The 125,474-nt window shown below is 38.9% G+C and overlaps 1 protein-coding gene across 1 annotated transcript; it reads right to left on the bottom strand.

Annotated features, from left to right (window-relative positions):
• Positions 1 to 6,376: 6,376 nt before the first annotated feature.
• On the bottom strand, positions 6,377 to 122,415 carry LOC126484443 (activating signal cointegrator 1). Its single transcript, XM_050107962.1, has 12 exons — positions 122,223 to 122,415; positions 96,764 to 96,882; positions 79,522 to 79,673; positions 78,496 to 78,577; positions 65,404 to 65,522; positions 57,087 to 57,232; positions 48,632 to 48,795; positions 42,472 to 42,620; positions 29,989 to 30,167; positions 28,432 to 28,553; positions 6,705 to 6,896; positions 6,377 to 6,618 (listed from the first exon to the last, which is right to left on the bottom strand). Exons 1-12 carry the CDS (start codon positions 122,324 to 122,326, stop codon positions 6,530 to 6,532), a joined length of 1,617 nt encoding a protein of 538 aa, XP_049963919.1. The 5' UTR covers positions 122,327 to 122,415; the 3' UTR covers positions 6,377 to 6,529.
• Between the last annotated feature and the right edge of the window lie 3,059 nt (positions 122,416 to 125,474).

Here is a 125,474-nt window from a genome sequence, read left to right as displayed (position 1 = left end):
TCAAGAAATCGCAGTGTCACAGTTTGCCTGTCTTCTGCACATATAGCCGTTAACAAGAGTGTTTTGTTTTGTAATATGACAAGCCACTTTACTGAGCAAATACTGAAATACACTGTCATCCATTCATAAGTAACTCATATATTAAGATTTGACTTCCTCCAATAGCAGTTGAATACTTTTATCATCTCGACCTAACACCTAGGGCTTCATCCAAATGTGTTTCTGTTTTTTTTTTTTTTTCCGCCACATTTATTCCAATTACACACACAATGTAATTGTGGCACTAGCAACTGCAACGCCTAATAGCATGTTGTCGTCCGCCATCATGAAATTTGGCAAAAAATATGACGACAGTGTGATACCCCTTTGTAGAGCCACTTCATGTAACATAATCAACACCCTACTGTCATAAAAACAACGCCAGTAAGCAGTAATAATAATTTGTAGACAGATGATGTCTACCTACCACAACCCAAAAAGATCCACTACAGTAGCTGTAGGCAAAAGATAAGCTATCCTTGTCACCTGAACAAATTATTTTTCCAGTGGAAGACAAGCATAAAGTGCAGCATAAGGTACTACGAAAACCTGAAGCATTTAAAAGTGGAAATGCATACCATACACCACATTTGCAAACCACTTCATATTAACAGTATCACTACCCTACTGGCATAAACTAAGAGTAATAGTAGTTTGTAGACAACTAATGACAAACTACCACAAAAAAGATCCAGTACAGTAGATGTAAGCATATAAGATACATCACCTCTTCACTTGAATAAATTAATTTTTAAGATTATACTATATGCCAAAAATTTCCAATAAAGATATTGCCTGTTAATGTTTCGAATAAACATGTGATTTCAGTCCATCTATTCCGATCTATATCCCGATTGATATTTTCATCCTCAGAATGCCACAAACATATTCTTTCTTGGATTAAACTTATCAGTTTCTCACACTCCATATTTCATGTGCGAGAACATCAGTCTGTTTGACTGAAGAAAAGAAACTGATTTGAATTTCACCAACTGCCGTCTGAAGTCTGTACGTTCGGGAGACAGTATCAGTTATTGTGTGAACGCACATGTAGTGGCATACCGACTTGAAAAGATCGCCCGTCTCTGGCATATGTCGGTCGTCGGCCGAATCCACTGATATCGGAGCCATTGTGACCGCAGCGTAACTGTCGGTCCTCCCGCGATCTAGTGGCATCTGTCGGTATCATCTGCACGGCTGGTTTTGCAACTGCAATTGATTCTCGCGATAACAATTACCATCAGTTTAATATTTATTTCATATTTTAAACGTTTAGTTCTGGATTAATTTTCTTTCTTGCTTCATCCGCATGTTGCCATCATATTCGAAAGCTTATAAAAGATTTTAGTATTTTGACCCGGTATTCTAATGCGTGAACTGCGACTTAATTTCTCATTTGCAACCCACTTGGTAGATCATTACAATCTCTCATAAACAAATAAAATAACGACTTGCGTTCTGAATCAAGCAATGTGTTTTGAGGGCATTTTCGGCTTTCAGTACTACAGTTACTTACAAAGCACCATAAATGTTTGTATATATTATCCACATGTGTACGATAACTTTTGTTGCAAACCAATGGAAGTTTATAAGACGTAGATATTAATGCTGTGCATTCTTTCAGTTTCACAAAATTGCCATATTTTAAGCAGAGCTGTAGATTGTTGTGGATGCTATACTGTGTTCATCATAAGAATAAACCTGACGTAAACATTACACCTTGCATTCCCAGCATTTCCTTGAAACTCATTGGTTTTCGTTTCACATGGAACGGAAGCTGAGCTGTGTCCAGTACAGTCAACTACCATCATAAGAATACGTTTTATGCTGTGTTACACGGACAATAGGTTGGGTGATAATGCGGGACAACAGCTTGGACAGCATTGGCCAGTCAGCTGGTCCAGCTAAACTGCATTGATATGAGCAGTTGCAGTTCAGACGTACAAATAGACCAACACAGAAACAATATAGCTTAGAATGTCATTCAGTTTTTCAAAAGAGTACGATATAGTGTTAGGCAAAACTCCAGCACTACAGCACTCTTCTTAGGTGAGAAGACAGAAAGCATAAAATGCTCTTGTTCTCATCTAACACAGTATTCTAATAACAAACAAGAACGATGAAAATTCCAAGCTTAACACAGGGTAATTTTTCTGAGTGAGCTGCGTGTGATACAAAAGCATACTATTGTTTAATACTGAAGCCAAAGAAGGTGTTAATTAGTTCTGGTAATCTCTCAGCTCCTTCCTTATCCGAATCCAAGAAATACAGTTCAGTTCTGGTACTGTCATCTGCTATGTTGATAACGAGTTGATCAACAACAGAAGCCACACAGGCGCCACATTTTCTCCTCTTCTTTTATGACATGCTGTTCTATATAGCGCCAGCATTCGGCAGTAACACGTGAAAAAGCTGTGTGCGTTAGTTCCAGTCGGTCTGGCAGCTTAACAGTCAATATTATTTCTCGCAACAAATCACTTCACTTGGCTACAGATCAGTTCTGTTGGGTTCATAATCAATTCTGTTGGGTTCATATTGTAATGGTACAGTGGCAAATTTAAAATTGCAGCATTTGTATGGGCTGCTTGATGCCATGAAAATGATTGTTTTTCATGCTTCTACTACACTTACCACTCTGATTTGTGTCCTCTGTTAACGATCTTTCATAAAATATCGATTATTAAGAATTTATATTTGAAATGAAAACAGGAATTTCACAGGTAATATGTAATTAGAAACAATGAGACGTGCACTATTCACAAAAATGACGACAAATTTTAAAATTACGAGATGTGGGCATTTCAAACTGAAGGAAGAAAAAGGATAACTAAGGCGATACTTGAACCAGCGATCCATGAACTACACCAGACTATCTGTCTACTACACTACCGATTCCGCTATACAACCAGTGTGTATTTACGCCTTGACACCATATAGTCCCTCGGAAAACTTGAATGCCGATTTTTTTCTGTACATTTATGTAAAACATTAACAACCACCCGCCCACAGCGTGACACTCAAGAGCACAACAGTACAAGGACTGTGACTACACACAATTTAATACATTACAATATCTTAAAGTTTCATGTAACGTAACTTAGTAATAAGGTATCTAATACATAAGTAGGACCTTCATCCAAGAACTTAACAACACCAGTATGCGTACACTATGGCTACTGAGAAATCATAGTGTTTGTGTTTGTTTAAATGTAGACCAGTGCTTTGAAGAAATGACTCTTGCACTAAGTGATGTGTGTCCACATCGCACAACTATATTCAGGTGGTCCAGAGAATTCAAAAGAGGATGCTGAGAGGACAGGAAGGCCTAAATCATCAGTTATGGAGGAAAACAATGATGCTGTGAGGAAAAAACCAGACGAAGAGATGCGAGTGACCTACAGGCAGATAGGGCTAAATGCACCAGCAATTCATTCGATTCTACATAATTTGCATGAACTTAGCTGTCTCTAGGTGCCACATGGACTGATAAAGAGCAGATGACACAATGTGTGACTTGGTGCTGGGAGATATTAAAGAAGTTTTCTAAGGGACAATCTCAGAATGTGAATAACATCGTGATAGGTGATGAGACTTGGCCTTTCTTTTATGACGTGCCGTCTAAGACTCAAAACAGAGTTTGGGTCTTTGAAGATGACATACCCATAGCCGTCAGAAAATCCCGATCAGTAAAGACAAAAAGATAGTTATTTTTTTCAAATCGAGTGAAATTGTGAAGCCTGTTGTTTTGGACACACAGAAGATAGTCACAGCTAAGTGGTACACTGGGCAGTGCCTGCCCAAAGTCATCCAATCTTTGAAGGACCTGCGACTGAAGTAGAAAATGGATGCTTGGTTCCTCCATCATGATAACACTCCAAGCTGCTGCACCAAAGTATGCACCGAATATTTACAGGGTTCAGGACTGAAACTTCTTGAGCACCCTCCTTACAGTCCAAACCTTGCCCCTTATGTCTTTGTACTGTTCCTGCATGTGAAAATGAAACTGAAAGGAATGCAGTTTTCAAGTGATGAGGATCTCCTGAGGGCTTGGGCAATTTATCTGTGTTTCCTCTGGGTTTCTAGCCACCCCCCTTCCATGTTCAAATTGTGCCTAGTTGGCAATCTAGTTCAGTGGTATTAAAGCAACAGATCAATGTATGATGTTAAGTTTTACTAATGAACAGCGAAAATGTAGCAGGCAGTACACTTTTTTTCTTTTCACCATTTTGAGTTTTGTAAAGGTTTGAAATTATGTGTAACAACGTTTGGAAGTCTCAAATATTGGATGATGAAGTATGGGTAATTTGCACGCCACGTGTTATGCTTCCTTAAGACAAATAAAATTATACCTCTTAAAGTGTAGATTATAACAGTATTATATATTTTAAAATTCTGTCATTAATTAAATGAAGCAATGAAAGTCAAATTTTTATTGTCCCTGGAAGCCATTACATGGGAGACCTGTAACTGAGATTTGGTTCCATATTAGCCATTTAGTAACACAGATACTATGTGACTAAATGAGAAGAGTACAGACATCTTATTTTTACATGCTGATGCTAGATGCTTATCTCGGAGGAAGATACTAACCCGTATTTTTGAAGTGAGTTACAATGTACTTGCTTTCTTTATAGAAAACAGTTCCTGATTGAAAGGTTGATTATTTGGTAGAAAGTATCTTCTTCAAATTACCTATTTCACTGAAATTTTTAAAGGGCAAATCGATTTAATTTAACTTTTCAAGGCAAACAAGTAAATTAATTTACTAATCATGAAAAAATTCATGCTTTCAAGAAAAAGATAGAATTTTGGACAATTTGAATGTGTTCCACTGAGTTTTGAAATGGGAGAGACGCTTATTGACAATGTTATTCTGTATTGGTACCCAATGAGGCATTTAACTAGCATTTTCCAAATTAACAGCAGATTAAATATCAAAATGAACTACATACTAAAAACCTATTTATTGTCAATACTTGCCTTTCAACTACGTCAACAGTATGAAACTTGTATTGAACTGACATCAAATTTATCGTCGCAAAAAAAAATTCATATCATTAACAAAATTATGCTGCAGTTTCGAAGATGAATATCCTCAATTGTCACAAAAGCCCACATTGGTACTTACGCCATTTGCAACTACATATATGTTTCAATCCCCAATAAAGAACAAATCTGGTTGTAGCACAATAAATATGTAATTATACAGCTGAGGTGGCTTCTATTATCATTAAAATTAGTTAGCTGACGTGCTCAACATGATAAAGATTATTTTCTTAATCATTGTTGACATGATATATATCTATAAATTTTAATTTACATTTATACAGGGTGAACATCAATAAAACCAATAACCAATAAACTGCAGGAATGGACTCCTGACTGGAAATTGAGGAAAAAAGGTCATGAACGTAAGTCCCGAAATGGAGGGTGTGCCTGCAACGACAACAAATCGCCCATGGCACATTACAGAGCTGCATTGCATCTATGGCATGTCACAACAGATGTTCAAAGTGGCCTCCATGGGATTGCAGGTGATAGGGACAGCAGCGGTTGTAATGCAGCACACACATAATCTTACTCTGGCTTGCACACCATGCTCGTGGGTCACTCACCTGGAGCAAGTTCTAGGACTTGTCTCAATATCCTGTAGAAACCAGTCCTCCAAATCTGACGTACACACAGTCCGCTGCCTCCTTGCACATTTGTATGTCTAAAAGGAGCCATGATCATACAAACACCAAAAACGGACTTGAAATGTTGTATGATGTGGTTGGTGTCTGTGAGGGTACTTGTTTCAGTACAGCCCTGCTGCCTCTCATCCGTTTCCATCTGCATGGCCATACAAAAACACCATCTTTGCTTGTTCCCGACATGAATACCGGACAATTTCGCTGTTTACAGTATGCTGCATCACTTACACAGGCTGCAACACACAAGGAACACATGGTACATGATCAGAGGAACTGTCATTCGCCAGCCATCTACTGGCAATGATGCATTTGCAAATACATGTTCCTAGAACCTTTTTTCCCTTAATTTCCAGTAAATAATGTGTTCATGCAGTTTGTCAGTTTTATTAACTTTCACTCTTGTATGACAGTAGCACACACTAGCAACATAAGAGTAGAGACTGATCTCATTATTGTGGCAGCACATTTCTTGAAGTAGCAATTTCTTAAAATGGGATCTGATGTTCATGTTTATTTGCCACTGATTTCATAATAATTAATATTATCAAATACATTATGCAACTAAAAAGTTATCTTCTCCTTGACATTTATATGCCTTTATTTATATGGTTTTTTAGGTACAAATTCAAATGCTTATACAAATCTGTCATCTGAACAAGCTTTATTCGCAATATGTACACCGTAGTAAAACAGAAATCTTCCACAAATTTCACTTCTTGTTCCTTCAGAAACAACATATACTTATATCACAAATAAATAATCACTAATTGTGCATTCAGAATGTTTCTCCTCAACATCTAGTCACATGAAGCACGTTCGGATTGGATCTTTTTCAGCCTCTGCAATGATTTCTGTGCCGCTTGGTGAATTTTTGGGTCCAACTTATCTGCAAAGCAACAAATAACCAAATGGGTTTATATCTTCATTGTTGAATTTGACTGATATTATTCAAAAGAAAATCTGAGTTCTTACATATTTTATGTTTTCCCTGAATAGGAAATCTAATTGGCAATTCTTGTGGGTCCTCACAGATGAAAACAAATGGTGACTCACTCTCTCCATCAGGGTATCTTTCTCTGTATTCCTCTTGTGGAAGGCAATCCACAACATTCACACATCCAAGCAAACAGCTTGTTGGATAGCTACTTGGGAACTTTATCCTGTCTGAAAAGATAATGAATAAATTTGAAATATATGTACCAATTAAGAGATACAGATTTTCAAAAACAATCCTATGAACTGTACACATGTATGTACTGAACAAAAGATAAGTATAATTTATGCAGTCTTAGGACCCTCACAAGTTCAGTACACATCGACAGTACAGACACAATGCTGTCTCAGAAAAATCACACTTATAGTCGAGATCCCCTAGCTCACAGCATTGCTGCCAGCTTTCAACTGCAAAGTACTAACAACTGCACGTGAAAACAGTAGCCACCTACAGAGTTGTGGCAACACTGAGGCACTGCCGCAGAGATATTTACAAAATCACATTATGTTACTGATTGAGGTAGGCCTACAAAGCTGTCACACCAAGTGAACTGCAACAACCAGGGATCAACTTATGCCAACCGTAATACAGATAATATAATGTGGATACAATTACTATAATACAATATTGATACAATTAATATACTATAAAGTGCAAAAGTAAAGAGACAGCACAGAAAAACAAACAACCTTCACACATTTGGTTTTAGGCACCTCCAACAATCTTTACTCATCACTGTGAAATAAAAAGTTAGCTAAAACTCTACTGACATATAAATGTTTCCATGTTATTGAACTGCAAGATTTCAATGAAGATCTTTAGGCAACAATATTCACTGTTATTGGAACACCCAAGTAGCTCATAGCAAAATAAAAAGGACGTGCGTTAAAAATACAAAGTAAATCCACAAAATAGAGATGGGAAAAGGCAAATAAATACTATACTTCTGTTATCACTAATATTTTGACCATAAACTATTCAGCCATCTTCCCAGCTAGCCCTAAAAACTGACAGCAAAGCACTCCACCCCCTCATAAGCCTGCAGAGTGAGCCAGTTCCACATGCAAACAGGGATAATTGAGCTGGAAGAAATACCACAGGGCTGTAGCAATATATGCTACAGTTACAATGTTTGCACAGGATAGTGTGTCAGAATTCTAGCCACTGCTGAATTCCAGATTTTGTGAAGGATAAAACCATCATCTCACTTGTCATACATCACAGCAAGGCTCGGTGGTTCTGAGATGGATGACTTAATTCTAAGGAAGGCAGTCATCTATAATACTCTTGGTCAGTGTTGTTTCCCATATATCAGATGTACTTTATGTACAGTTTAAGAATGTAGCATGGAACATCACATTATTCAGGGGGTTCATTTTAGCTGAAGACACTTAAATACCTCAAAAACTATGCATCAGATCAAAAAAAGTAATAATTCCAATTTATTTGTTTCAGAAGGAGACATCCAATGATACCCCATCCTATGCATTGGTGGCAGGTGGGGATGCAGCTTTGAAATTTCCGATGGGAATCCCCATTTCATATTGCAGATTATGATTCTACAGCAAAATCTACAAACATTTTGTTGGTAGCTTTTTCTTCATTTCACCACAGATGGCACATTAATCGGAGAAATAGAAATGGGTGCACAATCGTAATTTATGGCATACTACTCAGTGGGCCTTGAATATCCAATGGGATGTGGGACCCCACCTCCATCTTGCAAGGGTAGGACAGGCTAATACTTTATGACTCTAATTGGAAACCCCATTTGCAACATTGTATTTCTCCGATATATCGAACAGGGGACTACTCAATGCACCACCATGGCCTGCATAGATCTACGACGTATCATTATGGACAGTACCCTGTAACCGGAGCTCACATATTGTGCAGAGTAGAACAGATTTCGGCTCTAAATATTGAAATACTTGTACAGTGTTTATTGTCTGCACACCTACCTATCATTTGGAGAAGAGGTTGTGCATGTAGACAATGAATGTTGCAACAACAGAACAAAAAATTGAAATGATCCTGATTTACAGAGAATGTAGGAGAAATGTTAAGACTGTATGCTGAGTATTTTCCAGAGAAAGCTCGCTCTCGTTCAGCCTTTTACAAGGTTGTGAAAACCTTTATATCTGATGGCAGCATACAGTCCAGCAAATAAAATGAAGCAAATGTGTTACAGGAGAAGGTAATGAAATAGCTGTACTAGGGGCAGTGCACCCCACCCCAGAAATAAGGATGCAGCAATTACACCGCGATTCCAGTGTGTCCTTAGGTAGTATTCACACAATACTGCATCATCGGAAGTATCATCCACATCATTTGTCACTGCATCAAGAACTTCATGGAGCTGATTTCCGTAACCAGGTAGAGTTTAGTGAACGGGCACGTCAACAAATGCAAACAACCCCATGTTCTTTGCCGAGGTACTATTTTCCAATGAGTCTACATTCAATAACCATACCAGTGTTAACTGGCACAACATGCATTACTGGGGTGTAGAAATCTCCAACAGTTAGGGCAAATTGGCCACCAACATCCTTGGTCGGCTGATGTAGGTGTGGGTATCATGGGGAACACACTCATTGGTCCGTATTATATCGACAGCACGCTGAATGGACACAAATAATAAAAGTTTTTGGAACAGGAACTGCCAGTACTACTGCAGGATGTTACTCTGGACGTTCGCCAATGTATTTGGTTTCATCATGACAGTGGCCCAGCACATTATGCAACTGAATCATGGGAAGTATTAGACCATGTTTACACTGATGTGGATTGGCAGAGGTTGCCATGCCAGATTTGATGTCACTGGATTTGTTTCTGGGAATATATTTATAAGATAATATAATAGAGGGAAAAATTCCACGTGGGAAAAATATTTGAATATGTCTGCTTGTGTCTGTATATGTGTGGATGGATATGTGTGTGTGTGCAAGTGTATACACGTCCTTTTTTCCCCCTAAGGTGAGTCTTTCCGCTCCCGGGATTGGAATGACTCCTTACCCTCTCCCTTAAAACCCACATCCTTTCGTCTTTCCCTCTCCTTCCCTCTTTCCTGATGAAGCAACCGTTGGTTGTGAAAGCTTTAATTTTGTGTGTCTATCGACCTGCCAGCGCTTTCTTTTGGTAAGATATATTTATAAGATAAGGTATACCAGCAAGTGCGAACAGGCCGTGAAGACATGGTCGACTGCATCAGAAACGCCTGTTCTGACATTCCCGCAGATATACTTCTGTCCTGTTTATGGACATTTGAAAAGCGGATCACTAAACATTTGAACACTTACTCTAGTTTAGTTGGGAAGGTGGAGTAGCATTTGTCTCGAGCCATGGCCACAGTGGCACATCAAGTAGTCCCCTGTTTGATATGTTGGAGGAATACAGTGTTGTGAATGGGGTTTACAATTAGAAGTTATGAAATCCTGGACTGTTCTACCACTGAAAAATGGAGGTGGGGTCCCATGTGCCACTGAATATTCAAGGGTCATTGAGTAGCACATCATAAATTACAATTGTGTACCCATTTCTATCACTCTGATTACAGTGCTACCTTTGGTGAAACGAAGAAAATGCCTCACAAAAAACGTATGTAGATTTTGCCGCAGAATCATAATCTGCAATAAAAAATTGGGGTTTCCCTTAAAGATTTCGAAGTCCCCCTCCCTCCCCATTCCCCCTCAGATATAAGCAAATTGGAATTACAACTTTTTTTTAATCCAATTTTTTGAGATATTTAAATGACCTCAGTTAAAATGAACAGCCCACTACCTGATAAATGTGCTGTGGTCGAGTATTGTATTTAGGATGGAGAATGTCCAGGTTTTAACATCTATATCCTGACTTTCAGTTCTCAGAGACACCACTGAAATGTGTGTGAAGAGTGAAGTTATTACCCATGATGATGATTTTAATCTTGACAAAATGTGGAATCTACCACTGGAAATAGTTAGCAGACAGTCAGACAATAGTACTATTCCCTCGTCAATCACAATTTGTCACAAAACATCCTTCACAGAGGTGTTCATGGTAGCATATATGTTTGCCACCTGTGCATTATGTCTTCCAATATGATTATTAATGTACACATGTGTAATTGGCTTAATCTACCAGTATATAAAATGGATAGTAGTACTGTACCATCAATCATTAGGACACACTCTAAAGATAGCTGAATGGATTACAGCCACAATATTAGCAGATAAAAGTTTAGTTTCCACTTAATTCCCAAACTTTTATGGACCAAATGATACATTGTGAGAACATACAGCTACAGAATAAATACAGCTGTAAAGAGATCTCTGGAAAGCAATTTTATGAACTGATAATGCAAAAGCCATTTATACTGCGGGCTGTAGAATGGTTCTGTAGGGTGGATATATTTCTTTTTCATGTCCATGTCCATTACCAATGGAAAGAAGCTGTCTTGGAGTAGGCAGCAGTATATTCCTAGAGTAATCACCAACTTTGATAATAGACTTTCTTGGGATAGTTTACGTCTATCTTCAAGAGTCTGATAGTTCAGTTTCTTCAGTATCTCTGTAACACCCTCCCACGGATTAACCAAACGTGTGACCCTTATCTGTATATGTCCAGTATCCCATCCCCTGTTAGTTGTATCTGGTTCAGGTTCCACAGACTTGAGCAATATTCTAGAACCAGTCCCTAGAGTGATTATAAATCGTAGTCTACCACACATTTTACCCGTGACTGAACTGTGGTCATTGCATTTCATATCCCTATAAAATGTTAAAGTTTGTATGAGTTGGCTGATTCCATCAGTAATTCACTGATATTATAGTCATAGAATACTATGTTTTTTTCGTTTTGTGAAGAGCACAATTTTATATTTTTGAACATTTCAAGCAAGTTGCTAATCTTTGCACCAATTGGTAATCTTATCAAGATCTGTCTGAATATTTATGCTGCTTCTTTCAGACAGTACTTCCTTATAGATAACTGGGGGGTAATTAATATTTAACATGAACAGCAAGAGTCCCAATACACTTCCCTGTGTCACACCTGAAGTTAATTATACATCTGACGGTGACTCTCCATCCAAGATAAGTTACTGCATCGTCCCTATCAAAAAGTCCTCAATCCAGTCACAAATTTCACTCAATATCCTATATGATCATACTTTTGCCAATAAGCATAGGTAATGTACTGAGACATATGCTTTTCAGAAATCAAAAAATACTGCATCTTCATGGTGGCCTTGATTCAAAGATTTCAGTACATCATATGACAAAAGTGTAGGACAGGTTTCACATGACCGATATTTTTGGAATCTCTGCTGGTCAGCTTGGAGGAGGTCATTCTGTCCAAGATACCTCATTATGTTTAAGCTCAGAATACGTTCTAAGATTCTACAACAAATCAATGTCAAGGATAGTGGACAGTAGTTTTGTGGATCACTTGTACTACCTTTCCCTTAGATGGGTGTGACCTGTGCTTAATTCCAAGAACTGGGCACAGTTTGTTGTTCAAGGGATCTACAATAGATAATAGTTAGAAGAGGGGCTAACTCAGCCACAAATTCAGTATAGAATCATATGTCCTGGGGCTTTGTTCAGTTTCAATGATTTCAGTTGTTTCTCAACACCACTGACACTAATACTTATGAGGGTTGGAACTTTAATAGTGATAACTATTTATTTACAGCTCATGCAAAATAGATACACATTTCAAAATTTTACTGACCTTCAAAGTAGTCACCAGCACTATGTATAACCTGTTGCCAGCGATGTGGAAATTATAGTATACTCTTAGCAGTGCCAGTTTGAACGACGCTGTCTATTGCCCGACGAATTTTTAGCAGTTCTGAAGCGAATGTCATGAAGTGTATCCTTCAGTTTAGAAATCCAGTTGAACAGTTTAGAAATCGAGTTGCACTTACGAGGGCTTAAGTCAGGGGAGTGCGGTAGGTGGTATAGCAGTTAGCAGCCCCATCAGTCAAACAAATCAGTAACAGTTTCCACTGTACGTGCTTGAGTGTTGTCCTGCAAAATGACGGTCAGGTCATGCAGAAAGTGTCATCACTTCTGTCTCTAAGCTGATCGTAGGTTGTGTTCCAAAAATGACCAGCACAGAGACAGAAGTGATGACACTTTCTGCATGACCTGACCGTCATTTTGCAGGACAATGTTCAAGCACGTACAGTGCAAACTGTTACCGATTTGTTTGACTGATGGGGCTGCTAAGTGCTATACCACCTACTGCACTCCCCTGACTTAAGCCCTCGTAAGTTCAACTCGATTTCTAAACTGAAGGGAACACTTCACGGCATTCGCTTCAGAACTGCTACAAATTCGTCAGGCAACAGACCGCGCAGGTCAAACTGTCAACACAGCTGGCACTGCTAAGAATATCCTACAACTTCCACATTGCTGGCAACGGGTTATACACAATGCTGGTGACTACTCTGAAGGTCAATAAGACTTTGAAACACGTATCTATTTTGCACGAGTTGTAAATAAATAGTTGCCACTATTAAAGTTCCAACCCTCGTATTTTATTCCGCTTTTCAGTGGTATGAAGCTTAAATTGGGGCAATTATCCTGTGTTTTCCTTTGTAAAGGAACATTTGAAAATGGAATTAAGCATTTCAGCTTTTGCTTTTCTATTCTCAATTTCAGTTCCCGTCTCATTCGCTAGTGACTGGATACAAACTTTGGTGCCACTAACAGTTTTTACATAGCCCACAATTTCTTTGGATTTTGTGTAATGTCATTTGATGATAATCTGCAATGGTAGTCGCTGAAGGTATCATGTGTTGCTCTCTTCGCAGTCAAGCACATTTTTCTATCTATAGCACTAAACTTTGTTTTACACCTATTATGCAACAATCTGTTTCTTTAGAAGTTTCTTTACAGTGAGTGTCTACCATGGAGTGTCTCTCTCATTATGAATGGTTCTCCTGGATAATATCTACCCAGTGCATCGTCAACTATACTTTTAAATCTGAGCCATAAATCCACTACACATCCCAGACCTGTGCTTAAAGTTTCTCACAGAGATACAACACTACTGATTTTTAACTAATTTGCTGAACATATATATCTTTCTGCTTGTTTTAGTTGTCCTTTGTACTTCGGTAATCATAGCTGCCACAACCACATCACGGTCAGTAATACCAGTTTCGACGTGGATCTTCTCAAAGAGGTCAGATCTATTTGTCGCCATTAGATCCAATATATTTCCATTATGAGTGGGGTTCCAAACTATCTGTTCTAGGTAGTTTTCGGGGAAGGTATTTAATAATGTTTCACAGAATGTCTAATCATGCCCACCACTAACAAAACTAATTCTCCTAGTTAATTGTTGGATGACAAAGTCTCCAATGATGATTACAAATGGTTGAGGAACTTATGTACAAGTGATCTAAGGTTTTCTCTTAAGTTTTCGGTTACAGCAAGAGAAGAGCCTGATGCATGACAGATGGATCCAGTTATCATTTTATGCCCACCCACCATACCGAGTCTTGCCCAAAAAATCTCACATGCAGCTTCAGTTCCTATCTTGGTGGATTTGAGTTTCTTGTCTACTGTCGCCAATACACCATCTCCATTTCCCATTTACCTATTCATTTGATATACACTTGTGCTGAAGATCTTACGAGGGGATACCCAAAAAAACTGGAATTATTTTTAAAAGCTATATATTTTCAAATTTTTCAAAACGACCTTATCCATGTCAAAATACTCTCGATTACAGCTAAACCATTGTCCCGTAGGTGCTTCCACTGTTCGAAACACTTTTTGTAGTCATCTTTAGAAATGGCTGACAGCTCTTTCAGCATTTTTTTCTTGACTTCTTCACTGTTGTCAAGCCGGTGTCCTTTCATGCATGGAAACAAGAAAAAGTCACATGGAGCCAGGTCAGAGGAGTAAGGTATTTAGGCCAGTGGAACCATGCCATTTTTTGCCAAAAACTGTCTAACAGAGATGGCTGTGTGTGCACAGGTGCGTTGTCGGAGTGGAAGATGCTTCCGTTAAAATTACAGTTGATCAGTTGTCTATCAACAGTCTGTGAGCGCAAGCTCTAAATTTTTTTCAATATTTTCGTCGATTCGGGCAGTTGTGGATGTCCAGAACGAGGTCTGTCATCAATCGACAGGTTGCCGTTTTTAAATCAAGCAAACCACTCATATAGTTGAGTTTTTCTCTTATCATCATCTTGGTAAGCTAGTTTCAACTTTAAAACATTTTCAGCAGAATTTTTACCAAGTAGAAAACAAAATTTCACAGCTACACATTGTTCACTTAAACTTGCCGTAGTAAAAAACGAAACAATAACAAAACAGTGCTAGTAAAAACAATCACTGCAGATGAACAGAAAAAGTCTGGTCGCCCCCCCCCCCCCCTTTTCTTTTCTTTTTTTTTTTTAAAAAAAAACCTCCTTCATACTAAATCCTTTGCAGACAGGGATTACTTTCCAAACCTTGGCTGCAAAATGGGACCTCCCACATCACATCTGCACCAGCACCATGAACCAGCTGCAAAGGAGCACTCCACCCATTACCGAATATCACCTAACACTCAAACAACTATTTATCAGCACACAGGAAAATGAGGAACATCATGCCCAAATTCCTTCCCAAATCTCCTAAAGTAGGATATTTAGCAGACTGGATGGGGAGCAAAATACTAATCCGTTTCTACACTGCACCTATTACCAACATCTAGTCCACATGGGTCATAACCTTGTGGAACACCCAGGTGCAAGACCTACCAGCAAATTCTATTCCAGTGCCATTGCAGTCTTATACAGGGGATGGACAAAGATATGGAAACTCCAGAAACACAGCAGATAGGAAAGAGTGGTTCACCTGCAAAGGATGCTGGTGTGACCTATTCCTGAGTACTCCTCAAGTGTTTGGGACCCATACCAGGATGGATTGAAGGAAGACATTGAAGAAATTCAGAGGCGGGCTGCTAAATTTGTTACTAGTAGCTTTAAGTGTTACAGAGATGTTTTGGGAACTCAAATGGGAATTCACTGAGGGAAGGCAATGTTCTTTTCGAGAAACACTATTGAGAAAATTTAGAGAACCGGGATTTGAAGCTGACTGCCAAATGAATCTGCTGCCACTAACATGCATTTCGCATAAGGATCACAAAGATACAAGACAATATGGCTCATATGGAGCCATACATACATTCGTTTATCCCTTGCTATATTTGCAAGTGGAACAGGAAAGGAAATGACTAGTGGTACAGGGTACCCTCTGCCATGCACCATGTGGTGGCTTGTGGAGTATCTATGTAGATGTAGATTACCATGTCTAATATGGTATAGGCAAACCATTGGCATTCAAAACTTTCAGTCATCTTGGAATGGATAAATAGAGGTCCTGCGTGGTTTTCAAGGGAATCTTATACCATTATTCCTGCAAAATAGTGGTAAGTTCAAGTAACAAAGGACAGCAACATGCACCCTTCCCTCCAAAGTACACCACAAAGGCTCAATAATATTGAGATCCAGTGACTGTGTTGACCAGGGGAGATGTGAAAAGTCAACCCTGTGCTCATAAAACCAGTCCTGGAAGATGGCAGCTGTGCAAATGGGGGCCTTGTTATCTTGGAACACAGCACCTCTATTTGGTAACAAACATTGCGCCGCAGGACGGATCCAATCAGTCAAAATGGTCACACAATATTTGGCAATATGCAACCTTGGGAGTAGCCATTGAACCCAAATCATCACTGAAATGCCACTATGCTTCGCTCTTGGAAAGCAAACTTGGCCAGGTGTTGTAAAAAGTGTGGAACAAGACTCACCTGACCAAATGACTTTCTTCTGTTGCACCACTGTCCAAGTTTCATGGCTTTGGCACCAGATTTTCCTACTGAGTTGTTCTGGAATTCCAGCATGCCCTGCAGTTCCCTGCTTATGGAGCTCCCTTCCGTTGTTTTGGTGTTGACAAGGTTAGTGAGTGCGACAATCACTTTTGCGGTCACCACTGTCGTCCTCTTATTTTTCATCACAATCCTCTTCAACGACCGTCTGTCACAATCAATCAACACACCCTTTCATTGCTTGGTGACTTAGTGTATGATGTTCTCTCTCATTCCCTGTATATGGCACAAATTTCAACATGGTGCCTCTGAAACACCAAACACTTCGGCTACCTTGGTTACAGAAGCTCCCACCATATGAGCACCTACAATCTACTCATGTTCGAATTCACTGAGCACTGACATAACATACAACTACACAGAATACTATTTCTGACGTGGGTGACACTTGCAGTATTGAGGACAATGCACAGTTTCCCTTTGTGGTCAAATATAACAGTGCAACTTGCAGTCCAGGTTTGGCTAACATTTGCATGTGTGTTCAGTTTCCATATTTTTGTACACCCCTGTACTAACTTGTCAAAGGCAGGAGCACCTGGTAAAGCAGTCATTTGGAAGCTTAGCAATTGTTTTACTGTTATCTGTGTGCCCATTTAACATGTAACTATAGAGTTAATTTTGAACTATGTCTTTCATGCCAAATTTTACGTTAAACATTAATTATCAAATTACGCACTTTACCCCCTACCTATCCTACCCCTAATGACACATCCAGACAGTGTCTTGCCGACCTCTTCCATCTGCCTTATCCCTGAAAATTCACTCTCAACATCCCACTAAACCCATAACCTAAACTATTCCAAAACACTGTTGCCAACATATCAAACACTGCAATCCCACACTAGTTTCAGTACTATCCAAATGTCTTACTTTCAGTCCAACAAATGGATTAAATCGTGATGGACTGGTCGAAGTCCTATTATCCTCTTTCCAATTCTTACAGTGGCAACACTTTGTTGCCACCAACCCTTCCACCCAAAAGCTAACACTGTACCATGCCTCTGCCAGTTTACACCTCATTCTACTGATGATCCTGAGCTGACTCACTTCCACCCAACCATCTTCTTGTTACCTTCCATGAAGTCCATACCTCCAACATGGCCTCCTCCTTTCCACAGTCCTTCATAAACAAATAAACATCTAAGTAGATGAAAGAAAAGCCATCCACAACCTTAGGACTGATTTTCATAACAATCCCAGTAGACAATGGATCCATCATTGTTATGATGATCACAGTGACTACTTGACAGAAGGTATCTGCTAACAGTCTAATTCTCCTACATGCAAGTCCTGCTGCAGTGATCCCACCCCAGAAGTTCAGAATAACTTCAAATCCTTAGACCTATCCTACAATAACCTACCAAATCCATATCCCTCCTCACCCCCGTTACCCTTGCCACATCCACCTTCTACATTCATTCAAAAATCCATAAATCTATCCACTCTCACAGCACAACTATAGTTGATACTGTGCTCTCACTAAAAAATTTCAAGTCTTGTGGAGCATCAACTCCAACTCCATATCCTGCAGCCTAGCTTCTCATATAAAAATTCAGAAATAACTTTAATCACTATTTTTCACCATCCTCACTCCATTACATCTGTATTGCTACTCTTCAGTGCTGATTCTGACTTCATATAAACCAACATCCTCGTGCCCACGAGTAACTAATCTCTTTTGGAGGGCAGATATCTCTCTGCTGTGGGGTTCCCATCGAACCAGGCAATCTTCAGCCATCCTCTTCTTCTTCCCTGAGGATGGTTCATTAAGATCTCTGATCATCTGTCATCTGTCTGTCAGATTGTATGGACATACCAAGTGAGCTGCTGCTGTTGTATTCTACCCGTGATGCTTTTTTGAGTCTGGGTCATTTCCCTAATTGTCGTATTTCTTACGTAGTCTTGCCAAGATATTCTACATGATCTTGTGAGACAGTCCACTTCTACAACTCTCGATTTGTTTCTATTTTTTCCAGTAACCTCAGTCGTATTCATTAATCGTTATGGGCTCTACAATATTTACTGTCTTCATTTTCCAAATTTATCTAACATCACCATGACAGATAGTTTAAATTCTTGTTTTGCTGCTTTCCCATAGGCTACTCATTGCTGTCTTTCTCAGTCACATGTTCAATCTTCCAATAGAATGTTGCTCAAATATTTATTTTTATTTATTTATTTGTATGCACTGATGTGCTGGTCCTCTACTATTATATTTCCTACATTTTCTCACTGGTCTTGTCTTTTGAAAAACTACTTTCAGTCTCCACTAGATATACAGATAAATAAGTGGCACGACAATGGGCACCCACGTGGGAACCTTTTACATCAACCTGTTTATGGAGAGGAGACCTTTGTGGCTATTTGAGAACAAAGATCACTCGTCTGGTTCAAGTTCATTCCTCATTCCTCCATCACATTAACACCTTCTCTCCTAACTGTCTCATCTTGTTCTTCTCATCCTAGTAAACCACCTTCCTGAAGGTTGAACTCCGCATTTCCTATGACTCCATAAAAATCTCTGTCCATATGTATCCCACTAACAATCTACAGTACATCCGTTTATGCAGCTGTCACCACTTCCATATTAATGAATCTATCCCACACAATATGGCCACCCATATTCTGCACAATATTCACACATATCTCTAATCCTCTGACCACTCCATCAACAATTTGCAGAACCCCTTCATCACACTGAAGAGGAACAACTTAAGTAGATCATCAGCCAGGGCTTTGACACCTATCAATGTGTTGAGAGATGATGAAAATCCTGTACACAGTCCTTCCCACCTCTCTCTAAGTGATATTCCACTGCCCAATCAATCTGTGAAATATCGTGGTCCATCCTTACAACACACCTATTCGGAACTCCTTGCTGTATTGGTTTAAACCCACTGGAAGACCCAGGTGCAAGACGTATCCTATGCACCAAATTTAACCTAGAGTCCCATCACAGGCATATATTACCCTATTAGATGGACAACGACTACACTTGTATGTGTGCATTGTTTTGAAAAAGGATATCATCCGAAAGTTCAGGCTGTCTAGAGTTCCCGTAAAATCTAGGATGACAAGGCCCTTGTGTAATACACATTTTGACACGCGCATGCACGCGCGTGCGCACACACACACACACACACACACACACACACACACACACACACGCTGGGTGTGTCGGGTACATTAGGTGATGAAATGTTGTCTTTGATGGAAAAATTTATAGGTCACACCATTTTATGGAATACACAATTTATGAACTACCTTGGTGACAGTTGGACTTATGACGATGAAACCTGATAGGAATGTTTGGCCACTTGTTAATTCCAGTTAAAATCAATATTTTAGTTGCAATAGGGTACACAGTACTGATAAATATCTTGAATGATATCAATTTGCTACACTGGCTGTTACTGCTAGGATTAAACCATTCTTTTATTTCATATTGTTCACTACTAAGTAGTTCCAACTTTATAGTCACTCTCATGTGTCTGCAAAGAATATCAGACACAACTTAAGTAAAATACAGGCCACAAAGTAAACATTAGTTGTTTAGCCAACAATAAAAAGAGAATTTACAGAGTATAGTTAAATGCACACACTCCAGTTAGTGTGCTTGTCTATGTCATATAATTACATAAGTAAAGCATGTTTGGCCTGACATAGAATAAATTAAATGTTATTTTACTTTCCCTTCTTTTGTCTGATCATGCAGTTATTTTACCATTATGATTTTTAAGATAAGATAAAAACAAGTGTGAGCTTCAATACTGTTTTGGTGTACAGGTTGCTATACAGTTCTATATCGATTTTTACACATGTTTATGAAAAACTAATCAAGTGCTTGAATTATTATTTGTGATAGCGCACAGGCCTTGATTTCTTTCTTTCTGTTTACCTCTCCAGAAAGTAACTGGATGTTTTTCTTACTGTTAAGGAGAGAAGGCAGAACACTTCTGAGAACATTCACACATATATAACATAATTTACTGATTTTAGTGAGACTTGTCACATTCGTATGAATAATAAGATGCCTGTAGTGTAACATAGCACTCTACACAGCATTTACCAAACAAAGTGGCGATCGCCACCACAGAAGTACTATTTAAGTAATGAGTTAGTGCAGTATGCTGTTTGGAAGTTTGTTTTCTTTCTGTGCATGTAATATGGAATTTGCACATAGAGCATCTTTAAGCCAGGCACAACATCTGCCGCACATGCTGGTGGTCAGTCTACTCTGTGTCATGGGATCCTGCCCTCAAGATATAGCGTGTACCACCAAAGAAGGACGTCAACGACAATCGCGATGATGTCACAGATATCTGGGGAATCAGAGTTCATTCTGTTAGCTGTCTTTCGAGAGAAAATGAACATCAATTACTATCAGACAGAATTGTATTGAGCACATTCAATGATACAGCTGTTTTGTCAAAGTACCGTATCAGATATTCAACTACTGTAATGAATAAATCAATACATTCATATTAACAAACATGGCTTCATTTATTGGCAAGTTGACAATTGGCAAAAGACCTTTTTAACTTCCAGCACAGAAGTTGCAGAAGGAGAAGTAGTCTGCATTAAGAAAAACACACATATTTATTCTGACATTTCAGTTCAAATATTAGAGGTCAGAATTGTTAATTGTTGACTGCCACGTGAGTTAAATATAACTCACATGAGGTGTTCTCTTCGGGCCACGTAAAGTAAATGCAACTCACGGACATTTTTCCATCTAAAGCTCTGTGGTGCAGTTGTAACTCACAGGAGCATGCCGTGACTCGGTGTTATAGTAGGTTATGGCCCCAGTAACAAATCATGTTCGTGGTCTACAGTTTTCAAGAGCTCAAGAGTAGTTATTGACATTTGAATTCGTGAGTTATATATCGCTCACATGGCTCAGTCATATTGGACTTTTCTTCTTTTTATTATTTATTTATTATTTAGTGTGAAATATTACTTACACAGTAGATTGCAAATCACACACAGTTTTATTTACATTCTTCAACTCTAATTGCAACAACAATGAAACTGAAAAATTTGGGTCATTCCACTTTGTTTCTCTAACACCTGTATGCACTGTGCTTTATGAAAAAACACTCCTCGCAAAAATATGAGTCACAATTCTTACATTTCCATGTAGTTTGTTTGCATTTCTTGGCAGCTTGCTCTCGTCCAAATTCATTCTTCATTTTTTCATAGCACACTGTACACCTATGTCTGGTGCTCCCATGTTCACAAGTGCACACAATCTGCAGGTAACACGGTGGCTTTGGTGAGAGATGGCTCAAACTCATCGGCTTCTTCTGTATGGAGTAGTCTCAAAGTCACTTCCTCTTTGAATTCTGTGATTGAGATCTTCTTGTTGTTGATGTATCAGTAGATCACATGAGCATTTACCAGTGCCGACGCTGTCACCCATTCAATTGCAAGCTTCCTGCACCATTTCACTACCGCCTTAGACAATGCGAGTATGACTTCATTTGGTCAGAAAGATCTATAAAAGACTGAATGATTATAGTCAATTATCATTGCCGGTTTTTTCTCTGTGCCCTTCCTGGATTGAACTTCTGCTTCTTGTTCTCCATGAACAGTACTCAGCATCAGAACATCCCTCTTATCTTTCCATTTAAGTACCACTACACCTGTGGTACATTCCTTTGCTTTGCGTTCCCCCTTCTTCAGTTTTGCCTGTACAACAACTTGAGGATTCAGTTTTCTGTTTGATCTTAGAGTACCAACTAAATGTGTTGATTGTTCAATAAGCTGGTGTGCTAGATGAACATTTGTGTAAAAAATTGTCTGTATATAAGATTTTGCCCTAATTTAGTAATCCATTCATAAGGCTCGTAACAACGGAAGGGGCAAGAGGAACATCAGGATTCACATTCTTACCACAGTAAACTTTCATATTCCAGGTGCAGCCACTCTTCAGACAAAGTTTGACCAATTTAATTCCAAATTTATGGCACTTATTCTTTATATACTGAGTGAAACTTAGTCTTCCTCGAAATGGCACAAGAGTTTCGTCAATGCAAACTTTTTTCTCTGGCACAACTGCACTTTGAAATCGATGCAGTAATTTATCAATAAGAGGTTGAATTTTTAATAAGCTGTTTCCCGGTGGGCACTGATTGTTATCGGGAAAATGCCACATACGTAAAAGCAGTTCAAGACGATTGCGTGACAACATTTTTTTACATTGTTGTGATAGAGCATATTTCTTGACCAATAATCTGGAATCCTCAGTTTTACATTTAGTGACATCCATAACAAAAATCCTAAAAATTGTTCTATTTCAGTTTTCCTGACATTAGTCCACTTTTTCAGTCGTGAATTAACAATTACTGAATGACTTTCTAAGACTTATTTTGCACACAAATTAGTTTGTTGAGTCACATATTCTAAAATTTCATCAGTTACAAAATATTTGAAGAAATCATATGGTGTCTTGCCTTTGAGAGTTAGTGCAGCAGAAACATTTACACCAGAACTGGAATGAATAAATGTAAAGTTTTTCATATTTTTACCCGTAACTGGCCCCCAGACAATCTCATTAGAATTTGTTTAAGTGTGTCATCTTCATCTTCAGAACTTTCTGATATTACACTTACTTCAATTGAACCTGAATCAACTGCTGTAGTTACGGCAGTAACGGGGTTAGACGTGCTTTGTTGCCTGGTTTTTACATCTGTGAAATCTGGTTCTTTGACTGAATGTAGACAAAAACTCTTCTTCCTACCTTAACTGATGTGATTCCATCAACAGAACTTCCAGTTTCGCTTCCAGTCTCCTCTGGTAAAAATTTGTCTGAGCTATCACCAAATAAAGACACAGAATCTTCACCACTTATGTCCATAACTTCATCCAAAAGCTGCTGTACATGCCTTTGTTCATCTTACATAACTTCTACGAGACTTTTTCTTCTGCCACAATATCACTTTGTTACAGAGCAAACAACACTGAATAAAGGCTGTAGGAACAATGCAGGAAAGCAATAATGGAACTGTACACAAATAGTGCTGTGGAATGCAAAACTGACAGGAGTACAAACCTAAAATTATTACTGACATAGCAAATGACACACCTGATACCTTTACTCTGGGGCCATGTGAATCATATGTAACTCACACAAAAAATTTAAAAAAGGTACTCAAATGCCATATTTTCACTTTATTTGAACTTAACAAGTTTACTTGGAGCAAACTAAAGCAAGATATTGAAAAAAAGTAAATGGCCCCAAGGGGTCGGTAACCCAACTATACCATGGCAGCCAATGTGTTAACAGAGACTGGAAATTATCATGGAGTATACCTAACATAACATATCATAATGTATGATGAAAACAAAACATCTTGGTGACCAAGTGCAGAACCGGAACATTTCTGTGCTGGAAAGCTGGCAAGAATTTTATGAGAAAAAGAAATTAATAGTTTTTGTCATAAGAACTCTCAGTAAATGCCGTGGTTGTCCTTAGTGACAAAGGTCAACAGCCAAAATTACAAAGCAGTCAAAATCAATCCAATGGCACTGCAATTGAAGAATTTTTAGAAGATACGAGTAGTTGATGAGCAATTATTAAATCTTTTGACTACAATTACGATGAAGAAGAATTTTTAATAGTCAACAAGTTGGAAGATTTTCGTCCCCGACATCAGAGGGCTTAAATTGTGACATCAGTCACAGATGATTTCACAGCAGCCATCAACTTGATAGCATTGTCTTCAGTTTCTTTTCAGCCACACAGTACCTCGTGTTGGTCACGATTTTCTGTCGGCATCACAGCCTGATGGGTGCCACATGATATTTGGTGAGCTATATTCATTTCTCACTAAAGTACTTTTGTCGTTGGTTGTACTGGTAGTGCTGTCTTTTGGAGTAAACCGCAAGTGATTTGACAATCAAGGTTTGTGAGTGCAATATGGTATCGTAGTCAGCACTGTTCAAGTAATAAGTCAAGTTTAATTACAATCATATTATTTTAGTTATTTTATGCCTAGTGGTTATGAGAGTAATGGAGGTGAATGAAGCAGAGTGGCTTAAAACTTTTAGTGTGCAGTTAAGTACCAATATAAAGGAAGGGAGTGTAGATCTGAAAAGGAGCTAAGAACTTGATTAGACAATACCCATGTTAGTACAAAAGCTAAGTGGGATAAAGTCATAGCTATTATAAAGAGTACATGTACATAACTTAAAGTTCAAATTAAAAAATGGTATTTCACATAACCAATACCAACCTTGAGCAATATACTGAAGAATCTCGTCAGGGAAACAGCGATAATTAACAATTTGTGAAATGCAGAATACAGTATGGTAAATACTGTAGAGAAGATACATTCTCAAGTACTTAAATTGATTGATCCTGCCACATGACTATTAAGTACCGATTTTTTAGAATTAGATGTTGAGCTAACACAAACCTCAGACACAAATGTCAGTCTCCATATTTTGAAACAAGATACAGAATTTTTTCTGTTCCAACTTCTCAGCTTTGGAGTGGTGTAATGGTGCTTCCTTTCACTGAAGGTTCAACCCAATGAGGAGTTGGCTAATAACAAACCTCTTTCTGCAGAATGGTAACTAATGGGCCTATTTGCGAAAGGTGATTTTGATGTAAGTTTGTAACCGAATTGGTGGAACATGTATGACAGAATTTTGTCAACAGTTTTGTAGAGGTTGTGTAGATTGACTTTTTGTGTCACTTTAGAGGGTATGTATAGTACTTCTGGTATTAATTTACACGACCTATCTCATATTTTCGTTAGATTTAGTACAAAATACTTGATGTTAACATTTATGAAAGTGGTTACTTATGTAGAGGACAGAGACAGGGTTATAATGATTTCAAATATTTTGGAAAATTAATGAAACAACATGGTAGGTTTCAAGTCAAATGCAGACAACCTTGTGCATATATTAAACAAACTGAGGAGTGTGAGTCACTTAGGGTATCGTAAATGTTGTCTTGGGGTGCTCTTTTCGACATCACAGGCACACAGGACTGAATAGTTAAGTATCAGTAGCCTGATGCCCACTAGGCACTGAGTTGTCTGCTATATTTTTTCAGATTTAGATTTTCATATAGCAGTCTCTTACCCTTTCACCACCTTCTTTAAAACGATAACTTCTTTTTGATTATCCTGTACCTTACTAGTAAATAATAAACAGGGCTATAGGGAGAAAGATTATGAGCAATAGGTTGTCTGCTTTTGATGAGAACATGACTAAGACACAAACTGATCATCATCATTTAACAGTTCCAGTTTCCCAGGTACTGGTAATGAGTTTCTTCCACTTTGTCCTGTCCAAATAAACCTGTTCACAGAGATCATCATCCACTGTCCATCCTCTGGCCACTAGATCAGCCTTAATCAAGTCCAACCATCAACAGGTTTGAGGTCTTTTCCCATCCACCTGTCTTTCCAAATTTTGACTGTTCTAGTTGGCTCCATTCCCATCACATGCCCGTACCATCAAAGTCTAGATGCGCCAATTCGATCTAATAGGGATGTTTTTATTCCGATTTCCTCACCTCCGCATTTCTTAACTTGTCCATCTTGGTCTTCTGGATGGTGAATCTGAGAAATTTCATCTCTGATGCTTGCAGCCTTGATGATTATCTTTTTGTAAGAGTACATGTTTCAATAACCTAGGTCAATATTGGTATGAAATAGCTCTTAAACATCATCAGTTTGGCCAGTTTTGGAATCAAGTCAACCCATAAAAGTGATCTTACTTGTTGGTAGAATTCATATGCTTTTTGCTCTCTGCTGGTGATTTCATCTCTGACCAAATTATCACTGGAGAGTTTGCTGGTCTCCCATCGGGCACCTCCCCAGGTGGCGGGTAGGAGAATGCTCTCCAGATATGGTGGGTACTGGGGAAATAAAATACCTGGGGTGGACCAAAACAAGCAGCTGCTACCTTATAGTACGATATTGGCTTATCAAGGGCTGAGGGAGTTAACCCTGAAAGAAAATCCTCAATTACGTTAGGCCTAGCAATCCAGAAAAAGAGCTTATTTGTAGTTGCTTTCAAGACACACTAACAGGCTTAAAAACCTATGTATGGGTAAAACTGTAATGCAGTAAGTATGTGTAACTTGTGACATTAGGTTACATTCATACTTGGATTTGTTACAATAGACACAAAGGAAAAGTAATAAGAAATGATACATTGACAACGTACTGCTGCATTACTGATAATAGGCGAATAATTTGCCACACAGAAATCAGCAGACACTGGCCAGGAGGTAAGCTAAGAAACGGAAATGAATAATTTTGTACGAGTATTACTGGCCGTTAGTACTGTCACATTTGACAGGGAAAAGAAAGGAAATATACCCTTATCTATAAATTGTGTGCATAACATACTAACATCCAGTTAAGATTGCTTGGAGTGCATTCAGAGTTACAGCAGCACATAGGTACGTAATGAGTGATTATGTACAGAGGAAGCACAGAAAAAATCTGAGAAACCAGGTATGGATTCAAAATACAATAAGAGTATGTTACTTTAGAACATTTGAAGGAAAAGAAAAGACAGAGTTATAGGTAATATTTAACAGGATATTGTACCCTAATCACCAACAGTACCTGCACTTTGACAGCTGCCACCCTGCCCAATTAGTATCAGCTAGTTGTGTGCTGCTACCTCATGCCCTAGTCTGGGAAATCGCATGCCCAGCCATCTGCCACCTGTCCCCTCTACCTGCATCCTTAGCTAGCCCACAGACAGCTCCCCACTCTCCCACATGCCACTAAACTCTTCCCCCCAACCCCCTCCTTGCCTCCCGCCTCACTCCATCCTTCACCCCACCCCACCCTGCACCACCACCTCGCCCCAGTGCAATCACCATGGGCCAGGAAAGAGCTGACAGTCAACTGAGCACAATGTAGGCAACAGGTGTGTGTGTGTGTGTGTGTGTGTGTGTGTGTGTGTGTGTGTGTGTGTGGGCAAAAAGAAGTAAAGGGAAAATTATTTACATCTGAAGACACGGTCACTGCAGAAAGTTAAATGGCTGCTTAGGGAGAATCTTTCTGCAGAAACAGATGCTTGACAGTTATTGCAGAAGCAGGATACCATTGGTTTCAAAGTTTCTTCCACAGCACAAAGTAGATGAGCCTACCTGATGAAGTAACACCTCATGCCTGAATTATATATGAGCATAAGCCTCTGAACCCTGCCCCCCCCCCCCTATATTTATATTTTTTGTATTGTCATCCTGGGGGTATGCCTCTAATGCTAAATCCACTAGTGTAGTTAAATATTTTGTTGATGGTATCATCCTTTTCTGTATGCTGTAATTATCATCTTTAATTTTGCTAAATCTATATTTATTTTACTGATATCTGGCCATCATGCTTTGCTTCTCCTCAGTTTCAAAACTACCATTAAATATTTGTGACATTCCTCAAAAATACTGCCAACAGTTGCTGGCACTTGCAAATAATGTAATAGTTATAACATTCTGAAGAAGGGCACTGAGTACCAGAATCCAGTTAACAAATTAAATTTATTTTATGCAACTGGTTGCTGAATGTTTCGATATATACAACTACAGATGCTGAAGATAGATAAAATACTAGATTTACACAATACTGCACTGTACTAACAGTATTAGTTGCCACAGAAAACCATCTTCTTGTCATACTATTGCCACGGCTGTATTTTAACAAATGACTACATGCTCTGATACATGTAATTTTGAAATCAATCATATGAAGAAGGGGAGGGGAAACAGTTTTTTTTATTTTTGGGGGTGGGGAGCACCAACAGAAAGAATGTCTAATGTTAAAAACAGGCCTACACCTAAGAAGAAAAATAGCAAACTTACCTCCCTTAAGAACTTCATACATATTTTCAACTTCTTTTATATCTTCTTGGAGTGGCGGTTTAGCTGTTGCAGCTATCCACAGACGGCCTCTGTGTGCAGTATACCACATTCGACCTTCATGCCTATGCAAAATGGAGTACATATACTTAAAAAAACTCAAAAACTCTAAAGAGAATAGTTCCTGACTAACACAACAATCAGTATGGTGATACTGGTTAGAAAATGTCATGCATATATTTTAAAAAAAATTCAGTGCGATGTATAGCCCAGTGCAGTGAAGACTCTCCTGAGTTTGAAGAACAAAAGAGCTGTTTTCATTGCATTATATGCCTCTAGATAAAAGCAGAAGATTCTCAGCATTCTCGACTAAGGCAGCCTTATTTAACAGATAGCAATGTATTTCTTGTTCCCTCTAACTAAGAAATGTTTTTGCTAGTTAAATATATAGGCTACATAAATCACAAGGCTCTTCTTCACATCTTCTCCATACCTCTATTCAGTCTAATCTTGTACAATTCACATGCTGAAAACAGTCACATAAACTGTATAAGAGAGTTTCCTAATTATTCTTTTTTGCATACACTCCATATTTCATCTGAGTAGTTCTGATGATTTTCAGAGTGTCAGGTGCTGTATGTACTGTAAATGATCACATCTGTCATTCCAAATTGTCACTGCAAGAAATTAAATGGACATGACCAGCAGCTGTGGTGCCCAGAAAAAAACCATTTCAGATTTACATCTACTTCTATATATTTTAATCAAGGCATGTGTGCAGTTCTGGTAAAACATTTCTATTGATCATTCTCAGGTCTGCAACAATTTTCCCAATGTAAAACCTATGCACAAATAATAATAAATATAAATATAGCTCTGAGATTAAATTCCAGAGATCATACCATATTGTTGGGTGATCACTGATTTACCATCTGCTCAAAGGATGGCACTATTTACGGATCTGTGAATGGGGGAAAGGGAGGGAGTAGTTGTTCAGTATACTGCTCCCCAACTATTACAGTCAGAGTGCTACTTCTCTTCAAATCACTCTTTAGCTGACCACATAAGTAAGAGTGAATTCTATTCCAGTCCAACCACAACACAAAAATTCTTAACAGTAATGTGGATTGAATATGTGTAATCTGTGTGGCAGCCATTTTCTGGCATTTCATCTATAAAGGCATACATAATTAACAGTATCAACTAAAAAATAGTTCCATTGTATATTTATCAATACCATTGTCTTTGCAAGTCCTTGCCTTAAAGGAGAACATTTCCAGTAACACTCAATTACAAATAGTAATATGTTACTCATGGCTATATTCCTTCACCTGACAGTGTATGCAAACATAACTTTTTAAATCAACAAGCCTGGAACTCTAATGAGGCGTGTCTGATATTCACAGGTGAAGACCATAACCTCAAGTTAGGTGTGACTGATTATACAGAAAATTAACTTATGAACTGCATGAGTCACTATTCTGTATTTGTACTGTAGCACTGATGCAGGATGATATAGCTTAGAAAGTAATACATTCAAACAGGAAAAATATGACTTACTGTTTGATGCCTGCTACAAGTAATGATGCCCATGGCTGATGCATGCTTAGACAGTAACCATCATCCGACATTTCCAATAATTCTCTGTCTTGTACTCTATGGATATTTTGCCTTATGTCATCTTCCTGATTACTTCTCTGTATATAATTTTCAGCGCCTGGGATGGCAACTTCCTGATACTGAAAAAATATGCAGTTCTTTCTAAAGGCTAATATTGACAAAAGGAAGTTAAGTTTCTTAGTACAAGAAATCAAGCAAAATTACTAAATCAACCTTGACTTGCACTACTTATCAGCTAGTATCTCTGTCCCTAATTTATGTCATTTACCTCCCTTTATCGACACCCCTCTCCAATTTTCTAACTACACTCTCATTGTCTGATGGCTTCAGTTTTAGATAGACTAGTGATTAATTAAATTAACTTTACTTATAAATTTACTAAAATAACTTCCATTTTTGTCCTGAAGTAAAGACAACATCCAAATTCAGATGGCATGATGGTATTGGTTTATTCTGTTATAGATAGTAAAATTATTTGTTAGGTGATACTTCATGACAGAATAGAGGTCTCCAATTTCATATCTTAGCATCACTCGTGAAATGGCTGCTATTGCTAATGTGCTGCAATAAAGTATCAGGTTGCTGCAGTGATTACTAGACCTCGGACTTTTAAGTTCTAAAAATCTTAAATCAGATACCTAAAATGGGTCCTATCACTTACAAAAATAGGTTATAAAAACCAGAAAATAGGTGACCAAAATCTGACATTTTATTGTCTAGAAAGATAAACAGATTGACAAAAATCCACATTATATTATTGTCCATGTCCGTAATTACAGTCACAGTAAATAACTAATACTTTCTCCAGATTTTCTATTGAGAAACTGCATCTCTTGTCTGTTAATGGCACCTTATATGCCGAGAATGAGCATTCCACGTCAACAGATGTCACCGGAGCATATTTAAATGACGGTTTTAGGCGCAATGGGACCGCACACTCAGATTATGTTGATTTACCTGATAAGATGTCAGCCACTGTACAGAGGGTGGTGAGTCCTGCTTTTTTTATATATAAAAAAAAGCACTGTCTTTAGTTTCTCACTAACTTTCATACCAATAGAACCAGGGACCAAGTGGATTTTTTCTGTCACCTCGTCTATTAATCACAGTTGCATGTAGACAGGTTTCCCTGAACACTCTAGAGCTTTAATAATAGGGACCAAAAATGCATAATCAGATTTTATGTATGCAATGTCAGTGGAAATTGTTGGGTCCTTTAGAAGATCTTTAGCTGAAGTAATGCTCACTGTCTCCTCCTGCAATTTAAGAACAATGTTCTTAATGTCTTCCACATGCTCACTGTAATATTTCACGGCCTCTAGCCCCATTCCGCAGCAAGTTAGTATGGGTGCTGGTGGAAATGGTACTTTGGGAAGTTCCTCTCGAAATAACTTGATTCTTGTAGGTGTTTTAATAAAAACCTTTTTGATGGCTGAAACTAGCTTAATTACATGTGCAAATTTGAGATGTATCGTCTCAGCTATACGATTCATGCCATGGAGCATGGCTGGGTAAAATACTTTCAACAATTTAACAGCAGCAATTATGTATGCGGCTGCATCAGTGCACATTACAAGTACTTTATTTTCATCTAGACTGTTGGGGAATTTAATTTGAGGGCTCTATTAACAAAGTGAGCAACTGTATCACATGAGGTACAGAGCGAGTGTCAGGATCTACCTTTCCAACAATCAAATTAGCCACATATTGACCTTGTCTGTTAGTTGTCTCATCGACAGAGATCTACATATGAACTACCTATATCTTCCCTTACCCTGCTCAATGTATTTTAATATAAAGTATTTAAATAGTTCTTTGTCAGTGTGTATTCTGATGGAATGCAGCAGTGACAGTATTTCTCCAGAAAACTTTTGAACTGGCTATTTTCAACTGCATTGAATGGTATGTTTGTTGCAACAATGGCTCAACACACGTCTAGATGAAATTCAATTTGTTTGCTAATTTTGGTTTAGTTACAAATGTTTGTTTCAAGTTTGATTTATTTTTTAAAATTTGCCTGGTGTTAAGATCCACTTAGCAAAAGTAAAGTACATTAAGGTTTTAGAAACAATATTCTTGCATTCGCATGTGTCTGGTCCAAGTTAATTCAGGAAAAACAGTGACATCACTGTTCTCTGAGTGAGCGCAGCAGATAAAAGGTTAACATTTTACTTATGTTTTTGTTGCACACATCGCAGTAAATAACTTTTCTGTCTGTAGAGAAATGGAAAAAATTCTTGTAACCACTGAAAAATCGGAGATAATTTGGAGCTGGCTACTTTTGGCATGCTGGACTTTCCACAAATAGACTGTCGCTGTGAAATATTTCACCACATCCAAGCATCACGCTGACCGACTGAATGAAGAAAGAGCAGGTGTTCTAAACAGGCTGTTCCCGACAGGGCAGAAAGGTGCCAGAGGCAGATCACAAAGCTCCTCCATGCCCTGCAGGCCCATCTGACAGTTCACAGCAAGTGACAATGCTCTGCGGAGCAGGGCGGGCTCTAACAGCCTGGCATATGCTGTCGTTGTCTGCCTCACGATTGGTGTTCACACATGCAAACAAACCAGTTATCATTCAATTACTGTTTTATAAGTAACCAGGAAGATCAGAAGAGTAGTTTTAGTCATACAAATTTTGACTGGATTTTTAAAAATCAGATACAGCCAGGTTCTAACACGAGATTTGGTATTTTTAAAAATGAGGTTCAGTTAAGTTCTAACATGACATTAGGTATTTTAGGTACTACAAAATTACAATTTTTGATAAAATATTTGCATAATTCTTATCTGAGAAGACCACGAGAGAATGTTAAGTCACATAAAATTTTATTTAATTGGATTTTTAAGATTTGGATACAATCAGGTACAAACCTGAAATTAGGTATTTCTAGGTGCTATAATCATATATTGGGATAATTTGTGTATGTACAACTTTTATTGCCTTTATTTAAAGAGGAACAAAATAGGTTTTTACCTAAAACCCGAGGTCTAGTGACTACATACAGCAGAAGATTCATTCGGACAAGCATAATTCAGTCAGTGAAATGTTGAGCCCTTCTCACAGACAGGTTGACTGACACCAACCACAGCACACAAACATGAATGGGCAGCCTGTAACCTTTAACCGAGGGACACCTGGCACATTGTTGCAACCCAGTTCTCACACAAGATATATGGCAACTTAGATTAAATTTTAATTAGACTACAGATGGGAAGAGAAACATAGATGTTTGACAATGTCTGGAAGTCCAATCACTACTGATAAAAGATACAAAAGGTGATACAAACATTTGCGATGAATGTTTGGTTGTAATTTACCAACAGAAACCAAGAATTATGACTCGAAGTGAAAAGAGGTCCGAAAAATATTTTCATCATTTTCACTGCAGTACGTACTTCTCCCTAAATCTTCTGCTTTGTTCCCCAATGGGACATCCTTTTTTCCCCCTGATATCATGTCTCCCACCTTGTCATTTCAATCATAGTATTATTACTTGACTACTGTCAGTCAAATTACTCTGAATACCATTGTTGCCATGACCATTGGCACCATCCTGTACTAAGGCATCTTGATGTACGTATGTCTTTATTTTTCTAACCTCATATCTTTATTACATCATTATTCATTACTCTCCATCTGCACAATTAAAGTCTCAAACCTTGATTCCGTGTGATCAGTTCCTCAACATACATACAGTTTCCTATTTACTAGCCTACTTCCTGGGTGACTCACCCTACTTTTTTCCATTTCCTGCTCCATTGTTAATTACTCTCTCATAATCCGTGATTCTAGAAACTAAGATTTACTGTTTGTTGATGGGTTAATGTACTGACTGTAACACTACGATCATCATGTCATTCAAGAACTACTATTTTATTTATAGTTGCTCAATTCGCGGCAAACAAATAAGGTGTGGTACTACACATAATTCTTCAAATGTATGATTTGGATGGGGTGTCTGAACAAGTGAAGTATCAAGAGATTCCTCTGGAAAGTTCTGAATTATAGCACTATGTTTCATTTCATTCGTTGGAAACAAATTTCTTTTCACTTTTAAGGATATCCTTGCAAGCAGTCAACATACAGCTCACTTCTGGCAGCTGTGACACTGTTGGTCTTCCGGAACATTCAGAGCATTAGCACTTCATGCCGATGGCTGCGATTCTCAGATGTTGATTAACAATACCTTGGTAGACTGCATGGTTTTTTTTTTTAAGAAGTGTGAAGTGCAAGAGTTTATTATGAGTGTCCAAGAACGAAAGTTGGACTGCCGCCCTGTGTGCGAAGAAAAGTTAAGGCTGTGGAAGGAACAGTTTACATATTCTTATTCTTTTTCCTTTATCCCATATCTTGGAATATTAATTATTGCATTTGGCAATGTTAATGGAAGAGAGTGGCCAGATGGCCTTCCTGTCACTGCCCCTTTCTCTCCCGAATGGGATTTGTGTACCCTATCAGTCTGATCTTGCGTTATCCCGTGTGAAAGTGTGGGAATATTTCCTAAATTTTCGTGAATTGTTTAACTGATGCAGGATGTGTGTACCAGTCTAGTATTCACCTAGTTGGATATGGAAAACCACATCCAGGCTGGCCAGTACACTGGCTGCCAGTGTTATATATAATTGTGAATAAGTACTTGAGTTAAAACTTAGGAACTTTTTTTGCACAATTATTTATGAAGAATGATGAGTTTATCACCAGTTTGAGACCACAGAGTGATACATTTAAGTATATACAAAATTATTTCTTTCATACACAATGATGATTGAGTTTTGCATATCAGATGAAGTCATGAACTATTTCATGTGAAGTAATGCAATAACTACATTTTAAAATGTGAACTTTTATATAATGGATTGAGGTATGTGATTGTTAAAAAATATGAAACTGCTTAAGACCCATAATCTCATTGTAACAAGTTGAAATATATTGTACAAAATTAATGACTTTGCTTACTGAAGAACTAATGTTAATTTAGCTTTCCATAATAAAAGGAAGCAGGGCACAGGTTGGTAGCAGGCACATAGGTTAGAAGATAGCCAACAGTGCTTCTAATGTAACAAACCCCTTCATTTGTCTGACTGCTGATAACTCTAAAAGAACAGTTATACTAGGTAGTATCAGTGCATATAATAGCCTGGTCATATGCCACATGATATTTTCTGTCTCTACTGATGATATACCTGACTACTTACCACATTTACTCGAATCTAAGACACACTTTTTTTCTGGTTTTTGTAACCCAAAAAACCACCTGCGGCTTAGAATCGAGTGCAAAGTAAGTGGAAGTTCTGAAAAATGTTGGTAGGTGCCGTCACAACTAACGTCTGCCGTTGAACATATGTAGCGCTACACAGGGATGCTTTGCAGGCACAAAGGTAAATACTGGCACGAAAACTTCTGCGTCAGCAAATAAATTAAAAGAAAAGGTAGAAGAATGTAAACATTATGCCGTGTATTCTTTCGTGCTTGCTGCTAACTCATTTAAATCCTTTCTGTCTAATGAACTACGAAGCTAGAGTGAGACAACAGCAAACGCGGAAGAATATACATATCATGTCATATTTATATTCGTATTATTCTTATGCTGAATAGTGATACAGTCACGGCAACTGACTAGATTTTTAAATCTAAGATGATTCTAATTTCTGTGCAGAATGCAATGTACTAAATAAGGCATCTGCAAAGATTTTCAAATGGAGAATAATGTTTGCTAAACTCTCGTTCAGAACATCTTCTATCATACGCAGTCTATTATTTGGTTCTTGTTGATCATTATCAAAGAAAGCAGCAGTGTAAGTAACAACAAATAGCAGTCTCTTGCTTTTGTTTCGCTTATGAGAACATTCCCCTCTTTTTTTTATTGTAAGCGGTGGGCGCGCGCAGAAAAGCGAGCCATGCCGCGAGCGGCTACAGATCGTAAACACTCAATATCAGAATGCGACAAACAATGCATGACACAGTACAATAATGCATTTTCAACTTAGAGTGACGTAAACACCTATAACAAAGAGAACGGCACTTATCAAATCAAAGCAAAATAAGCAATCGATTCAAACCAGACGAAGCAAGTGAAAAAAGAAGGGTACCCGTATAAATACGGGCGGAGCGGCTGACACATAGCAATGGCTACTTGGTAAATCTTAACTGTTACGCTTACGACTCGAACCAAACTACTGTAGCTGTATCTTCATCCTTTCAACCTAAATTGTGCCTCATGTTACAATGGACCAACTTTGTTTCGATTTGGAGGTGCAGTCTAAAACTGTTCTCTCCCCTTGAATTTAGAGTCTCAAATTTCAGGTGCGGCTTAGATTCGGGAACATTTTTTTCCCCTTGATTTCGAGCCTCATTTTTCAGGTGCGGCTTAGATTCAAGTAAATACGGTAAACTGTCTTGGATAGTTAATTTACGGACCTCAATGAATTCATAAACTTCTCCATGAATATTAGAAGATTACTTACAAACCAAAAACAGTTTCTTACTTCATGCAAAACAAAATCCATTACCAATAATAGAAACATTTCATTACATTAACGGTATAAAACAATGGAAAATCCAGGATGGAATGTAACAATATTATGAGAAGGAAAGTTGCTACTCACCATAAAGTGGAGATGCTGAGTCGTAGATAGGCACAACAAAAAGACTCTCACAATTAAAGTTTTCGGCCACTAAGGCCTTTGTCAACAACAACAACAACAACAACAAAAACACACACACACACACACACACACACACACACAAAATCACATACACGATTACAGTCTCAGGCAACTGAAACCGTACTGCGAGCAGCAGCACCAGTGCATGATGGGAGTGGTGACTGGGTGGGGGTAAGGAGGAGACTGAGGCAAGGAGGGGGAGGGATAATATGGTGGGGGTGACAGATAGTGAAGTGCTGCAGTTTAGTAGCGGAAAAGGAGAGGAATAAAAAGATTGGGTGTGGTGGTGGAATGACGGCTGGATAGTGCTGGAATGGTAACAGGGAAGGGGCTGGCTTGGCTGGGTGAGGACAATGCCTAACAAAGGTTGAGGCCAGGAGAGTTACAGGAATGTAGGATGTATTGCAGGGAAAGTTGCCACCTGTGCAATTCAGAAAAGATAGTGTTGGTGGGAAGGATCCATATGGCACAGGCTGTGAAACAGACATTGAAATGAAGGATATCATGTTTGGCAGCATGTTCAGCAACAGGGTGGTCCAGCATGTTTGGCAGCATGTTCAGCAACAGGGTGGTCCAGTTGTTTCTTGGCCACAGTTTGTCGGTGGCCGTTCATGCGGACAGACAACTTGGTTGTCATGCCTACATAGAATGCAGCATAGTGGTTGCAGCTTAGCTTGTAGACCACATGACTGGTTTCACAGGTAGCCCTGCCTTTGATTGGATAGGTGATGTTAGTGACCGGACTGGCGTAGACAGTGGTGGGAGGATGTATGGGACAGGACTTGTATTTAGGTCTATTACAGGGGTTGAGCAATGAGGTAAGGGATTGGGAGCAGGGGTTGTGTATAAGGATGGACGAGTATATAGTGTAGGTTTGGTGGACGGCAGAATACCTCTGTGGGAGGGGTGGGAAGGATAGTGGGCAGAACATTTCTCATTTCACGGCATGATGAGAGGTAATCCTAACCCTGGCGGAGAACGTAATTCAGTTGCTACAGTCCTGGGTGGTACTGAGTTACGAGGGGAATGCTCCTCTTTGGTCGGACGGTGGGAATTTGGGAGGTGGTGGGAGACTGGAAAGATAAGGCATGGGAGATTTGTTTTAGGAAGGATTCCTCTAGATTGTCAATGAATAGGTTGGCATAGGATGGTGCCATGCTGGCGCCCATAGCTGTACCCTGAATTTGTTTGTAGGTAATGCCTTCAAAGGAGACGTAATTGTGGGTAGGGATATAATTGGTTATGGTGACTAGGAAGGACATTGTTGGTTAGGAATCTGTCAGGCGTTGGGAAAGGTAGTTTTCAATAGAGGTAAGGCCATGGGCATTAGGAATGTTAGTGTACACGGAGGTGGCATCAGTGGCATCAATAGTGACGAGCATGGCACCATGTGGTAAAGGTACAGGAACTGTGCAGAGTTGGTGAAGGAAATGGTTGGTATCTTTTATATAGAAGGGTAAGTTGCAGGTAACTGGTTGAAAGTGTTGGTCTACGAGAGCAGAGATTCTCTCAGTGGGGACATAGTAACTGGCCACAATGGGGCATCCTGGGTGGTTAGGTTTATGGACTTTAGGAAGCATGTAGAAGGTAGGAGAGCAGGAAGTGGTACGGGTGAGTAGAGAGATGGACTCTGGTGAGAGGTTCTGGGATGGGTCTAAGGAATTGAGGAGTGCCTGGAGATCCTGCTGGATTACTGGAATGGCATCACTGTGGCAAGGTTTGTACGTGAAGTATCTGACAGCTGGTGGAGTCCTACCACTAGATAGTCACTGTGGTTTAAAACAACAAGGGTGGAGCCTTTGTCAGCAGGCAGGATTATAGGTTGGGATTTTCTGCAGATGTAAGGTTAGTTTACATGTTGAGGGATTTGGGGAATGATGGTGAGGAAGGTTAAAGGTAAATTAGGGAAAGCTAACAGGGGGTGGTTTGGGGGCAGTGGGGGTGGATCACAGTTGGATGGAGAAGTGAACTGAGTTAGGCGAGGTTCAATATTGGTCTTTGATCGAGTCTGATTGGTAGGGTTGGTGGCGGAAAAGTGTTTCCACTGTAGGGATCGGGAGAAGGAGAGAAGGTCTTCAACAAGTCCTGCATGACTGAATTTGGAAGTGGGGCAAAAGGTGAGGCCTTTGGAAAGGACTGATATTTCTGTGGGGCTAAGGCTCCTGGAGGAAAGGTTCAAGACTGTGTGGTGGGTCTGTTTAGGTTCTGGATTCTCTGTGGGGGTGGGAGTGAGTTTAGGAGGGTGGGGTAAGAGTAGTAGGTCTGCGAGAGAGGGTTTGTCAGCTATGAGGGGATGTGGGAGAGGTTTGGAGGTGGTTGTAGAGGTGGTGGACAGTGGTATTCCAAGGCAGACGTAGGAAGTGAGCAAGATGGAGAGTTTTTGGAGGTGGAATTGTGCACGTTGCTCAAGTTCCTGCAGGGCAAGAGTTTCAATGTGTGTTATGGGTTCCAGGAATTTGGGATTGCATAGCAGGAGAATTTTGCGAATGGAGAGAAGGTACTGCAAGGAGGTTTGGGCTTGGTTGATATGGTTTTGCAGAACTATGTTAGTCAGGACTAAGGACTGGCAGAATATGAACAGATGGAGGTCATTGTGGAAGGAGAGGTGGCAGTCAGAGATGGGTAATTTGATAGTAAGGCCATAAGGAGGGATTCCATGCAGATGGAAGGAGCAAGGATCCGTGGTGGTGGAAAAAGTGGGAAAAATTATGTAAATAATGTAGACTTACGTCCGAAAAATCAACCACTGTGCTGCATTCTATGTAGGCATGACAACCAACAAGCTGTCTGTCCGCATAAATGGCCACCGACAAACTGTGGCCAAGAAACAAGTGGACCACCCTGTTGCTAGCATGCTGCCAAACATGGCATCCTTCATTTCAATGACTGCTTCACAGCCTGTACCATATAGATCCTTCCCACCAACACCAGCTTTTCAAAATTGCACAGGTGGGAACTTTCCCTGCAATACATCCTACGTTCCCGTAACCCTCCTGGCCTCAACCTTCGTTAGACACTGTCTTCACCCATCCAGCCCTTCTCTGTTCCCATTCCAGCACTACACAGCCGTCATTCCACTACAACACCCAGTCTTTTTATTTCCCTTCTTTTCCGCTACTTCTCCCCCTCCTCCTGCCCTCCATCTAACCTGCAGCACTTCACTGTCTGCCACCCCTACCGTACTATCCTTCCCCCTCCCTACCCCAGTCTCCTCCTTACCCCCGCCCAGTCGCCACTCCCATCATGCCCTGGTGCTGCTGCTTGCAGTGTGGTTTCAACTGCCCGAGACTGCAATCGTGTGTGTGAGTTGCGTTTGCGTACGCGTGTCTTTGTGTGTGTGTACTGTTGACAAAAGCCTTAATGGCTGAAAGCTTTAATTATGAGAGTCTTTTTGTTGTGCCTATCTGCGACTCAGCGTCTCCACTATATAGTCATTAACGGTGTCAAATCTATCAAACAGAAATCACACAAAAATGTGTATTTAAAAAGTCAAATGATAACATTTAAAAGGGATTTCTACAACTGGTGGCTACCTCCATGGTTTTTTGTGGCTGTGTGGAATAATAAAACTTGATTTACATCCCCACCTGTACTTGAATATCTGTCAAAACATACTTGTCAATGTTCTGCACTACTAAGAGTGTCTAACAAATTTCATCAAAATTGTTTGGAATTGTTATGGAATTTCCCACTTACGTGTTTCTGAACAAATGGCCATAGCAAAAGCATATCCTATTATAAAGCTCAGAAGTAAAATTAAATGTAGGTGACACACCACACAAAACAAACTTCCACTATTTTGATGAAAACTGTTATAGTGAGGACATACATTTGTAAAAGCGTGAGTAAATTATTGCAAAAAAGTGTAAACGGCAACCTACCACAGCTAGTAATGCTATTTGTCTGTGCATGCGTGTGCGTGGGCGGGTAGGTGGTGGGTGCGTTTGTGTGTATGCACTCAAGTGCTCTACACTACCTGTTTCTTCAACATTCAGAAAAGTGTTTTCATTTTGCTGAGTATTCTGCAAAATATGAACTACTCCAATAGCAGTGCTATAAAATGATGTATACTTTTCAGTGGCACCACCACCCCAAAGTACTTTCACCACAACAGCCATCTGATGGTGAGCCTGTTGGTTAGAAACCAACAACAGTGCAATTTGTTTTCAATAAATTGCAATATTAACAGTGATTGGTGGCTATTTTTGCACTTCTTGTAAGAATTAACCTATGGTCAAACATATACAGGGTGATTCAAAAAGAATACCACAACTTTAGGAATTTAAAACTCTGCAACGACAAAAGGCAGAGCTAAGCACTATCTGTCGGCGAATTAAGGGAGCTATAAAGTTTCATTTAGTTGTACATTTGTTCGCTTGAGGCGCTGTTGACTAGGCGTCAGCGTCAGTTAATGCTAAGATGGCGACCGCTCAACAGAAAGCTTTTTGTGTTATTGAGTACAGCAGAAGTGAATCGACGACAGTTGTTCAGCGTGCATTTCGAACGAAGTATGGTGTTAAACCTCCTGATAGGTGGTGTATTAAACGTTGGTATAAACAGTTTACAGAGAATGGGTGTTTGTGCAAAGGGAAAAGTTCTGGACGGCCTAGAACGAGTGATGAAAATGTAGCACGCATCCAGCAAGCATTTGTTCGCAGTCCAGGAAAATCGACTCGCAGAGCTAGCAGAGAGCTGCAAATTCCACAATCAACTGTATGGAGAGTCCTACAAAAAAGGTTAGTTATGAAACCTTATCGTCTGAAATTGGTTCAAGCACTGTCTGCAGCTGATAAGATTAAAAGAATCGATTTCTGTGATTTTATCCTTGCTCAAATGGAAACAGATGAATCTTTCGTTTCAAAGATTGTGTTTAGTGATGAAGCAACTTTCCACACTAACGGGAAAGTCAACCGTCACAATGTCTGTATATGGGGCACTGAGAATCCGCGGGAAACAACTCAGTATGAACGTGACTCGCCTAAGGTGAACGTTTTCTGTGCCATTTCAGCCAATAAAGTTTTTGGTCCCTTTTTCTTCGAAGGTGCTACTGTAACTGGACTACAGTATCTGGAGATGTTAGAGAATTGGCTGTTCCCTCAGCTCGAACAAGAAGCACAACAATTCATATTTCAGCATAGGTATGCAACAGCATGTTACGTCAGCTCTCTGAGCGCTTGACCTTTGACCCCGCCGATAAGGCGGCTCAAGGCACTTATCTGTCCGTAACTACCTGAACGTCAACTACCCGAGGCGATGGATCGGCCGCCATGCAGCCCGTGACAGAGCACTTCGTCACTGGCCTCCAAGAAGCCCTGATCTTACCCCCTGCGATTTTTTCTTATGGGGGTATGTTAAGGATATGGTGTTTCGGCCACCTCTCCCAGCCACCATTGATGATTTGAAACGAGAAATAACAGCAGCTATCCAAACTGTTACGCCTGATATGCTACAGAGAGTGTGGAACGAGTTGGAGTATCGGGTTGATATTGCTCGAGTGTCTGGAGGTGGCCATATTGAACATCTCTGAACTTGTTTTTGAGTGAAAAAAAAAACCTTTTTAAATACTCTTTGTAATGATGTATAACAGAAGGTTATATTATGTTTCATTCATTAAATACACATTTTTAAAGTTGTGGTATTCTTTTTGAATCACCCTGTATTATAAAAAATATTTAGACCTGTCTCAAAATTAAACATTCTATCATCAGTCTCTAAATGTTGTTTTTCTATAATAAAATTAGTAGTGAAACTCACGATTGGCTGGGGACAAGTCATTCCAGGATGTACATCGTTCCCGCTAACATATTTTCTTGGGCTATTTATACTTTCACTGATCTCTTGCAGTATTCTATCCTGGGTAGTTAACAAGTCTTGCATGTCATCCTCTTCCACTACTTTACGGCCTGGAAGAAAGAAACAAATATAGGATTTAGTCTTCAACTGGAACTATGGAACAACATTCAGTAGTTAGGAAAATTGCCTATTTGGGGTAGGGGGTGGGGGGGCAGGGGGCAGGGGGGGGGGGGGGGGGGAGATGCACACACACTCCAAAGGGAATGTCATCACAAATTCTTCATTTCTCATTTTTAAACTTTCCATTACAATGTACAACAGCTTGTTCACGTGAGACACTTTCATAGCGCATTTCAAAAGCAAACTTACAGTGCTCACGGTGTTTAACAGCTATATCAATAACTACATAAATATTCTTCTGAGCAAACTAGTGATCAGTATTATCACAACGCAGAAAGGTATCAAAACTTGCAATCAATGAGGACCTCTTTAAACAATAAACTGCAGAGAAACAACTAATTTCCTAACAACAATTTGACTGCTGAAACTGGAACATACATGTAAAATTTTGTGTTTGAGACCACAAACAGGAAAAGAAACCAAAATCAGTAACACAGCCAGTTGACCAAAAACAGGAACAAAACCCTAATCCAATTACACAGCCAACAATATAGCTTAGAGGCATCACAAATATTAGATTTGCCTATTTTTACATTTGTAGCTATGACTGATCTCTCAGATGACATGAACAAGTAGACAGATATGTCTTTGTGAGATCCCTGTAGACAGATCTTCTGAACATAATCGAGTCATTGTCAGCAATTCAATCTTTTGATCTCCAATGATGAATCTTAACTTCAAGAAATATTGTCATCAATGAAACAAAACTGCCTTTCGTGAATCACAAATTTTCAATTGACAGTACAGTGGCCACTTCATGCCCAGGAAATTATGTGGTGTGACTGTTTATTGATAATGAGTATTAAGTTTGTTTCCTGATCAGTGTAAGTTACATTGATTTGTTTTCCTGAAATGATACTACATTAAGTTAATGGCAAAAACCAAATATTGCAGTAACAATCGTAATTGCACTATTATGTCAGCAAAGCAAAGAGACAGAACCTTTTACTCTTGGAGTAGTGTCACTGCTTGAATCATTTGTGACAGCTGTCACTCCTTCCACATGAAATGCTTCCTTCCCCAGCAGACATCTATGGTAACCATATCAACTCCACTACTGAATTCCTCAACATCTCATCCTTACCCTACACAAATACTACTTAAGAAAACATATCAAGTAACATTGTGAAGTGCTATTATCTCTCTCTGATATCCTTCCATCACCCCCTACCCCTCTTTTTGTTTTCCTCGTCTCCGTTTCTGATTTCCTCGAATTCTTAGTGCATTATCCATTCCACACTTCTCATTTATCTCAATCCCTCATGATGTATGGACTAAAGCTGGCACAGTGCTTATGAATGTACTTTCTTGGATCTCTTGTTCTCAATGATAGCACACTCACCGCATCTTTCTCTCCCCCCATCTTCGCAACAGTAGTAGTTCTCTCAACATGGTGTCTGAGTGACCTGCCCCTCCTAACTCTACTATCTTCTTGACGAAGGAACTAACAGTTTTGAAAGTTAGGATTACTTTTTCACTTTTAAATGTGTCTGTTGGCTGCACTGAAACTTCACCTTCTGTAAGTGAGCACTGGCCAACCATTCTGTCTCCTCGAAATTAATGTTAAACTGAATACAGAACTGTTTCTTCTTTAATTAAGCAAGGCTCAGAACTAACACTTTCAGTCTGAGTGAAATTTGGTTTACAGTGAATGTAATAGTCTAGTTACAGGGTACAAGGGAGAAAAAAATATATACAGGGTGTACATAAAGTCCAGGAACACTTTCAATTATTTATTGCACAAGAACTAAACATTGTACAGATGTCATACATATTGCATTTTGAAGAGAAACTCTGAAAGTTTTTTTTACAAACATTTGATATGCGAGCCATGAGTGACCTGGCAGACGTCAATACGGTAATCGAATTCTTGCCATACCCATCCCAGCATGGTGTCATCGACTATGGCAGTCACTTCCCGTATTCTCTCCCGGAGCTCTGCTACATCATGTGGTAGAGGCGGTACATACACCAAATCTTTAATGTGTCCCCACAGAAAAAAATCACACGGAGTGAGATGTGGTGATCGGGGAGGCCATTTCATGAAACAGCTGTCCCCTTCTGTAGCACGGCCGATCCATCGATGTGGCAGCTTTGTGTTCAAGTACCCACGAACTTCACGATGAAAATGGGGTGGAGCCCCATCCTGCTGAAAGATAAATGGAGAGTCCGATTGCATTTGAGGCATCAGCCACTGCTGCAACATGTCCAAGTAGGAACATCCATTGACAGTGCTCTCGGCGAAGAAGAATGGCCCATACAGTTTTCAACGCGACAGGGCACAAAAAACATTTACCTCTGGGGAATTACGCTCAAATTCCATGCATTCGTGTTGATGCTTTGTAACACAGATTCAACAATTATGCCTGTTCACTTTACCATTAGTGTTAAAAGTGGCTTAGTCACTAAAAATTAAGCGATCAACAATGCCATCCCCATCCACATTCAACTGTTGCAACTGCGAACAAAACTCAAAACATTTGTCTTTGTTGTCATCATTGCGCTTCTGCACTAACTCCAATTTGATTGGTTTCATAAACAGCTTCTGTCGCAGGGCTTTCCACACTGTCATTGCAGCCGTTTCAAGTTCACAGGATGCATGACGCGCCAATTTCTTTGGACTCCTTGTCTCTTGTACGCGTTCCACATTTACTTCACTCACACTGGGACGGCCGCTTCTCTTTGCCGGAAACAAGCAACTCATCGTAGCAAATTTGTTGCTCCAGTGGTGGTTTCTTACCATACTTTGTTCTAAACATCCTTTGAACAGCTGCAGTACACTTGTTTTTGTCGAACTCCAGCACACAGAAAGATCGCTGCACACTGAACTCGCCATGTTTGCGACTAGCTTTAACCATTGGCAAATTACCAAACTACGCTGTGGCGGTATACATGGAGGGGGAAAAAAAGAAAAGAAAAAACCTTTCAGGTTTTCTCTTCAAAATAAAATATGTAAGATATCTGTACAAAGTTTGGTTCTTGTGCAATAAATAATTGAAAGTGTTCCCGGACTTTATGTACACCCTGTGTGTGTGTGTGTGTGTGTGTGTGTGTGTGTGTGTGTGTGTGTAAAAAATACACTTTTTCCTAGGTGAAAATACACCATATCCCAGGTGAAAGTACATTTTTTCTGAGTTAAGTAAAAACATACTTTCTCTCAGAGCTGTAAAACTTGTCATTCCTTCGAAAGGAAGAACTTTCCAACACTTTAGGAAACAAAACCCAGCAAAAAACAATGTTTTGGAAAAATCTTTGATGTGCAGCACCATGTACACTGCATATTTTTCTATTACGAAAATATAAAGACAAATTCCACTAAATACATCACGGTAGCTTCTGAAGTGGACGTACATGAAGATGAGATGGAAGATTTGATACTGTGAGAAGAATTTGACAAGAGCTCTGAAAAATGCAAGTCCAAACAAGGCCCCAGGATAGACAATATTCCGCTCCAGGAGTAGACGATGTTCCATCAAAACTACTGATAGCCTTAGGAGAGCCAGCCATGACAAAACTCTTTCATCTAGTGTGAAAGTTGTACGAGACAGGCAAAATACCATCAGACTTTAAGAAGAATGTAATAATTCCAATTCCAAAGAAAACAATTGCTGACAGGTGTGAAAATTACTTAACTATCAGTTTAGTAAGTCACTGTTGCAAAATACTAACATGAATTCTGTACAGAAGAATGGAAAAACTCATAGATGCCAGCCACAGGGAAGATCAGTCTGGAGTCCAGAGAAATGTAAGAACACACAAGGCAATATTGATCCCACAATTTATCTTAGAAGGTAGGTTAAGGGAAGGCAAACCTACATTTATAGCATTTGTATACTTAGAGAAAGCTTTTGACAATACTGACTGGAATACTTTTTCTGAAATTCTGAAACTAGCAGGGTTGTAGCCTATCCCTGATGTTATTCAGTCTTTACACTGAAGCAGCAGTGAAGGAAACCAAAGAAACATTTGGAGCAGGAATTAAAGTTCAGGGAAAAGAAATAAAAGATTTGAGGTTCTCCAACAACATTGTAATTCTGTCAGAGACAGAAAAGGACTTGTAAGAGCAGTTGAAGGGAATGGACTCCATCTTGAAAGCAGGATATGATTAACGTCAACAAAAGCAAAACAAGGATAATGGAATGTAGTCAAATTAAATCAGGTGATGCAAAGGGATTTAGATTACGAAACAATACCGTTAAAGAAGAACACTAGCTTTATTATTTGGGTGGCAAAATAACTGATGATGGCCTACGTAGAGAGCATATAAAATATAGATTGGAAAAGGCATGAAAACCATTTCTGAAGAAGAGAAATTTGTTAACATCGAATATAAAGTGTCAGGAAGTCTTTCCTGAAAGTAATTGTCTGGAGTGTAGCTTTGTATGGAAGCGAAACATGGATGATAAACAGTTTAGACAAAAAGACAATAGAAACTTTCGAAATGTGGTGCAAGAGAAGAATGTTGAAAATTAGATGGGTAGATCAAGTAACTACTGAGGAGGTACTGAATAGTATTGGGGGGAGACGAAATTTGGAGCACAACTTGACCAGAAGAAGGAACCAGTTGATAGGACACATTCTGCGACATCAAGAGATCAATTTAGTATCAGAGGAGAGTGGTGGTGGTGGTGGTGGTGGTGTAAATATGGTAGAGGGAGAGCAAGAGATGAATACAGTAAGCAGATTCAGAACAATGTATGTTGCAGCAGTTATTTGGAGATGAAAAGGTTCATGCAGAATAGAGTGGCATGGACAGCTGCATCAAACCAGTCTTCAGACTAAAGACCACAACAACAGCTTCTGAAACACTGAAATTGTGACTGAGATGTGCTTTTTTCAACCAAACTTAGCTCAGATCATGTGATCTTGCCCACCACTGATGGCAGATATTGAGAGCACGACACGTGATGTAGTCAGCCAGTAACACTACAACTTACGTAACAGCAACACACAAACAGGGAAAGTTAATGGTTTAAACTAACATACATACAGTATACCTACAAGAAAAGCTAAGCTGTCATGTATAATATTGGTCTTTCTTGGTGTTTCTTACCCTTTAAAATATAGCAAACACAAACATATCGGTAACATTTTAAATAATCACTTAAATGGCCATCTTATGGGCCCAAAATTATTCTAAGTGGTTGGTTCTCAAAGTGTTAAGTTTTCAATGAGAGTGAAACGCTCCATGATATAAAAAATTTACTACATATTCTCACACTTAACATAATTCATCTTGCGTAAAAGAAGATTTCCTTTGAAAGTGATGATTTGCAAGCCCCCACTTGCAAATATTTTCCCATGACCTGTTAGAAATGTAAAGAGTCGTGATGTCACACTCATCTAAAGCAGTTTGTTGTTACGAAGTACTGCATGGTCTTCATCCTAAAGCCTTTGACAAGTTTTGCTGTCGGTAGACACTTGTGTGTGCACTGTGTGTTTTTGCTGTAAATGGTACATTTTCTTTGCAATAATAGTTTTTTTGTGTTACTCTCTCTTTTATATTTAATTGCTCCAATATTATTTTGAAGTAGTGGGCTAAAGTAAAATTCTTTGTTGGAGTTATCAGTTCAGTTTTTCCTGGATTTGCCAGGGCATACATTCCTTGAGTTATATCAGCCCAACATAAACAGCACTAAATAAACCAGCTGCATGCCCTTAATCGAGACTGTAGAACTTATAAGAATGATCATATGTTTATCGAATATTTTATCAGTCCCTAAAAAACTTTCAACATGCAAATATCTATCTCTTGGCACAAGACAGTAGAACTTTAAGTAAAAAATACAATAGAGTAAATGCTATATACTAATGAGGGGAATGAAGTGTAAAGAAACTGTGAACTTTAATAAAAAATAGTGTGAGCTTTGTGTTATTTCTGACAGACTTCCTGAAACATCAAACACAAACACACACACGCACACACAGATATATAATTTACCTGCAAAATCAAGTGTCACTTTTCTATCAAGACGAGAAGAATGTCGCTTAGCTCTCATCTCTGCCTCCAGCTTCTGCAACTTCTCTCTTTCTTCTTTAGTTAGCCAGGATGAATTTGACGAGAAGTAATCACTTTCATCATCGATTACGTGTGTCCTCTTCTGACTGAAAATAAAGATTTCAAATATTTATAAATTGTCAATTTCAACATTAATATTTGAGTGAAGAAGGTGAAATGAGAGAAATGTTCAGCACACCCCAATGTTTTCCAAATCATCACTGTAAGCAGTTAGAATTGCTCCTACCCACTATTCCAAGCATGCCCAGTATGCAGTGGGAGATGACCCAACCTCAATCACCTTGACGCCATCCTGAACAGTTTAAAAAGTTAGATCTAAGAATAACACCACTTTCTCCAACTAAACAAAGAACCAATCCAACTGTGCCTACACAGTCTGGCAACACTATAGGCAAAGAATTCGAAAACCATCTCGACTTGGAGATCCTTGCATTCCACCAGGATGCGAGTCACTGTCTTAGAGGGGGTTGTAGTAGCCTGCCGGTTACTACATCTGCCATGGCCATAAGTTGGGTCACTATGGTAAGCATAGTATGCACCTGAATTTGAACAACACACCACACAACAAGCAAGGTGGCCACCTAAAGTGGCCCAATAACTTACAGCATTCGCCTGGTCCGACATGCGTATGCTGTGTAACACCCGCAGTGCCTACCAAAAATTGTATCTTTGTATGTAGATCCTCGAGCCTACGAGCCCTTAAGTTGGCAAATGTATTCCTGTCAAGAGATTACTCTCTGTGTTCTCATATTCTTGTTGTCGCTCCATGAGCCAACAAAACTTGGTTATTTAAGAATGAATTTTCTTTTGTTCCTAGGTAGAATACAAGTAGCAACAAGCAAGTTTAAGTTTTCATCTGTTTCAGGTTCTGTGGCTCCTCTGCTGTTCGGCTCATCCATGGAGGCTATCCTCCAGGCACTTCTACAACAGCAGCAGATGAATACGGCAGTGTTGGAAAGGTTGCTGGTTCCAATGACCCAGACTCAGCCATCGGTTGTTTACTTGACGCCATTCCTACCTTGTGATGATTCTGCAGAAGATTGGGACACTTACAAGAAGCAGCTTGCCAACCTTTCATGGCATTGCAGACGATAAACAAGAAGGTCTCTAAGGCTCTTTCCTTATAGTTAGCTTCCATACAGGAACCAACATCAATTTCTTTTGAGTATGTATGCAACTTGCTGCCCTCTTACCACTGCAAGTGGACACATGTGGTCGCTGAGCATGTTGAGTTCTACCAGTATTGCAAACAGTCGCAGCAGTCATACAGAGATCTGGCAGCCGAGCTTCATGTCGTTAGTCGTAAATGTTGTTTTGTTCAAAATGGCTCTGAGCACTATGGGACTAAACATCTATGGTCATCACTCCCCTAGAACTTAGAACTACTTAAACCGAACTAACCTAAGGACATCACACAACACCCAGTCATCACGAGCCAGAGAAATGTTGTTTTGTCACTAATAAATTCGGGAATTGTATGCAGACACCATGTCCATCATTCATTTGGTGTCTGATAAGGAAATGTGTCAACAGGCCCATCATTTTAAGGACCCTACATTGAAAGAGGTTTAAAATAATGCACAGTTGTTTGAGGTTAACTGTATTGTGGCACGCTATGTAGAGGCTTGGAGTGGCATTACTATTGTTGGCAGCATGCACTCCCACTGAGTGAAACCTAGTGCGCTAGAGGTGGTAGTGGCTACGGTACGAACATGCTCACTGGGCTGCCACGGGCAAACATGTCATCAGCAAAAGGGACACCAAACTCCACTTCCTTCATGTTGCTCTAGTTTTGTACAGCAAAAGTGAGTAGCCTGCCCCAGGCAGTGAGCCACTTGCCTTAAAGAAAGGTCACATGGCAGTGGTTATTGTATTTTTAACCCCTTAGGAACCATTGAAAGAGTCAATGCACATGGATATTCAAGCCGTTTCACCGTTTCGTTCAATGTTGTTTGAAGGCCAGAACAAACTTTTCACTGAAGTTCAGGTGATTACAAGTTGACAAGGGAGCCACCCCGTCCCTACACAACTCATGGATGTACGCCAGGCTTAGGCCCCCCACCACTGGCATGCGTCAAGCTTTGGTTGGTAAGCTATAACAAACAGCAGATTCCTTTTATCGGCCAATTCACAGCCGACACAGTTTACAAGTGAGTCATCCATTCTGTTGCATATTTGGTGGTTAATGAGGCGAGTACTGAAAATTAATTTTGGTTGTCATCATCAACGATGATGTTTCTACAACTGTAGCAAAGTTTGTTATCAGTGACAAATATCAACAGTTGTGGATGTCCCTTCAGGAGAAAAGTGTTATTTGGGTGAGACGCTTTTGCTACTTTTGGCTTTCTATGACCAAAGTGGTGCATCTGATGTCAGATAAACTGCTGTGTTATGAACTGGATTAGTTACATTCAAACAATGCAAAATCCAGCACGGAATAATGACAGTATTATGAAAAGGATAGTTGCTACTCACTTTCTGAGTCGCAGATGTTCTGAGTTTTCATATCAGTTTGTCCCAGGGTTAGGCTGTGCAAACAATTTCACGGTACACATCAACCTCAAAGCTCTGTCCGCTTTTTTTGGGTTCAGCTGGCGCCAGTAGCTTTCGCAACCAGGTTAAGGTGCAGCTGGATCGCTTAACCTCAATGAGAGTGATTCATCTGATTTCCTAAAATGAATGTGCTATGCCCTTAGTGATCGAAAAGGAATCAGCTTCAGCTCTGTGGCAACTTCAAGGTCACAATTAATGTGTAGACAGTTACGGACACATATCCCCCTACCTCGCCCAGAGGAGTTGCTAAAAAAGCTGCTGGGGGGGGAGGGGGGGGGGGGAGGTCACTTCTTTTCAAAAATCGAGTGGGCTGAAGCCTACATCCAGATTAGAAATCAGAAATGAGCTCTGTACACTCGCTTTAAACTCGGCAGCGATTCCTGTGATGCCATCTCCATACTCATCATCACTGAATGCCTGTAGACTCACCTCTTGAGTCTCTGCCACTGTCCACTTGTCACTTGAGTATAGCCACAGACTCGTGGGATTCACGCTACATACACAACAGTCTTGAAGGAAACTGCTGCCGTTACACTGTAAATTACTAATAATTTATTTCACATAATCATGATTTCGGCATGATAGGCATTCCCAAGCACAGGCTAAAATGTTGCAAAATGTTCACTTTGCCTAGAGTAGAAGTAAGTTATATACCAATATAACATACATTTATACAGATAAAATCTTTCTAAGATTGCTGCAAATTTATTTTAATATTTAATACCTATGCAGATAATGTCTAACAATTACATTGACACATACACACTTTCAAGTAATTACAGATCTGAAACAACAGTATCAGAAAACATGACATGAGGAAAACATGCAATCTCGAAATTGTGATTAATTATTAAGATAAATTACAGAAATGAATGATAATGTGGAATTGATTATTTTTGTGGAAATGAGTGATATGCTACACAACTCACTGTCAGCCCACAAACACAAGTTACCATGACCAAATGTATGCCGAAACAGCACACTTTTATCACAGGTATATAATAGTGATGTTGCTCTGTGTCTAGTTTTTGTTTGATGCAGCACATATGTTATCTGGCGTCAGAGGTGGAATATACAAGGATACAACCCTTATGTTTGCATTGGATGAAATTCGAACACTTTTCGTCTGAAGGGTCGTCTGTTATCACGAAACTTATTCCAGATATCACTCATCCTTGCATGGAGCACAATTACAAATGTGCACTTATCTTCCACACTAACAATAAGTCACGACTAGCTTTACACTCCTGCATGCTTTAGTAAGAGAGACCGAGTCGATGAGTATGAAGCAACTGCAGCACCATAATTCTCAGCCTCTTCATAATCACAGAACTATAGTGATAATGAAGGAAACCTGCTACCACTAATGTAATAGGAGTGCCTTAATTTGTGAAGTATGCAATCCGAAAAATCGACTTGCTCATCAGGTATCATAGGCTCTTAATCCTTCACTGGACCTGGTCACTCCGGGAGTTGTTCATGCCTGTTCGTGCCCACCAGCCCCAGAGGTCGGACCATCATCAGGACCAACAGTGGTTCTGCTTCCTGTGACCGGTGCCAGCCCATCCCTCTGTGAAAAGCCTGTGCTGTCGGCAGCGGGGCTGGCAGCTGGGTCACTGTCTCAAATGCCTCTCCTCGCCATCCCACGATTGTTGCTCCCCGAGCTGGTTCCCCTTAATCGCAGGCCCTGAAACCAAGGTGGCCTCCCTTCTGTCACCGGCCCTGTCTACTGGGTGTACGGAATTGTGCATGTGCTCTCATCTGAGTAGCCCCAGCACCAGTCCCAGTGGACTGGGAACTGCTCGCTCCTTTGTCTGCCACCACAGGCACTGTGGATGTCTCGTTGGCTACAGCATCGCGGATGACACCGCCTCGTCCCTCGCCTGGTATGGGAGTGGTTGCTACACCTACCACAGCCATATATCGAGCCAATGCGGCAAGCATAGTACACGCCAGCATTTGACTGATGCACCACACAATGACGGACAGCCACCAGGAACGGTCTGATCACCCTGCAGTCACCTGGTCCAAAGTGCGCATGCAGCATGACATGGGTGTTACCTGCTGGGAATTGTATTTTTCTATGTACATACTCCGGCTTTCGAACCCTCAGATGTCAAAGGTATTCCAGTCATGCGATTACTCTCTGTGTTTTCATATTCTTGCTGCCACTCCATGACCCAATAAAACTTCGTCACTTAAGGCTGTGTGTTTCCCTGTGTTCTTAGTTAGACAGAGTTGGCTCTTTATGTAAGATAAAACTATGAATTAACCTGGTCTGACCAATGTGAAGGTGTCTCGAGACTGTTGATTCCTTCTGGAAGGACCAGAAAGAGGAGCCCACAATTTGAGAACCCAGCATAATCTTCAGGCTACCATCCTTTCAAAATGTTTGCAGAGTATATCGGTGAGGCTAAATGGTTGACAGTTGTCAACTGACATTAGGTTTTGCCTGGTTTTAAGATTAGGATGATGACAATAACTGTCCTTTTCAAAGAGGAAACACCTTCCAGCCGAATACAGTTGACGATCTTGAGCAGAAGAGAGTCTGTGAGTCACATTAGGATGTTGGATCATCTGTTTGTGAATTGAATTAGGGCTGGGAGCAGTATCACAAAACAAGTCAAGAGCCTAAAGCAGTTCCCAGTCAAAGGTTCATTATATAATTCAGGGTTTCCAGGAGTGAAGGATAGGGGGATGTCTTCAACTTACTTTTTATGCATTTCATAGGCAACTGGGTAAGAAGAGGGCGAAAAAAACAGTAGGAAAGTGGGTCATGAGGTGTTCAGCAAAAATCAAGGCATCAGTAGAAATATCCCCACACAGGAGGAGACATGAAGCAGTTGTTGATCACCAGCACACTAGACTAAGGAGCGTAGCTCCCATCTGGGGTGAAGAGGCAATAATTCTGAAGGGCAGTGCTTCCAGCATTTCATTTCACTGCATTTAATTAGGTAGCAAGCCTCTGCATGGAGCCGCTTAAAGGTGACGATGTTGGTCTGTGAGGTTGTCACTTGAGATATTGCACGCATTTTTATGATCCTGAATAACTGTTGCAGTGTCTTTAGTCCACTGTGGTACCAATTGCTGATGGATGGGACTTGCAAAATGGGGGATAACAGTTTTAGAGGTGCAGGTGATCACACACATGAGTCTTTGACGATTTCGTTGATGTCATCTGACGGAGAGGTGAAGACGGTAATGGCAAAGGTATACAACTGTCAACTGGCCCTTTGGAGAGCCCAATGCAATCTATCATCAGTAGGGACGAACAGAATCAATGACCAATGGTTCGGTTGCAAATGAAATGGGGTGTTTCTATTTCAGAGGGTTGGAAAACTTTCAAGGCATTGCTAGTTGTTGCACTATGAGCTGCGTTGCTAGTACACAGATGTCTAGGGAGAGGGTTTTCTAAAGAGAGTCCTGTCAGCAGTAAATCCCAGAGGAAGATGCTGCTTCTCTGGCCAGATGTGGGAAGTCAAGGTGCTGCAGGAATTGCAACAGGTGAGAGTGCCTATTTCATATATGGGCTAATTTACTTGTTGGCTACCAGAGGTCAACTTTGAGGGAACAAAGGGAGTAAGTACTCGAGGTAGTGCCAACGACCCACACACAATACCAGCGGGATGGGATGAAAGCAACTGTGCTTTTTTCCAAGTGTCAAAATATTAGAGGCAATCAGAGACCTTAAGTTCCTGTATTTTATGTTCCTTAATTAGGGTAGCACACTTTGGGGCCAGGAAAGATGATTATCTTCACAGTTTACACAGAAAGGTGGTTGCTCACATGATGAGTTTTCATGAAGTGACCAAAGTCTCCACAAATTTGATTGTCCATGTACCAGGAAGATGTATGCCTGAAGTGTTGACATTTAAGGTTTCACATCAAGGTTGGGTAATACATGTTACTGCCCAGGAAACTGATGTCCCCAAATGGACAGGATCCTACTCATCATCACAAGCAAGGGGCTAACAATTCAGGCATCAATAATACATTCCCTGTGTTGCCAGCAGCAGGCTACCGCCATGGGTAACTGACGACCTGCACCCTCCCCCTTCAACACGGACTGGCTACCACATTGGGTATTGGACAACATTCCTTGCACAGCATGGCCCACACTTCTTTAAAAATTCTTGAAAGGCAGAGGTCAAACCCAGATGTGGGAACCTAATGAGTTAACCAAATAGGTGGTGTAAAATAAATATGCAAAGTGGCAAAAGGCATAAATGAAGCCCTATGAGCAAGCTAGGTTGCCAGCAGGGAATCTGTCCTAAAGACCAGTCACAGGAAAGATATAGGCAGAAAGTAAGCCTGAAGCACGGGAAAGAAAGATGTACTGCAATGGCTTGGGACCCCACACTTGGCACACACATACTCACAAAAGGGATGTGAGCCTCCTGGAGCAACACTAGTTGTGATGACCTTGCATGTGAGGTGAGGCAATCAGTGAAAATGAAGTTAGTAAGTAATTGCACAAAAATAAGATTTGCAAAATAAGACAAAAGGGCCTGAAAGCTTAGAAATGCCCATAAGGAAAGAAAGAAAGAAAGAAAGAAAAAGTAGTTTGTGGTAACAAAACAGATATGACATGCATGAATGCATTATTAGCCACAAGAGACAATAATAAAAATGTGCTTTAAAAATACGAGAGGGAGCTCTTATGATGGCTGCCACTCACTTATGGAGTTTCTAAAGTTTGTAGTTATACTGTGATTTTATGGTGCAATATTATGGTGTTATTTCAATGTACTAACAATCTGTTAAGGCAATATGAACTGCACCAAGATTAAAGTGATATTAAAAACAGTGTAAAAAAATACAACATGGCACAAAACAAAATGGGGATTGAAGCTTGACTATCACAGCAGTCTTAAGATAAACAAAAGGAGATGTGTGCGCTAAAAATCCAACAAGGACCTTTGCAGATGAGAAATAAGTTACAGATTAACTTATCTGACACCAGTTTGCTTGGTTAGTATTTAAGAATTTTGTATACCTTCCCAGATAAGCACCAGTGGGCTCAAGTAAACTCATGTAACACAAACAATGTGACTGGTTGTGGTAGTGTGTGTGGATATTATAACATGGCAGTTAGCCATGGCTACAAACAAACAAAAATTAGACCGCTCAAGGGGAGAAGAGCAGTGCAGGGAAACAAATTCCACCCCCACCCCTCCTCCCCTCAAAGGGCTGGCAGCCTACATTCATGCTCTGTGCTTCCACAAAAGCACATGGTCATAATGATTGCTGATTCATTCTGGTGCTGCAATAATTGTGCTTGAAACTTGTAGTGGACCAGGATTATTCTCTCCACTCATTTAAAAATAAGAAAATTAGCAATGCACAACACAAAGCAAAATGGAATACACAAACCACTTGGTAACAGCTACAGTGTAATGGTTTGCTAAGGCTGGCAGTTATAAGTTCAGGCCCAACCTCTACCAGTGTTCTTATGACATAGTCATGCATAACTAATACCACAAATAGGGCAAATGATGATGCTCTTGTTGTGTGATCATTAGTACCACATCTGGAGTATACAATGAAAGAAATATGATAAGAATGTTCATGTCTATTATATTTCAAACAGGCGGTAAACGATCACTATCTTTTTAGATTTATACCTCAATTTCCCATCCAGTGATGCTTTACACTGAATAATTATAGCATCTACAATTTCTATGCTCTGTTTTTTTTTTCTTCTTTCAAATTTACCACACAAATTTGTTGCATTGCACATGACTATTTTCTGTCATTGGCAAAGCTCTCTTGTGGAAACTGTAATACAATTTAAATTGGTAAATTACACACACATGGGATTTACCTTGTTCTGTCATACTCCAACAGACGGTTTCTCTGTTGTATAGCATTTTCCAATCCCTGGGGCTTCTGTTCCAGGAGCTTCTTGTACAAATAATCAGACTGTTTCGAACCTGCATTTAGCACTTGCTGCTGCTCTTGTGTGCAAACCTATACAAAATTTTGAATTCAAAGTGCATGAGACAGTAACCAAAAGATATAACACTATACAATAATATTCTTGCTGAAAACTAAAAATATTCCAAGACAGAATGATTTGTCAATACTTAACTTCAAACGGGGAAAATCTAAGTACTGCTGCTATTCACGTACAAGAAACTGCCCTAGCTTTCAATATTATTAGTTTCTACCTTGGGGAGGAAAGAGGGAGTTGTTGGGGAAGGTTAGAAAAGAGGGGGATGTCACTCAGGTGCCAGTGTGAGGGGGACCCACATGTTGGATGGCGAAAGTAAGACAAAGATGAAGGAGAAAGAGTAAGTGGTCAAAAATACTACAATAGTAAGCACTGTGCCAATTTCAGTCCAGAGATGGCAGAAGAGCAGAGTGAGGAGTAAAGATGGATTAAGCAGAAGAAAAATGAAGTGAACAATCCAATTAAGAACTATCAGGAAAAGAGAAAGAGAGACGGGGGAGGGAGATGAGAATTTAAAAAGCAATAAAATATATAAAACATAATAAAAAATAACAATACTGAACACAGAGATGGAGGATTGTATGTTAACAGACGTTAAATCCAGCAGGTGTTGAAATGCGAGGATATGTTAGAGGGTGGGATACCATCTCCATAGACTGGAGAAAGAAGTCTCAGGTAGGCGGATTGATATAGCTTGTGTGGCATAACAGGTACTCAGGTCCCTTGAATGATACGTGGCAACTGGGTTCTGGGTGTCCCCGTGGCAGTCAGTAGTTCTATATCCATTCATGCACTTAGTTTAGTATTGGTTGTTATTTATACAGGTGTAAATTAATTCCTTTTACAGACTTTGAGGACTTGTAGTGGGGACCAAGCCAGTCAAGTTTAGCATTGGAACACATAACCAGAAACATACCATTTACCACTACATGCAAAATACCACAACACACATTGCTCTCTGACTAATGCTGCTTGTCGTCTGGGTCCATTTACAAATAGGGTTTGAGTGAAGACCACCGACATCAGTACGGATACAGTACTTCCTTACTGTGTTCCAGTACACACGATCACCAATCCCTAGTCCTCCAGCATCTGCTACAGCCATAACCCATGCCAGTAGGTCTTCCTCGGATGTCACAGGGGCCTTGTAAATCAAGGATTTCATGTGACCCCCCCAGGTAGTAGTCTACTGGATTAAAGTCAGAAGAATATGCAGGCCAAGCAATCTGGCCACCACGATCTATCCACTGTTGCCCAAATCACCAATCCAGACAATCTCTGTCCACTTGTGAAAAATGAGGTGGTGTGTCATCATGCAGGAACCACATTTTGAAGCACATGCAATGGAACATCTTCCAAGAGCCCATGCAGCATGATGTCAAGGAATCGCAAGTACACGGCACCCACGATATGTGGGGGAAGAAGGTACGGCCCAATCACATGCCAATCCAGGAACCCTGCCAAATGTTTTGACCAAATCGTTCCTGAAACCCACAGGGACGTGAAGCACATGAGTTTTCATTAGCCTACAAATGACTGTTGTGGGAATTGAAAACACTTTCCTAAATTAACTTGGTTTCATCCATGAAAAGGATCCACTATGTGAAGTTGGGTTCATCCACAGAATGGTGCAAGAACCACCTGCAGAAGTACACTCTTGACGCAAAATCCTTCTGGGGGTAGTACAATGGTAGCTGCGGTTTGTGAACATGACAGATGGTTTGGTGATCCATATGCAAAGTACATGCTATGTCTCTGATACTCATCAACGTGTCCCCTTCCACTGCATGGAACACAGTCTCTTCAAACTCTGATGTGTTACATCACTGTGGAGGACCACAGTCAGCCCTGTTGGTGATGAATGTACATGTCTCTGAGTCCCACTGGTACACTGTAGCAAAGATAGGGTGTAAAAGTTTCTGGTGGTGTACAAAACACTCCACTTACAACTGATGAGCAGTCCCTCCCCCTCCCCCCCCCCCCCCCCTTCCCAATCGCACAGAGCTTCACCGTATAGAGTAACATCATGTCAGCCTATTCTGCAAATGTGTAGATCACAATGATTAACAGCAACACACTAAAAATAAAATGCACATGCAGCCTGCATTCTGTACTGTGGTGAATGATTACTATTACAAGTAGTACAGTATGAACAAATACCACAAGCACAACAGAAGGTACAACCCTCTCTGGGCATATCACAAACTTAACTAAATGGCATGTAAATAAACCTGTAGTAGGCACAGGATGAAGGTGATCAGTGAATGAAGTTTTGAATATTTATCATACAACATATGGAAATAACTGCATGCTATTATTTGCAAAAAAACTTGTTTATGATATGACGATTATTATGACCATATAGTTAGCCTTGTGCAAGGATGTGAAAGAGTGCATCGTGCACTGTCCTTCAGATATAAAACACAATAACTCAGAAACAAAATGAGATCATTCTGTTCTCAATTTTAAATAAAATTTCAATATTTTATCTACAGTTCATCACTGCAGTGTATGTGCTAAAGTCAACCATACACAATGTTTACTCAATGCGCTTTTACCTCTGCAAACTCTTTAAAATTTTGAGCAGTGTTTCACTTAATTTGATGCAGCGCCGAATATATGATGTATAATGAAAAGAAATTCAGTTCTTTTCGGGTGAAGACATCAGACTGTAAGGATGCATCCTATATAAACGACAGAAGCGACCGACAGCACACAACATCTTCACACGACAAAACATAGCCACAGGTATAGCTATGGAAGTGTCATAGGTGAGCAACGTCCATGACGCTATCTATCCTCTGCTACTAATTGCTGTGTTTGAATTCAAACATGTTTGAATCTTTGAATCTTGTCGCTGCATCACATATGATAGTGAAAGTAACAGCTATGGGTCTTTTCGGCAGAGCACTGGAGTGGACATGTTGGCTGCTACAAAATACTTATCACTCAATTTTAAAGAGAACTATTTGGCGAAAAATTTTGATTCTTCCACATTTTACAGCTTGATACCTTGGGTTGCATCGTGTTGATTTTGTGTATAGTTCATTTTAGGCCATATATTATTGAGCACGAAATATAGCCAACATATTGAAATTGTATTTAAAGTTGAGAGCGAAATGATATCTCTTTTCATTCTCGAGATATCGGTTGTCATAACAGCGGACAAGTCACTTGTGGTGCTCCCGCATCCTTCCTGCACATGGGAATCAAGTGATCATAAAAATCATTTTATTTCATAAGCAGTTCAAGACATCGAAAGGAAGTTTTTTGGAAGGGAGAGTACGCTAACAAGGGCATATTTTTTCGTATGAGTAACACTCAATATGTTCTTGTCAAATGTTTTGATTGAAAACAAGATGCTCTACAGATTACACAATGTCTGAATTTTCATAGCCAAACAAAGAGTTGGAAATGGGCAAATGGAATATCAAAGTGACCAGCATATTTAAGTGCTTGAAAGTAATCAGCTTACTTAAGAAAAACTTAATTACTGATTTGAGGAAAAACTGAAATATTTCATAAACTACTGCTGCTAGCTATGAGAATGAAGTGTCAAAAAATTCTTATGTTCAACCCCTCATTATCTTACACATAAAAGATACATTGATGTGACAGTTAACTGTTAAAAAGGCTTCCTTCAAATCAAGTACTAAATTTTGGCAAGAACTGAAGGCACTAAGAAAACAAATGAATGAGGTGTCAATAAGCTCACGCTTTAAAAAAAAAAAAATCTTCACTTTCTTCTTAAACATTTTGTATGCATTACATATGCAGACTATATTATTTAGATTAATTGAAATGTTTGGTTAACACTGATTGCTGATGTATTACATTCCCAACAATCAAATATCAGTGAATTTCATTGTTGTTCATTTGTTTTACTATAAGGATTTTTTTTCCGTAACTAAAAGAAAATGGGTGTTTTCCTTACCTGATACATTTCACTTTATTGACGTAAGACTTCATCTATGGTCTGCGATTAAAGGCGTTTTTAAGATTGAAAAACAGTTCATTAGCAATTTGTTGGTTTTTACTTACGATAATTTCTGCTTGCTTTTTCACCTACACTGGGAAATGATCTGCTAGCATGTCTTCGGTTCCTTTCTTCGTTAGACACTGATTCTTGCTGTCTAATTTTTCGCTGCTTTGCAGAACTATGCATTTTTTTACGTTTTAGACACCACACAGCACTGATGATGCTTTACTTCAATAAAGTGAAATGTATGTGGTGAGAAAAACCATGCACTTTCTTGTAGTTGTAACGATGGAAGAAAAATACCCCCAGGAATTGTAAGGCAGCTACGGACAATATGGCCGCACAAAGGAAGAATCTAATGTTTTATTACCAATTTAATGTGTGTGATATACTGGGATAGGTGTGTCCGCACTTGAAGATCAAGTACTTTGGAAAAACCTTGAAAATGTACTTCAAGGTGCAGTGTAAACAGTATAGGCAAAACTTTTAACATACAGAATTGGTGACAGGACTGTGGCCAAGGCCGAACCCAATACCGAACAATGGTCCTGATTAGTAGCCGAAGACACTACCATTACACCACACAGCCCTTGTACAAAACTGCACTCATTATTAGTACCTGAAGACACCACCATTACACCACAGAGACCTCTTACAGAATTGCACTCATTCTTCCCTATTTACAACAGTCGGTCATTCTTCCACCTTACAAAACTGCACTCATGATTAGTAGCCGAAGATGCTAGCTAAACCACGGAGACCTCTTATGGAACAGCACTCATTCTTCCTTATGTAAGATATTTGGTCATTCTTCCACGCTCTCTGGCTGTTGAAACTTCTTGGTCATCTAAGAAATAATTGTCTTTAATTTATTGATGAGATAGTCGAACGTCTCTCTATTCATCCACACATATTCGAAGAATTTGTATGGTTATCTTAATAATTGATGATATAATTTACGAAATTCCCCATGAAGATTCCTCCCTTCAGACATTTCATGCATGGTGCTCCTTTGTCACCTTATTTTCCTAAGCAAAGCTAATTTTGTTGCCTTACTCTCGAACTACAGTATTCTACTGTTTAGAGGCACTGTTTTATAGAAAAAAACAGTCAATTCTAATAGCCGTCTTGTAGCGGAAGATAATTTCTTGCACACAGGACACCAGAGTGTATCGCCCGAAGCTGCTGCTTCTTGCTGGAGTGTCGCATATCCAGAGGTCACTCACTCTTGGTCGCTTCGGATGCTTACGTATGATGTGGCCTGCCGATGTGCAAAAATTAAATTTTTTGACCTAATAGTTTTCAAAATATTGGATGATAAGTATTTCATATTGACCAGAACACCATCTCCCAGCACAGGCACCAGCGTTTGGCAAGCAATACAGCTTTAACAAAAGCCGCCTCAGCACAGAATGCAAAGCACACATCTGTAGGAGTGAAAGGGTTAACCATATTTATCCCCATTACAAGTCCTCAATGTCTGTCAGGGAATTTAGATACATCCGGTAACAAAACAATGTGCAGTGAACTTGTGTTGGTTGGTGAATAACAGTTTGGTCTTCATTTGATAAAATGTAATTCGCCAAAGATGTTGCTAGATTAAATGGTAGTGGGTGAGTGCAGGGGCAGGTTTTACTTTGGAAACGACTGGAGGGGTAGGAACCTTGGGGTATAGGGAAAGTCATCTGGAAAAATCATAAGGTTTGACAAGAATGTTGAGAGATTAGGATGGTGAAGGAAGGTGGGAATGGGTGGTGTGGGGAGGATGTCAGAGAGAGATGATCTCATTTCAGGAACTGACTTAAGGAGGACACAGCACTGGCAAATTAATGAGTTGAGGCATTCAACACAAGGGTGCACTGGGTCATAACTTTATAGTTTTCTTGAGTGAATCTTTCTTCTGATGCAACATTCTTGTTGATAGTGTTTAAATGTTGTATCTATCAGAAACCAAGTAAACACAGTTAACAAAATTATGCAAAATGTATTCCTACGGCAAGATTTTGTTAAGCTCAATTAAGTAGCAATGGAAGTCTTTCAGTTGTGCTGCCAATGATATTTCTAGACATTTAATAATCACATATATACACTAATCTAAAAACTAGTCGTAATAACAAAGTTTACACTTGAACAAGGTGTATTTGTGACAACTGGTATTGTCAGAAATGTGGAATCAACTGCAAACAATTTGATGAAAGTGTGGAGTACAATGAAACATTTTCTGTGTACAGGACAGGGAAAAAGACAGCTAATGTTTGTGTTATTTAAATAATTTTACTCACAATTAAAATTTCACACACATGAATCTACGACAACACTCTGTTCCTATAGTTAACTGAGAGCAAAGACTTGACAAGAGATACCACAAGGTTATCATTGCTCTGCCATCACTGACTGCAAAGTAGCATAGTTGAGTGAAAATGTACATACAATTACAGGCACCTACCTCAACATTTCTAGGTTAGAAAGATACGAAACAGAACCTACTCAACATAGAGAAACTACTGAGGAAGAGGCTGCCTGCATGAATAAGCAACACCCACAGTCAGTGTAACAGTCCTTATTCTCCTCTTTTCAACAAACGTTTTATGTTTTCCAGAAAAATCATGTCCCAAGTTATTCATATTCAAATTTTCGGGTTCCAGAATGTTCCAATACTAAAATATACTTCTTTCAAAAATTCACTACCAGATTTTTGTAGCCCACATTTTTCTGATTCCAAAAATGCCTACTTTCACTAGAATAATGAGTTAGTTTGTAAATTATTCAACTAGGAAAACCTAACTTTCTCAAAACTTTATGATCGGCTTTGGAAATCCTAACACACATAGAAACCAGACTCATAAAATAGTACCTCTAACCCTGCCTTTTTTAGTTATACAGCTCACAGTTAAACTTGCTCTTTTGCCTATTGCATCTTTATATTTTTTTTAATTTTCCTGATTTTTACGTTATTATTCAACATGTAATAGGGCTATATTCAAACATTTTATAATTTCTGATATTACGGTTGTCTACAAATAGGCCTGGCACATGTCTCTACAATCAGTCATTAGTTTGAATTCAACATCAATAGTATGCAACTACTGTATTATCAGTTAGTCAGTGATTAGGTATCAAAACATCAATAACATGTAATGAGTTGTTGTCATTAGAGAACTGTGTAATATCATGTTAATGAATGTAGTTTACAAGCCTTGACTCTTGCTTGTGAAAAAGCTGATCATCAGACAAGGATCACTGATTATAAATAAAAATCAAGAGTTCAAACATGAAGTACTGTAGTATGGTGTACATTATTTGACATATATTCATTATATCCTTCAACAGCAGGAAGACAACCATCACTGAACAACTATGAAGTTACCGAATGCTGAATACCAGCTGAGCAAACATACAACCCTATACAGGTTAACACATCATCTCTCAAATCTATTGTAATAACACAATCATACAACCAAATTTTATACTGTTTACAATCAAATCTGATTTCTCTCTTCAATGAGATGTCATAACATATTAATTCTAATAAGAATGGATTTGAATTGTTCCTTCTGTCATCAATATCTCAAAACTTTGCATATCTTAGTTCCCATTACCCAGCTGAGATTTAGGTATTCTAATCATGGAAAAAGAAATTGTGTCAAATTAACACCTTATAGTTAGTCAATCACCGTCTCCACAACTGGAATGTGATTTTTTTCAAGAGCAGTCAACTGGCAACTAAAGAACTGTCCACAGAAGAATGTCTGCCTTTGAATGGAAGGAAGAAAGATTTATGTTTACAGTGTCATAACTTGCAAGGTCAGTGGAAACAGAGAACAAGTTGAAATTGGATAGGGTGGATTGGGAAATAAACTGTTTCCGGTTTTCAAGGAAACCATCTAACATCCCTGAAGCAATTCAGGAAAACCACATAAAACTTAAATCTGAGCAGCTGACAGAAGACTGAACCCTGGTGGTTATCCCAAATGTGAGTCCAGTGACTTAACAACTTTGTCATCCCATTCAGCATATTTGCAAGATCGTGAAGATGATCAAAACCATCCAGTCAAGGAATGCCTTACTTGAAACCTAATCTGCATAATAAGTAATTTTATTTGATGTAATCTTATGTAACAAAAATATTAGTTGCCGCAATAATGATGAACAACAATAGCACTAATAACAACAGTATTGTTAATTTGATCCATGCCAATAATTTCTCACCAAGTTTTTGCAAACAAAGCAAGGTCCAGAGCCTTCTTGTTCACAAACTATTCTGCCACAATGCAGACAGTTGTTAATAAGCCCATGTTTGCTAGCTTGGCAGTCACAGCGATGTCGACCTTAAAGACAAAAAATAGCAAGAGTTATAAAAATACAAAAAAGTGTAAGCATGTATAGTTAACTACATTGAATATTTCACATAATCTATACTGGGAAGTAACAAACGTTATAATTAAGCCATAGTAATGCCAGTAAATAGTTGGAAAAAAAGGACCATATCCACAAAAAACAAAACTGGTTGACAAAACTTATAAACAGTGCAAAGAAATTAGGGTTGACGGCTTCAAAAATTCAAAGTGGAACTGTGCTTGATGTTAGCATGATCTGTACAGCAACTTTACATTCAAAGAGTGTAATCCTAAAAATGCCTCACTTATATTGATATGAATTCATAGTTTAAATAATGACAATATTACGAATGATTGCTACTCACCACAGAGAGATGTTGAGTTCCCACTGTTTCGTAGTTTAAATAAATATTTAAACAGACAACTGAGGAAGTTAGTACTTAAATAAACTAAAGGTGAAAAAAGGACTCCATTGTAATCATGTTGCATAATTTCAAAGCAAATTCTGAAGCTTTCAACAGCTGTCATCACCATGACCTTCAAAAGTGCAACTACTGACTGCAAGGGTTTGCACAGTGTTCTCATTATATAGATGACTTGAGTGACACATGAAACATGCACAGTACAGGAAGTTGGACAGCTTGTAGCAGATTTGGTTCGCCACATGTCTGCATTAAATCAGGTGGCACAAGGGGCTGGCACCACATTTGAATTACCACCTGTGTTTGTCTTTGCTCGTAGATCAAGTCCTATCACCATACCCTACTAACTATGTCCCCCTGATCTTGCTCATCTCTTTCATGAGGAAATTCAAATATGAAGATATGTTCCCTAAACCTTAATCTTTTCAAGCTGTATTTTGAGCCTATTCTCTAGGAATACGATGAGTATTATGAGAGGATGAATAGAACAGCAATAGGTACTGAACTACTGGCAGCTGCCATAAACTTCTTCCTGGAGAGTTCTGAAAAATAATCTTTCAAATTTTCAACTGTCTTATTTCATCCAGTACATCTATAACACATTTTTATATGGCCTCATGGAGACGGTGCATTGCAACAATGTGCGGATCACATGAATGATGCTCGTACCAACATTATACTGGGTGTCCCACTCAAACCTCCCTGATTTCAAGAACCCAGGAGAGAAAAACCATAGTAGATAAGGCAGTCAAAAATGCACCACATTGTAGAGCATCTCAAAGAATTTATATTCCCACATCAGAAATGCCAAGTATCGTCGCCAGTGTGCAGCATGGTTGCATGAAAGGAAAATGGCGACTCAATAGCAGTGTGCGCAAGCAGTAAGGTGGTTTGCAGAAACAAAATCGCCGATTACTGTGCAAAGAAATTATCGTCTTATGTATGAGTGTGATCCACCTGATGTAAAAACAATTAAGGAATGGTATAGGAAGTTTCTGGCACAGGAAGTGTTCTGAAACATTCTGGTAGTGCACATTACGAAGTTTCAGAAGAGACAGTGGAGGATATCAGACAAACGTTTCTCAGAAGCCTACAGAAGTCAATTAGTCAAGCATCTAGGTAACCTGATGTACCTCGATCAAGATTGCACTGTGTAGTTCACCAGCGTCTTCATATATGTGCTTACAAAGTGCAAATCCTGCAACATCTGACGCCAAACAACAAATCACGCCGACAACAATTTGCTGCGGATATGCTGCAGCGTATTGAAATGGATGCCAGCTTCCCGGAAAGATGTTTATTCTCAGATGAGGCAACCTTCCATCTATCAGGAAGGGTTAATAGGCATAATGTTTGGATTTGGGGTTCACAAAATCTGCACATTGTCATTGAAAATGTTCATGATAGCTCTAAACTAAATGTCTGGTGCAGGCTGATGCATGACAGGATTGTTGGACCATTCTTCTTTGCAGAACAAACAGTGAATGGGTCAGTGTATCAGGACATGTTGGAACAGTTTGTGTACCCTCAGATACGAGATTTGCAACCCAATATCATTTTTCAACAAGATGGAGTTCCGCCGCATTGGTCAATGGCTGTTCGCAAGTTCCTGGATAGGAAGTTTCCCAATTGTTGGATCAGACACGGAGGACCCATTGCCTGGCCACCACGTTTACCCGACATTATGCCGCCTGATTTCTTCATGTGGGGATTCATGAAGGACCACGTGTATGTGACCAAAGTGGACGATATTCCTACGTTGTGACATCATACTGCTAATGCGATTGCAACAATAACAGAGGAAATGTTACAAAGAACTTGGCCAGAAATTAAATATAGAGTTGATATTATTTGTGCTACAAATGGTTCACATGTAGAGGTCTATTGATGATAAATAAATAAATTCTTTCAGATGCTCTACAATGTGGTGCATTTTTCATTGTCGTAAGGGCGAAGGCTAGCTTCGTCATTCAGTGTACAGAGAACCAAACACCACCACCTCGTACCTGAATGCAAATAAGTTTTCATTATCCCTTGCACAAAAAGTTTATAGTCAATGTGTTGGTATACGCAGCTAAGATGATTTCTGATGAGGACCATCTACAGTTTAACATTCGCGATTTATACTGAATGAAAATGATTACCGTATTTACTCGAATCGAAGCTGCACTTTTTTCTGGTTTTTGTAATCCAAAAAACCGCCTGGAGCTTAGAATCGAGTGCAAAGAAAGTGGATGTTCTGAAAAATATTAGTAGGTGCCGACACAACTAACTTCTGCCGTCGAATATATGTAGCGCTACACAGGCACACTTTACAGGAACAAAGATAAATACTGGCACTAAAACCTTCGTGTCAGTAAAATAAATTTAAAAAAAAGTAAAAAACGAGCTTTTTTCTCCGCCTCAAGTATGAATGTAGCAGCCTTTCAAGAATTCATAGCAACAAAATAAATTTCATTACACAAAAATACCAACAATGCACAAGGATTAGGATTGTCGCACGAGTTGATACACTGGGGCTCATTAAGATTTCAGGTAGCGGCACCTATTGCTTCTTGGAATTTTGTGAAATGCTTGTTGATGTTAGTGAACCATAATGAAGCGCTTACATCATAGTGCCAAATTCAAGAGGGGAGTTATTTCTTTTGCGGAACAAAGTTCTAATCGTGCTCAGGTCTGTGATACGGAATTGACGAGAGCAATGTCAGGCGATGGTGACTGCAGAGAGACAAATTATTTGAACGTTCAAGTAGCAGGAAAGCATTTAGTGGGCCAAAGTGTGGCCACCATCGTGTGCAAGAAGTGATTTTAAATGAATTTGTTAAGGAACAGCATCCGAAATTCCTGCCTGTGAATGCAGAAATTTTAAAAATTAAGGCACATGAAATTGCTAGAGAGCAAAAAATCGAAAATTTTAAAGCTAGTCGCAGCTGGCTTGGTCTGTTTATGGAGCACTGGAGTTTTCACATCGGAAATGAACTTCAGTTCCACAAAAGCTGCCGAAAAATTATGAAGAAAAACTTGTGGAATTTCGGCGCTTCATAATTAGGTGGCACACAAAAAAGCAATACCTTCTTGGTCAGATGGGAAATGCTGACCATACTCCCATATATTTTGACAAGCCGTCAAATTATATGGTTGATGCCAAAGGAAAGAAAGACATAAGTGTTCTTACATCAGGGGATGAAAAACATTGGATGTCCGTCATGTTTGCTTGCACAGTAGATGGACATAAATTAACCCCATTCATAGTTTTCAAGTAAAAGACTTTACTGAAACCAGAAGTGTTTCCAAAAACTGTAATTGTACGAGCAAATGAAACTGGGTAGTTTTCGGAGGACATGATGCTGGAACGGATTAGGCATGTGTGGAATCGTCGTCCAGATGCAATGCTTGGTTTACACAAGTCTGTTGATATTAGACGCATACGCAGGCCATACAACACCTGCAGTAAAATGAAAATTAGAGGAAAGCAAAATGGACTTGGCAGTAATTCCAGGCGGGATGACGTCAATTCTGCAACCACTTGGCATCTGTTTGAACAAACCATTTAAGGACAAGCTTAAACCCATGTCCACAGACTGGCTTTCGAAAAGCGACAGACAACTGACTCCAACAAGACGTGTAAAACGCGCAAGTTTGTCGCAAGTGTGCCAATGGATTTATGATGCATTGAAGTGTGTTCCAAATCAGACTGTGCAACAAGCATTTAAAAAATGTTCGGTATCCAATGCACAAGATGGCATGGGGGACGATGCTCTGTATGAAGAAATGAGCAACAAAGAATCAAGTGATACTGATTCAGAATCATGACTGATATTTTAAACATTTCGTATAAGATGTATTACAAACCTAATAAAGTTTTGTTTTAAATTTCAGCCTTTAATCTCTAAATTATTTTCATTCTTATTTTATAAGTGTTGCTACTTTGCATTGCACAGGATAGAAAAGTGTGGAGAGCTGCATCAAACCTGTCTATGGACTGAAAACAACAACAACAACAACAACAACAACAACACATTCTGCATTTGAAGTCATCCCTAAAAATCTACTAAGAAAATCTGACTGGCAAGACTGTTTGGGATGTACGTCAATGGGCAACTCTACGTTCTGAACTTCTTCCTACCTGTGACAAGAGATGGTTGCTAATAGGAACTTTTATGAATCGTGAATCACATGCAGTATTCTCTTCACCAAAAGAATAATACGAATGTAAACATCATGCCATGTATTCTTTCGTGTTTGCTGCTATCTCATTTAAATCCTGTCTGCCTAACAAAATATTAAACTCGACTGAGACAACACCAAATGCGGAAGAATATACAAATCATGTCACATTTATATTCATATTATTTTTATGCTAAATAGTGATACAGTCAGAAATGAAGCACGGCAACTGACTAGATTTTTAAATCTAAGATGACTCTAATTTCTGTGCAGAATGTAATGTACTAAAGAGGCGTCTGCAAAGATTTTCAAACGGAGAAAAATTTTTGCTAAACTCCCGTTCAGAACATCTTCTATCATACGCAGTCTATTATTTTGTTCTTGTTGATCATTATCAAAGAAAGCGGCAGTGTAAGTAACAACAAATAGTCTCTTGCCATTGTTTCGCTAATGAGACAATTCCTCTCTTTTTTTTTATTGTAAGCTGCGGTAGCGCACACAAAAGCAAGCCATACAGCGAACATCAACGGTCGTAAACACTCATTATCAGAATGCGACAAACAATGCATGACACAGTACAATAATGCATTTTCAGCTTAGAGTGACGTAAACACCTATAACAAAGACAACGACACTTATCAGATCAAAGGAAAATAAGCAACACATTCAAACCAGACGAAGCCCGTGAAAAAGGAAGGCTACCCATATAAATATATAAATACGGAAGGAGCACCTGACACATAGCAATGGCTGCCTGGTAAAGCTTAACTGCTAAGCTTACGACTCAAACCAAACTACTGTAGCTGTATCTTCATCCATTCGACCTAAGTTGTGTCTCAAGTTACAATGGACCAACTTTGTTTCGATTTGGAGGTGCGGTCTAAAACTTTCCTCCCCCCTTGAATGTCAAATCTCAAATTTCAGGTGCGGCTTAGACTCGGGAAATTTTTTTTCCCTTGATTTTGAGTCTCATTTTTCAAGTGTGGCTTAGATTCGAGTGCAGCTTAGATTCGAGTAAATACGGCACAGCTTGCATGTTGTAGAGGCTTTCAGGTGCCACCGACAAAGGACTTTTGTAATTCGCAGAAGAGGCCAAGTTAACAGCATTTCTTGTGTACTGTGAAGTAATGACCAGCAAAATAGGACACTTGCTCCTGAGATATGAATTGATACAATTGTTCTGGTCCACCTTCAGCATCTTGGATCTGTTATGCCTCATTAAAGACAATGTATGTCTTGAGTGTTTATGTGTGTGGCAGCTCTTGTGAATTTAGTAGCATCTACATAGGTCAAACAATCCCTAGGTCATCAAGCACTGTGCTGAGCAAATGTGTCACATAAAACAAAGAGTATTGGAAAGGAAAAGTTGGATGAACATTGCCTTTAAAATAGCCATACAGTACAGTTTGAAAAGACAAGGGTATTGGGATTCTAGGAGTACATACTTCAGTAGGGCATGGTTGTGGTACTTGGACACTGACCGAAAACTAAGACAGATGTTTGACACTTAAACAGTGCAGGAACAGCAATTTCAAGCATACCTCTTATTGCTACCTCACACTATTCTGTCCAAAGCAGACCTGAGCTGGGAGAAGTTGCCCAGCGCATCATCCAAAATGAGACCTTTCAGCTTTCCTGTCTCAGATGCTGCTACTTTGTCTACACAAGCAGAACACAATACCAACACCGACAGTCAATAGTTTCACTTCTGGTATTCTATAGATCAGGGCATGGAATGACTGGTCTCTTAATAATGAGGACTAAAAAAGAGAAATGGGTAAGTTGATGTTAAATATAGTGGGAATTAGTAAAGAGAGGTGGCAGAAAACTGGATTTCTTGTCAGGTAAGTATAGAATTATCAACTCAAAATCAAATGCGGTAGTCACAGAAACAAAATTAATAATGAATATCAAAGATATGCAAGTAAACTATTATGAACAGCATAGTGAATACATTATCGTAGCACCGGCCGGAGAACCGCGCGACCGCTACGGTCGATGGTTCGAATCCTGCCTTGGATTGGATGTGTGTGACATCCTTAGGTTACTTAGGTTTAAGTAATTCTAAGTTCTAGGGGACTGATGACCTCAGCAGTTAAGTCCCATAGTGCTCAGAGCCATTTGAACCATTATCGTAGCCAAGAAAAACACAAAGCCAAGACTCATCAAAGTAGTACAAGCATATGTGTCTGTTAGCTCTGCAAGTGATGAAGTGATTGAACAACTGTATGATGATATAAAATAAATTATTCTAATAGTTAAGAGAGGTGAAAATTTAATTGCGACAGGGGACTGGGATTTGAAAATACTTAAAGAAATAATGGAAAAAACAGTAGGATGTCATAAGACTAGGGGAAAGGAAATTTGAAAATACTTAAAGAAATAATGGAAAAAACAGTAGGATGTCATAAGACTAGGGGAAAGGAATGAAATGAGAGGCAAACTGGTAAAATTTTGCTCAGAGCAAAATTTAATTACTGCGGACATTCAGTTCAATCACGAAAGAAGATCTTACATGTGGAACAGACCCAGGGACAGTGGCAGCTGCTGTGTAAGAGCACATGAACAACCTAACTTTTGACACCTTGCAGATTTATTGATTATTTCTCTTTTTAAATGTTGTTAAACGTAACATAGATGCTGCAATCTGAAAGACATGGCACTTAAATCTATTGTGTTACTACTCCTCTAGACACCATGAAACTTGGCATCAGAGTCGTGGGCATACCAACAGTTGTGCACATTTTGAGGAGCTTCTGCGCATGCGCAACTCGCATGATGTAGTTGCCTTATAGCCAAATACATATGGATTTCATAAACAAAGTGCATGGGTCGTGATGTGCACAGTCACTCAACTAGAAGTTTATGTCAGTGCCACCAGGTGGTAGCACACTCTGGCAGACTTTTATCCCCGTTCCCTTGGCATAAATCCTGCTAGACGATAGCACACTCCTAAGGTATGTTAATTCACTCATTATATACTCCAGTAAACTTACATCAGACTTCATTAGATGCTAAAGTTGTATTGACAGTAAACCTATTTTGTGGGTTTTCTGAATGAGTTACAGTATTTTAAGTTATGAACTTTATCATACAGCCTAATGCACATCACCGTCCAGTGTAGCATTTTGGGGTTATGTAACAACTTTGGAGTGAAATATTCCCCTAACTCTTTGTACTGCCCCGTTTTAAAGAAGGAAAGAAAGATACAGGAGTAAAAAGCCACTGACTGTCTTTTGTATTTTGAAGCAAAGAAAAAATATGAATGCCTTGGCCTAGCTGAAATGAATGCAAACCGTGCATCCACATCTCCCCCAGTGGTGGGCCATGGTGGGCACTTAAAAACATTTGATCATGCATGATGCCCCCCCCCCCCCCCCCCTTTTCCCCTTTCTCAGGGCCTACACTCAGGAGAATACTACCTAATAACCAGGTTCAACCAGTGGTTGATGAAGGGAAGGCCTATGAGCCACAGAGTAGTTTCCACATCATCCTTTCCAGATATACAAGCCACCACCAGCACCAACACAACAGGTGTTGAAATTATGCATTTTGATATTGTTTCTATTCAACAAATGGTGTAAGCAGAGGCTGAAACATGACCAATCTTTTCACCTCCCCTGCATATACCCACATTCATCATCCAATGTAAATGTAACAGTTATTTTGACCACATACCCGAATCCAGACACCTATTATAATTTTATCCAAGAATATGTATTGTTCTTCAGGAAACCCTGTTCTCTGAAACATATGCTCTTATTGTTCAAACATTTCATTGATATTACTCACATTTAGGCATTGAAATGTATCGGTGACAACAGGTGAAAAATTATGCTGGACTAGGACAAGAACTTGGATATATGTCTGCTTGTGTCTGTATGTGTGGATGGATATGTGCGTGTGTGCGAGTGTATACCTGTCCTTTTTTCCCCCCTAAGGTAAGTCTTTCCGCTCCCGGGATTGGAATGACTCCTTACCCTCTCCCTTAAAACCCACTTCCTTTCGTCTTCCCCTCTCCTTCCCTCTTTCCTGATGAGGCAACAGTTTGTTGCGAAAGCTTGAATTTTGTGTGTATGTTTGTGTTTGTTTGTGTGTCTATCGACCTGCCAGCGCTTTTGTTCGGTAAGTCACCTCATCTTTGTTTTTATATTTGATTTACACTAAAGTGGATAGAAGGAAATACAAGTGAACAAGCATTTGCAAACAATATGCTGCATGCCTATTACATAGTCAGCACATCCGGGCACACCATCCATCGCAAAAGAGTGCAGCATAACAAGGGCTGCTAATGGTGCTGCCTTCACCAGTGCCATAGTGACCAGCTGATGTATCAAGTGATGACATTTAAGCCAGTTCTCCTACCATCCAACTGCCACTCGCCAGCTGTTATATTGCCTATGTAACAGTACTCTGTGAGCATGTGTTACTCTGCTTGTTATTGGACTTCTCTCACATTGAAGCTCTTTCGACTTGGATTTGTACGCTTATAGTCACATCGTGTTCAGAGTCAATCAAAACTGTTACTGGCACACAGAATATAACACAATACAGTAAGACCTATGATGCAAAACTTTGATGTTCTGGGGGAATTACACTGACCACTGTTTCAGAAGAAGTAAGCAAAATTGCACAGGAAAAAGGAAATTAAGTGTCTGACTTTGCCTGCAAGTGCAAAATGCTTGGAGGTAGTGCACTTAAAACTGAATTCCAGTTCCGTCTTTCCTTAGAACATACGTTGGTTGATGCTTTTTGCTCACTTTTCATTACAATTGAGTTGGAAATTTAAAAGCAGAACATTAATTATCAAAAACCAACACAACCTGAAGATAGGCTAGAATGACAACACTAATTAGGAACTGTAGATGTTTCTATCACTGTAGTGACTGTTTTTGATTTCAATAGCTGCTATATATCTCAGGTAGTTTCTGATGTCAGCAGTAACTTACGTGAAGCACTTCAAGGATTAATCAAACAATGAAAAATCCAGGATGGAATGTAACAATATTGCACATCAAGGATTTTATTAAATAATGTGTTAAGGAAGATAATGCTGATAAAATTTGATTAATGAAATGTAAAATATACGTATGACCTGTCACATAGGCTACTTGAAAAAATATGCTATTTAGTTTATTAGAGGGCACATAGGAGTTGTCCCGGGAACACAATTTTTATTTATCATCAAAAATTTCTAACACAGATGTGATACATCAGCCATGCAATCACAGCTAACATGAATGTAAGCAATGAAAACAGTTAGTCTTTCACACATTTTTTATATTACCCAAATACATAGCTACTTACACTTGTCTCTTGCAAGTAAATTTATGGAAGTTTTCTTTGGAATAAAAAGAAACATGAAGCTAGTGGTAATTCACTTTATTTCCTGTTGATGCATGCACCTAATGAATTTACTGTCTTTCCTGCATCCCAAGTTGGACTTTCGAGTGATTTTTGGTAATTTTCTGCCAATCACATTTATTTTCCTTTGGTATTTGGACTGTAGATCTCTTTAGATCCCAGAAGCACCTATGATATCTATATTCTTCTATCAGCAACATTACATTCTTTTCAGAACACTCCATCACACATGCAACTTTTGTCAACAGAAACAGACAACATAGAAGGAAAAAGCTTTATGTCCTGCTAGTGTAAAAATGAGAAGGAATGACCTTCCTTCGTTGGTTTCTTAAGGGAATGACAAACAGTGGAACACCAGCAAACACTGAAGAATGTGGAACAAACACAAATGGATGTAGTTTACTTATACTCACCAACTGTTAACACCAGCCAAAATTCTCATTCCCCAATGCTTGTTCACTTGTCATCGCTCTGGTGTAAACTAGGCTTAATGGAAACGAAAAATCACAGATCTTGATTTGTGATTATTCAATAGTGACACTGCTACTCATTCCATTGTGGCACATGGAACATATCCAGCCACATTCCTTTTCATCTAGAGCTCCAGTCTCCTCTCCCAAATCAAATAGGGGGTACATTACAACATCTTTCAAGGTTGCTATTTCCCTGTTGTTTTGTCCCTCCGACACTTAACTGCCTATGCACCCACCATGACAGACTGTCAAGAAAGCTTACTGGCGAGCTTTCTAACCATTCTACCATGTTTCCTACACCATCCTACCATACACTGCTCTCCATGCGGGAATACCAACACTGTACTACAGGGCATGACTATTACAATACTAAAAGCAGCTTAATTAACAGCCCCTTGTACTCATTGGAAACCAGTCACATAATGCACACAGCAAATCACCAAGATCAAGATAGTATGAATGACAATGAGAGGAACACAAGGCAGCATAAAAATTGGAGGAATGTTGTTCAATACTTTTGAAATTAAAAATGGAGTACGGCAAGGCGATGATCTGGCTTGACACCTATTCAACGCAGCCCTGGAGGAGGTGACGAGAGAAGCAAATATCTTGAATAGGGGGACAACTTTTCATAAATCTGTGTACATGTTGGCCTATACAGATGACATCAACACATCAGCAAGAACTCTGATGGCAATGGAAGAGGTATTCACTGCCCTTAAACAGGCCAGCAGGAATACAGGACTAAAAACACTATGTGATCAAAAGTATCTGGACACCCACCAAAACATACGTTTTTGATATTAGGTGCATTGTGCTGCCACTTACTGCCGGGTACTCCATATCAGCGACCTCAGTAGACATCGTGAGAGAGCAGAATGGTGCTCTGCGGAACTCAAAGACTTCAAATGTGGTCAGGTGATTGGGAGTATCTTGTGTCATATGTCTGTACACGAGATTTCCACACTCCTATATTAAAAATCACTAGGGCCACTGTTTCCGATGTAAAGGGACATGTACAGCACCAAAGCGTACAGGACGACCTCATCCGGTGACTAACAGAGACCACCGACAGTTCAAGAGTGTTTTAGTGTGTAATAGGGAGACATCTATCCAGACCGTCACACAGGAATTCCAAACTGCATTGAGATCCACTGCAAATACTATGACAGTTAGGTGGGAAGTGAGAAAACTTGGATTTCATGGTCAAGCTGCTGCTCATAAGCCACACATCATGCCGGTAAATGCCAAGTGACGCCTCACTTGGTGTAAGGAGCATAAACATTGGATGATTGGATAGTGGAAAAACATTGTGTGGAGTGACAAATCACGGTACCCAAGTGGCAACCCTATGGAAGGGTGTGAGTATGGCGAATGGCTGGTGAACATCATCTGTCAGCATATAGTGCCAACAGTAAAATTCACAGGAGGTGGTGTTATGGTGTGGTCGTGTTTTTCACGGAGTGGGCTTGAACCCTTGTTGTTTTGTGTGGCACCATCACAGCACAGGCCTAGATTGATGTTTTAAGAATGCCAACTTCATGCCAGGCCTCACCAGCCGACATTGATACTTCTCCTCAGTGCAGCACACCATGAAGAATGGGATGCCATTCCCCAAGAAACCTTCCAGCACCTGATTGAACTTATGCCTGTGAGAGTAGAAGCTGTCATCAAGGCTAAGGGTGAGTCAACACCATATTGAATTCCAGCATTACCAATGGAGGGCGCCATGAACTTTTAAGTCTTTTTCAGCCAGGTGTCCACATACTTTTGATCACATAATGTATCAATGAGCAGAAAACAAGTGCTGGGAAAGTGCACACGGAGAACATGCCAGCTGAAATAACAGGGGGTTATACCTCTGAAATAGTCGATCATTTCAAGTACCTGGGTTCGATTTAATCAGTCTAAATGATACCCCCTGAAGTAAAGCACAGACTAATGGCAGCCAGTAAAGCTTATTTCACCTTAACACAGTTTCTATCTTCAAGGTTCCTGCCTACAACCACAAAATTAACCATTTATAAAACACTGATCAGACCAATGCTTACAGACGCATCTCAAACCTGGGCTCCAATAGCAAAGGATGCCAAATTGCAGGACGCATTTGAGAGAAGGATACTTAGGAAATCATCAGCCTAATTTACGAAACGGGAAGATGGAGGAGGAGATACAACCATGAGTTACATGCCATCTATGAAGATCAGCCTGTTAGAAGAATTATGAAATCATCTAGTCTGAAATGGAGTAAACACATGGCACAGACAAATGATACGGAAATACCAAATAAGATTTTACAAGGAAAGCCAGGTGGACAGGGAGGACATAGTCGACCAAAAACTAGATGGGAGGACGGAGTCATACAAGACCTTTGGAAGATGGGCTACAGGAAATGGAAATCATTAATGAGGTACAGGGATCAATGGAAGGAGATAGTTGAAGAGGCCAAGACTCATCATAAGATGCAGCGCCGCAGAAGAAGATGAAATCCTATAATTAAGTTTTACATGTGCAATTAAATATGTTTAGCTCACACACCTTTCAGCAAAACAACATCTTTAGCCTGGCCTTCTTGAGAGTACAGGTTTATAAATTTCGTTTTCTTCTTTGCTGTGATCTCCTGTACAGAATAACATAATTTTAGTTATAATACATTTGATATAATGGTGTATCTTTAAGTGAACTATACATTCTAAATACTGTTTCTATGCACATGCAATGTTCACATATTAGAAACAGTAGTTAAATGTCTTGTTATAAGGACAGCAAAATTAATGATATTATGAATAATTAATGGAAGGAGCACAGGTAAAAACTCACCTTTTGGTTGAAGTGCTGAGTGGCCAATAGGAACATAAACAAAACTCTAAATACTTCCAAGTTATCAGACAAAGTCCTCCTTCAGCTCAAACTAGAACTGGATAAACACACTCTCATACACATGTACAACTATACTGTCCTGGCCAACTGCTTGGTATCAGCACTGTGTGTGTGTGTGTGTGTGTATTTTTAATTCTGTACTAGTTAGTTCTGAAAAAGGATGTCATCTAAAAGCTCAGCAATATTTTTCAGCTTTGTTTATGTGTCTAATGACAACTCAATGCTTCAACCAAAGGGCAAGTTGTTGCGGCGTCCATCGTTACGTTCCACCAAGAACTTCTCATTATCATGTTGATATGAATAAGACTAGCTACTGCTTTTGGTATGCAGATTGCAAGCAATATTACTAGTGACACACACACACACACACACACACACACACACATACACACACAAACACACACACACCACACAGTGCAAGTGCACAAATTAAAATAGGTTCTCAGCTGAAGAAGTACACCACTTCACCAACTATTCTACTCTGTCTTGTTCTATACCCGAATAAGATATAAAGTGAAGGAGTAACAACTCAACAGTGCTAACGAAATCTGGGCAGTAGCATTCTCAGGACAAACCGTGTCCACCTAATACACTCAACATTTTATTTAACCTTCTAATAAGTACAAGAAATTGTTTTCTAGCCTTAAATGCAATGTGCATATTCATTTCAAATATAAAACATACCTTCACAGTATCTTTTGCTGCACGACTTCCATCATCCTGATTTCTATTCGTTTTACCTTTCTCTTTCTTTTTCTTCCCCGTGTCTTTTGGAGTAACATAATTTTCTTCCTTGGATTTCCTGTAGCTCTGCAAATCAGAGCCACTATCTAATCCTAAGAGTGAAACAAAAAAAGGCATGAGTAAACACAGAACATGGCGATTTACTTGCTATAAGACAGACCAGTTATTCGAAGTTATTCAAAAAGTTACCTACAAAATAAAATGAAATAGTCCATACAAGTTCACTGAAACAATTAATTTATTTTAAACTAGAGTTTACCATCCACTATTCACACTCAAGTTAAATCACATGTGCTTCATCATTGCTCTTATCTTCTATACAAAGGAACAGTACTAAACTATCCCATTATTAAAACTACTTTTTAAGTGCAGGACTGTACGAAAATAAACTTATGAATCCAGCATGACAAAATTTTCAAATCACCACAATGGAATCATATTATATCAAGATCCTGTAAGCCCCTGAATAATAGCACAGGATTTTAAATGAAGTGGTACATATTAGGTTAGATGTACCTTTCTGTTCCGTAGATCCAAAATGAGGAGATCCTAACGGATGCAGAAAACGTCAAAAAGAGAATACATAAGGTACATTTTAAAAAAGATGTTAATTCCCTTCCACAGATCCTAAGTGAAATGGTCCTCATGGATGTAGAACAAGTCAAAAAAATTAAAAATATTTTTCATCAAACAACGGAAAATCCAGGATGGAACGTAACAATATTATGAGAACGAAAGTTGCCACGCACCATATAGTGGAGATGCTGAATCACAGATAAGAACAACAAAAAGACTCTCACAATTCAAGCTTTCGGCCACTGAAGTTCAATAACAATAGACACACACGCGCGCGCACGCACACACACACACACACACACACACACACACACACACACACACACACACACACAATTCACAGAGTCGTGTGTGTGTGTGTGTGTGTTGTTGACGAAGGCCAATTGCCGAAAGATTTAATTGTGGTGAAAATCTTTTTGGTGTGCCTATCTGCGACTCAGCAGCTCTGCTATACGGTGAGTGGGAGTTTTCCTTCGCATAATATTGTTAAAAACATTTTCATGCAAGAGGTAATAACAAGCTTGTCACAAAATGTGTAAATATGCAATACACTGGAAGAGCATATGATAATTCTTACACTATTGTAGACACACGTCATCAAAGAGAAAAAACAGTTTACAACAATTACTTACAATGATCACATTTCTGCACCAGAGATGTGCTGGCAACACTCATATTATGTAATGTTATTAACACTATACGTAAATAAATCGGTTCTATTAAGAAATTTGGCAATAGAATAGGAGTTAGCCACCAATAAATTTTTTATGCTCCTCTTAAACTAAAGTTTATTATTGTTGGCAAGAAACAGAAAATACGTGTTCCTCAACAATGAGCATGTTACTGGACTAACATTAGTTACTTCAAGTCTTTGGGAGGATTATTTCTATTTCTAGTACCGAGTCCATGAACTGAGCTATTGGCTTGAAAATAGCTATATTATTTATGGCCAATTTCATTAAGGAATAAATATACTGAAAGCAATATTCAGTATCACCAGTTTTCTACGAATGGAAGAAGCAATCTAGTTATTAATATCAGAAGAACGGATTGTAATAAAGATGAAGAAGAAAACTGAATAATCTGCATAATGTGTACGAAAAATTTTTATGAAAGCTGACTACTGAAGCTAAAGCCTCATTTCTTCAACCTCAGACTCTCTAAATTAAAGTAAATATTACTTAACTGCAATGATTTATGTGTAAGCATTGGGAAGGTCAATACAATAGCTCCAATAACAAAAAAGATAATAATGACCCATAAACAGTGTACACTTATTTTGCCAAAGATTAACCTGTTTCTTGTCTTAAACAGTAACTACATGGATAAAAAGCAAATAAATACCCCTGTGACTTGAGAAACAGTTGTGCCTCAATTTTCTACAGCTGCAGTGTGGTGAGCAACAAATTTTTAATTAGGAGTGACATAGTAGCAGATAATAGTTTCTGAGCTGCGCAATGATGCATGCCTGCACAGTCCATGAAAGACAAGTGTCTGAGATCAAGTTTTAGGGAAGTGCACAGCTATAATCTGTAAGACTTTTTCCTATTTAGTGGAAAAGTCAAACAGAGCAGGTGTACTAGTAGCTGTGAAGATTGGTTATGATTAACCGAAAAAGGATATCCATCAACTTTTAAACATATGATCCACAACAGCCAAATTCTATTTTCAATCTCTGGTTGGTTAGACTGGAAACACAGACACACCACGAATACAGCTTTTGTGTTTGGTGTGTGGAAAGCCGCCATCCTCCCCCCCCCCCCCCCCCCCCCCCAACAAAACTACATAGGCTATCAGAAAATGATATGTACAATATTTGTTGCAGAGTCAGGAGAGCGATTCATAAATTTCACTTAATTCTGTTTCCATGAGTTAAATGAAACTGTTAAAATTTGAACCATATTGACACACTTATAACAGATATCTTTGTCATTATTTTTTTTCCTTCTAGCAAGTAGATGTACACCACCTGAAACACTCTAAATGTATTAAATAATTCACTCCCAAACACTCTAAATGTATTAAATAATTCACTCCCAATCATGTGTGTATGAGAGCAACACACTGTTAGAATTTCAATCTGAAATTTAAGCAACAGTTTTTATACATGTTTTCTACCTGCTGTAAGGTGATTACTCTTTTAGTCAAAGAATTAAGGAAGTATTTCCTTACTTCCTTGTTTCAGTGCAGTAACTAGGACATCAAGCACTTTTAATAACAAATAATGGAAAGAGGTAAAGGTACACCACTATACAATCTGGCCGCAGTACTGGAACAATGCAACTACATGTAATGATGTCTCAGTTTCTTAAAATAAATAAATAAATAAATAAAAAAGACAGTGATGCTTGTAAAATTTGCACAAGGTGAGAAGAGGAATCCCGTGAGTAGACTGCATGTGCTGGTACCACAACAAACGTGTCAAAGCAAAACTGAAATGTATAAATGACAAAAATAAGAGAATATGTGGTCGATAAGTACTAAGTGTGACAAAAATCAAATAATACGACATGTTAAGGTCAAAGGAAAAAACATAATACGTGAGTTGACAGACAATTTAGAGACAATCAATATGAAGAAGTTTAAAGTGACTGTCAAAGACTTGGATAGATATATACAACACTAGATTATAAACATCGCCTAGCCTGTGATGATGTGATTGTTAATGGGTATTCCCTGCAGAAAATGTGGAGTTTTCTAAAAAAAAATGTGAGACTAGATTAGATTCAATTTTCATTCCATTGACCCAAAAATGAAATGATTCCTGTGGGTAAGCATGCACAACATATAAGAACAATTCCACAGATACCTATATCAAATAAATTTACGCCCGACTCTGTGATAATACAACCAACACAGGCTAAACAAAAAGTAATGAAAAAACTCCCAATAAAGATTCAAAAAGGAAATTTCCCATGCAAAGATGCACTACAGCACTCCTACTTTATGCCAACAGTCACTGAAAAGACCACTCTACAAGCATTCACGAACTGACAAGACATTCTGTTTTTGTGAATGTTAAGCTTATGGCAACAGACACAAATAAATTGAAAAATGTTAATCATACTGTGTTTATAAGCAGCAGAAATGATGTATATAGAAAGACAGCCCTCCAATGTTATGCACATTTATTGCCAGAATTATTTAATATGAATGTCATCCACACATAAATGTCAATGCAATATGATTTGTCAAAATGGTGGCGTGTAAAAAAAAATAAGAAATTCAGTATATATTTCTGAGCTAATAAAACTTAATACGTTTAATTATACACATGCAAGACAAAACTAAAGTGAACCATAATGAACACACACGCCATGGTTTGCCTATAAAGAGGAACAGGAAGACCAAGTTAGTAATCTGATAAGTGAACTGTGCAACAAATGTAGTAAGGAGGAGCATTCAGTCGTCCTAAACTACGATATAGAGGTGATTCTTGAGTTTCTCCCGGCGTATTTGATCGATGCCGTGAACACCAGAGGCACACTCGACTATTGTATCCGAGCAAGTCGGCGGTCGCTGAACACTGTTTGTCGGAAAATCACACCATGGAGTATGACCGCACAAGTATTCTGGTACAGACGTCGAGATACTGGGACAGCGTTGTTAGAGAGGCCATCGAAATTCGCACCAATGACGACCTCATAAACCGTGACTGTGGCTATAATCTTAGCAAGGCTTGGGAACCAGCAATTGGGTTAATCAAGAGTAAACCGAGCAAACATATAGTTGTGACGACCACGGCGGACAAAGCCATCACACCGACGTCATTTCAGACGCCGTCTCAATCTGTTCCACCGTGCGACCGTGGCGCGGGGCGCGGACGGCGGAGGGAGCGCGCCGCGGGCGGAGGGTATTTCAATCGGCTGCCGCCGCAACCGAACCCAGTTCCCTCTGAGCAGCCATAGCGTACGGATCTCCGTGCCAGCACGTTCACAGGAGCTCAGTCCGTCAGTTCACCTGATGATGGCGACATGTATGATCGCCGAAATATTGTGCCTGTTGGACACTATAGACCGGCAGCACACCCGTGGATATTTTGATTACAATATAGAGGTTTTTTTTAGGACAAAGGGCTATCACACTGGTGTTCTACATCTACAGTCATATCCCAAAATCTGACTATATCATGCACCACACTAATAATGCTATACTTGAAAATCACAAGATTGTTTTTCCTACTAATCTGCATTAACTTACATTTTTCTACATTCAGAGCAAGTTGCCACTCCTCACATCACCTTCGAATTTTGGCAAAGTCATCTTCTATCCTCCTACAGTCTCTAAATGATGATACCTCTCAATACACCACAGCAAAGAGCTGCAGATTGCTACTCAACCTGTCGTTGGGATGTCAAGTTACCACTGAAAGAACCGGTTTTTGTTTGTACCAGTTTTTTATATCTCCAGTTTGACCTGACTGTTAAATCGAATCAACTAAGTTGTTTCGGAAATAACTGATTTTTTGTTTTTTCGTTGCAATTATTTTCAGAAGTACAATGCAGACAGTAAACAAAGATTGAAAAAATTCGAAGACTTCGTCAGCCTTCTGCCACGTACATTTCAGCATAAGTAAAATCAAAATACCAAATAAATTATGTAAATAAAAGAAAACTTAGTCCATCCTCATTCACTGCTTTTCTCAAAAAGTAATGAGAAAAAATAAAAAAAAACTAAAGTAATTATATATTGGTTTTAATTTTTTTTCAACTCTTCTCAGAACTCATGTTGTAATCAAGGATCATACCACCATTTGTGGATTATGAACAGTCAGTGCTAAAAGGTGAAAACCGAGATTGGAGAAGTCTACTCTTCATGTTGAGTTATCTGTTTCCAAACTATAAATGAGATGCTATGGTTTTAATGTATTATTTGTGTCATAATTTCCTTTCTCTTTTATTATAAAAATGGGAGACAAATGATAATATTTTATGCAGAATTAGTAGATTTTTTCCTTTAATTGTTTCAAATGGAAAATCCATTTTATAGTCAAATAAATTTATTCATCTTTTAACAGGAATTTGATTAATGGTGACTTTTTGTTGACAAAACTAACACTGACCAGGAACAATTACTTCAGAACCCACAAACTTCCTACCAGAGAGAAATTTTTTGGGCCACAAATGACAAACCTGGCATATGTATTTTATTTCGCTCCTTTAAAAAAAAAAAAGAGTTCTATTTCGTTCGGAAACAAACTTCCAGGTCCCATTATACCACTCTTGGCTACTTGCTGATTACGTGATGACCAAAGAGCATCTGTAGTTGTTCTGAGCTGCTCCCTTTGAAGCAAACATGAAAGTTTACCAATTTCGTCCAAGTAGTTATTTACCTCTTGGTTCAATTTGCAATGGTTATCTGGCAATGAGGGCTTTCATCCACATTTTTTAAACCGCGAGTTTGATAGTGTAGAATTGCACCACACAGTAACGTAATACTTCTGCACTTCTCTCTTCAGCGTTGCTCATATGCTTTTGAGGTAGGATTCTGGATGCACTATGTTTAGGACTGAGACTTCTTAATGCATGTTTGAGAATGATGAATAGCGGAATAACAAAATGTTCTGTAATGTACTCCCTTTCAAAAATCTCCTTTGTGGACTTGTCGAAAGGCATTAAAGTATCCAATATCTGCACCAGAAATCACCCATGGTGCATTTTTTATGCAGCATTGGCTAGCACTAATGCAATCAATGGTGACAGTTTTAGAAATCTTTCCAACATAAAGCAAGTGGTATTCCACCTTTTTTCTACTGACTAAACCAAAAGCACTATGTTTCCCTCTGCTGTAACCTCCCTTTCATGCTCCACCCTCAAATTCTCCATAAGTACATTATTCTACCTTTCAAATGTGACACTTGACTTCATACTGTTTATTAGACATTTTAAAATTTCATTATTAACATCCTCTAGGCCAACTATTAATATTAAGTGTAGAAGACAGGCAAAAAAATAAATGGTCTTCCTCTACCCAACAACTTTCTTATCCCTGCAATCGTGTTGTTCCCAGCATGTGTGCAGACACCAACCATTTCTGACGTCGTCACATGACAACAGGTATGTTACTGCCTCAGCAATGACAGACCAGGTGTGGCCAAGTCTTGCACACTGCACAAGCATGCACCTCGTCTTTAGTAAGCCACACCACATTGTCTGAGTAATGCTGTACCAATTCTGTTGCTCATTGCTAACTTTCAGCGTTGATGTTGAAATAGCACTGATCACTTTTCCCATTTTCTATAACAACCCAATATTTCAAAGCAATGGAAATATTATAAATAAACATTACTCTTTTTTAAAAAAAGAAAAAGAGTTTTATTTAAAAATCAAAAATTTTAGCACTACTACAATGGTAAATTGATACATCAGGTTTTCACCCAATCATTAGTAAAAAGTAAAAAAACCTATTACAACTGAGACACAATAAGCACTGAAAAATTTCCGTTATTCAGAAACAACAATACAGGATCGGTTTTAACCTGTCAGTTTTTTCCCATCTCTATCCTGTCCGTCACATCATTTATGTATACAGAGAATATGCCATCTCCCGCTCCACTAGTTCTACGAAAGTATGGGAAGCCATCAGGAGGATTTCCGGGAAATGCAGCCAACTACTTGTCACGGCATTATTGCATCATGGATGTCTCCTCACGGTGCCGAGAGCCATTGCCCAGACACTGGCCATGCATTTTGCGGAATCTACCGCCACTATTAACTGTGATCCAGATTTCTGCCACTACCGCACTGCCATCGAGAGGGGTCACTTGGACTTCCGGTCTTCAAATTCTGAACCCTACAACTGCCCCTTCACAATGTGGGAACTGGATTCGGTGCTGTCTCTGGCTCATGATACTGCTCCCGGTCATGATCAAATCCGGTACAGCATGCTGCTGCACTTGTTGCTGCCATCCAAGGAAGTTCTCCTGAATTGTTTTAATATGATATGGTTATCTGGCACTTTCCCTGACTCGTTGAGGGAGGCGATTTTGATTCCCCTCCTCAAACCGGGGAAGGACCGAACGCATCCCAGTAGTTATCGGAGTATTGCTCTGACGAGCTGTGTCGGGAAGACATTGGAACGCATGGTCAACCGTCGCCTGGTTTGGCTGTTCAAGACCAGGCAGCTCCTTAGCCACTCTCAGTGTGGCTTTCGGAAATGTCGTTCAACTACAGACAACTTGACCCTGCTTGAGGCGGCCAGACCAGCAGGTCTTCCTACGTAACCAGCATTGTCTAGGTGTATTCTTTGACATTAATAAGGCATATGGCACTACTTGGCGCCACCTTATCTTCAATCAACTCCATCAGTGGGGCTTTCATGGCCATCTCCCCATCTTCATTCGGTCCTTTCTTTCCCACCGCCTCTTTCGATATCGGGTTGGTAATGTGCTATCTGATTTGTACGTGCAGGAGAATGGTGTTCCTCAGGGAAGCGTTTTAAGTGTCGCCCTCTTTGCCATCGGCATTAACAGTATCATGTCCACTATCCGGAGTCCTGCCCAGTGCTGCTTGTTTGTGGATGATTTTGCTGTTTTCTGTTCTTCCTCCAGTCTTGTCACTGCTAGTCGGCAGTTGCAGCTTACGATAAAGCAATTAGATGCATGGACTGCGAAGACTGCAGACAAATGTGTGTGTGTTTATTTTAATCGTCCTCGACGTCTTTTTACCTCCCATGAATTGCGTCTGAGGGACACCATTCTTCCTTTTAGCGACACTGTGAGATTCCTGGGCCTCACTTTTGATTCCAAGTTGTCATGGTTGCCGCACCTTAAAGACCTCAAGGTGCGGGCCCTGAAGGCACTGAATATTTTGAAGTGTCTGAGCCATCGGTCCTCGGGAGCAGATCGGGCGCGTCTGCTGCAGTGTTATAGGGTTTTGCCCGATCGCGTGTTGACTATGGATGCACCGTGTATGGGTCAGCGAGGTCTTCGTATCTGAAGATTCTTGACGCAGTACACCACAAGGGTATCAGGCTAGCCACTGGTGCCTTCCGTACCGTCCCATCCCCAGCCTGTGTGCTGAGGCAGGGGAACCGCCGCTCACCAGCAGAAACTCCTCATGGTGCGACGGGTGTGTCAATTCCTTGCCTGTCCTACCTCCCCTGCGTACCCTACCGTTGCCCGACTGCCTATGGAACGTCTCTTTTCCAGTCGTCCCAGAGCAACAAGACCATTTGGGATTCATGCCAAGCATTTGCTTGAGTCCCTTGGTATGGAGCGTGTGGTACCCCAACTCCAGGGTTTTACCCGCCTGCTTCCCTGGTTGCTCCAGAGGCCCAGCGTCCTTTTAGACATGTCAAGAGTACCGGAGGAGCTGCACTCCTACATTTGTTTTTACCTCCTTATTTTACGATATTTTAAACCAGCATCCCGACCATGTACCAGTATTTACGGATGGCTCTAAATAGGGGGACTCTGTTGGTTCTGCTGTTGTTTTCCCTGATCGAGTCGTCAAGTTACGGCTTCCTGCAGCGTTTACCATCTTTGATGCCGAATTGTTTGCGATCTTGCGGGCATTGGAGCAGATGAGATGTGTTCCCAGTCTTAAGTTTCTCATCTGTTCTGACTCCCCGAGTGCCCTTCAGGCCATGCAACACTTGTACCAAGTGGATACAGTCTTCCAAACCATCCATGATGCCCTACTCCACCTGCAACGGCAGGGGAAGGAGGTTTCTTTCTGCTGGGTGCCAGGGCATGTGGGTATTAGGGGAAACGAACTGGCGGATGTGGCTGCCAAAGATGCATGTTCCCTCCATCACGTTGTTGAATGTGCCGTCCCCCTCCATGCTGTTACCTCCCTTTTGCGTTTTCGTGTTATGCGTCAATGGGAAGAGGAATGGCTGGCAGTCGGTGAAAATAAGCTGCATCTAGTCAAGGCCACCACGCGGCCATGGCATACATCCTACCAGTCATGCAGGCGGGATGAGGTTCTCCTCACTCGCCTCTGCATCGGGCAGTCCCTTGACGCATGGTTTTTTACTCCGGCGGGAGGACCCCCCAATCTGCAGTGCTTGTGGCGTCCAGATTACTGTCCGCCAAATTTTACTTGACTGTCTTTTATTCTCTGACCAGAGGGCGGTGGTTTCCTTGCCACCGGATTTGCCCTCTATTTTGCAAGACGACGCAACGACTGTGGTTAAGGTCTTACGGTTTTGTATCCTGTCTAATTTGTTGCCTCGGATTTTAGGGAGAGTATTTTAATGTGCTGCTGGGTGACGGGCTCACCCAGGTTTTAGGTAAGAGGTCCGCCAGTCACAATTACCTACTCGTTTCACTTCGATTTCTCTTCTCTTTTCCTTGTGTTTCCTTTCCTTTTTTAGTGCGTTTCTTCTCCTCTTGTTTTGCCTCTGTATGTGAGGATTTGCAACTGCGTCAGGTCTGTGTCTTTTAGCCGTTCTCCTCGTTCGCTGTCCGTCTTCGTCCCTTCACCGCATGTGTTCCTGTTTCTATGCGTTTGGGTGCTGATGACCATGCTGTTTAGCGCCCGAAAACCTCAAACCACACACACACACACACACACACACACACACACACACACACACACACACACACACACACGATCCTATCCCACTTCCCTGCGCTACTCCTTATGATAGCCTTGTCTCTGATGAACACTCTCTCTCAAGGACAATGTACTAGATTCTACTACTTAATAAGTCTTTGAGCCACTCACGTATCTGGGAACGCATTCCATATGCTCAGACCTTCATCAACAGTCTGCCCTGGGGCACCGTATAAAAACTTTCAGGAAATGTAGGAACATGGAACGTGCCTGTGGCCGTTCATCCAAGAGTCACAGAATACTGTACAAGAAAAGAGCAAGCTGAGTTTTGATCAAGCAATGTTTTCTAAGTCAGTGCTGATTTGCAGACAGAAGTTTTTCTGTCTTAACCAAATTTATATTATTCAAACAGAATATGCTCAAGAATTCTGCAGAAAACCAATGTTAAAGATATTGGTCTGCAATTTTGTGGATCTGTTCTTTTATCCTTGTTATACACATGAGTCACATGCGCTTTATCCATTCACTTGCACTGGGCAAGACATTCACAATAAATGCAACCTAGCTAAGGGACCAATGCTGTAAAGTACTCTGTGTAAAACCATATTGGGATTCCACCTGGACCTGGTGACTTATTTGCTTTCAACTCTTTCAATTGTTTCATATGTCAGGGATGCCTGTTACTATGTTTCCCTGTGGAGAGTCTAAATGGTTCAAATGACTCTAAGCACTATGGGACTTAATATCTGTGATCATCAGTCCCCTAGATTCAGAACTACTTAACCCTAACTAACCTAAGGACATCACACACAGCCATGCCTGAGGCAGGATTCAAACCTGCGACCACAGCAGCAGCAGCAGCAGCAGCACGGTTCCGCACTGAAGCACCAAGAACCGCTCAGCCATGGCGGCCGGTGTGGGGAGTCTATGCAATGGTCAAACGACGGTATGTTTGTACAATCCTCCCGTGTGAATAATTTCTTAAAACCAAAATTTAAAACTTGAGGTATGTAGTCCAGATGTACTAGAGTCATGTACACTTTGAGTACTGTCAAGCTGTGAAATAATTATCCAGTGGTTAACCAATTTTGATTCCATAAGGAACCACTGTGCACAGTGACAATACATTATTATAAGGAAAGATACGAACATAGCAGTCAATCACGAAGGCCCAATTAAGAAAATGGATTACTGTAAAAATTGTTACTTAAATGGTTCTCTTGCAAAATGGCCAATCAACAATAATGGATAATTCCCTTAATAATGATTCATTTGAATGTACATCATCTCAGAAAAAAACCTTGATTTATTGCAAATATTTATAGAGGAGTAGCCACCACGAGTTGGTGATAACTGAACAAAGGCTAAAATCCAGTGAAACAATATATTACAAATTAGAAGACTACTTACTAGTAAATAGTTTTGTAATCAATGTCACAAAGGTGGTGGTGTAGAAGTAGAGTACATAGGCCTACAGCGGCTAAAAAAATTCTCTTCTGGAACAACATACCAAAGATGGATCAACCAAAATTGTCACATAGAAGAAGGTGCAATTAGCTGAATGACATACACTAACTTCACTTAACGAAGGTTTATTCAGTATTTGCACATACAAGTGCGCAGAGCGAACTGCCTCCGGCCAGAACACATACAGTATATATACAACTAGAGAACATTCCAGTACAATGGTTCTTGGCATTTGTAGATACTTCTATTATGTACTCGAACCGAATATAGAAATTAAAATTGTACAGTCCAGGTGAGTTTTGAACTCATGACCCTCCATGCAACAGTTTAGTATCATAACCACTACACCACAGTGTTATTCAGCTTCTTCTGTGACAAAATTACATGTGTTGAGTTCTCGAAGACTACTCCGCAACAAAAATATTATGTAAAGGATAGGTGCTACTAAATACATAGCAGAGATGCCACACCTGGTCTAGCCTTGGCAGACACAGACTGTGGTCACGTGTGTGAGCTGTGTTTGTACACGTGTGTGTGTGTGTGTGTGTGTGTGTGTGTGTGTGTGTGTGTGTGTGTTGTCTATTCTGATAAAGGCCTCTTTGGTCAAAAGCACTGTTTGACAATATTTTTGTTGTGCCTATATGCAACTCAGCATCTCCACTATATGGTGAGTAGCAATATCCTTTTTCATAACTTGTCATTATGTCACGTAGGTAAATTGTGGGATTCTTTTTTATGCACAGCTTAGTAGTTGCCCTGGAAATGCCTTCCTACCCAGATGAATATTTTTTTTCTTTTGCATGTTTATTATTTTGCATTCTTTCTGTTCATTTATCTCTGTAAATTCAAAACTTAGGAGAAGAGAAATAATCACCAAAGATATAAAATACAGTATTGAATTTTTCACAGTGTTAGAATCATGTCTAATTCTGAATGGTTACATGTTCAGTTTGTTGGGACATTTACAACATTTGTCATTTAGCTCCCAGAATTTTACTTGAGTTATCAGACTACTTTCCTTTACTGTTACTCTGATTTGTAAGATTAACAATTTCAATTATAAAAGTTTCCTGATCCTAATTGTATTCTGCCTTAAAAAATCTGCAGAGCAGTATCTTTATGATGCAGGTTTAGATCGTGTATATTCTGTCTGAGTCTTATTAGATATGAAGGGAATTTCAGTCTAGAATACTTCCGTTTTTACACCGTCATACCATCTTCTGGACTTCTCTGACAGGACAACAATAGTCATAACGACTCAACAGAATTGAATAGAATTCATTCCATTTGTTGTTGGACCCTTCCACTTAGTGCACAGAATCTCGTTTCTCCTCTGCTAGTTTGTATTTAAAGGCATCAGTATTTAAATTATTCAGAGTCATTATGACATTCAGATTAACGGGACTCTACCGTAATGTGAAAGTGATTTTGACTTTACTGTAATCTGAAAGTGATTTGAAGAACCCTCTGTTGGATGCTTAAATATGAATTGCAGAGCAGATAATGGAAAATCCAGGATGGAATAATGACCTGCAGAGTCTATCAGAAAGTTTCAAAATTACTGGTGTATACAGCCCACCAAAAGCTGGTGGACAGTTTAATAGTGTAGCTGGTCAGGATGGTCCTTGTGACCTCGAAAAGGAGATTAGTGTTTAACATCCTGTGGACAACAAGATCATCAGAGATGGAGTGTAAGCTCATGTTGGGAAAGGAAATTGGCCGTGACCTTTCAGAGGAACCATCTCAGCGTTTGCCTGAAACGATTTAGGGAACGGACACAGATTTGAACAGTTGTCCTCCTGAATGCAACTCCAGTGTGCTATCCTTACTGTATTTGGTGACGTATTTTGGATGCAAATTCAAATCCATATTTATTACTGAAGTGGACATATATATGTAAGTAAGTATGTATGTATGTATGTATCTATGTTAAACATCTCCTCCTAAACCATATGGTTTATTTCAAGCAAATTTGGTACACATATTCCCACATATTATTTAGTATCTGGAAAGAAATAGTATGAGGGTAAGAACCAGCAATTTCCTAAGGGGTGAAGATGATAATGTGGAGAGAGAAGGGGGGAGGAGATGAGATTGACAGATAGAAGGTGAAACGGACAGAGAAAGGGAAGAGGAGGATATGGATAGGGAGAGGGGGGAGGAGATGGACAGAGAGTGGGGTTGGGGGAGGAGGACATGGAGACAGGGAGGTGGAGACTGACTTATAGGGGGAAGGAGCAGGTGGGCAGAGAGACAAGGGCAGGAGCAGATGGACAGTGAGAGGGGAGAGGAGCAGATGAACAGAGAGTGGGAGGGTGGTGGGCAAAGAGAAAGGGGGTAGAAGGGTTTGGGATGGGGAGGGAGGGAGGGAGGGGGAGGGGGAGGAGGAGGAGGAGGAGGAGGTGGTGGTGGTGGTGGTGGTGGTGGGCAGAGGGGGGGGGAGGGGGGGGGGAGGATAGAGAGAGAGAGAGAGAGAGAGAGAGAGAGAGAGAGAGAGAGAGAGAGAGAGAGAGAGAATGAAGAGATGCACTAATAGAAGATTTGAATAAATACATACCCACAGTTTGCTGAGTATTCAGCTAGTAGTATAATAAACATTAAGCTCACTGATGTACTGAGTAATATATTCTTTAAAATGCATAGTAACTTCAGACATTAGATTAATAGACACATGCACACTACAACAGATTACGCTGTAAAAAACTTACAATTTCATTATTCTAACCACTTTTGTCACGTAATAGAGTACCAAAATGCAACAGCGTCAAAAACAACAAAAGTTGTTCCGAAGAAACAAACTCTGAATAATTTAAACACTGATGCCTTTAAATACAAACTAGCAGAGGAGAAATGAGATTCTGTGCACTAAGTGGAAGGGTCCAACAACAAATGGAATGAATTCTATTCAATTCTGTTGAGTCGTTATGACTACTGTTGTCCTGTCAGAGAAGTCCAGAAGATGGTATGACGGTGTAAAAACGGAAGTATTCTAGACTGAAATTCCCTTCATATCTAATAAGACTCAGACAGAATATACACGATCTAAACCTGCATCATAAAGATACTGCTCTGCAGATTTTTTAAGGCAGAATACAATTAGGATCAGGAAACTTTTATAATTGAAATTGTTAATCTTACAAATCAGAGTAACAGTAAAGGAAAGTAGTCTGATAACTCAAGTAAAATTCTGGGAGCTAAATGACAAATGTTGTAAATGTCCCAACAAACTGAACATGTAACCATTCAGAATTAGACATGATTCTAACACTGTGAAAAATTCAATACTGTATTTTATATCTTTGGTGATTATTTCTCTTCTCCTAAGTTTTGAATTTACAGAGATAAATGAACAGAAAGAATGCAAAATAATAAACATTCAAAAGAAAAAAAATATTCATCTGGATAGGAAGGCATTTCCAGGGCAACTACTAAGCTGTGCATAAAAAGGAATCCCACAATTTACCTACGTGACAATCGCAGAGGAAACATATCCAACTGTTCTAATCTTGAGTGTTTTATGCTTTAGATTCTCAGCACAACTTAAGAAAAACATAAGCACAACCACAGCAGTTACACAGTTCTTCCATTAAGTGTACTGTTTGTTGCGCCTGAGGATGCCAACTGCAAGTATATTTTTGGACTTAACAAAAGCTTTCGACTTAGTAAACCATAAGTTACTTCTTAAAAAACTCAAGTTATATTCAGTCAAAGACCCATCCAGTTATCTTCTAGCAACATGTCAACTAAATCCTGCGCAATACAATAAACTCTCAAATGAATTACATATGATTACTAACTTTCTACCCAACAGTGAAATAGTAATGCACGCTGAACCTCTGGCCTCAATCCTCTGTTTGTTTCTCTTCCTTGTGCATACAGGATCCGTCTTGGAACCCAGATGTGTGTGTGTACTGGGGAGTAAAGTTGAGTGATTAGCCTCAGAGAATGGAGGGTGGCCCAAGTTTGTCCTTTACAGTTGGAAGTTAAGTTGTCCTCAGTTGCCAATCTGTTCCACACCTCAACATCATTTTGAGATGGGTTGTAAATTTCAACACAACTGACTCCATAACAGAAAAAAGAGGCCACCTGGCCCTGACAATACAGCACACATGTCCGAACACAACGAACAAATTGTGGGTGTGTGCAATACAGAACTATAAATGGTCAGTTCCCTCACATACTGTGGGCATTACATGATGATGCTCTAAACCACCTCCACCCAAGCACTTCGATGTTACAGTTGGACAGTGAGAAGAGTACAGTTCTAACAAGGTGGTGCAACTGCATACACAGCTTGTAATTAAATGACAGTCTTACAGAATCTGGCCAGGCCACAGTATCTCCATATATGGCAATCTTCACTGGCTTCCTCACTTCCCTGATATTTTTGTGAGGATATTTCAAGTCCAAAGTATATGTTAAGTAGCAACATTGTCTTGAAGATCTGAAGGTGTTAACCAAAGAGGAAATCATTTGTATTCCATGAGAGATGTCAACTGATGAGTTTTAAGGACAGGCTAGAATCATGCACAAAGGTAAACAGCCATTATATGTACTATGTGATCTTCGAAATGTAAATGAAACAATGAAATTATCAACATAAACCATATATAGCCAAAAAGTTTTGTTGAGCAAAACTGAATAAGTACATCTTATTTGAAAAACCACATAATTCCCATGATGAACCTTGTATTAATGACGATGCACAATCTCTTAACTCCCATGCAATAATTTTGTATGTGGAAGAATCCCTAGTAACTTTTATCTCCTTGGCCAGTTCACAAAGATAGTCCCTAGGCAAACATTAAAAATAGTATACAATGGACTGTTTACCCCCTTCTTAACTACAGGACTGAATTATTGGGCTGTCCTGCTGACATTCACTTAAAAAGAGTATTGCTTGTTACGGAAGAGCATGCCATAAAGTGTTTGTGCGGCACTAATAATCAATAATTTATTTTTTATAGATATTTAAACTAATTACATTTTCATGACTCAACAAACTGAAGTTATCGGGTGCTGTGATATACATGATCACAAAACTAGACAAAATATAACTACTTCCTGCAAAGAAAAAAATTAAAACAACAGGTTGGAACTGGTATATCATCAGTTTGAACAACAAAACTCTCTAGTAAAATTTAAGAGGAATTACTTTCAATAAAATTAAAAAAAATTTCTGACAGAAAATTGTTACATTCATGGTTTGCAAAAGCCATTGATGGCTCTGAGCAAAGAAAATATAAATAAATTTTAAAAATTCTGCAAACTTCTCAAACATATGGTAATGATTATCTTCACACTTTCCATTGTTTATATTCCACCCAGGCCTTTCCAATATTTCATTGAACCAGAAATACATATATTGTTTTACACTTTTAAAAATGTAGGTGCTTATTAGAAGTATTACTTAAAAATATACTTCATAACTTTATATGTCAAGGAAACAATTGCTTACAAATGTGCCCTTTCACACAGTAATAAAAATGTTTGAGCATCATATCATATCAGTAATTTTCTCTCTCTCTCTCTCTCTCTCTCTCTCTCTCTCTCTCTCTCTCTCTCTCTCACACACACACACACACACACACACACACACACACACACACACACACACACAATGAAGGGAAGATACTTACCACCATGACGCCTCTGAAGTAATTCTGTGTAGAACTGAAGATGTTGAGCATCATTCAGGTTTATCAATGTACCCAAGTACTCTTTCAAATCTCTTGGATTTTCTATTGACACAACATACCTATGGAAAAGGAACAACAATTACTTTTGGTTGTTACTATAATGGAAATACAAATACACAAACTGATTAACATATCCCACTGGAACCAAAATAGAAGAAAGAATATACTGATACACACTTACAAAAGGTAATTTGGTCCACTTCAATTAATATTGGTGTTACAACTACAATGTTCACAAAAAAATTGAGAAATTAATTATGCAGTGTGATAAAGAAAACAACAAATACATTTCTCCGTACTTCAATTCCTACATCATATTCATTTGCAAAAAGTAAATCTTCAATTCCTACGTCACATTCATTTGTCAAAAGTAAATCTCATTTCCTGTTAGCATCCACTGCAAGCACAGACAAGCATAGTTTGGAAAAGCCACAACTAACACAAAACAGAATTATAGAGGGCTTGAATAGTTTGGTATTTCTTTCTGCAGTTACAAAAAACTCGTTTCAAAATTTGGCATCAAAAACATTGTGCTTGTAATCCACCACAGTAACTGATCTCTTCATACTAGCCAACTAAATTAGTTTCAAATCTGATGGTAAGCTACAAATCTTATCAGCTCTTTTAGTCTTCAGAGTTGGTGGTTTATGAGATAGCCGAGAAGTAACAAATTACTCATTTGTGACCATCTTCAGCTCTCCACACAGTTTATTCCATTACTTTATTCATGAGAATACATCCCCAGTTCTCAAAGTGAATATTTGCCTACCTATGCATTTAGCAGTCATATCTTTGGTCTATCAAACTTTATGTTAGTGACATAATGTATTTCCTACTGAAATAGTTCCTGGAGCAGTTCCTACTGAATTACAAAAGCCATTTCACTATCACAATATCAACAGATTTTATCTGTTTTACATATGTACTACCCAAACCTAATGCTAAGCCATTCCACTATCAAAATATCAACAGATTTTATCTGTTTTACATATGTACCACCAAAACTTACTGCTTTATCTCTTTCACACCTAACACCTTGCAAAAGTTTACACACCTCGGTGGCTGCAAGAATTTTCCATTAGTGACATATCATACTTCAGCTCTTCCTTTCTTCTTTCTCTCTTTATCTTCTCCAGTAGTTTATATATTGTGGTAAAACCAATATGAAGTAATAGTGTAGTGACTTTTTATGACAAATTCTTAAGCTGAAATGCAGTAAGATTGTTTTCAACACAACAATATTTTTTGGGCCTTCACAAGTAATGAGATTAGTCTTACCTAATGTAGAAAAAAAAACATTTTCTGACTCTATTAACCTAAACTGATTTCTCAAAGGTAGTTGGTATGTTGCCTTTGATGACAGATAATAATTCTGGAGTTCTCACGTGTGATATGCAATATTAGCAGTCTTTGGGAACCGTGAAACAAGTACATTTACCAACTCCATGACTGTGCTGTACAACTATTGTATACGTTGTATGCGTGAATATAAGTAGCCAAGTTTTCAGTAAACATTGCTGCACTAGAGTCGCGTTTAGACCTCAACAGGCAGTCAAAATGTGTGAAGAAGTTGTCCATTAAATTCCCACAGGAATTGTGCAGGCATCTACTTCAGATTATTCTGAAAACACAATAGAATTACTAATTGGTAGACCAACAGTTTAGGTACTGCAAAAACTTGACACATTGAGTAATCAGAGGTTGTGAACTGGTTATGACACGAAAGAGTTCAAATAATGGTGCTAATAAGTTATAATTACAGTGACCATGGCAGAAGTTGAACTCTTTCGATTACACCCTAGTAAAGTATGTACACCTACACAGGCTTCATCAAACAGCTATAAAAAGCAAAATTTACTAGATACAGAAAAATGACAAGTAAGATGTGTGTTGGGAAAGGGGGTTCGTCATGTAGGAGACACACTGGACCACATATTTGCGTATATACTGTTCAATATAAGTTTTTCTGGGCTGGGGCATGATCAGTGATATCTATATGGAATGAGACACTAGACTTGGAGTTTGTAGGATTGTGAGAAAGGCAGTGTCAAGTAAGTGCAAGACCATTGGTGTGGCAACTGTGAGAAGCAATAAGAAAGGGGCTAACAGTGTAAAACCTGTAGACAGGAAAAGGAGGATGTGACTGTTCTCTAATTTAGAATTGTGAGTTATATATAGACACACACACACACACACACACACACACACACACACACACACAAAAGGGGGGGGGGGGTGCAAGGGATCGCAACTATGAGGATGTAGATGGAGTAGGGTGAAATATTCTGGAATTAAGACTGGGGATTTCATGAGACATTCAATGTGTCCATTGACTTCTGGGGAGAGGTTTCAACTCACCAATACTCAATGTCACCTTTGACCCGTGAAGTCATAGTTGTGATTTACATTGTTATGTGTGCATCATATTGAAGTGTTGTTGTGGATTGAGAGGAGGGCATTGTAGTTGACAGCAGTAGTTTTAGAAGAGCACACATTGGCTTAGGTGCAGCATGTTGTAATGTCACCTGTCAGTTATTCTTGATGTTTGCAATCAGAAGCACTTTAATGGCTTGGAAAAAAGACTAGTGAGAAGTGATGACCTGAGATATTTTTATGACGATCCAAAGCTGGATTATATTGAAAAGAACTGTGTAGGGTTGATTCCAACAATAGAATCTGTGGAATCCTTTTATTAGCATCACAACTTTACTTACATGATAAAAGCAAGAGAGCACTAAATGGTGAACAGTCTTTGAATCATCACAGATATAATTCAGGCCTTTCTGTAGCTCAGTCTATACCTCGATGAGAGATCCTAATTTAATTATTCGTAATGGGTCCCATAGCCATCACTTTATTATGTAAATGCAGCATACTTCCACTTATGCTGCATTTATTTACACTAGTATTTCATTCCACAACTAGTTTTGGCTATTTTTAAGCCAGCATCCAGTATTTACCTAGAAAGTCGTGCCATAGGTATACAAGTGACAGCACATTCACATTAAATGATTCTGTTCATTTTAATTTACTAATTTAATTGCTGTTGATGGTTTGACAGACAGTTGGTGCACTGTTCCCACATGCACCAAAAATTTGCCAAACCATCAAGAACACTGAAATTTGTAAACCAAAATAAACAGAATCACATAATGTGAATACGCTACCATTTTTATATGTATGACACCTTTTCCTAGCTAACCAAAGTATTAAACCTAAAAAAGGTTAAAACTAGTTGTGGAATGAAGATGTTTAAATAAAAATGGCCTAAGTGGAAAAATGCCACATATTTCTGGTATAAGGTTGATGCTAAAAGGGCTAAGGAAGAAATTTAGGCGCAAGACAAAGGACCGGGAATGAATTTTCACTCTGCAGCGTACTGTACTCTCACATGAAACATCCTGGAAAATTAAAACTGTGCGCTGGACTGGGACTCGAACCCAGGAACTCTGACTTTCGCAGGCAAGCACTCTAGCAACTTACCTACCCGAGCATGACTCGCAACCTATCCTCACAGCTTTACTTCCACCAGAAACTCACCTCTTCTCTTCCAAACTTCACAAAAGTTCTCCTGCATAACCTTTAGGCCCAGTACTGCAAGAACAAGGGATATTGCAGAGACATGGCATACCCACAGCCTGGAGGTTTGTTTCCAGAATTAATTTCCACTCTGCAACAGTGTGTGCAATTGGAAGAGCACTTGCCCATGAAAGACAAAGGTCCCATGTTCCAGTCCTGGTGCAGCACACAGTTTTCATCTGCCAGGATGTTTCGTATCACCACACACACTGCTGTAGAAGGAAAATTCTTTCTGGGAACAACCCCCACCCCGAGGTTGTGGCTAAGCCATGTCTCCACAATATCCTTTCTTCCAGGAGTGCTAGTCCTGCAAGACAGGCAGGAAAGTTAAGTTTGAAAGATGGGAGATGAGGTACTGGTGGGAGTACTGTTGTGAGAACAGGTCGCGAGTCATGCTCGAGTAGGTCAGTTGGCAGAGCACTTGCCCACGAAAAGGCAATGGTCGATGGTTTGGGTCCTGGTCCAGCACACAGTTTTAATCCGCCAGGAAGTTTAATATCAGTGCACATACAGCTGCAGGATGAAAATTCTTCCTGGCAATAATCCCCTAGGCTGTGGCTACACCATGGCTCCACAATCTTCTTTCTTCAAGGAGTGCTAGTCCCACAAGTTATGCAGAACTTTCGTGAAGTAGGGAAGGCAATGTTACCTCTTTTGTCTATGCCTTATTTCGAGTATAATTTCTATGTATGACTGAGCACTGGAACAGAAATATCTCATTTTATACGCTAACTTCCAGGGAAGATAACAAGGCAGTGTCTTTGATAAAATTTAACTCTGCAAGGCGCCTACATTCGTCTGTCACACACGATGAATAAGAAAGACTTCTCTTGTTTGACTATTACGAAATTCGACATCTTGCTGTCTGACTTGGTGGCACGTAGCACACTTGTGGAGCATTATTAAAAATAAAACTTAATTTTCTTAAACTTCATAACAGTTGCTGATCTCATTATTTTTATATTCAGAACCTGATAATTAAATTTTGTAAGAAATTTCAGATCTGGTGTCCAGAGATCAGTAGAATTATTCCTCGGCCACAAATTTTTACTTCCACATCAACAGGATGGCTCAGGAGGTAGTAGGTGGCAACCATGACTGGATCCACTTACCTGTAACCTCCGGGTATGAATAGGGTGAACTCGGAAGGGAAAGTAATTTTTGAAATGATTAATGTGTTCTGTCATCTTACTAGTACCAAGAAACTTACTTCTTTCTAAAATCAAAATCCCAAGAGAGAGAAAACTGAGAACAACAATCTGAGGGAACAAAGAGGCACACCAAAATTACCAATACAAAGATAAGAGAAAAAATGGACTTGATGATGAATCCAAACACTCTAACAATTTTAATTTACAGTAGTTAATGTATGCAGAAATTTACCCGACATTTAATTTTCAACAAAAGAAGCCTTCTTGTAATGGCCATCAGCCCAATCACAGCACACAAGAGAGCACTGTTACACAAAAAAGCACAGTTTTCAATGACATCGTTAGTGAATGGAGCTGTGCACTAATTTTCATTTACACATTTTAAGTGAAAATGTGTGTGTGTTCTTTTGAACGCAATCCTCGGTGTTTGCTTCGAATTGCAGGCTTTACCCTGGCTGTAAGCATCTCACTGTAGCATACAGTGCATATTGTTGTGCCCCTTTCTCCATAATGTTCCAGTTCTGGATCTTGTGTGTCCCAAAAAACCTTAAGCATCAGTTTTCCTGTGGACGGCTGGGTCTCGAACCTTTTCTTGCATGGCGTATTTGGATGTTACCACTCCATACTCTGCCGTTTGCTCTCCAGCTTGTAATGATGGGTCCATGTTTCATCATCTGTAATAATCCTGTCTAAGAAGTTGTCCCATTTGTTACCATAGAAATGCAAATTTTTTTTGCAGATGTCCAAATACGTTTGTTCATGTAACTGTGTCAGTTGCTTTGGGTCCATCTTGCACAAACTTTATGAAACCCAAGTCTGTTGTGGATGATCATAGGTAGAACCGTGACTAATTTGCAGATGATAAGGCACTTTGTCAATAGTCAATCGTCTAAGAGAATCATTTCACGTGAATGCTCAATGGTTTCTTCATTTGTGGCCTTAAACGGTCGTCTGGCTCTTTCATCGAGCGTAACACTTGTGCGACCATTTTGGAATTTTTCAATCCATTTGTAGACACTCCGTTATGGCAAAATACTGTTCTTGTACTGTACCGAAAGTCTTCAATGAATTTCGGCCCCTGATATGCCTTAAGACTACAAAAAATGGATCACTGAGCGTTGCTCTTCTTTGGCACAAATAGACAGTGGAGCAGCCATGATTAACAGCACGGCAGCAATAACGAAAGTAATCTAGCAGCTTGAAAATTGCAAAGATGTAACAACAAATAAACAAAGCATGTGTCATCAATGTAAAATGACAGTACTACCAAAATAAACAAAAATGTAATTAAATTGTGGATAATAATTGACTTATGTTTGAGAGTTGTAATGTGTTTATAATTGTTGTTGTGGACTTCACTCCTGAGACTGGTTTGATCCAGCTCTCCAAGCTACTCTATCCTGTGCAAGCTTCTTCATCTCCCAGTACCTACTGCAGCCTACATCCTTCTGAATCTGCTTAGTGTATTCATCTCTTGGTCTCCCTCTACGATTTTTACCCTCCACGCTGCCCTCCATGTCTCCCTCGATGTCTCAGAACATGTCCTACCAACCGATCCCTTCTTCTAGTCAAGTTGTGCCACATGCTCCTCTTCTCCCCAATTCTATTCAATACCTGCTCATTAGTTATGTGATCTACCCTTCTAATCTTCAGCATTTTTCTGTAGCACCACATTTCGAAAGCTTCTATTCTCTTTTTGTCTAAACTATTTTAATTATTTTATAATTACATGTACTTTAAGTTGGACTGTTCAGTACTTACTTATGTTTTACTTTTAACACTTCACAGATTTTTTCAAATGTTCTATTTATTCTGTATACTTTATAGCACACTCTCATATGATTATAAATGAGACAAGTAGTGGTCCCAAACATCAGTGACGTATTTGGTTGTCAAAGATGCCAAAGATATTGCTTCCTGTGTATTTTTTCTTTGGTTTGGTTATGCGTGCGATTTCTATATTTCTTTCCATCATTGCTAAAAATATAATTGACATAAAGGTAAAATGTGTAAATATTAAAGACATAATGTCTGTTATGTTTCATTTAAAAGGCTGTTTCACCTTTGGATGAGGATATTTGCAACATTTTCAATAAAATGTTTGTTTTTTAGGTAAGTTTGTTCGTTCAGAATACTACACGGATCTTATTTCATGTAAGTAAAAATTTATAGTGCATACAGAATGTTTAGATATTTGTCTTAATCAGCAATGTGTAGAACCAACATGCATTGTGTTAGGCCTTTGTTTCACGTGTTTTCATTGTTGTTCATGTATTCTAAGAATATCATTTTAAAACTTTTCCCTGTTTGGCTGATGCATATTTTCTCACAGTTTTTACATTTTAATTTACCAACTCCATATCTGTAAAATTTTGTTGGTTGTTCTGGAGAATGGTAGGTTCATGTTTGAACTGTGTTCTCTGATCTGAACCTAATTTTTAGGTTTGTTTTTCAGAGAGCTTGCTGAATTTTGTCTGATATTTGTCCCCAATACAGTAAAACAATATATATGGCACATGTTTGCTTTGAATTTGTTTAAGTGTAATTTTGTCTTTTTATTTACTTTTGTAAGTTTCGTTTATTTGGGAAATAATGTTGTTGGCAATTGTAATGCCATATCCATCGTCCTGTCTTATTAAGTGTGGCAGCTTTTGATTTAATACTGTCTTGACTCACTGGATACTTGTAAACTTCGTTAATGCGAGATGGAATATAGGCTTCTTTGTGGTTTCTATGATGGCAAGATTTGTTGATCACTGTATCTGTGGTTGTAGGTTTTCTGAAGATGTTGAATACATGTGCTGAATTTTCTTTCTCAATTTCTAGGTCTAGAAAATTCATTTTGTTCTTCTCATTACATTCTATTGTGAATGTGATGTTGGGGTGTAGTTAACTGAATTGTGAATGGACTGTTTCTATTTCTTGTTTAGTTACATTCATTAGGACTAGTGTGTCATCAACATATCTTCAGATGTATTTTATTTGGTTGCGCCAAACTATGTGCTCACTGAAGAAATCATTTTCAGTTTTGTCTCGAAACATAGAGGGTGAGTCAGGAGGAAAGGTACATGCTTTGAGATGCGATAGTATTAGTGATTCTGAACAAAAAGCTTCATATGGACATATGCCCTATTGCGAATGGTTTCAGAGATAGAACACATTTAATATCACTTTTGTACTTTTCCTTTAATAACTCGAACACAGCACACTCCAACGAAAATGTGTCTCAGTACACAATTACAGTAAATTAAATTTGCAACAAAAAGGTCCTATTTATTTTTTCTCTAGGATCTTGATGAGATCGCAAGAATATTGCAAACCTTGTGTGCGACGTGCATTTGCTACTTGCTGTACCTTAAGTACTTTTTGTAGGCCAGTTTGAGGCAGTTTTCCAACTTGACAGACCGCAAGTGTCCTGTATCAAAATGTTCGTCTTAACTTCCTCTATACAACTGTGGGATCTTGTAAAAAATGATAATGAATAATACAGAAAATAAGTAGAATGTACATTAAAAGTGTTCTATCTTGGAAACCCTTCGTAATAGGGCATATGTCCACATGCAAGTTTTTTGTTCAGAACCACTAATGTTATCACCTATCAAAACACATACCTTTCCTTCTGACTCACCCTGTATATGCTAGAGTGTCAGCAAGATGGTTTCCCTCTGCAAAGCCATTGTCTTGTTTGCAATATTGGTTCTACTAAATACTGACAAATCTTACCAACATTAACTTTAGTGACAACAAAACAAACTTTACAATAACCAATGCAATAATAGTCAATTGACTTCAGAAACTAAAATCGTAAATGCTATTAATACAAAAATAGAAAAGAAAAGACTGTGCTATGTTTCTAAAAGCAGACAAAGGAAACAACCATATTAATGAATAAACAAGAATACAATAGAATACCACAATTTTTAATAAAAATAACCTACAACGCATTGACAGAGACCAACAAAAAGATTTCATGCATTTATTAAAAAAGAATTTAATAACACAGACATCTTTCTCGACAAAAATGAAAAGTGATGGTTTATAATGATGAATCCATCAGCTGTCAAATTAGAGCAATATAAAAAATACACAAAGAAAACATACCGATCCGGCCTATAGTCAATTTTATGAGCACCCACCCTACCACCTAAGCAAAAAACTAAATGAGATTCTTAACAAAAACTATGTTTATGACAAACAATATAGAATCAAAAATTCAACAGACCTTATACATCAAATTTTAAAAAAAACATAAAAATTAGAGGAAATTCTAAATTACTTTCACTGGGCATTACCAATCTATACACTATCCTCCCAGTCAATGGAAACATCGATGTACCAAAGAAAATCTTTCAAGACACGGGCAAATGGGAAGAGAAGAAATAGATAGATTAATGTCACTACAAGAGGAAAGAGCAAGTTGGCAGCTGACCTAGTTAGGAATTAGATCATACAGAACAACATCTCACACAGCAAAGACCACAAAACGAGGCAGAATAGAGGAGTTAAATTGGCATTGTTCCGATTTAAAAGAACCAATGGCCTGGCCACTGGGGACTTTGTAGACATTTAAAGAAAGATAAATTTGCAGGGGAATTATTAGTGATCATTATGATGAGTGAAATATACGATGAGATCTGTATAAATTAAGAGCCTTTGACATTACGGGACAGCAATATTAAAATCATTGAGTGAGAGGAATCCAAACCAAACCAGTTAAGTTACAGGCTCTGATTATGTGGAAACACATGGAAGGATGTTGGAAGATCCTTTTGATATTGAAAGTTTGGTTGTGAGTTGTTTGTTGGGAATGAACTAATATCTCATGATTTTGTCAAGTGACCTAATACATTTGTGGCAGATCGTTTGGAGTGATATACACACAGTTGTTACAGGTGATCTTTCCTGTATATTGGTGCCAATGAGTCATGTAAAAGGTTTTGTATTTATTGTAGGTTTCTATTTTATGTTATCAGTCCAGTTTAGGTTAATTTGTTATGAACTGAGATGATAATCAACTTTTGAGCGACTGTGTGTTTAGCATTGTACTGAAGCTTATGAGAATTAAGCAGTGTGGACAACAGTAGCAGATATAAATATATAAATCAGAAAATAACGCCACACGAACTGGCCTGTAACCAAGCAGCGAATAATGATTTCCAAAGAGACAAGTGAACTGATGTGGTCACTCAACCGTGTGGACAGGCTGGGTGGTTGTGAGCTACTACACAAGAATGATGAGCGCAGTAACATTGTGTGGTAATTTATTGCAAGAACTTGGACTGAAAACTGAATTATGGATGCAGTGCATGTTTTTGCTCATTTAAACACTACACTTAACTTGAACGGCAATGTCAAAGTGACGCTAGGACTGATGCAGGAATGGTGGACGTGGTGGTGGTGGTTGTCAGTCCAAAGACTGGTTTGCTGCAACTCTCCATGCTAGTCTATCCTGTGCAAGCCTTTTCATTTCCAAGTAACTACTGCAACCAACATTTATTTGAATCTTCTTACTGTATTCACCCCTCAGTCTCCGTCTACAATTTTTAACTGCCACATTTCCCTCCCATCAAACTGACAACTCCTTGATGCCTCAGAATGTGCCCTATCAACTGATCCCTTCTTTTAGTTAAGTTGGGCCATAAATTTCTTTTTATCCCAATTCAGTTGCATACTTTCAATTCAGTTGCATACTTTCTCATTGGTTATGCTGTCTGTCCAAATTATTTTCAGCATTCTTCTATAGCACCATGTTCGCTTATATTCTCTTCCTATTTTAACTGCCAATCAACCACGTTTCACTTCCACACAAGACTGCATACCAAACAAATAACTCCAGAAAGTCTTCCAACACTTAAATTTATATGTGATGCCAGCAAATTTCTCTTTTTCAGAACTGCTTTCCTTTCTATTGCCAGACTACATTTAATATTGTCTCTACTTCAGCCATCATCGATTATTTTGCTGCCTAAACAGTAAAACTCATCTGATACTTTTGGTGTCTCATTTACTAATTCCCTCAGTATCACCTGATTTAACTCTACTGCATCCCATTACCCTCGTTGAATTTTTGTTGGTATTAATCTCACAGTCTTTTCAAGACATGGTTCCTTGAAGGAGTGGGGGGGGATTTCATTTATGCTTGTATAAACATGTATTTTAATATAAGTTAGAAACAGCAGGGTGCACACTTATGACGTAAGTCATGTTATAGTAAAGGCACATTTCATTCCCAGAAACCCATGAAAAAATGTCAAATATTCATTTGCTTAGAATTATATGTTTTACGTATGCATGAGGCACTGACAAACAGATGACTACATGATACAAGAGACCCCCTAATCAGACAACCACAGCCTTCTTACCATCTAAATCAAGATAACATGCACCACTATAATCACTGCACCTAAGCACTCCACCATTGGTTTTATGCTAGTTTTCCTCCAGATAACAGAGGACTACAGGTGGAACAATATCACAAGGCCAAATACTAACAAGTAACAGGAGACTCCAGGTGAAAGAATATTGGCAGGCCAAATATTAACAGGTAACAGATGACTCCATGCGGAAGAATATCATCAGACCAAACACTAAATAGCCGACTTTTGCTTGATGACTTTCAGGCAGCCTTGTACTCACTGAACTTTCTTAATGCCATATCTTTTCATTCTAATGCTATCTTAGATTCTCTACTGACTGCGCATGTCATATACGAACATTTACAATCTGAACACTTCAGTGCTTTGAAAACATATGTGTGATTTGAGGAATACTTAATGTTTATTGTTTGTCATCTATACTGAACAACAACATTTAATGAATGTACACTTTCCTCTTCTTTTGTCTATGCATTATTTTGACTATGATTTTCATGTATGAAGGTGTACCTGCACATAGCGATGTCGTGAGATACACTGATATCAACTGAAGTTAATAAGGCAATGCTTTTTTGTAATATTTACCTTTGCACATCATCTACATTCGCCTGTCATGTGAAATAATGAAGAAAGAATTTAACTGTTTGTTAAGAAATTTGACATACTGCTGTCTGGACTTGGTGGCATGTAGAATGCTTGTGTATCCTTACTAAAGCTAAAACATGAGTTTTTCTAACTTCATTGTTGATCTCATTTATTTAAGTTTGGACACCAAAAATTAATTTAGTTTCAGATCAACAGGACAGCTATGGAGGTGATATTCTGTTGAGGCTCACTTGCAGCACATTTCTACTATCAGCCATTTCCAAGAACAGGTAGTCGCTCATTTATTAGTTCCAGTACCCTACGGATGGCGGTTTCCCTTACCACACTATACGAGGTACGGCTAGAAAAAAACCGGACTGATGCTGGAAAAAACATTTATTTACAATTTCATGTTATCTCCTTCAATGTACTCTCCTCCTCGGTCTCTACACCGCTCCATACGAATTTTCCACTGTTCATAGCAATGCTGCAGATCATTTTCGGTAAGTCCATACATTACTTCCGTCGCTTTTTCTTTTACTGCTTCAACAGTCTCAAATCTAGCTCCTTTCACAGCTGACTTGACTTTAGGGAAAAGAAAAAAGTCACAGGGGGCCAAATCAGGTGAGTAGGGTGGATGATCTAAGATGGGAATGTTGTGTTTTGCCAAAAACGTCTTCACTGACAACGCACTGTGAGCTGGGGCATTGTCTTGGTGAAGGATCCATGACTTTTTTCTCCACAAATCGTTCCGTTTTCTCCGTACTCGCTCACGTAGGGTAGCCAGGACGCTAATGTAGTAAAGCTGATTCACTGTTTGTCCCTCTGGTACCCAATCAATGTGCACAATCCCTTTGATGTAAAAAAAAAAACAATCATCATTGCTTTGAATTTCGATTTTGACATTCGTGCTTTTTTTGTCGTGGAGAACCAGGAGTTTTCCAATGCATCGATTGGCGCTTAGTTTCGGGATCGTAAGTAAAAAACCACAATTCATCGCAAGTAATAACATTTTGTAAGAAGGTGGGATCACTTTCAATGTTTTCCAGGATGTCAGAACAAATCATTCTTCGGCGTTCCTTCTGTTCAATTGCGAGACACTTTGGAACCATTTTTGAACACACTTTGTTCATGTTGAGACTTTCATGAAGAATCTGCCTAACACTTTCCTTGTCAACTCCTGTTAACTCAGACACTGCTCTGATTGTTAAATGGCGATCTTGTCGAACAAGTTTACCGATTTTTTCAATGTTTGCATCAGTTTTTGCTGACAATGGCCTGCCAGTGCGAGTGTCATCACTGGTGTCTTCGCGGCCATCTTTAAATCGTTTAAACCACTCAAACACTTGTGTTCGCGATAAACAATCATCGCCGTACACTTGTTGTAACATTACAAACGTTTCACTTGCAGATTTTCCTAGTTTGAAACAAAATTTGATGTTAACACGCTGTTCTTTCTGTACACTCAACATTTTCCGACGCACAGACAAAACGTCAACTACTTAAAACAGACGCCACGGGCAGACTGAGTGCAGGAGGCAGATGAAACTCGAGCAGTAGGCAGAGCAAGAGTCACGTGACAGGCCACGCGACTTTCAGCCTTATTGCATTCGTTTTATTGTTTCACCAGTACTAGTCCGGTTTTTTTCTAGCCACACCTCGTATACAGACGACTGCACGAACAGAAATGGAAGGCAGCTTGATCTCACCCCTATATGCCATTCACTCCATTTTTCAAAAGTGGAAATAACTTGATATTTTGTAATGATGTACAGGGACTAATGGCAACTATAGCCAACCATTAACTATAAAAGTGACCAGTGGAGGTTGTTCATCGACTCCTCCAATGTAGGTCTCAAGGGTGTAGTACTGCATAATGGAAATGTATTACCATTGATTCCAATTGGGTATGCGCCTTACGTGGAAGAAACATATAACAACATGAAACAATTGTTATTGCAATTGAACTGTGACAAATTAAATGGCACATTTCCCATAGGCACATTACTTGGGCTGCAACACAGCTACACCAGTTTCTATTGCTTCCTGTGCCTCTGGGACAGTCGTGTCAAAGAACTTCAATAAAAATATAAAGATTGGCCTAAGCGTCAATTACTTGAACAAGGATCTTACAATGTTATGCACAAAGCACTTGTTGAATCACGAACATGATTCTCCTTGTTCTTCATATAATATTTGGCCTGATGAAAAACTTTGTTAAGGCCATAAACAAAACAGGGGAAGCATTTCATTATTTGTGCGAGAAATTTCCATGTCTTAGTAAGGTGAAAATGTAAGATGGGATTTTTGAGGGTCCCCACATATGCAAACTGTGCAAAGATGAGCATTTCAACATCATCCTGACAGGTGTGAAAGGTTAGTTTGAGATGCCTTTGTTCAAGTGTCAACAAACTTTCTAGGAAATAAGAGGGCAAAAAACCATAAGGATCTTGCAGAAAATCTTCTGCGCTGATACAATATACTGAGGTGCAACATGTTCTAAATGTTACACTTCCTAGATTACCAGTTTGACTTCTTTCCCAACAACTGTGGTGCTGTAACCGACAAGCATGGAGAATGCTTCCACCAAAAAATTTTGAACATGGAAATGAGATACCAGGGAAAATGCAGTGCCTCAATGTTAGCAATTTCTTCTGGTGACTAATCAGGAGATCACCAGCAGAAAACTACAAATACCAGGCAAAGTGGTAGCACCTTCAGTGACCTCCCTCCAAGGTAAATACATACATAAGCTTATAAAGGCAATAACGTAAAGTTATCGTAACTTCAAAATGATGAGAGCTAATCTTGCATTTTTGCATTTTTATAAGCATTTTTGCTATCAGTACACCTGAAAACATAAAGATCAGCTGTTTTCATGCCTGTTACAAAAAAAAAAAAAAAAAAAAAAAAAAAAAAAAAAAAAAAAAAAAAAAAAAAAAATTGTTTGCTAGTGTAATATTCCCCAACCAACATGTGGCAAGAGTCAGTTACTACTAGTGAAGAGAATAATGCTCTCACAACCTGAATTGCTAACAGTATTAACAGGGGTTACTACCGCTATAAATACTGTTATGCTGTTACTGCATGGTCACAACCTCTGTATCAGCAGAGCATAACTTTGAATGGTTCAGTCATTATCCTACGATCGACAATGGAATATCTCACAACATTAAAAACATTTGTGTGCATTAAGATTATAAAAATTCAATAGAGCGTCTTGCCATCTCCACGAAGATAGTCTGGTCGAAGACAACCTGTAGACTCCTTTACAGGAGCAACAACACCTCAGATGTTGTGAACATTGGGCACATGGTGGAATGGACTGCCATGGCTTTCGCAAGATCGTAGTCCTTTCAGATCAGTAGCAGTTCCTGTGTTATCAGAAGCTAAAATGCTACTCAGACGATCTCAATCACAGCTGCCAACAGAATCACCTCCTACTGGAAACTATTACACCCAACTGCTTACATTCTCCATTTCAAAAAAAATCTTATTCACAAAAAATATACACACGGAGAATTCAGCACAGAAGAGACTCATTCCTATTACAATGAGGCTTTGCTAGAAGAATGCTTCTTCCCCAAAATCAATGCTTTAGTTTACCATACACCTCATTGACAATAAAGTGTCCCATCCTCTATTAAGAGGGTAGCTGATCACATTTGGGAGGTAATCTGCAAATTCATCAAGATGTTTAGTGAAGAGTGTTACCCTCTTGTAGTAGAAAGCAAACACCAATTAACTAACCTCCTGATTATGTACTTTCATATCAACCTACACTATCCTGGAACACAAGTGATTCTATTGCAACTGAGCAGTCCCATTGGGATACTACACAACTGTGTGTCATCAAAATGGCCATACATTATTACTATCTTCCCTGTAAAATTGCTCGTTATATTGTCCCAGTCTACTATTTTGTAACTAGAGTTTGTGGTGTGGCATGCTGTACATTCAGGACAACATTTACACCACGTCCTCTCAGGGCAATGAAAAGAGGTGTGTGTGTGTGTGTGTGTGTGTGTGTGTGTGTGTGTGTGTGTGTGTAAAAACATTGTTTACATAGTATTTAAGTAGAGAACTTTCCACTGTGTGTGCTGTGGTTTGATGTGTGTGCTTTGAAAAAAGCTTAACCTAAATGTCATACTGTTCTGAGCTTCTATATGGAAATTATTACTTCTAACAATTAATGTGAGATACAAACTGAAAAGAGATCTGTCCACCCACAGTTGTAAATATTCTTATAAAATGGATAAGAAATACAGAAGAGTTACTGAAAGACATTTATGTCATTTAGTAGCTTGCATATGTCAGAGCTCTCTTACAGGCCTCAACCCTCTGCAAAAAGGTGAAGAAGTCACTCGGTGTGATTCTGTGGCACCGCATAGCAGGTCTGCTATGTTGAGATACTTTGAGAAATACAAGTCTAAAAAAAAGACATACTGTAATTAAATTAAAGTTTGTCATTAATAGCTTCAGGGTGACAGATCATTTGCAAGGTAACACTTCATTTTGGTTCAGTCCAGCTACAGAACATGGCTTTACATTCCACTTTGTTGCGCTAAGTGCTAGATGTAAATAAGAGGTGTGAAAAGAAGAGAGTATTATCAAAATTAAGAAGAATTTTCATGAAATAATCGAAGAAAATATGACACTGCCCAGAGAAACCTAAGCAAACAGTGAAGGAAATATAGGCAAGCACACGCTCAAAGTAATTAAAATATTTATGAAGAAGAAATAATTTTCATTTGGTGAAAATCAAAGAATTTTGAACTGTTAAAAAGTATTCGATAAAGGAAAACAGCTGACCATAGCAACGAGGTCAACAGCAGGACATAATTACATGCTTGTGTAAAAACTTTTGACACGAGTCATGAGGCTGGTTTTGAGGCTATGAGTACAGCAGCGACGTTCAATGGAATCTTGGTAGTAGTCAACCAACGTGACAACAGTGCAGCTTCACTCGGCAGTGCAGTGGCCAGTCAACCAACTATGCAACAACTGCAAAGTCGGTTATCACGACATCGCTTTGCTCACACACACAACACATTGGCGGCATGGAGCTGTTAGCAGTGTGACCCGTTAGGTGAGCCGTCAAAAGCTCAGAAATGAATATGCTTTTTTAAAGGAATGGTATGGTGCGTAAAATATTTACTGCAATGAATTTCAATAGTTAGGGACAGTGTAAACAGCCCAGAAAAAAATATACTTTTGTTTTGAGTATTAGTAGTATAGTGTGTAAAAATTTACTGAAACATAGTTCTGTAGTTGGTAACAGTGGTGTTCGAGCAGAGTCATATTACTGAAGTGTACATAATTTTGTCTATACTTTATGCTCGTTACTATTTGCAAAATGGATGGCTGCATGTCAGTAGCATTAAAGAAACTGGAAGAATTGTCAAACAGCAGTAAATCTCAAACAGAGAAATTAAATAAATTAGACACAGTATCTATCAGTATTACTACACTTAAAACTCAAGGACAGGAATTAAAAAGTAGTCTTTCAGATGTAAAGAGACAAAGAGATAAGGTGCCTATGAAACTAGATAAAATTTCTAAAATGGGGGAAACCTGAGCAAACTTAGCAAAGGAGTTGTTAATAAGTGAGCCATGTGACTTAGCCTGGAAAGAAGTTGAAGGACGGTTTGGAGGTGTAAATAGTAAGATAAAACAAAAACATGAATCTTCAACTAGTAATTTCAAAAGTATGAATAACCAAATTTCAGACACATGAAGCTGCGCAGAGGTATTAGAACATAGAGAATTGGATGACGTAACTAGTGACCCAAATGCATTGACTTGTTTGGAAACATCTACTGCCATTAGCTGAAAAAAGGGGTACAGAGAAAGTAAAATCTACTAGTGCTATCACTAAATCTTTGGATAATACTGTCAAACACCATAACAAATTTCAGCAGTTATGACAAGCCAGTAAGAACTATGAAATAAAATGGCTATCAATACTTCTGGGGATCAAATGATCTAATTGAGGAATTTCAAAATGGAAATGGGATGTATCTGTTAAAACAGTTTCCTAAACCAGCTGACGGGTGTTCTCTCAATCTTTACCAAAGAGGTAGGATGATTCTAAGAAAATAGTTGACCCAGTGAAATGGAGAACAGCTCAAAAGAAAATAGTTGACCCAGTGAAATGGAGAACAGCTCAAAAGAATTTAAATCTTGGAACATTTCCAGGAAAAATTCAAAAGAAAATATTGGTTACCCAGTACACAGGAGAAAGCCACTTGGGCTCAGATAATTCCCAAGTTTCAAGTCATCATAAACACACTACCAGATATGCCCACAGGAATACCACTGCTGAAATTAAGAATAAAAATTTTATTGGTGAACCACTATTAAAATTAATTGAATTGCCACCTACAAAAAAACTGAAGCAGAGGAATTACAGATGATAGCAGATAACAGTCAATATAAGCAAGCCAAAATCTAGTGAAGAAATACAATGAACATGTGAATAAATCCTTATTTAATACAGATGAATTAGTATTGATTAAGGATATCATCGTAGTTCAGACATAGAGAAAGAGACTAGTAAACTTTTTCCAAAATACTATGAACTATTTTAAATAATGGATATTCCACATCCAAAAGCAGTATCTTTGGTAGACACCAAAACCAAGCCAGAAAAAGCGTTATATGATATTGATACGGTAAAGAAATTTAAATCCGCAGGAGAGGTTGCACCATCTGCAAATTCGGCAGAGTGATGTCCATCAGCAGTCCAAGTTGATTGTTTTGTCACTTCATATTTAGTTTTTCATGAAGCTGTATCTTCCTCTTCAACTAGGCCTATCCTATTGTCTTTAATGTACACCAATCTCTTACTGTCCTATCCTACGAAGAAGATGTGAGTAGCAAGAAAGGTATGTTATTTGTGCACAAAGGACATACATTACTGAATAATGATTGTAAGCCACACAAAAGCAATAAACCCACATACTATTCTTATATAAACTTTATTTGAGTAACGAAAATGTCCTTTTGTATGTTTTGTACATATGCTTGTCTACCTTTTCTTTCATCTTATACATAACGGTATAAGATATTACGCACATACTGTAAGTCATTAAGTACAAAGGTACTTGTGAGCAGTATGGAATATTTTACATTACCATGTACCGACATACATTAGAGAGTGGTTGAATACTATAAGCAAACATTAGCTTGTAGAATGACAACTAAAAATTAATTACTACTGAGGTGTTGTTATCCAGTATCTCCTGGCTACTCATAAGGATATAGTTACAATAAATTTTCTGAGGCTCTATGGATGAAGCCGAAACAAGTCGGTTCTGCAATGTATGATCAACATACTTCATCCTCCAGCATCTCGGTGAAGCACCCATCAGGGAGGATACCTTGGGAAGGAGGGTCTCTCCTCCAGCAGGAGTACAGGTTCTACTTTCCCTCTTTCCATATTCACACGTTTCTATTGTTTAAACCCTTCTTTTAATCATGCCACATTGTGGTAATTACAACCTGTATTCACAGGTAAAGCTGAGAGATGATTCATGGGATACAGAGTAACACATTTGATGTACTGACAGATTCTTTTTTTTTTTTTTTTTTTTTTTTTTTTTTTTTTTTACACACGGTAAACTAAAGGATTGTTTGAATTATGCTCAGAAGTACTTATTAGCGATGTCAAATGAATGGGCAATAAAGGTAGCTACTACTAGTCCCTAAAGGACACTGTGACACACTACCATGCCGACGAAAATGAAATAGTAAGAGGGTGCAAGTGCAAAAAAGATTTGTGGAAGTGTAAAAAAAATGAGATGGTTATTCATATAATACCTATTTTAATGTAAAAGGGAAGGATTATGGAGCTACCAAGGGAAGGCTTTGTATCCTATAATTATTAAAAATATGAAATGGAGATTAACAACAAATATAGAAATATGCTCAACAGAACGTGAGACACTAAATGGTCTAAAGAAATGAAGACAAAGTTGTTGGCATCCCAAACCATATTTGTTTTCACCATTTTTGAGGTGAATATAATATGACCACTTCGATAATACAGAAATATAAACATTATACTCTAGGAGCAATAAAATGAGCAATGTCAGAGAATCTTTGACAACATGTGCATGAACATCAAGCACAATAAAAAGGAAAACATATGTAAAAAGTGTAATAAGAGAGAAAGTTCCTTAATACACAGTTCGAAAGAATATATGAGAGTTATATCACTGCAAGAAGTGTAGCAAAAAAGAGTCAGGAAACATACTTTTAACGTAACCTGGTAATCAATATGCTACAGAGAAACTTCGTCATTCGAATCTACAAAAGTAAGGGTCAGAGGCTGGGCTCAGGGGTAAAATTTTTGAGATGGGATGGACCAAATTTTATGTCAGTTTGGGAGAGAGGAAGGGTAGTCAAACCCACAGAAGGGGTGGCCTAATTCTTGGACAGGTGCATCTATTAAAGGAATGATCTGAAACATTTTTGTATGTAAGGATAAAGAAAGGGACACTCACATTGTGAAGATGACAATGTAGTTACACAGAATCTGTCCAGAGGATAAGTTGTATATGTGGCTCCTAATAAGACAGGAAGATGGAAAGTGACTGAGTCACACTAATGAAGTATTCCTCAAAACAGTTAAAAGCAAATAGACTCACCTGGGCAATTATGATTCTTTGAACCTTTGCTCCTATACAAGTTTGGCTAAATACTGGTCAGAGACTGAAACTGTGGAAGGTAGGCTATATTAAAATGTAAGCATGTAACTCCTTATAGTAAATAGACAAACTTTTTACATTTCAATGAGTTTGAGAAGCTTATGCTGTTACAAGCTATTCAAATGCAATTACATTTCAATAAGAATGCTGTAATCATAACAGAGAGTGATGAAACAGGGCAAGTATCTCTCATGGGTTTATAAGACAATGCAACAATGTTTGAGTAAGAAAGTTGGAGGGTAAAAATAGTGTAATAAAATGTGAAACAAGAAAGTCATTTACTAGATTAGAATATAAGAACAATCCCAAGATTAAATCAATATTCGCTAGCAAAATAAACAAGTTATGTCAAAAAAGGAACACAGATATCAAAAAGACATGATACCTCTTTCTCAAGGATGCTAAATTAGGTGACAAAGTTGATCTGAAATGGAAATGCTTCCTTTAATATTTACTATTGGTAAATCAAATAACCAGTAATTGAAAAAACTGATATAAGAAATATGCCCAGAAATGTTTTTATTGTGTAAAGGGAAAGGAGTTTGGCCTCGAGAGACGTTAAGTTTAACAATGATAACAATTTAGCAAAAGTTAAAAGTTATATAATGATTGTAATTAGTAAGTTGTTTTACACAACATCTTTCATCTTAACCAGGAGACCTTTGGTGTGACGTGTTCATTCAGAGCAACATGTTGAACTACTTCCTCTGAAGCCAACAAAAGATGTATGTGTAAAAATGCTGTTTATGTAGTATTTAACTAGAGAATTTCCCTCTGTGCACCTTGTGATGTAATGTATGTGCTGATGTCATGGTGAGAGAACTGAGAGTACAGATCGTCAAAATGTGACAGTGACTGAGTGTCTCCTGCTGTGCTGGTGGGATGCTTATAATGTGGAGTCACAGCTTTGCAGTGTCTTTGAAGGCACAGAACAAGAGGCGCTGGAGATAATGACAATGCCTGGGAACAGTTGAAGAAGATTTAACAAAAATGACATTCAGTTCCGAGGTTCCATATGGAAATGATTTAAGGTAATATTTTAAGCGAATTACGAATTGAAAAGACATCTGTCCACCTAAAACTATAAATGTTCTCATACATTGGATAGGAAATGCAGAACAGTTATTGAAAGGTGTTTATGTCATTTAGTAGCTTGAATAGTTCAAAGCTCTCTAATAGTTCTCGACCCTCTGCAGAAGAAACATGGCAAGATTCTGTATCATTACATAACAGGTCCACACCATCAAGAAACTGACAAAAAAGGGGAGGGAGAGGGGGTACCATCTGGCCGCTGTGTCATCCTCCGCTAAGAATGCGGATAGGAGGGGCATGTGGTCAGCACACTGCTCTCCTGGCCGTTATGATGGTTTTTGTTGACCGGAGCCGCTACTATTCGGTCGAGTAAGTCCTCAATTGAGATCACGAGGTTGAGTGCACCCCGAAAAATGGCAACAGTGCAGGGCGACCCAGATGGTCACCCATCCAAGTGCCGGCCACACCCGACAGTGCTTAGCTTCAGTCATCTGATGGGACCGGTGTATCCACTGCAGCAAGGCCATTGCCTTAACAGAACTACAAATGGATAAAAATGGTATACCCCAAATTGTCACCCTAGTCACCCTGAATAGAAAAGATATTACCAGACATGTCCAACTAGTCATTTAACTGGACGTTATCAAACAGGAGGGGATGTATAAGAGCTGTGTCACTGCACACCTTTGTTTACTATCCAGGGATCATCTCACAATAATAAGAGATTTTTCACTATAATACAATGAAAATAAATAGCTCCAATAAAAATACACAAAGAATATGTATTTTTTATGAGAATAGGACAGGTTTCTGGCCATGGCCTAGCTGAAGGAATCATCCTAGCATTTGCCTGAAATGATTTAGGAAAACCTAAACAGGGTAGCTAAACAGTACGAACTCCATCCTCCAATACGAGTTCTGTGCCTTAACAACTGCACTACCTCATTCAGTTGGTCTCTACTGTACAATCTTCTGATTATATTTATGCCACCTGCACCAAATATCTTCAATATAAAACCGCAGTCAGAGACTGACCTCGGCAGCCAGAGACAGAGGTAATGTGCGTGTGTGTGTTGTCTAATTCAGAAGGAGGCCTTCTGGCCAAGAGCTTACTTGCTTAGCAGTCTCTGTTCTGCCTGTCTGCAACTTAACATCTCCACTAAATGGAGAGTAGGAATACATCCTCTAGCAATAATCTCTGTTTTGCATATTATCCTATCTTTCATCTTTAAGCTCTGAGGTTTCCAAATCTTGTCTAGTGCAGTCCCCCAACAGTCAGTCTCTCCTCATCCCATCCGGTAAGTCTCCCCTGACTCATGGTTCTGGGCGACTTTTCTGAACTCTACCCCTTTTCCTAAACTTCTCTAGTTCTTTGCCTTCACCCCTCTCCCTTCCCTTTCAAACCCTTCTGCTTCTGCCGGAAGAAGGAGCCAGTGGTTCCGAAAGATTGCATACGTAAAATCTTTCCTTAAATGTGTGTTTTCCTGTCCCCGCTTGGTGAGTATATTTTTTGTCTATCCAATTACATTAGCTATACTGCCAAAAATTTATTATTTTCATTGTTATAACTCTTCCTTTTTGAAATATCGTCATTATTCCTTCCTGGATATCAAATTGTAAAATAAAACATAGTTTTACACTGCACACACTAAGGGTACCCACTAGTGACGCCACAACCACGAACATGCATGTCTCAACATCCTCCCTTCAGTTTATTTAGAAAACTGAGACAGAATTGAGCCTGATGGGTGACATGTTAAGTTGAGGAGACATGTACAATCACATGCTCTAGATCTTGGCCCAATCGTTTGTAAAAGCATTACATTGTGATTGTTTACTATAGTGTGACAGGACATTCTTGTTGACCCTTTATTAACATGAATGATTTTTTACCTTCATGTCTACGTTAATAAAATATCTTTTGCTGACTCCCTGTTGCAATAAATTTTGATTAACCAATTGGACTGGTTCAAGTATGGGCTGTTGTCTTCTTTCTGTCATTATATTTGTCTTTTTGTTTAATATGAATGGATGAAACCTATGGTACTTCTTAATAAGATTAAGAGATTGAAACACTGCTTGATGAGCTAACAAAAATTGTTTGGATCAATAAGAAAGATAAAAACTTAATACTGTTGGGAAAATGCATTTAAAAAGCATGAGAAGGGAAAGAAGGAAACAGTAAAACATATCGAGTGGAGGAAAAAAATGAAAGAGGATGTGGCTGAGTAGAATTCTGCACACAGCACAATTCTATCACTACTAACACTTTGTATAAGAATCATGAAAGACGGTTGTGTAGAAGAGGCCTGGAGTTACTAGAAGATTACAGATAGATTTAGAAACCAGATTTTAGACTCCAAACATTTCCAGAAGCAGATGTGGACTCTGATTATAATTTATAGATTATTAACTGCAGATCGAAAATGAGAAAAAAAAATGCAGAACTGTTGAAACTAAAGATGATGGAATCTGCATAAATTGAACAAAACAAGACATTTTTAAGAGTTACAATGGAAGCATTATGCAACTAGTGACTGAAACAATTGACAGGAACTAAACAGAAGACAAATGAGTGCCTCTGAGAGTGGGTAAAGTGAAGCCGCAAACAAATAACTAGGCAAAGAGAAATCGTTGGATAATATGCAAGACATGAATTTAATTGATGACAGGAAAATATATAAAAATACAGCAAGTGAAACAGGCAAAAGGGAACAAAATATCCAGGCATAAAATTGCAAAGTGACACGAAATGGAACAAATATGTGAGGTTAGTAATAGGAAAGCAAAAGGTTGACTTCAGTTTATTGAGAGAATGTTAGACAAGTGTAGCTCATCTATAACGAAGACAAAATACAGAACACATGTATGAGTAGTGCTCAAGTGTTTGGGATCTCCATTATGTCAGTTTAAAGGAAGGCATCAAAGTAATTCAGAGCTGTGCTGCTTGATATGTTATCAGTATGTTCAAGCAGTATGCAAATATTACAGAAGTGCTTCTTGAGCTCAAAGGGGAATTACTGGAGCGAAGATGATGTTCTTTCATGAAACTTTCTTAAGAAATTTTAGAGAACCAGCATCTATGACACACTGCCGAATGATCCTACTGTAACATAAATGTCACATATGGACAGTGAAGACACGGTAAGAGAAATCAGGCCTCATATTAACACATGCTGATAGTCTTTCTTTTGCTCCACCTGGAAGTAAAACAGGAAAGGGAATGACTAGGAGTAGTACAAAGTGTCCTACAGCAACAAGGGTCAAAGTCAAATAGCTTACTGAAGGTACATAAGCCTTTGCAGCTATATAAGGCTTGTGCAGGATGAACTAGCATGGAGAGTTGTCTTCTGACTGAAGATGATTATAACAACAACAACAACAACAAATGAAGCTGTGCACAAACATACAGATAATATTTTCGGTGTAAGTTTTTTATTTCCATGTTGTCTGACTTAGTGGGGGGAAAAAACTGCTTGTGGTACTAATTGACAAGTAACACTAATTACTGAAATGGCAAAAATGTCAAACATATATTGTGGTGCGACATACATCTTCAATGAAATTTTTTGAGATATTCGCGCAGCGCGCGTTATTACTAATTATGACCTAACCTGTAACCAATGTGCCAAGAACGCTGCACGGGTCGTTCTCTTAAAGCTCTACATACATCTTTCGCAGACTTCAGCCGCTGAGGGGAATCGGAGTTTACCTTACGAATAGGGCAATAGCCGAATACACGAATATAACATAATTAGAGTTTCAATTTGCTATACAACCACATTGTTAAAAAAAAGATGGAGTAAGATGATTTATATACGAGTTGACAGCAATGCCTGACGCACAGTCATGTTAACTGAAAACCATTTTAGAGTAATGTGCCCTCAAGAAACAAGAATCTATGTTATTAACAATGAAACAACAAATGAAATAATATGTGGAAATTTAATACACTGTAGTTACTCACTGTATTAAGTCCTGGGGCACTGGAAAATCAAGAATGCTTGACAATTTGTCGTTTATCCAATTTTTCAAAGCTTCTGATGGCTCCTTAAAATTACTCACAGGCATCTTTATTAAGTAGTAAATACTAACAAACGTAAACAATACACAAAACTCGCAAGCTCAATCACAGATCATATATCACTACGATCTACGATGTAGAGTAACATGTCAGTGTTGCCACCTTCGACTATCTATGGTCGAAGGTTGCCACCTCCTTATTTGCCACGACATTCATCTATCGATTAACCATAGTTAATTAACTGACTCGTTCCACATTTTTCGACTACTGCATCTCGAGGTGGCCAAGTAAATGGATTTTCTGACTGCTATTAATGTCAGTCTCTCATGCCAGGCACTCTGGATCGCTTCCAGATTTAGAAACGTGGCCTTTCTTTTGATGAAGTCAACCTTTCCTATTTCCTTGTCTTTTCTGCGTTTATAAAGGCCAGTTCATACTGACCGTCACAGCACCGTCATGTCACGGGACCGCCACGTCAAGGTGTATTCATACTGTCCGTCATGTCACGGCACGTCAGGTCAATTTACCTCACGTGATCTCAACTCGCATTTCTGTTCTTACTGTTCCTTCGCGGGAATTGCTATCTTCGTAAGATGATTTCCAACTGCTTTTACGCTCATATGTAACAAGGTAGCTTATATGTGTGAATGCTGAAGTCCACATTTGCACGAAAATTACATTTATTGGACTCAAATGGTTTACAGCTTGAGGGATAGCTTGTATAATAGAGAAGGGAGACAAAAGTGCAAAACAACACAAAAAAGGGTGTGGAGCCGAAAAAATGTCATTATGTGACACAGAAGTGGCATTTCACACATTATACAGGGAGGTTGAGGAAGAGGTATGTGCATTCTATATTTTTTTGAAAGTAGAAGCATCAATTTTTTTTCATTTGTTACAACAAAATGGACCCAGAATTACTAAAATGAACACAGTGTTGCAAGCTGCCATCACATCCTGTGAAAATTTGGTTTAAGGTTAACTTTTTTTTTTTTTTTTTGCTAGTCCAGTGCAAATTTTTGTGCATTAATCACACCTCCCTCAGTAACTTTCCCTTCAAGATATATAGGTTGTCTTTACAAATTGTATTTTGTTTTTAGTAGTTCTGGTGTCTTATATGTACTGGGGTAAGGTAGTGAAACCACACTAATATTGACTACTGATGCTTGGAAAACTGTTTCATACACAATTCAGAGAGCTACTTAACAATAAATAGGCTTGCCACAAATACATATTTAAACACACAACCAGCGGTGTCTAAAGGATTCATAACATTTCTTTGCATAACACTAAGGATGCCTGACGGTGTACAAATAGATTACAACTGCTAATCAGACTGATTCTACCCACAGAACTTACTTCACTTCAAGGCGCTGCTAAGTTGCAATCCATTTCATTGTAAAATATTAAATATGTTATTGATGACTGTAAAAATGCGTTTTATAAATGTAGTAGAGGGTAAGTAATGTAGTACACTCGTGTTGTACAATTTAGATTGGTGTCAAACTGCTTCAATTCATCGGTCATCATTTATTATAAATTTTAACAAAAAATAACGAAATGAAAAAATTCTACCAAATAACAAACAACAAATAATTGATATCAACCGCCAAAATCACGACGAAACAAAATATGGAGATCTGCCTATGGCCATGTGTTGGGATCAAATGAGCTTTTGGGTCGCGTGACAGCAACAGATGGATGACGTCAGCTGTCAAAACTTCCCTCCAGGGAAACCTTGATGGTGGCGTGACGTGACATGATGGGACACCGAGTGCGGATTCCGCCATTTAAAAAGCATAATAGAATGTTTTGATGGGACAGACGTGATGTGATGTGATGGCCAATGTGAACTTGCGTTAATGGCGGAATCGAATCAGTGTTTTCTTTCTGATAAATAGTTTCAGCTAAGAAAAACTTTGCATGCATGATGCAGAAAAATGAATGAACCAGTATCGGAGTGAAGGCAATAAGGTCAATTCACACTGACCGTTGTGGCACCATCATGTCACTGCATCATCATGTGAAGGTGTATTCACACTGTCTGTCACATTGTGGCACATCAAATCAATCCAAGTAATTTAATCTCATCTAGCATTGCTGTCCTCAACTGTTCTTCTCGCGAGAATTTCGATCTTTGCAAGATGATTTTCAACTGTTTTGTATGTGAAGTGCACATACACGAAGCAGTAGCTTATTTTCGTGGATTCTGGAGTCCACGTTTGTATGAAAATTGTATTTATTGGGATCAAATGGTTACTGCTTGCAGGGATAGCGTGTATATTAGAGAAGGGAGACAAAAGTGCAAAACAAAGCAAAGAAAGTGTACGAAACCGAAAAAATGTCATTACGTGGCACAGAACGGGAATTTTACACATTATGCAGGGAGCTTAAGGAAGAGGGTTCTGCATTCTTTATTTTGGAAAGTGGAACCCTCAATTTTTAATTTGTTACAGTTATTTCATTTGTTACATCAAACTGCAGCCAGAATTACTAAAAGGAACACAGTGTTATGAGTTGCCATCACATCCTGAGAAAATTTGGTTTATGGTTATTGCTAGTCCAGTGCAAATTTTTGTGCATCAGTCATATCTCTCCCAATACCTTTCCATTCAAGATATATAAGTTTTCTTTACATTTTGTATTTGGTTTTTAGTAGTTCTAGTACCTTATTTGTACTGGTGTTTTCTAGTGAAACCAAATCAATATTGACCACTGATGCTTGCAAAAGTGTTTCATACGCAGTTCAGAGAGCTGTTTAACAATAAATATGTCTGCCACAAATACATAGTTAAACAAAAAATTTTCACAATCTAAAGGTCTTCTTCAGTGCATTTCTTCATGCAACACTAAAAATGCCTGACAGCATACAAATAAATTCCACCTTCTAATCAATCTGATTCTACCCACTGCATTTATTTCATTTCAGGACTCAAGAAAGGGATAAAACTGGTCGGCTTTTGACCAATGACGTCAGAATTTGCCAGAGAGCATTTATTACACATATGTAACAGCTGAGAAGAGTGTTCAGAAACAAAGGAATATGAGAGACAAAAAATATGGTTGACATATATCAAGGCCAGTAGCATTTCGCCTTAAGGGGAGCCGGAGGCGCCTATGCTGCCCATGTTAAAATCACTAAGTTTGAGGAACATTTATGAATAAACTACCAAATAGAAAAATTTGAATTCTTTT

The sequence above is a fragment of the Schistocerca serialis genome, chromosome 6, assembly GCF_023864345.2.
Source record: "Schistocerca serialis cubense isolate TAMUIC-IGC-003099 chromosome 6, iqSchSeri2.2, whole genome shotgun sequence".
In the NCBI taxonomy this organism is placed as follows: domain Eukaryota; kingdom Metazoa; phylum Arthropoda; class Insecta; order Orthoptera; family Acrididae; genus Schistocerca; species Schistocerca serialis.
Note: the sequence above shows the minus strand (reverse complement) of the source record. Positions and strands in the feature narration are given on the sequence as shown.

What these genes read in the sequence shown, in the direction of transcription:
- LOC126484443 (XM_050107962.1), bottom strand. Translation starts at nt 122,326, where the DNA reads ATGCCTGTGAGTAATTTTAAGGAGCCATCAGAAGCTTTGAAAAATTGG. An exon ending in AGATGTTGTTTTGCTGAAAG is followed by an intron (nt 65,523 to 78,495) that starts GTGTGTGAGCTA and finishes TTTGTCTTTAAG; the next exon opens with GTCGACATCGCTGTGACTGC. An exon ending in GCTTTGTTTGCAAAAACTTG is followed by an intron (nt 57,233 to 65,403) that starts GTGAGAAATTAT and finishes AATTTTGTATAG; the next exon opens with GTTTGCACACAAGAGCAGCA.